Genomic DNA, 137,574 nt, shown 5'->3' with positions numbered 1-137,574 from the left:
ATGAATAATAGATGCATGGCAAAGTCATTAGTAGAAATAAATAATTGATCAGCGCACATGTCCGGGATTATTATTGTAAATGTTATGATGATATTACAGTAACATGACAGGGAAGAACGACACGCTTTGAGATTGTCTGCCTAATGAAAGATGATTAGTCACAGTTTGAAGCCGATGTTGTCATGCCGGGCGCGTACTCCCTCCTTGTTCCATTGCAAATGCATGAGATGAAATTCATGCTAATTTCACAGCAAAACATTTCTCATCAATAATTCATGTGTATGTTTTCTAACGTGAAAGAAAAGGCTTTTGTCTCAGAGTCATTAGTGTGATACTTAAATGAATGTGCTGCATGTTTCCGGCATACGCTAGCTACAACTCCGTTTGAAAGTAGCGAGACAAGTTTATGAGGTCCCCGAATGTGCATTTCGAAACAATGTCTATCATAAATGTTACATTTTGACATGACAATAGTAAGAGTTAAATGCGTCAGGCCAAAACAGACTGCCTTGAATAAATAAGTGCAGTTACTTTGAAAATCAAGTCATCTGTTGCGTAATTAAACTACTTTTAAAGTGAAATAATCAAAAAAGTACCTGAGTTACTTTTAAAAGTAAAGTAACTAACTGAGTATTGTGTCGGATTACTCGTACCTCATCTTGCTTCCTGTGACTTCCTTGTTGTCCGCGTGACGTCAAGCAGCCTCACGTCAGATCGCCACGTGACCTTGTTTGTAAAAAAGAAAAAAAAAAAAACGTGAGCTTGTTTGTTCCAGCCGGACATGCGCATGTCCCGCATTTGTCCGCGTAAACCTCAAGTGGAGATGCAACACATTTGTGTGCCCGTCCCGCCCCATAAAGGCAATGACTTTGTAAATGGGAACGTTCTTCTCCTGTGGGCCGCCGCTGGCTGCTGCCAGAGCCGATGTCGCCCCATTAAAGAGGCCAACAGGCTATTAACCCCCCACATCAATACCTCGCAGGTGCACACCATCCTTACAAAACCATTTCAACAGCAGTCATAAACACCGGTCCGATAATAGCATCTGCGGGCCAAAGCAAACTGCCCCGGTCAACCTCGTGACAAAAGAGTCCTCAAGTCAGCATTAACCCGGGTGCCACAAGGTCATGGACACATCGGAGATGGAGTTGTTAAAAGGTTCAAACCGACTCAAACTGCTGATGCACGGACCTTAAAAAGTTCTTTGTCATTTCATAATAAAGGTGCGTCGTGGTCAGTGCGTTTGTGGATCTTGCGGCACAACAAAAGGCAGCGGATGAATCCCAGAAGACCAAGTCAATTCATCTGACTGGCCAACAGGGGGAGGCGGTGCGACTCAGTCCACTCTCTGGCATGGAAAGGCCTCGCCGAAGAAGAACAATCTAATAATGAGTCCAGGAAATCATTTTCCTTCCTTTCCTCTGCGTCGCGCTTTACATGCATTTTCTTTATCAAATGTGAATGATTTCATTTTTTGAAATGAATAAAATGTCCGAATTGGCCTATTTCCTGTACAAATAGACGGCGTCAACTTGAGAAGGGAAAGTGGCCTCGATGAGTCATGGCGTCTTTCGTGCTTCACCCATTAATGGCGGATGCCCTCACACAAGAGACGTTGCCGTTTGTCTTGATATCGCCGATCTCGACTGGCGCGAACGGTTGTTTGTTTAGATGTCACCTGCGATTCATTGGCAATCAGTCGAAAATGTGCTCTACCTCTCTCGCAAAGTCAAAGTAACTGATTTGTGTTGGAATATAGCAGTTTGTTGCTCGCTCCATGAATGATTCAAAATAAAATCCGTACTCTTCCTTTGCATGTCGGCCATGATGAGGGCAGAATAATTTTATTTCAGGGCCGCCCACTCAAATGGGCTGCTTTCAGCAAGACGATGATGTAATTCAGCATTTTGCTCCTATTTTAACAAAAAAACATGTCACGGGCATTTTAAGACATGAAGACTGTTTCAAATAGCGAAAAACAAAAAATACAAAACATTAAAATGATGTTGCAGCAGTAAGCCAACGATCAGAAAAATGTACATCTCATCCCGCCCCCCAACTGTGTCTACTTTCCTTTCAAAACAGTTGACTTGAATATGTGCAAGTAAGAGAAAGAGTAATGTTACTTCACTCTTGTTCCCTCCAGCAAGCTCAGGGTGTTTACTCAACACCCTCAGGTGCAGTGACTGAGACGTCGCTAGGCAACCTCATCATCCCCCGTCGCTGCTCTGCCTCGGGCGCTCAAGTGGGAGCTTATGTGGACTTAAAGGCTGAAAGAGCAGCGGTGTTGATGAGTGCAAGAGGGATTACCATGAAAAATAATGGATTGGGTGGACGCGCAACGGGTGAGGTCTTACCTGGCCGTATCATCGCCATCGCCACTCAAGACTTGGGAAGAGACAACAAAGCGTCTTTGAATCGGGCTCTGCTTTTTCCCACCGTGAACAGTGCAATAATCAAATTATGTGAAGGGAAAAAATTCATATTGATGCATTTTTTTCCTTTTAACTAAGTTAACTCCTCAGCTTTTCTGTTTTGAGTCCACAGGACAGGAGATAGTTGCTTGTAATAAATGCGAAGGGAGCTGGCGTCATCTTGTGGTTTTTATAAGTACTTTCATTCTGAAAGGAAAAAAAAAAATGGTGGCTCCTCACGATTATCAAATACAACTCCGCCGAAGAAGTGAGAACATGCCAAGGGACAAAAAACAAACCAAAACATCCCATCAAACAATACAGTAATCCCACCAAAGAGAGTCGTAAACATTTGCAATTGAACTATACTATACTAGGGCAGCTCGATTAAAAAAAAAATCACTAATATTTATGAAATAATTGAAATCACGATTATTCAAACGATCATTAAATGTTTGGTTTCAAAACAAGAACACTTTTAAAGTACAAAATATGAAGACAAATCAAATTCGTTGAAACATTGGAATTTTGTAAGTTCCTTTCTGACCAAACAAAACTCTAAAATTAGTCATTTTGAAATGAAAAAGGTGCAAATGTATGAACTCAAGTATGGTTTCCTTGTATAAAAAAAGCATTGAAATTTACTTGCGACACACTTTTAAATTGTCAAGGAACAGTTGAACAATAATTTCAATTTATCTCTGTCTTTCTGATTATGCCAATTTTGTAATCGTTGAGTGAAATAATCGTAATTGTAATTGAATTTCGACAAACTGCACTGCCTTATACTGTACCTACTACTTGGTGGTTAAACTATGAAGTCAGTCATTTTCTAGCTTAGCAAGAGCACTGCAAATACAGAAAAGAATCTTTTCTTTGTCATCAAGGGCAATCGTGTTTCAATACAATGCTGTCCCCTAGTGTCACATAAGAAACAATTTAGAACATCAAAGTCAGGTTAGTGTAAAATATTCATTTATTTAAAATGCTCATTTGAGAAAACTTTTCTTTTCATTATAATGAGTACATTCTCACAGCTATTAAAAATGTGTAAAAGTTAAGATGCGACATTTAAAAATATACACGTTTCTCTATCATAGATCCTAAAAAGGCTGAAAAGCACAAAATATATTCCGGTCGAGAAATAACTACAATATCGATGAGAAAGTGTACATCAGTGACATGTGGGCAGCTAAACAAAAAAACAACAACAACAACAAAATTAATCGGCGTCAACTCAAGTTATTTAAATCGAGACAAAAGTTATTAGAATAGAAGCGCGCTTCAAACGCTGAAATCTACACACGGTAAGAGTTAGAAGCAAAAAAAAAAAATGAATTAACTTATAATTCAAGGGACGTGACACACAATGCATTAGATAAAATTAAATAAATAACTAGACAAAAAATTCAAGGAGAAATTTGCGAAATAAATATACGTCAAATAAGATGCAATATGAGTGATGAGGAGCGAAATATTTACTGCTTTTCGGGTTACGGCAGAATATGCTATATGGCTTATTGTAAGAAAGGCAATTCAGTAGGTCACGCTGTGTCGCTGTACAATTACGAATTCACTTAAAGACAACATCGGGATTTCATATAAACGCGAGCGGAGTCGCTTTGAGCAAAAAAAATTGATGTTTTTTTTTTTTTCAGTGCTTAAATTGTAATGCACAAAAGGGAACAAGAAATTAAAACTAGCGATTGCATACTTGCATAATTTGAAAAAAAAAAAATAAGAATAACATTGAGAAAACTCATTAATCAACCAGATTTTCAGAGAAGGTGCGGAGTTCATTGCTGCTCAGAAAAAAAATGCGCCTTTAGGAGGGGGGGAGGTAGAAAGGTGATTCAATATACAGTTACAGTATCTATACTTTGACGTTTTTAGGTCCGATATCTGCCCACGTGGAAAAGCAACATTTCCAAGACTCCGTTTTTTTAGGAGCTTTGTATGCTCTCGCTCCACAGTCCACACGCTTGACTTTCCGTCCTCTCCTCGCCTTATTTGAGAAAGCCTTTGTAGAGGAAATTGGAGCTCCTGGCAAATCTCTCGTTCTCCAAACAGAAGAGCAAGTCCCTGAGATTGACACGCGTGATGCGCTGCCGTGTAGGTCGGGAGCCTGATGAAGCGGCACCCCCTGAAACGTTGGGGCCTGATCCCTGTGAGGCGACAGAAAATGAGCAACAATGATTTGAGGACTGTTCTCGTGATAACGCAAACGTATTTGGATTCTCCGGCGGAAAATAAATAGCAGACAACTTTCCAGTTTGACAGCGCTCACATTTCACTCGAAGGAAACTCTTTTTTTGAAAAGTAGGAAATCGATGTTAATTAGATGATGTGCTTGGACTGACAAGCATCGCTCTGCGCTTTTCGTGCGCCAAATCAATAGAATTACCGGGCAAGCGCGCTCAGGATTTAGTACCTTCCATATGGAGCAAAACTGCAGCTTGATGACTTAACGGAGAATTCTAATGAATTTTTTTATTGTGCTCACTGCGTCAAACGACCTAACGAGTAATTTGGCTTCAGTAAAACATGACGGTCACCTCTGTGACAGCGGCGGAAGACGGCGAATCCGCAATCTTCCTCTTCTTCCGAGGGCCAATGGCGGCGAGGGCCGTCTGATTGGCCTCCCTCTGCCTCATCTGGGCCAGCTCCTGCTGTTGCATCTGAAAGCCACAAACAAAGACGTCAATCACAATTGAGTGAAATCACAGCGCTTGCCTCCTCTCACCTCTTTCGCTTTCTGTTTCAGCCGCAGCTGCTCGGGATCTTCTTGACGAGCTCGAGACTGCGTTGACAAAAAAAAAAAGGCGATATCAACAGACATGACGCTTTCAGCATTTACGTTTTGTATGAGGTGGAGGGCGTTTTTTTTTAAGAAATACCTTAGCTGCCTTTAAGAGAATCTCTCTCTCCTGTTCCTCCTTCCGTTGTTTTTCTAACTGATCCAGCTGCTCAAAGAACTTGAGCTGAGAGCGAACATCACTTCGCTGCTCGTGGCTGTCCTCTTCCTGACCGTAGAGAAGTGTTATAAACAATATTTATAAATTAAAAAAAAAAATGGAAAAAAACACCTTTGACAGCGATACTCCCAGTCGAAGCACAGAAAGCATCACCACGTTAAGCGTGCGATCATTACAAGCTGCACATAACATTTTAATGGCCCAGAATTCTGATTTGTGGGCAACATGTGGTGCAAATAAACGATGAGGAACCACGGACCCATTGTGACCGAGTTAAAGCGGCAAACAAACCTTGAAATTGCCATTTTTCTGCTGCGCCACCAAGGAAACCCTTTCCAGCAGATTGCGTAGTCGCTGCTGAGTAGCGTGTGAGATGTAATTGATCACCTCTGGACCGAGGTCTGTCACGCCATGCTTGCGGCCTGAAGCACAAAGACCGTCAACACCGCAGTCAAAAAAAACTTTTTAAAAATCAGAATATTCAGGACACAGGACAGTCTCACCAATCTCCAGCGTTCTCCTCTGTAACGTGGCGCAGGAAAGAAAAGCCTCATCCTTGCAGGAATGTGTCACTGCACCCACCAGTCCGGAATTGCTTGCGAGGATGTTGGCGCTTTCCTCGGATAGGTTGACTCCAGCCATGGAGGCGACGTCATTGATGTCATCGTCGTCTCTGTGGAAATGGCGTGCAGCGGTGCCAATTTAACCAGTCGGACCGATGAACGGACGGCCTGTCAAGCGGCTTAAATCACTTCATCGCAGGTTGGTGTGATTTCAATCTCAGAATATTTATGCACAAAATGTTCGGGATATTCGGAGATTGGACGAAAATGCTTTCGAACTTTTACAGGTGACCTGCCAATTTTTTAACAAGGAAAACTTTGCAAGGCTTGCATTTTTTTTCTGCAAGGACATCCACTTCTATGCCTTTCTGTGACTCCTCCAGTCACTCTGGGTTTTAACCTGCCGATCACCGTGAGACACTAAGCTGAGTGACGCCGTTCCTCTGAGAACATCTTTAAATCTTTTCGAGACACTGTCGAGCAACTGTGAAGTGTCGATTGCTTGACTTTATTTGGTTGCAGTTGGCTTGTACATTTGAATGTGGGAATGTGTTGGACTTTGTTTGTTGAAAAAAAAAAAAAAAAGTATATTGGAAAAAATTATGAATTAATGAGATCAAATGTTTTTCAGATTTTTTTTAATTGGATGTCCATCCTTCTGCTGTTAATGACAACCTTACAAGCTTTGTGCATTTGTTGAGTGAAAATGCTTCGTAATCTTACTTGAAAGTACCGCCGGCTTCTTTCAGCCTGTTCTTTTGCGCTAGAGTCAAGACGGCGGCCGAGTTTTGTCTGGAAACAGCAGGAACCTCCGACTTCACAGCAACTGCGAGAGAGGTAAATGTAAATGAATAGGAGAAGAAAAAAAAAAAAAAAGTCAGCACGAGATCTCTTGAGCTATGCTCACATGGCTGCAGCTCTTTCAGCTGGACGTGCGGATGTCCCAGCACGATACGACCAGGAGCTTGATTCCTGAGATTCACCACCGACGACACGGCTAAAGGGACCTGAGGTCTCAGCATCGCTCTCTGCTGCTGAGGCTGGAGGACCTGCGGAGGGTTATGTCTAATATCACTCGGGACGTTACTGCAAGTGCGCTTTTATCGTTGGGAGGCAATCGACAGTGACGTATTTACGAGCGACGGCGTCTGTCCGGGCTTGCCGACGTTTGGCTGAAACTGGGGTCTGTTGATTTGAGCGGCGAGGCGAGGAGCCGGGCTGCTCAGGACCACTGCGGTGGGGCTTGGTGAGGGGGACGAGATGGAAGCGGAGGCGGGCTGGGCGAGCTGACTCTGCTGGATGAAGGCTGCTGAGTCCGGGGTAAGTTGCCTCAAGGCAGGAAGATTTTTCTGCGCACAAACGTGCCAGACAATAACACGAATGGAAATGAGCTCATCGAGGTTCTCTGGATGTACGTTTGCTAAAGGAAAGCAAAAATGAAGAGTGATATTCGGACGTAAGAAAGCTGACCTCAAGGAAAGGCACGAGGTACGGTTGGGGCGACGAGTTAAGCTCTTTATAAAGCCTGCTGGTGAATTCCTCAGCTTCCAGTTTATTCTCCTGATGAGAGAGTTGACATGAACGTGTACGTAGACGCGATGAACGGCGTGCACGGGTCATCCTCGCCACTCACCAGAAGGTCTTTCACTAACTGTTTCACACTGGCAGCCTCGGTTAATCGCTTGCCAGTGCAAGTCAGCTTGATCAGTGTCGATAAGAAGTTCCTACATTTGTTCACATTCTCCATTGTCTCCTGATGGGCGGAAAGGATCGATATTCGCTTTTTTAACGTAATTAATTCGCCATCCCAATGACTTGACTCACTTTGCTCATTGTGACCGACGTAACCGCGGTGCCAGCTGTTTGGCTTCTTTGGGCCACTCCTGGAATTGCCGTCCCCACTGAACTCTAAGGACAAGGTGGGAGAGCACTGATTAGTAAAATCAGAATCAGAATCAGAATGCACTTTATTGGAATTGTACTCAGTGTACAACAAGACTGGAGCGCTTTCATTAAATGAATTGAAGATTCAATAATTCAATAATAAATCAATATGAAATAAAGTACATTAAAATCCATTTTATGTTGCAGTTGCAGGCAAAGGTGGTTGTCCTATTTATTTCACGGAGGGAACTACTGTATAGCAATCTTTTGATTCCGTCACTTGATTTTTTTTTTTTTTTTTAGACGCTTGAAATTCATTTAAACCGTGTGCGTAGAGTACCAGAAGGACGGGAGGCCGATGAAGAGTGGTGGTGGAAGGCAAAGACGTTGGCGTTGGGCAGCCCTGTCGGATGATGGTGCTCGGAGATGTCACCCGACTGATGATGGCGTTTCCGGGAGCCTGAAGAAGAAAAAAATAATAATAAAACAAAAAACAAAAAAAAACATAGAACATCACTATTGACCATTTTAAAGAAGTATTATATTAACAAGAGTGCAGATTAAGGAATACCACTTGCTATACACGACAATCACAATCACACGGTTTTAACACGGACCATATCGTTCAAATATTAGTATTCAGAAATATTTGTATTGCTTCACATTAAGTCGTGGACATTTGTCAAGTGCATATTGACTCTATTTCAAATGCACGAGTAAGAAGAATTCATTTTTATTTAGGCTCACAACTTTTCACAGTTTGTAACTAGAAATGTCTTACATGAACTGCGGAGGGGCATACGCAGACGGAAAGTGGGAAAGGTGAACATGAAAACAAAGAAATTCAAGAATGTGACACGACCTGGCCTGGAGGCATGTTTGGTGCCGCGGTTCGAGGCGCCATGCCACCGAGCGCCTGTGCCTGCATCTGGGCCAGCGCCTGTTGAGGAATCATCAACAGCTGTCCAGCCTCGCTGCGGACGAGCACCATCCCTGAATAAAGTTTCATGGACAATAGACCATCAAGTTCATTTTGGCAGGTAATTAACGACAGGTGCTGCTACGTTCAAGCGGTTAAATGAAAAACAGTGCAGTCCGCAAACTCACATTCCGTACCGGCAGACACTCCCAGTTGTAGATATCAATTTTTCTATATTGTTTTTTTTTTAAGGCCTGTACTTGAGCGTTTATTTTTCTGATGACTTTTTTACTTTAAGTTCCTCCATTTGAAAAAAAATTAACTTTCTACTCGATTGCCAAAACAGACTTGTTTTCTTTTTCTCTCAATGTATGACATCACACTGTAAAAAAGATGTAGAGAGATTAAGAAGTCGAAATTTCTGGATTTCTTGAATTATTTTGGCCATTTACCGCAGAAAAGGGGCCTCGTTTAAGAGAATCGTTTGGTATTCTCAGCTACAAGAATAATTAAAGGAGTGTGGTGTCGAATCAACCAGCACTTGGAGCTCTAAAATACATCTAATCCGAAAAAATAAAAATACATGCAAGGTGTATTTTTTTTAACTGTCATTAACTAATTCAGCATTTTCTTCACTTCACATTTGCAAAGCTATGGGAACATTTATTTTTGACGGCATATAAGCCTGAACCAACGCTGGCTAGTTGTTTTTTCTTCTTCTTAATACAAACACAATGAAGTTTTAAAAAAAAGGGAAATTCCGTTATGTGCATACTTTTTGAGTGTTTTTATTGCCATTGTGCCAAGTTAATCAAAATTGTAGCCAACTGCATTTTGAGAATGAATTTATTTTATTTATTCTACCAAAGTTAGTTCCAGTCTGTACTTTTTCAAGTACTACTCACACAAGTTTTTTTTTTAACATTACATACTTCTACTTGAGTACACAGCGTGAATACCTTTGCCACGTTGTCTAACATTGCCTAAATATTGCAAGCAATGTATCCTTTAGTGATATCTAAGATTAATCTTGTGTGGGTTTCATGAGGATTCATTTACAATTCGGTGGAACAAGCAATGTAGACTCACCAGGGGGAAGCTGGATGTTCTGTATACCGGGCTGCCCGGTGGATGCCAGCGGGAGCCTGGGTGACAATATCTGTTGCGTCAGTGTTTGGATCCCACCTGGACCGGCAACTGCAGGGGCACTAGCGGCGTCAGAAGTGACAGACTGCTGCATGTTGCCAGCGGGGGTCTCCGCCTTGAGGGTGGGCGCCGCCGCCCGCATCCCATCACTGCTCCCGTTCAAAGTTGCACCCAACTGCGCTGTTTGCATAGGAGGCCTGACGAGGGTCACGGTGGGAGCGGAGGCGATGACACCTTGCGAGTTGGGGAGCGGCGTCTGGATGACGGTGTTTGACAAGGGGGCCACGATGGCAGCGCTCGAGCCCTTGGACGACACCTGTCCGGCGCTACTGACAGATGTCACGAGGCCGCTGTTGTTACAACTCGCCACTGTCGTCCCCGCGGGAGGTACGGCACTTCCTGAAGTGTGACAGTTCATAGTTTGTCATCGAATGTCTGCGCGGAGTACGAGCCCACTTCCTCCTGGCGAGTGAAGATGAGAAGTCACACCAGCGCTGATAATGAGTGTTTTGCCAGCCTCGTGTTCCGTGGCAAAGTCCGCCGACTAACCATGGGGACGTCGTTGCGACACCCCATGCACTTCCAACTTGTTAGAAGCCGAAACAATGAAGAAAGTGATGGGTGACGTTTGATTGGGCTCATCTACTCATCTCTCCCCCCCGCCATCGTGTTCCTTCCTACACACGGAGAGCAACACGTTATTAGGCGTTACAGCATATCTGCCTGCCTGCCTAGCTATCTTCTCGAGCCAAGTTCCAACTGGACGTTAGCGCGCTACGGAGCAACATTTAATGCTCGAATGTCTCGTGCCTTCCCCAGTGGTTATTGTGAGGCACGAATAACAATGGTGAGTCTACGCAGCGCTCGTCGTGACAGACTACGGCTTTATTCACCTCTGTGTGTAATTTAAACTCATCCAACAGGCCAGTGACAGCCGCCATCTTTACTCTCCGGTGAGCTAGCGAGAAGTGAAGCTGTAACTGGACTTACCGAGTGACTGGCGCATGCGCTCTACAATTTCGGCGTCTTGTCGGAGGCGCTCTGCTGACCTGTGATTGGCTGCTCGGCAGTGTAAAAGGCGGTCCTAATGGCTTCAACTGTCATTCCACAGGATTCGTTCCCAGCAGTAAACACCGCCGCGGTCGCCGAGTGTTTTCGTCAAATTGTTCGTCCCGGACGGTTTGTTTGTACGGTTACGTTCGCCGCTCCCGATTGAGAAATGCCAATTGGCACTTTTAGTGAGTTGTCAGTATGTTTTACCCCAAAATGCAACGGTCCTTTTTCGAGGTTTAAGCACAGTGGAGACGGGTTGCAAGATGGCTTCACCGCTGTGGGCAGAAAGTGAAGTTGCTGTTAGTGAAGAGGCGGAGTGGGCGTCACACCCGCCCTCAGAGGAAACGCGCTGCTGTCAGCCTCTAGCGGGATCCTGCATGTTTTCTTTTAACCTCATTTATTCCCCTGGCACTGAAAACTAATATAATTGCATACAGTTAGGTATTGTTCGTGTCGCGATAAGGCGTCTTTTTGAAAATGTCTTTTTTTTTTTAATCCGAACCTTATTTTTGCAAATTTAACGTGCAAAGTGGATTATTGGTTCACAAACATGTTGTACGTTACTCAATTGTGAGTCAATTGGTAATTTTTCTGCAGTGATTCTTTGAAACAGCAATTACTTATTTAATCGTTTTGTTTTCTATGCTCTCAAAGTGTCGTTTTACCCCCCTAGCGTTGTTTTTTTTTGTCTAAAATTGTTGAATGTAATCTATTTTTTATTGTAAATAACATGCTAAATAAAGATGTAAATAATGATAAGGCACAAACCAACCGCCTGCCCAGAAATGAACTGAATATGTACAATTTACAAATGGTTGGCAAACTGTTACCCTGTGCTTGCATACGACTGGTTCCTGTTGCTCCATGTCACTGTTGACCTTGTTTTTTACCCTTATAATCAATGAATAACTCTAGATCAACTACAGTTGACGTCACATGTTTGTCTATTTTTACATCATGTCATCATCCGCGGTGGGCAGAATCTTACTTTGACAAAGTAAGGAGTAGTAGTAGTAGTAGTAGTAAGTACCTGTATCTGTTTTTAGTTTTTTTAACTCAGCATGTTGACAAAGCAAAAAAGGGACATTTAATTCCGAAATCAACAAAAGAAAATACATACTTAACAAAATGAACGATCATGCGCGAAAGGGATAAAAAGTCACCCAAAACCATTTCGAATCCTACCTTCTCAGATATCGTTCATTTTATAGTAACAAGTCTCTTGTTTGTCATTTATTGAGTTAAAAATTCTCAAATAATATTAAACAAAAATACCAGCGCAATCATTAAAAAGGTGGCGAACAAAATTATGTCCATTCCAGCAGCTACTGACCAGTAGAGGGTGCTGTGGCACCACCTCACCACTTCGGATCAAAATATGTATTTTATTTGAAAAAAATATCTTTGTGTTCAGTGTGTTGTAATGACAAAAGAAAAACCTAACATTTGCTTTTGTACCATTTTCACATTTACCTTTTTTTCCATTACTTAAATGCATAAGTAAATTAGTTGAAATTCCACTTTTACACTTCTGAGTACTTTTGCTTCAGAGAGTGCACTGTAAGCCTATTCTATTTAATTCTATTGAAATTTCTAAACCATCCAAACCTCCGCTTCTTCGAATATCGGAGTGGGCCGACTAATGAATCAAAGCCTCCAATGCAGCTTGCCAGCCAACCGAATTGCGTCACTTGACGATCTTATAAATGACACAGGTGCCGCTAGTTTCGCCAAGTAAGTGTCCAGTTCCTCAGATAAACGCTCCTATCGTTCTCTCGTCGTTCGTCCATCTGCTGCTAACATGAGCGCCCGAGGCGGCACTCCTTACATCGGCAGCAAAATCAGTCTGATATCGAAAGCGCAGATTCGTTATGAAGGTGTTTTATCTTACGTGGACACGGAGAGGTCCACGGTTGCTTTGGCCAAAGGTGAGTTCTAATTCGTATCAAATGTCTGCTGAGATCTTGAAGAAGCAACTTGATGATTTTTTTTTTTGTGCATTTTGAACCAGTCAAATCATATGGGACGGAGGACCGTCACACCGGCAGTCCGCTTCCACCTAAAAATGAAGTTTATGAATACATAATATTTCGAGGGAGTGACATAAAGGACATCACTGTGTCTGAACCAACAAAACCGCACCATGGGCCGCCTCGAGATCCTGCTATTGTACAGGTGTGCCTCTCTCTCTAGTCAGGAAAATGTCAGGCTACTGGTGTATGGTCCCGCAGCTGGATATGAAATAAATGCTCAGCTTTCCATATGTCCACTTTTTTTTGTGGTTTTAAGTCATCTCTTGGAAGCTCCCCCGGTGGATATCACCCTCGCTGGAGTCCTTACCAAGACATGATGCCCACCTACAATCAACTGGCCGCCAGCTCTCTTCTCAACCAGCAGTACAGCGCAGCTCAGGGTCTAGGTATTTCGTTGGCCTGCTTGCCTACCTTTCTGTTGGCTCTTCTTAGATTTTGCTTGTGCAGTTCCAGGCTTTCATGGCATCCCCATTAGAAGAGCTCCTATGGTAGAGCAAGCCGTTCAGACGGTGCCATTGGCCAGCAGTGCTCTGAAAAAAGGGAAATCCTCAATTCCGCTGCAGCAGGTCAGGCAGACTGTTCGTCCGGCCCAGCGCGCTGTTTCCCAAGTTCAGAAGGAGAATGTCCCCGATTGTAAGATTTTTTTCTTTCTTCTTTTTTTTTTTTTAATTAAAAGAAAGCACTCATCTGAATTCCCATCTTTCTTTTAGATCAAACGGCATCCCAGCCAAGTGAAAGCGAGACACAAGGCCAAAGCGCTGAAGATAAAAAACAAAGGCGAAAACAAGGTAAGCTAACATTTTAGTTTTCTCGGATATTTGCAAGTATTCGCCAAATCATTGTCGGAATGTACAGCAAATGTGTTTTTTTTTTTTGTTTTTTTTCTGTGCAGGAAGTCGCAGGGCCAGAAACTGGAGCAGAGGCCAGTTGCTTGTGAAGAACTCAAAGTCTAAAACTTTAAAGTTTGAGGCCGATTTTGATTTTGAGTCAGCAAATGCTCAGTTTAAAGATGATCTTACAAAGGAGGTTGTAGGTGTGTGCAGTGTGCTCTCGCGTTTTCGCACTTTGGCTTTTGCAAATTTGCCCATTTTTTTATTTATTTTTTTAGGAGTGGGATGTGTATTATTTGGCTGGAAAACTCACCAAATTTATTTTTAAGCACCAAGTATTGCTATGATGGCATCTCTGTGCTGAAGAAAATTTACCTTTAATTTAGATTTTTTTTTTTTTTGTTTTCCTTGCGCAGCCATCTTATGACTCTTATAGGCACATTTATAAACCTTTTTGGGGGATGTCAACTACATTTTCACTAATCATGGCATGTCTTGGTACCGTACTTAACCCCGCTAATTGTGGGGGCTTCAATGTATATAATCAATGACATTAATGCAAACCAAATGCTGATCTGCCCCCCCCCCACCCCCGGTGCAGTTAAGGTGTCCTCGTTAGAGGTCCCTGAGAGCCCGTGTACACAGGAGGAGGACACGCATGGGGATAAGTACTACGACAAGAGTAAGGGCTTCTTTGACAACATCCCATCAGACATGAAGCCGAGGTGAATGTGATTTTATTTTATTTTTTTTTTTTTCCTTGCCTCTTTCATGTTTTTAATTTTCATCACAATTTAACATCCTCAGGAGGACCACATGGGCGGAGGAGAAAAAGTTGAACCTGGAGACGTTCGGCGTGCAGGGACGCTTCCTGAGAGGCAGAGGCTTCCGGGGGCGGGGCCGCAAAGGGCAGAGCAAAGCAGAAAAGCGCCCCCTCCCCAATATTGATGGTGGGCGAGTGTGAAAGTGTCGCTTTATTTTCTGTAAATAGATGTTGTGCTTTTCTACTTCTTTAAGAATTGCCTCCCCCTTTTTCAATTTGAAGCATTTTTTTTTTTCATTTATTCCAAATGCATTGATAGTAATAGTGTACATTTTCTAAAATGGGAGAGATTTATTTTATTCCAGCAGTTGTATACCAATGGGATGGATTAATTTGTACTTTAGCATGCAATGCCAGACGTGTCCTTGAACAAAGTATCAGGCATGCAATTTAATTTTGTCATGTTATGCTATATGCTTGACTGTCCACATCAATCTTGGCGGATATTCCCAAATGGAAGGGACGGTCGACTCTACTTTTGTTTTCTTCTGCCTGCAATGTTTGTGAAACGGTGAAGATGCGTGTAGCAGTTGCTATTAAATGTGATGAACCGACACCCGGCTCATTTGTTCGGGAATCATTCGGCACAAATACACTTTTTTTTTATTCCACGTTGTGCAAAAATTCCACTGGGAAAGTTTTATGCTTGAGGTGGATTGCAAATAGATGGTTGCCCGTTCCACTCGGATTTTGAATGACTCTACATTGGGAATGAGGTTTATCATCTGAGACTTTAACGCAGTTCCTCAAATTGATGTGAAGTTTATCATCAATCAGCAGCTTCTCTTGCTATTGGAGAAAGAGAAAACTCTCCACAAAGCAGGTACAGAACAATTTTGCACTGTGAATGCACATAAAGGTACAGAAACAGATTTAGTGTATTTTCTGAACTATAGAGCGCCCCTAGTGGTGAAAGAAGAATCCAGACAATCCATACCGTTGTATTAGCGGCATGGTTCAAAATCTAAGGAAAAAGTAGCGGCATATAGTCCAGAAAATACGGTACCTCTTTTTATTGATCAACAAACATGGCAAAACCAGAAACCCTTAATTGGAAGAACAATGCTACTTCAGAGCGTTTAATAAAATTAGCTTCATATTTTTCACTACTCAGTGCTGTACAAAACAGAAAATGGTCTTCATAGATAAAATGAGATCAGTGCGGGTGACGTTTCATGACTAATTTGTTCACTGAAACAGGTCATGAAAAAGATCAAGACAGTGATCTTTGTGGGGTGAAGTTACGGTTTGTATGGCGGCAGGCGGTGCTCTGATGCGGGGAGCTTACTTTCCGATCAAGTCAGACTTTTCTCCTCACTCTGGTGGTGGTGCTGCTGTTCTCTTGACAGCGTTGCTCCATGTGACGCAATCCCGGGAAATCACTCCACACGGTTCACTTGGATTGGCATTGTTCATCTGGCTGTCAGAAGAAGATGTGGAGGACACGCAGGATTTGGAGTCAAAACCCTCCTGGACATGTCGAAGGAGTCCGTTCGTGATGACGCCCTCGGGACTGTTGTTTCCATTGGCTTTAAGTTTCAAGAAAAAAAATGAGGTGTGCGTTTGTGATGTCGTACTATCACGTTCTGAGACCCGGTCCATTACCTGACACTGTGCCATTGAGGGCGTTGTCTTCTCCGCCAGAGCTCAAGAAGACATCCAAAGCCTCCTGCTCAGAGATGTCCATCAGCTCCATCTGTTCCAGCAAGTCCACGTTGACCTCCATGGATGAGATGCTACCGATGGGCGCTACAAAGAGAGCACAAGTTAAAAGTGTGCATGTCAGCGGAGGGAAAATAAATACATTTGCGGGCATTCCAGCTCACGTCTTGCGTAGTCTCTAATAGAAAGGTGCGCCGATGAGAGGTAGACGTCCACATCGTGTTGGAAGACTTCCTCGAAGAAACGCTGCCTCTCTCTTATTTTAAGATGATGATTTGTGTCCATATCTGGAATCCTCTGCCCTCGTTCTGCCTCCGCTGGAAGTACAGATATGAAGTTAGGCAGGAGTGTTTTTTAGTTAATATTTGCAGTTTAATATTTGGATCGACTCCAATCCATCAAATGCATTTGGTTCATTACTCTGGTGGCAAGCACCTAATTCAGTGCTGAAGTGTTTGCTCTTATTTGAACAGAAAATGTGCAAATACACCACAGCAATATTGAGAGGGACATTGAAGAAAAAAAGATCATTACAGTGCGTGTGGAAAGGTCAAGAATTTCAATCGTCCAAATGTCCATTGTAGACCGAAGTAGCACAGGTGGATACCGTCCATGACCACAAGGGGGAGACATTGATGCAATATGGGAACTGTTCAAGGAAGTGGCCGCTTAACGATTTTACATGACTATGGTCCCTTTTTGGAATTCAATAGAGGTCAATTAAAAAAAAAAACTCCGAAAGACGTTGTCCAATTGTCTTCGAACTTTGAGTGTTTCCTCTTTAAGATGAAAAAGTGGTCAAAACTTTCTATTTCTTCAAACGCCGTCACCGTGGCAACTTGCTGGTTGTCAGGAAATGTTACGCTGAGATTTGTCTAAACCTGTCTGAAAACCCACGAATCTTGGCACACACATCAGGTCTGGCGATGAAGAGTTTTTTACGCACATTTAACACGGACTTAATGCCTCATCAATTACCTCCTCAAAAAAAAAAAAAAAACCCAGCCATAGCGAGTTAAAGCTTAGCTCCAGCTGTGCATCCTCATATTGATTTTGCCTTTCAACTCCAGGTCTTTTTTCCACTGAATCACTGCAATCGATGGCGCTGACTTCGCCTCGACTGACTTACTGTCGAATATCTCTGAGAAGAGCAGTCTATTAGAGAAAGTCCTCCGCTTTTGAGAGAACCACAATTCAAGATTGGACACCACAATCATATACATGATTTATATATCTTGATGTTAGTATTATTATCAGTCTCATTAGACTTTTTGTGTTTTATTTGACAACATTGATTCATTCGCCTTTCGTATTTGCATGCTTTTTTTTCACTTGTGTTTTTCCGTCTTTCATGTGTCGGTGTGCCTTTTTCGCAATCTTCCGCGTCCTTTCTCCTTCCCTCCGCATGTGCTTTGGGAGTTGAGAAAGAAAAGGTCATTGTTGAGGGCTCAGGACCAGCTGGAAATGCGGAGTGACAGGAACAGGCAGAAAGATGGAACACAGCAGCGGTGTGGGCCGGACGTGCGCGCGCGCGTGCGTGCGTGCGTGCGCGCGTGCGTGCCATTCTGCCCGTCCACAAAAAAAGTCGGACAACCACTTCCAAGGGGAAGGCTATTCAGAACTACATAAAAGCGGAGCTTGAAGTGAAGGGAATTGACCCGGACTGCTTAAACATGATTCAAGTTAGAGGAAAGCACTCAAGGTGTAGCGGAGCATGAATGAATCCAACCTCTTGGACTTTCATTTGACTTTCTCAGAGTAGATTGTTTCAAACCCCCTTTTTTTTTTTTTTTTTTTTTAAACATCATCGGGGTCACACAATCATTTGTGAGCAAACTGCCTGCAAATGATTAAAAGCATCTCCCCTACGTGCCAAATCCATTTGCCATCTCTGTTTCAGTGTAAACAAGTCAGGCCACTCCAGAACTTTTTTTCAAGGACGGGACCCTGAAGCGCCAACTGCACAAAGAGCAAAGGCAACACATTGATCTGGGGGCTAAATGCACGGACGTCAGGCCTCGCTGTCGCCCACGGGTTGCCATTAACTCCTCTCCGTGTCCAACGGATAAGTGACATCATCGGCTCGGCTGGCTCCTCTGTGACAAGGAGAAAGAAGGTCAGGCCAGATAACTGCCTCGCCAGATGATGCGCTTGCGTTTGGTTCTGAAAATAGCATTTATGAAGGAAAACCACACGAGAAATTTTATTTCCTCTCTGAGAATTTTGTTCTTTTTTCATTGTTTTTTTTCTCTTAGTATAAATTGGTGCCCATTTTTTTTAATGTATTTTCTACCCAATAACCGTGTTCCATCCAGGATCACATAATACACTTCAGCCTCGTCTTACCAGCCAAACAACGACAAATCCAGAGAGTGTCAACAAATTTGTAGGTCACCGTCTCGCCCTACTGCCCTCCGTAAGCGCCACAGGATTTATCAGCCGTCACATTCACCGTTTTAGCTGCATTTCCTAATCCACTTATGGAGACTGACAGGTTCATTAAGGAACTCGGTGATATCGAGGGCTTATTTCTTTAAACAGATCGTTTGGTTGGTACAGTCTGCTGAATGTTATGAAACAGCAAATACTGTACCAAGTGTGAGAGATTTCTAAGTTTGAGCAAAACAGCACTTTATTCATTTTAAGATATATTTTGGTGCCATACCACAGTATTTTGAAAATAAAACATTAACAAGGTTTATTCATTTAATTTTTTTCAAGTTGGGCGGGCCGGATTAAAGTGTTGAACATGTGGCCCCCGGGCTGTAGTTTGCCCACACCTGGTTCAAGGCCTATAAAATGTGACGGTTTTTCATCATTACACTGCACTCATGTATAATACAGCGTTTGAAATTGTTTTTTTTAATCCAAAAAATTCAGACACTGCAACGCTACAAGTACTGGTTTGTGACATGCAACCGCTCAAATTATGTTCGAAAGAAAATTAAAATGCCATTCAAAACCACTTTGGTGGCGTATCATCACAAGACTCAGAATGATTGTTCAAATACTTGCAGGCAAAAGACACAAAGTAGGCTACTCCTGCTCAAATGTGTCTCCCTCCTGATGTCAGACTCTGAAATGTTTACAAGAGCTGGCAAAAGTTCCTCCGACAACTCTCACACGGCAATCAACACAAAGCCAGGTGAAGTACGGATCGAGGAGCAGAGCAACAGATGGTCGCCGGCTCGCCGGAGTCACGGCTTGATCCTTCTTAGCCTCGTCTAATCGCGCCAGATCACTCTCAGGCCTGCGTAAGTCCTCGCAGAAGCGGCGAGTTTGAGGAACAAAACCACTGCACTCCGATGGCATCCCATAATCCAATTTGAAATAAGAGGCCATGGACCAAGTTTGTGTGGTTTCTCGAGTCCCAGTACCAGTGATGACTAGCTTCGTGACCATTACTCAAGCTGATGATTCAACATTCCTGTCTGAGTTTGGCTGCCAGAGCACTCCTCGGTGCCGTCACTTCAAGCAGCGTCAACACAGCTGCAGCGATTCAACGCTGCGGATGAGCTGTCACACCGGCTCACACATTACGTCCGTCTCGCGAACCGCTTCGGTAGCCCTTGAAGCCAATCAGATTCTGTGCTTAAAATTCAGTTATGACCAAAATGAGGAATTTTAAAAAAAATCAAATCCTGCAAGGATCACAGAAATGTGTAAAATGAACGATAAAATATTTCTGTCGTGACCAGATTCATACACAAACATCCCCCTATGTAGAGAAGTTGCCATTCAATCCTCCTGCTAAGGAATCCCGACCGATCTCAGCAACCAGTCCTCCCCAGGCTGAGAAGTTAAAACGATTACTTACAAGAAAGGCGTTTGCTGTGAAGGCTGCCGGATGAGGTGCTCATGATGATGATGATGATGATGATGATGATGACTTAGCAGTCAGAAGAGAGGATGTCAATCATCTCCCACTGCCTCTTCATCTCAGAGGAATTGATGCCGACCGCCAAAGTGCAAGGGTCTCGCCTTTGCTCCTCAGTGGCTCGTGAGCCCCTCGGATGGGAAAGGAAACAAGTTAGGGGCTTTGTCAAGTCAATCAGCTGACCAATGACAACAAGGAGGGAGGAGGAGGGGGGAGGAGCAAAGAGAGAGAGAGAGAAAGAAAGAGAGAGAGAAAGAGATTGACAAGAGGGAATTTATGTCATCAAGTGGAAAATACCAAGGAGAGCCTTGGAGTTATTCTTGTCTTGCTCCACACCCACGTCTCCTTTTACTTTGTTTTTTTTTTTCCTCCCAACTAAAATGAAACATTTGGATGTACTTCAGAACTGCAAGTCATTTGTCACACCAAATTGGGGTGGGGGGGGGGGTAATTTGGACTGAATCCAAACAAACAAGCCAAAACACAGACGGAGGACAACAAAAAAAGAACGAAAGCAAATGCAACAAACAAACACAAATAAAGTGCCTCGACAATGACTAACACTTGGACGAGACACAAGAGGCTGAGGGGGCTGATTGGCTAACACGACGAGCACAGGTGGAGACAATCACCGAATAAGACAAACAGACAAAGGAACACGAGGAAAATAAACGGAATTCTAAAGCGACTAACAACGAACACATCATGACAGTTGCATGAAATGGCTTTCTCAGGTTTCACGTTCACAAAGCATTTTGTGTGTGTGTCTTAAATTAAACTGGGAACATACCTGCTGTAGTTGAAGCTTGCACGGACTGTATACAACAATGAAATAAATATTTATGGGCCTAAAAAAAATGTGCAGCGTATGTCATATAATAACATTGACCACATCAAGGTATGAAACAATCAGTATTATTTCAAAGCACTTTGTTGAATTCCAATTTAGAATAGTCCTACCCCCCAAAAAACCCAACACGGGTCAAAAAGAAGGTCTGGTTAAATCTGGATGTACTCGAACCACTTTCGCTTGTAATGGCACCAAACGTGCGTCTGAGTGAGTGAGCGATTCGAGACTTCATCCTGCACTTGAAAAAGAACAACAACGCCCCCTTGTGGAGACCTCTGCGAACTGCTTTGCAAGCATCCATCCGGCTGGAAACTGGAAGCCCTGTCACATCTAATCACATGGCTGTCAGTCCACATTCCTGGTCCCTTCAAGATCTGCCATTAGCTGGCGACCAGTTGAGGGTGTACCCCACCGACTGCCCGACGACAGCTGGGATTGGCTGCGGCACCCCCCGTGACCCTCATGGGGGATAAGCGCTTTGGATAATGGATGGATGGTTGGATCACTTCAAACTGTACTTCGATGCTATTTCTTGTAACACTTCAGTTTATTCGACTTGGAAGGAAACGTGACAATGGACATAATACCCTCAGCCTTCTTCAGAATGTCAGACGGTCCAAAATTCATTTGCATGAATGACACTTTCATAATCTGACGTAAACATGCACCGAGGAACGAAACCTTTCATTCGGGTTCAAATATTATTTACAGTCTCGGACATGTCGCGGAACATTGACACCTTAACTTGGTCTAAGATGAGCAGTCCTGGAAAACGTTCACGGCCGTCTGGATCTTCCTCAGTATTTCCAGAACACACACAGTGCAGTGTTGCTCACATGGGAGGTCATGTTCAATTCCCGATCAAGCGTACACTTCCGCGCAGGAAATTGAGTTGGATCCTCTCGTGGTTGAAAGGTCACAACGAACGGTGGTAACTGCGCCTTAAACCAGTTCAAGTATCTTTGCTCAGATTGATTTTAGTGCATATTTGCGAACATAAAAATAAGCAGTCCCAAAAAAAAAAACATTTTTTGAGCAACCAGTGGTCAGTTTCTGGTCATAAATATAATCCCACAGATAAAAGCGTACTCTGTGACATAGGCTGTAAACCATTTCTTCTCTCCGATTCCACCGCTTCCTCCTTTTTTTTTTTTTAACATCCCTCATAAATGAGCTCATCCTTTATAACGGGCGATGAGCGGTCAGTGACATCCGCAGGCCCTGACCACCATGTTGCGGTACTTCTTTAGGATGACATTGGAGCTGTCATCAAAGTAGAGCACAGAGATGCCGTGGAGTTGCGTGGGAGCGCAGCAAGGCTTGGGCACTGTTCCCGGGTTGATAAAGTGCACCTGTGTTGAGAAGACGCATAAAGTAGTTTGCGCACGTTGTCACAGAGCCTGAGATTTGCGGTAACGGTGATTGTCCGAGACCTACCAGAGTTTGCACAATGGCGTGGTTTGTGGCGTTCATGTAGGAATTGAGTGGGAAGGCGCACTCGCCCTCGCAGTAGTACGCGGCATAGCCCTCTGGTGCAATGATCCAGTCCTGAAGGGAAGGAAATCCAGATAAGGAATTAGTAAAACACATGACAAATATAAGAATATATTTTTTTTTAAAAAATGGACACCTTACCTGCCATCCCAAATCTCTGAAACTGACATACAGCTCATGTTTCTTACAGCCATCTTTAGTTATGCCGAGATCTAATATTGAAAATGTAAAGATATGAAGAATTACATCTTTCTACTGTCTAAATGTGAAAATGTGCGACCAGGACACCTGTTGCGGCTTCGACCACCTTCAGCACATCTTGGACGGTCTTCTGCGGCTTGGATCGGTTCGAATGGCGCCCCCTGTGGGCGTGGGCGGAGCGGATGTTACGAAAGCGAACTTCGTTGGATTTGAAGAAGGCAACCAGGAAGGGTTGCTTTTCTTGTGCTCGGCTGCCTGTTAACAAGCCGGCCAGTTTGGGGCTCCTCCGATGACCTGCAGTGGAATCGCATTATCATCGTATGACGTCACGAGCACAAAGTCTCAAGTTGACTGACCTTGGTTGTCTTCCAGGACCAGTTGCAGGCCCAGATTGTTCTCTGGATTGGCCAGCCAAAGATTACTGGTGGCAGTCAGGTCAAAGATGAGCCAACCTTCCTCGGCGGCCCACACCTCACGTTGTTCCACCGGCAACAGATCCACTTCGCTGCTAGAATTGGTAAGAAGATAAATGTACGATCATTTATCTTTAAAAAAAAATGAAGCGGCAACTTAACGCATCAGGAGCAATGTGATGGTTTTCCTCACAACCTCGTAATGAACACACTTGTTGAGGAAAAATGAAGTCTGAATTGTGTGTGGTCTCGCACCAACAACCAGCGTGTCCGCTTCAAGGCAGATTTCGCAGACAATAGCTTTTGTTTCCAGAGTGATTTTTTTTTCGACCCTCAAGCAGACGTCTGTCTTTTGTCCTGACGCCTGCTCGTCTGTGCCGAGTGGCCTTTACGTAAGCGCCTGCCGTCTGCGAATGACAATGGTCTTGCCCTCATCAGCCCGACTGTCACCGATGAAAAAACACGCGTCCCGTCCTCCGCCGTGTGTCTCTCCAGCGTGCTGACAGAAGCAAGTCAAGTACGCTGACCGTGGAAAAGCAGCTCTTTGCAATCATTTGGGATAATAATGATCAAAAAATCTGTAACATCGTTTTATGCTGATAAAATGGGCTTCAAATTCCCATTTGAGATTATAATTAGCAGTATAATCAGGGGTAGGTTGTCAATAGAGGGCACGAGGGTGCCCTCGAGGACCAGATGAGTAACTCCTTGGACCTGTTCTAACAATAGCTCACAAGTGATGGGGCATTGTGATTTTCTAGGAATGTTCCCGAGGTGATCATTTGAAAATATAAACACTGGCAGCTGAATGGCAAAAGAACGTCATGAATTAAAAAATATTTCATAATAACATTATTTAAGGTAATTTGAGCAAATTTCATAGCTGAGCTGATAAGCTAGTAGCCATTCGAGCCAACCCTCCAAAAAAAAGAGCTTTGAGCTTTGGACGTAAAACAACAACAAAAATAAATACAATTAAAAATAAATAAATAAATAAATAAAAATCCCTTTCTTACAGCACGTTGGACAACTTCACGCACATCTGTCTCACAGTTCAGAGGTTGTGGGTTTGATTGCGGCATTCCTGTGAGGAGTTTGCATGTTTTCCTCATGCCTGCGGCTTTTCTCCGGGTATTCCGGTTTCCTCCCACATTCCAAAATGATGCATGTTAGGTTGCTTGAACACGCTAAGTTGTCCATAGTTGTGACCAGAATAACGAAAAAATAACGAAAAAAATAAAATAAAAATAACGTCATGACAAAGCTGCTTACCTGTGCGCCGCCCCCTGCAAGACTTGGTAGACGCTGATTCGGAACGTCTCGTTCTCATAGCGTTCCTGGATGAAATCCTTAAAAATCCTCAACTCTGCCGCCGTGACAGCTTCTCCCTCCGGAATACGGGAAAGATCAAATCGGAATTCCCTTTGGTGCTTCTGGTAAAGCAGTTCTTGATCCTGATCAACTGTCAGGAAGACAAAAATAGACATGAGGAAATACTTTTTTTTGATAGATTCACATCAAACATCTGGCAGAAGTTATCCAACAACATTTGATTGAGGCTTTTACGCACAATTTACAAGGCGCTCGATCGCAATAACACAAATGAATTGTGGTTTATTCTTTGAAAAACCTTCGGCGGCACACTAAACATTTGCCTCTCAAACAGAACATTAAGCCACTGTGAGATGCCAAAACAGACGATGTCAAATTCTATCCAAAATGTTGGCGACTACAACAATTCTCTGATGTGTGTCGCCTCTCGCCACGTCTCGGAAACGCCGCAGCAGGAATAGAAAAAATAACTCTCGCCTCAGTCTGCGACGTGATTGATCTAAACATCACTTAAGTCTGCCATACATGCCAATACGAGGGAGAAAAACACACCCGGCACCCAATTTGGCTCCCACATGTGTGCGCCACAAGAAAAGACCCATTAAGGCGCTGCCCGGAAAACCGCAGCTGCCAGCATGCTTTTACAAACACATTCACATCAAGCATCGAAATCCACACAATTCATGTCGCTGCCAGATTGTGCAGCACCCGCGGCTCGCTGATTCCTTTCCCATGTATCAACTGTCGCTGATTGTTGAGGATAGACGTCAAGCGGCAGCGGCGGTGTGGCTTTTTCCTCCCCGCCATGATGAAACCTCGCTCAGACTTTGCAGAAGAATGGCGCTCAGAAGAAAAGACCCCGAAGCTTTCTGACACTTGCCGGTGTTTTTTTTTTTTTTTTTGCAGCAACACGTTTGTCCTTGGAAAGAGCGCCGAAGGTCTCTGCCCAAGGTGCGCCGCCAAGCAGCGGTCGGCAGCTTGGAACAACCTGCTGACATCATTGTAACATCAGAACACAAACGCCGCCACCGCTACAATTTTAATTTCACAGCCCCGAGAAGGCCTCACACACATTGACACGGTCTTTTCAAAACAGTTCCAACGCCGCAAAAACACACGCACGCACATACACACGAGCGCGCTCGCTCCGCTGTGCATTCGGAACCCTGCCGGTCGTTAGTGTGACCGCAATTAAATGCTGGAAGGGAGCAAGGGGGGTATTTTTATGAAAGCAATAATTGCTTGTAAGGACTTGGCGTGTTTACGTTAGGGACCATTAGCTGCAAAGATCAGACCTCAGATATGCAAACTTCCCCCTGGGAGGGATTTCAACACTTCACTTTGCCCCTGACACTGCTGGGGCCACACAGACACGGAGCGTCCATGAAGCGTTTTGGGATTTTCGGAGAAGAAGAAACAGCATGGGTGGCGTGCTGACGTATCGGAGCGGTAGCGAAATAAAGAAAACAAAACATGACTTGGGAATTCTTTGCGAGGACTTTAAAATATCAAATGCGTCAACATTCGAAGCTCCACTTTTGTATTACTCAAGAGAACACTTTACGCCCCGATCGCAGCGTTTCAAGCCGACGTGTGTTGACAAGTTTGACAGCTTTGCACAAACTCCAAACTGTTTTCTTACAGATTATCACAGTTACCGAGAGGACTTTGTCAAAACAAATGCCCCGCCCCCCTTTCACCCCGTATAAATACATCTGCTCCAAACGGTGTCTTGTTTGTTTAGGATTTGCACAGATTCATAAAGTTTGACATTTGTGGCGTCTCATCGACAAAACCTTTGCAGGGATGGAAGCCTGCATGCGCTTGTTTCAGCGCGAGCGTACCGAATAAGGAAAATGACAGTGATTTTCGTACAAGTGCCTTGACTTCAGCTCTTTAGTTTTTTTCCTCCTCTAAAGAAAAGCTGTTAAGTCTGTCAGTTGCAAAAAAATACTGCACCCCATGTGTGTATTCAGAACTACAAAGTGCAATCCACCATAAATTCGGTGTGGCTCCAAAAGCACTGTACACATTTTGTATATGAATAAACCCTTTCTAACAATGTTGACTTCATTAAAGCCCCTCCTCCTCCACCTCCGCCGCCCACCTCCAACCAAACTAGCACACAAAGCGGAGTCCACCTGCAGGATATACCTTCATCTTCTAGATGCTGTGATCTTTACAGGGGAAATACCATAATCCATTTAAGTCTTGAAGCCATCATCTGGGGACCACCATGCTGCTCCAGCACAATGAGAGGCCCCAAGTTAAAAACGTAGTAAAATGATCGCAAAAAAAAAAAAAAAGGCATTCATGACATCTGTTTTCATAGCTCATCTGTTATTCTCACGTGTATAAAACTAAATTTAAAAAACATGCTATGCTTTGCTCGTTCAGATTTATTCATCTCAGATGGCTCTTGATTTTGCGTGTATATTTTCAAACTCAATTACATTAAACCAAATGGACGAGAGTGTAAACAGTTCGTTAAAATAAACGTCATCTCTTCCCAATTAGCCTTTAACCTTCTGCCAGGCCTTGAGGCAACGATCCTACAGGAGGAAACGCGACATGCATCCTGGCCCCAAACTGTTTAGATGGCTTGGAAAATGGAATCTACGTTAGTGATAGGCCGATGCGCTTTTTTCAGGGCCGACACCGATTATTAGTAGTCATGGAGGCCGATAACCGATATTTGAAGCTGATATTCATTTGTTGAAAAAAGGGTTAAAATGGTGTCAAAATTTTGAAAAATAAAAACTCCAAAAGTTAACAATGGCAAATAGTTTTTGTTATAAATTGTGAGTTATAGAAGACTGACATTTATTAAAAATACGGCAAAGTCTGTTTCCTTTCCTTCCTATGCTTGCGGGACCCCCCCCCGTAGTACGTGTGACTCAAGGTGAAAAAGCAAACAGGCAGCTTACTGCTGATTGGCTGCTACAAGGACCAATCTGCTTCTGCAGGCCGGGTCACGAGCACATCAGAGAGAGGGACAAAGAGAGAGAGAGAGAGATGTGTGCTGCAGCGAGACAAAATAAGTCTAATTTATCGGTCTTGAAAGTAAAAAAAAAAAGACGCAGATAATCGGCAAAATGCGAAATATCGGCCTCGATAATCAGCCCGGTCGATAATCGGTCTATCACTAATCTACATAAAATGTTAAAAGCAACAGAATAACACCCAAACTAACCACGGCAAGCTCTGCATCAGAGCTTTCAAGAAATGTGAAAAAGAAAAACACACACACACACACACACACACACACACAAAATGTATAGCCAATTTAATTTAAGGGCAGCGACGTTCAAGGCATGTAGTTAGCATGTCAGCCTCCCAGTCAAAGTTTCTGTGAATGAATTTTAGCTTGGGCCTTGTCAAGAGCATGCATGCTTGCATGGGATTTCTCCCACATTCCAAAAACATTGGGCCCCCTCCGCCTCATAAAGCAGCGAAAGGACATGTTGACAGGAACATAGTCCGAGTGAAAGTCACAGATGTGACCCCAAAAATAGCATTACGATTATCACGAGACAAACTGTATTCACACGGGAAGAACCATTATGATATTCAACTACTGCAAGCTATTTTCACACCAGTGTCACCTGCTGGATCTGATTCTGATTCTGAATTGCCCAAAGAGGAGTGCAATGTTTGTCTGTGATTGACTAGCGACCAGTCCAGGGTATATGTGTTTATATTCATCGTCATTTAATTTGTGCCAGCAAGTCAGCGCAGGCAGGTGAGGCAGAGCCAGTCTGTGCCCCTCACCCTGTATGTGAAGAGTTTAAAAAAATAATTAATATTAATTATCACGTTTAATTATTTTCCATTTTAGGTCTCCGGTCTATTGATTTATTATTCAATCTGATAATTTCATCATTAAAATGTGAGTGTCAGGCATGTGCTTGGCCCCAATAAATGAATTTGTCAAATTCTAAACCGATTTTCACGCGGATTGGTTCGTTTAAAATTCATATATTATAATACCAGAGACGTGGGTAATTGTATAATTGGAGCTTTCATAACATTAAATATAAAGGTAAGACCACATGCTTTAGAATTAATTAAAAAAAAAAGAAGAAAGATCAACAATGACGTTATATAAGAGATCATTTTGCTGTTCTTGCTATCATATTGTTGTGGAATGGATGTCATGAACCTCACCACACATCACTGCACCTGGCCATGAAAAAGATTTTAAATAAATGACACATGGTGGACATCTCACCAATAATTCATTGTTATGATTACCAGTGTGGCACAGAGACAGGAAAACCTAAAACCGAATTAAATTGAGCTGAACTGATTAAATTCAATGTAGTCATGACTTCATTACTGTATTTATTTGTAAAGAATACTACTGATAATGTGCTGTAATTTTTCCACGTGCCTCATATTTATCTCGTTGCACACTTGAGTACAATGACAATAAAGGGATTTCGAATTCTAATTCTAATATTTAGGCACTATAGACCAAACAAATACAGAAAAAGAAACTAAAAAATAAGTATTAAACTTACCAAGATTGACGAAACTCATGACCATATCAGCATCATCCAGGAAGCGACTGTCCTGCAGCCTCAAAATATTGGAAGCCTGGAGATCCAAATGAGGATTGTAGCTGGAATATCTGGTGTGCGGTGCGTCTGTCGAGGCGGTGTTGTACAGGTCCAGCATGAACAACGGGGCAGCGTTGAGCCTGGAGTGGACGTGCGTGGGTCGCGGGCGATGAGGGAGACCCAGGATGGAGAGGATCTCCCGTTGCATTTCCCTGCGCTCCTGAGTCCTCAGTCGGCGCTGGATGAAGCTGGAGCGCACCTCGTTGTCCACGGAGAAGTTGGAGAAGGACAAAACGCCACAATTCCAAGTCAGGAAAAGAAGCAGTATCCCCAAAGCGCGTGTCGCGGTTTGAACCATCGTGTTTAGGCGCGGCTCTGAAAGATATTGAAGTAATCGATCACTTGTCAAAAATCGAACAGGAGAATGCTGTAATCTCATAAATATCTGCAATAATCTGATGTAACAGTGTGCTCTCCAGTGTGTTCCACTCGTGAGCTTTCGTTTCATATGGCAATTTTGGAGCGCGTTTAGAGACCCTGTGTAAGAGGAGGAGGGGCGGGGGGAGTTGGGGGTGGGGGGGCGCTCATTTTAACTCGATCGAAAAGACAAGCTTGACATAATAATGTCTTTTAAAGAAGCGTGCATTTCCCATATGTGGAGGGGAGATTTTAACCCCAAGTGGCAAGCCCGTGCTTTAATCGTATTGAAAGAATTGGATAACTTTACGACCAACAAGAAGTAGACAAAAAAACGAGTCCTCTAATCAACACAGACTTCTTTGAACTGAAACAATCAGGTTGGTCCCTCCCTAATCATTTGGGGGTTGGGGGTGTGCTCCGAGGAGTGATCAGCTGCCATTTAGTGGCATGAAGGGACTTGCCAATAGCCCCAGTGAATTAGTGAAACAATGTGCAAAACACTCGCTGTTGCTTTGATAGATTGACTATGGCTCAAAATGTGGGTGATGAGTAAATAAAAGTAATAAAGTTGAACCCAACTCTTCGGTGCAGAATTATCAAGTGCTAATTGGAGGGTTTTATTGAACAGAACGCAAGGCTACGCGTCAATTTGCTTCAACAAAGTAAGATATACTGCAGTGGCGTGCAAAGGGGGGCTCGACGAGGCTGGGGCTTCGGGCAATTTCAATGGGCAGCAAAATTTCTGTTGACAGGAAATGTACCAGACACATGCAAAACAGACTGTTCAGACTACCAGACAAAATATGAATGTGCTGATTCCACATCTGCCCTTGTTCATTCTCTAGCACATCAGGTTTTGATGATGATGGTGATGAAGTTTAGGTTCAGCAACAGGTGGATTTTTATTCGGAAACGTCATAGCGATAAATTAAAAGGCATTTTGCAATCCGTAGTGAGAAAGCTTTTATAGTAAAACTTAAAAACCAAAAGAAATTGATGCACTGGCAAATAAGTAAAGACATTTTTTAAATCAGTGTCAAAAAATACTTAGAGCTGTCTCTCGTTCAAATGATTTTGTTGACCATTTTTAATGACAATAATACAAATGTTCAACAGTAACATCGGTTTAAAAATACCTCAAATAAAGATTAAATATATAGTAATGCATATATGTTTTTCAGTAATTTCCTTCAACTACAAATAAGTACCCCAAAAGGGAGCAGCACGTTTGTCCAACACTGCCCTCAAGGGGTGAAATCTGCACAGCACTTCATTCTAGCACACCTACGTCATCATACTGCGACACAGCGCAAAACAAGCGCCACATTTTTTGTTGCGCCGAATAAATTCGTTGTATTCGGCTCAAGCTCAGAGTCAAGTCTGGGATAAGAGATTATCGAATTCGGGGTATGTATACTCATGCATAAATGGCAATCTGTATTGTTTAAATGTTGCGTTTACCTTTGTGGCTCACGGGACGCCGGTCTGAAGGCAAGCTTTCCAACAGGGCGCTAGCTAGCTAACATTAGCTAGCTCTCAATTCGTGACACTTCACACACGTCTCTTATGTAAACCATCTTATAACAATAATGACGCCACATTTTTATTTGACAGCTGGTCGTTGTTGCTATTGCGCATGGTGGTATGATTCTGGCGATATTCGCAGTTTCTCTTCATCGAATGAACAGGTTTATTTACACGCGATTATATGTTGTATTAATAATACATAACGAGTGAAAGACTTTACGTCCATCATATTTGCCTGTCAAAATTGCAGTTTGTAGTCTGGATGACGAGAGGCCACATGTATTTCCTTTGCCAGGTCAGGTCGGATCAGCAATTACGGTAATGCACCATGAGTTTATTTGGCACAAATACCGGCTTTGTAACGACGGGAACTGGCGTTTTTGGAAGCTCAACGGCTGACACGCACAATCCTATGAAGGTAAACAACAATAACTGGCGATCCATTCATTTGTTGGCTTGTTACCATAGCAGACTACTCAGCATTTATCTAACAAAATAGGTCAATTATTTTAATTTTTTTTTTTTACCTGTCTCTCAGGACGTTGAAGTGACTTCCCCACCTGATGACAGCATCAGTTGTCTGGCTTTCAGCCCCCCCACCATGCCTGGAAACTTTCTCATTGGAGGATCCTGGGCTAATGATGTGAGTAATTGGAGAGTGGTTTGAGGAAAGTGTGAACCCTAGGGCATCATTTATGTCTTAACACTGTGTGATATTGACAGAAATGTTGCATTTGTTTGTATTGTTTGCCATTAGGTCCGGTGCTGGGAGGTGCAGGACAATGGTCAAACTGTCCCCAAAGCTCAACAGATGCACACAGGTCCTGTGCTTGATACATGCTGGAGTGATGTAAGTCTGACAATATATGAAGTTCTCTTGTAGATAAACAAAATAAATGTTCACCATGCTTGCCTTTTTTTTTTTTTATCCAGGATGGGAGTAAAGTTTTCACCGCTTCCTGTGACAAAACTGCCAAGATGTGGGATCTCAACAGCAACCAAGCAATGCAGATTGCACAGGTCAAGAGACGCGGTTCAGATTTCATGCTATGAAGTGACATAGTTCTGATTTACAATGGGAGTGTAAATGTTAAAAAAAATCTAATCCAAATGTGGATCAAATCTGATGTGCATCGCATACCTGCTAGTGTAAATGCGGCATCAACGCACATGTTTGAGCTCAACATGGTAATAAAAAAAAAATCACATCTACTGTAGACATTAAATCGCAATCAGACCTGTAGTGTAAACCCAGCCACAGAGATAAAAAAAAAAAATCACAAACGTTCTCCTTTCTCACTTGCATCCATTTCTCTTAACAGCACGATGGTCCAATCAAGTCGATTCACTGGATAAAAGCGCCTAACTACAGCTGTGTCATGACGGGCAGCTGGGACAAAACACTGAAGGTGCGCTCACCTGCGTCTGCTCTTTGAAGTGCATCACGTTCATTTTCAACCTTTCTGACATGACGCACACTTTTTGTTTTGATTCCAGTTTTGGGACACCCGCTCTCCCAATCCTATGATGTCTCTGCAGATGCCCGAAAGATGTTACTGTGCCGATGTTGTACGTTGCCTTGAAGAAGAACTGATGATGATGATATTTCGAGTGGGATTTTCGTGTCGCATCTCAATATCTCTGATTGGGCTCTCCAGGTGTACCCCATGGCGGTGGTGGCCACAGCTGAGCGGGGCCTAATTGTGTACCAGTTAGAGAACCAGCCTTCTGAATTTCGCCGACTTGAATCTCCTCTTAAACATCAGGTGAGTACTTGTTTTCATTAGGAAAGACGCATTTGTTATTTGTAGCTTTCCTCTAATTCCAAAATGTTATATTCCAAATGTGGCTTGCAGCACCGCTGTGTGGCCATTTTCAAGGACAAGCAGAACAAGCCAACTGGCTTTGCACTGGGAAGTATCGAGGGACGTGTTGCCATCCACTATATAAACCCTCCAAACCCGTAAGCATCCCAACGAAAGCTCTTATTTTATTAATTTTTTTATTATAGTATCTCATCAACCACTGCTTACTTGATTCCATTTTAATGCTGTCAAACATGCAAGCCGCAATCTGACAAAATTATGTTTGCCCGTTTTCAATTAGCGCCAAAGACAACTTCACCTTCAAGTGCCACAGGTCTAACGGAACCAACACGGCCACCCCGCAGGATATCTATGCTGTAAGACTTTGATTTTTACATTAACACACGACAGGGCGACCACAACTCACTGGACGACAGAAAGCCTCAGTAAATGGACCTCACCGTTGATGCCCCCATGAAAATATCTAATATGTTTGAAAGTTTACAGAACATGCCTAGAATTAAACTTATTAATCATTTGTTTTTGCAGTTATTTTCTGGAAAATTAGGCGTCAGTAAGAGGAGGAATGACAACTAATCAAAATGGCTTTCCGTCCCCACCAGGTCAACGCCATTTCCTTCCATCCCGTTCACGGAACTTTGGCAACTGTCGGCTCAGACGGCCGCTTCAGTTTTTGGGACAAAGACGCCCGCACCAAGTTGAAGACTTCGGAGCAGCTCGATCAGCCCATCACAGCCTGTTGCTTTAACCACAACGGGAACATCTTTGCATATGCGTCCAGCTATGACTGGTCAAAGGTGAAATGTCTTAAACCTGATCCCCAAAAAGTTGCCAACACATTTTAGAATGCGTTGAGGTCACCAATGAACCTATTGATCTCCTCAGGGCCACGAGTACTACAACCCCCAGAAGAAGAACTACATTTTCTTGAGGAATGCCGCAGAGGAGCTGAAGCCTCGGAACAAGAAATGGTGAGAAGCCGGCAACGACTGTCCATTAGCCCGGCGGACGCCGCGCTCGCTGAACGGGATCTTCACTTCCTCTATGCACGTGTGGCTCACACTGGGCCTTTTGCGACCACCGTGCAGCCCCGAGCATGCATGGATATGAGCGCAAATACTGATTCCAAGCCACTTCTTCTCCAAGCAGAAATTGGAGCAAACTGGTTGAGTGGGAATTGCGCTTTACACAAGTGACTAAATCTCTTTGATGGCTTGTGTGGTTTTTACGTCTGTGGCATGTGCAAAGCTGCCTTTGCACATCTCCGATGAGTGGGTTGAAAATGGAGCTTGCAGGTTTTTGAAGCTGTCTTTGCAGTGAGGCGTAGCATAGCGTGCTAAATGTTTGGCTTGGTATTTATGAAAGGATATTTATCAAAATACAGAGATTGGGAAAGCAATATTGGACAATGACTAGTGCCATTTTTGTACTATTTATTCTGTGCAAAATTGGACATTTATGAAATAAAGAGCCTGAAATAAACTGTTGGATTTCACTGACTGCCTCCCCTCCTTTTTTTTTTAGATTCTTCTTGCCAAGTGGCACCTGGTGTGGAGAAACGCTGACAGCCAGATGCTTTAGAGTGCGTATATGCTCAAGAAAGACTCCTTCCTTTTGACAAACACCTGGACCAGCTGCTGTGATGCTGCTTCCTGTCCATGGACCAATCAGAGAGGCCTACAAAAAAAATGGTTGTATAAAGTTGCATACATTTGGAGGGTTTGTCATTCATTTACATCGGGGTATGGTTTTCTTCTGTGTCCTTATGTTTTTTTTTTTTTTTTTACACTTCTCCAAAGACTGTCCATTTTTAATTTGTTGTTACTCTGTGGTTTATCTCTGGAATGTTGATGTAAAATAAATAAGTCAAGCGAATTGGACTGAAATGCCTTTCATCCATTTATTATCTGTGACTTGTCCTCAGTAGGTTCTTCTGTGAACTGGGGCCAGCTGAGATTGGGCGATAGGTGGGGCACGTGTACAAGAACAACCATTTACAGTCTTCTCTTAACCTAACATGAATGTGTTTGGGATATGGGAGGAAGCCAGAGTAAACCCGCGCGAGGGGAGAACACGAAGACCTGCGCGAAGATTTGAACTCAAAACTACATACATTTGAAGGCATTTATGCTAACCACTTCTGCCTATTGTGATTATTGCAATCAAACATTTGGTAGACTCACTCATATTACTTAATGATATCGACTTTTTGAGATGTAAATGTGTTAGTGAGTGACATAGGGACATAAATCCCATAATGGGATTGTATAAACGTGTTGGTTTGCTCGCGAATGCTTGTTTTAAGTAAATTGACCAGCAGGTGGAGCGTGTTGTCTATATTGCTCTTAACTGAAGGTGTTAGGTCAGATCAAGGACCTAAAGAAGGACAAATGAGATCAAAGATTCTTCATACAGGTTGAATCCTTTAAAGGTTGGGGCTAAACATCTATGCAAGTGTGGTAGGGGGTTGCCACGAGGTTATAAATGAGGTCACCGTGGTAGCAACAAAGGCCAAGTGTGAAAAGTGAACCGGGTCAGAGAGCCCAAGGTGTGAATTAAATGCCGTTTTATTGAGGTTATTGGAGTGTCACCTCTCTGTGAGCCTGACCCTTGATACTTAGCAGAGGGACTCCAAGTCGCCAAGGGCGGGAAGATTTTTCTGCGGCTGCACTTCACCGTCGCCTCTCAAAATCCGTATGCAAGTGGCACCATTTTCTGACACAGCTTGCCTCTTTGGTGTGAAATGTCCTCAACTTAGTGCACCCGATTCAGTTTTTGAAGCAGCTCATTTTAAGGTGCGTACCAAACAAGGCCATATTCAATATCCTGAAAAAGTTGAGTTACATTGCTTTAAAACATGGGTGGTGGATATTAATAAAACAGATGGTCATAACTACACAAAGCCCCAATATGACTGAGTTTCATGATTGATAATCATCCATTTTTCAATAGTGCTAGGGTTCGAGACTTCAATTAGTGGAGAACAGAGGTCAAAGCAAACATGGGGAATCCACATTGGAGTGGTTACCAGTCCACCAAGGGAAAGATTGATGATCACTAGACAAATATTTCCCATCCATATTTTGTAGGTAAATTTTAGCCTATCCCAGTTGGCTTTGGGTTCGAGACAAGGTGCACCATGGACTGGTTTCCAGTCAATGGCAAGATTAAATTGATTTAAAAAGAATAATGAGAATGATTAAGTTAGTAGTTTACCAAATGAATTTACTGCATTACTGTTGTTTTGAAAAGGCATACATTTGCGATTCTACAGTTCCAAAGATGGTCACTAAAGTAAAGCAAATATTTTATTTCTTTCAAACTGGACGCCACTCATACGCAATGAATGCACACTAATTGGATATAAAATCTCCTTTGAGGAGAATGGGTTAAGGCACTGTCCTGTATTTATTTTTTTTTGGGGGGGGGGTACAATTTGGAGTCTCTGAAGGACAAAGGCAGGTGCAGCGGGGGTTCCGTGTGGGCGGGGCGATATGGGGGACAACGCAAAGAAGTTGGCACGCAGGCGCTCATGTGATTGGCTAAGAGTTGTGCGGGGGCGGAGCCACATCTCCGGCATATAAAAATACTCGCCACTTGCCTTGTACAACAATCTATCTGTTGTGCACGCGAGAAGAGGATCCCCCTTATACGAGTAAATTAGCTAGCGGTTGCGAACAGCTTTGTTTTTACGCGCGGCACATCGAGTCGGTGTACTATCGTTTCAAAACGTTTTCACTAATGCCGGGCCGTCGTTAAAGCTACGTGAAGTCAGTTTAGCCAATGTGTGCCTCTGGAGGTTTGGCCGGCTCACCAATGCTTTTGCATCAGTTTATGAACGGAGCCCTGGAAGCCATGCATCCCACCACGCTCCAGAAGGACACTACTTTTACCAAAATCTTCGTCGGCGGCCTGCCGTACCACACCAACGACGCTTCGCTGCGAAAATACTTCGAGGCCTTTGGGGACATTGACGAGGCTGTGGTGATAACCGACAGGCAGACCGGCAAGTCCCGAGGATATGGTTTTGTAAGTAGAACAAGATACAAGTCGCTCACTTTTTCACCGTGATGGAATTGACACGCTGCCCTCATTCGCCTAATGGAGTGTATCTCATTGAATTTGCCGTCCAAACACTTTGTTGTTTTGTGCGCCTCCCCACGTGTTGATGTTTTGTCCTTGTATGACTACCACTTAGATCCATGTCGACTTTATGCCCTGTCCATGTAATTGAATTGTCTCTCTATCTTAATGAGGATGAGGGAATCACACGAGTTAACTAAGAAGATTATATTTCCACACATGCAACCCCCCCCCTACCCCAAAAGACAACCCCATTCACCCCTGGCTTATGGTTTTAAGTGTGGGAGAGTCTGTCAGCACTTGGTTCCTTTATATGGTTCTTTTGGAGCAGCAGCAGTGGGAGACGTTGACCTTGTGCAGAGTGCCCTCCATTGTCATAGACGGAAGCGCCTGCATTGCTCACCGTTTTGATGATTTACGCTGCAACTTGGCCGCTATGAAATTGAATTGTCTACACCCTGTGAATGTTGCCGTCAACTCGGCAAAGATCTTATCTTTTGGAAGTCGCTTTGGCCTAAAGTTGCGCCGCCAGCCCCCCCCCCTCCCAACAATCACAAAACGTCATACATAAATCATGATGGAATTGTTTATGAATCCAGTGAACAAAAAGTGTCCTGTTGCATTCTCTCAGGCCTCGCTAATAGGTGACTTATCCCGTCCGCCCCTGCCAGATAAAACCGGCCATTCTCCCTTTGACACAAAGCACAGAAGCCATGTGAGCAATGCAAATATTTACCAGAACTCTGAAAAGACCCATCAGCACTAGTTCTGTCAGGCCAAAGAAGGAATGGAAAAGTGTTGTGATGTGTGTGTGTGTGTGTGTGTGTGTGTGTGTGTGTGTGTGTGTGTGTTTACAGGCATTATGGAAGACAATTGCTTGGTGTTTACACATCAGCTACTAAACCGGGGAAAACTGCCCGACGAGTCTTGTTGCTAACGGTTGAGTGTGGAGACCGGTGTTACCTGTCAAACAGGCTTGTCGGGATGTGTCTGCCCTGCTGTCACCCATGCACATGATTAGTTGACCAACAGGAGACAAACTGCTCCTTTCGAAAGGGGGCGGGCGAGGTGGCCCAAAGCTGAGCTCACCTTTTATCCAAACACACTTCAGAAGTGGATTAGTGGGACCCCCACAGCAAGGCTCCACACAGTGTAAACAAAGCCTCGTTCCTTCCTGTGTGTTCACAACACAGACGGCGCAGTGGGCTTTTTGTCGCTTTGCTTTTTTTTTTTTTAATGCCCTTTAAAACAATGATAGCCATGACCGACATTCATTCAGTTGCAGTTTGAGCTGAGCGAAGCCACTGAGTTGGCAGAACATGGCAATCAAAACAGAAGGGCTTGTCTAATGCCTGGAGGGAGAAAGGAGGGGGCGGACGAAGACAAGCGCCTTAATATTGCGTCCCTAATTGGATAACCTTCTTAAATGTTACTCCGCTCGAATCCATATTTCAGCAGGTATGCCAATTCCGTTGTGGGCTACTTGAAAGAAATAACCATGGGATTGGTTTGGGTTTAAGAGTGGGAATGAAAATAGGATTTAGTTTTTTTTCAGTGGGGGTTCCATCCCTAAAGAAAATTATAGTTAACCGTCACTATGTTGCTGTTTAACATTCGCAATTTGACATTTAACCTTCCATCATTTGCTCTTTTTGTGGTCCAGCCAAATTAAAAAAAAAAAAAAGGTTTTACTTTGGTACCATCTTAAAGGGACCTTGGTGCCGAGGGGCTTTTTAAAACTGAATTGAGGCGTTTCATTTCGACAATCGTAGTGCTTTGCTGCCGTCTTGTTGCCGACGAACTGTCTTGAAATGAATTCAGGCGCTTCATTTAGACAACAGTAGTGCTTTGCCGCCATGCTGTGGCATTTCAAGACGATTGCAAACTTTTTCATATCAGAGATCTGCGGGATGTAACCTAACCTCTCATTGGTCTTCTAGCAAACCACTTGAGGCTGAATCAACCATGCCTCTGCTTGTCACAGCCAATCAGTGCACTCCTTCTACTATGCATTAGACCAAATTCTTAACAATCAATGATTATTGCCATCACGATGTCATTCGCCAGGTAACGATGACAGACCGAGGGTCGGCTGAGAGAGCCTGCAAGGATCCCAACCCCATTATTGACGGCAGAAAGGCCAATGTCAACCTGGCCTATCTTGGTGCCAAGCCCCGCAGCATTCAAACAGGTGGGACATATTTTTTTTTTCCCTTGTATGTTTTCATGAAATCAGAGTGTTCCCAGCTTGATCAACAAGCGAGCTCCAGTTTGGACTGACTTGAAGGATCAAACGACAGCCTGTTCTTGATAAGAGGGGCTCGGGAAAAACTGTACATCTTATTAGCATATTGTCTAACATATGGCACGTCCAAAAGGAGATGTTTATGAATCCATTTGTTTACGAAACTTGATGACAATCAGTCATGTTTCGTTCGCGATAGGTGAAAAATGACTGTCGAATGAACATATGAGAATAATAATTACAGCTTGTTAAAACACGATTAAATATTCCTTATTAGTATTGGTTATAATATGAGTAGTACTTTGTAACATGTTCTTTAAACTTCACTCTCTCACTGGCACATGCTTGCTTCAAATAGCAGCTCAACCAAAAGTCCACTAGCTGAATGCTAACGTATAATGGGGAACACCATTGATAGGCTAACGGGAATTAGCATAGATTTGATGTCAGTGGTGCTAAAGATTGAATAAAATCATTTACAAAGCATGATGATGGCACAACCATGCTTCACTGTAGGTGTGGCGTTCTTTTGATGACGTTTGCATAGTTCATAATTTCTCCACTTGATGATGATTGTCTATTTTGTCTTCAATATGATATTAATGCCTTGGAAATTAATTGGTACCCTTCTCTTAAGTGATATCTTTAAACAATGAGATCCCTGTGATGCCCTGGAGGCTCTTTTCGGATTACTGCTTGTGCTCGCAGATTTCGACGTAAAAACACCAAATTTTATTTAGATTTTGAGAACCTTGTATTGGATTAGGGGTGTGCAGACTTTTTAAAATGCATTATACCTTCTCTCTGCTTAGCTCTTCTCTTAATTCCGCTTCAGCTACATCCAGAAGAGTTCAGTGCCTCGTGGAACGACACTCAAGACGCGCAACTGAATTTGAATTTACTGTACACTGAACTGTAAAAACCTCTAAAAAAGATAAACCACGAAATAGCGGGGGTTCGCTCTATCGCACGTTGTTGCACAAAGATTGGAACAGGCCCTGCCTCTGTCTCGCTTATGGTCTTTGTGTATTGTTCTCTGCTCCTCCTCTGTAAATGCAAATGTGTGTGTCTGACAGTCGACCTCGTATCTTGCAGGCATATCCATCGGAGTGCAGCCCATTCACCCGGCATTCATCCAGAGGCAGTATGGGTAAGTGAAAGGGAGTGGGCGCTTGTGCGTGCCTGTGTGTGTGTATAATGTGTGTCTGTGTGCGCACTCTTGTGTTAGAAACTTTGTGCAATGCCACTAGGCCACTATTTCTTGGACAAACAGGGCCTCTGGAAAGTACATGTCAGTTTCTGGGCCTGCTTGCAACTCCAGAGGGAGTCCATTAGCATATTAGAATTTTCTAGGCCATGGAGATTGCTCGCGTATCTGTGGTAAATGAAGGGCATTCCAAAGGTGAACGTGTGACTCACTTGTTAAGTTTTTGTTCAGGAGCTTATTGACGAGTCTACTTTCCTCGAGTGGGCTCGGAATCCCGGAAGCGGGTGTTTTGCAGGAGCAGCCGGGGCGAGCGTCTCAGACACGGACTGCTGAGCAGTTAATGAGCGTTTTGCTGTTTTCATGTTTCCACACTCTGTAGGGACACTGATAAAATAACATGCCCCCCCCCCCTTAAAAAAAAAACAAAAAAAAACTGTCGTCAACTGGCAGTTATTGTCTACTCATGTGTCATTAAATCAAACCAGGCTGTGTATAAATGATCCGCCGGGAATATGTCCCGTCTTGTTCCGGGCCACGCGGAGAACCCGGGAAAGTCCCATGTCCGCGCTTCTGTTACCATGGCGATCACAGATTGCACAGAAAAAAAAAGCCCTGTGGGTTTTGAAATGTGCCGTTTTGAGGTATGGCTGTGGCAGGTGCCGGCTCATATTACAGCCTTTTAATCACCCGTGGCCACCACCCCACAGAGGCGGCGGGATACACCAAGCACCTGTCCTCCTGCCCCTGAGTCTTGGAGATGGTGAGTGACAGACGCAGGCCTCCCTAAGACACACGGCCTACAAGTGGCTTTTCTTTCAGCCTCTTCTCCCCCCTTGACGACATATGGCGTGCTGACACGGTCTCAAGTGGGATTGTAAGCAGAAATGGAGTATTGTATACAGTGTGTGTGTGTGTGCGTGTGTATTATATCTACGGTCAGCAGATGCTTTGGACTGTAAGGGTCAGAAGAGGTGAGGCAAGTCATTGTTTTGATAGCGACGACCCCCCACCACATTCGCTCACCATTTCCCACTCCAGTCATCTTTGCATTGATGGACGCCTGTTTTTTTTGGGTTTTTTTCAAATTATTATTTAAATCAGTCTCTTCCTTGGCCGCCACTGGCAGTGTGAAAGCTGACACTTCTGCGATGCAGTGGGGGGGTCGGGGTTAGGTAGTTAAAGGGGGTGTTGAGCCTTGCTTTTATCTGGAGCTGTTGTTTTTTTAATGAGGCAGCGTGCATCCAAGGAAACACACCACTACAGGTGTGAAACGTCGCATCCTCAAGTGGAAAGCGAAGGATATTAGGCGGTGGGTTTTCATGTTAGCACCAAAAATGAACACATCTGCTGTAAAAAAAAAATAAATAAAAAATGAGCGAGGTCCACTTAAGTGCTGTTAAATATTAATTTTCCGTCTCATTTCGACTTTTATTAGATGTTCTCTTGGGACGCACACATGCTGCTGTGCTGCAAAATCTGCATATAATTTGTGTTGATTTTCCAGAAATGTCGCGTTTCTGTTTGATATCCTAATCATGAGGCCGTGCCTTTCCTGTGCGTATTTGCAATATTTACAAGCATTCATTTCAAATATGCTTCTTAAACCAAGCTAGCCCCACAGTGCCATTGTGTCAAAATCACGCAAGGCCGCCGTCAGCACAAAAGCAGCTGACCTCGGACTTTCTGGCCCGTGTCCACGTTGGCCTGTCACCCGCTCACGGTCCACACCAGACCTCTCGGCATCCTCTCACTGCTTATCTCTTTAGATACAAGCTAAAATTAAAGCTAACACCTCGGCATCATATCAGGAAAAGGATTCCTTTTGTCTGGCCTTATCCTCTGCATTCCATTTTAAGTCCACACGATCCCTTCAGATTTCCTTGTGGGAGATTACATCAGCGGGCGACAGTCAAGGCCGGAGACGAGTCACGTTCTGCACACTCGGCGAGTGTACTAATGTATGGTCATTGCGAGCGGCGCATGAGGCTGAATACTTTTTTGACATTTGTTTGCTCATTGGCCGTCGGAGTCTAGTTTTTATCCGTCGCGTTTGTTCATCGGATTAGATTCTGTCTTCTTATTTTGCTCCTGCTTAGGAATGAAGCGGGTGTGTGTGTAAGAGGATGTAGTATGGAACATTGATTTTGATATACGTGTATACATATACAGTCAGATTTAAAAAAAAAAACAAAAAACAAAAAAACATTTCTTTGTTGATAATAATCCTCCTCCTGTCCAATTTCCTGCCGCGGTTGCTGTACGCTGCCAGCTGATGATCAGAGGACACCCCCCGCCCCCCTCCCCCAAATATAGGACTAGTCCCGAGGAAGGGTTTGACAGCAAATGTCCTACCCCCACATCCCGTCTCTCTGCAAGGTGCCAGTGATGGCTTGAGAGTGCCGTGGCGTGCCGTGCGGTGTGCTGTGATGTTTTGGAGTGCCTTTTTATCTTTTCCCGTTTTGTGTGCGAGTGATATGTAGTGAAGAGGTTGCGCTGGTTGCGGTGTGACTCTTTCCCTATTATGGCATGGTTTGGGGTTTGCAGTGGTTACTGGTGTGTGGGAGGCTGCCGTGCGTGTGTGTGTGTGGGTGTGTGTGTGTGTGTGAGTGTGTGTGTCGTGGAGCGTGATGACATCCCTATTATTGCATGCTTCCATCCCTTACTGTGTTGATTCCACGGCAGCCCCTCATTACTGATGATTGAAGACGGAAGCTGAAATGTTTTATCAGCACTGAGAGGCAGCTCAGTTAATGACGTTTGTTTTGATGCGTTTTTCTTTCTTCATCAATGTTTTGCCACGCCGAACTAAAATGTGTATATATAAAAAAAAAAAAAAAAAAGCACCAAATCCACTAAGCATTGCGATTTTGCTGCTTTTCCATTGTTGGTGAACTGCGTCTTGGTATTCTTCATTAACAACGACAAGTAAAATTTTGTGTTCTTCCAAAGTACAATGCAAAAGTCTTGGACCATCCCTAGCTTTGCTGCAATGACCTTTTTCGTAGTACAGACATTGGCAAATAATGCAATAAGAAATAGTTAAGTTATATACCATTCAGAATCTTAACGTCCATCTTTCTGTCAGGTGTCTGGTGGTTATGCACTATAAGGTCAATATAGCATTGCTAACACAACAAAAGACATTTGCACTGTGCTGTTTGTCAACCAACCAATCAGTGGTCTTCAGCATGTCGAGCTCCAGCTTGGAACCGGAGGGTCAGGTCAGGCAGGGATCTTGTCCCGCTGTGCCCACGCCCCCTCAAAAAAAAAAACAAGCAACTAGTTATTTGTTACTAGTCTGCATCCCGACTACTGTTGGCGTGCCCTTGAGCAAGGCATCAAACCAACACGTTCTCAGCTCAGGGGCGCGGCCACCCACCATTTGCACGCTCGCTCGCTTTCACGTGCCTGCGTGTGTTGTGCCGTACAGAGTGTAAATAGAATATCCTCATGTGGATTAAAATCAGCACAAACAAGTTATTTTGGTGGTCCTGGTTTAAAAAAAAAAACTAGGGGATGTGGGGGGACGTGGTTCGAGAGAACTTTTGAGCCACACAGAACAGTTTCAATCACCTGTCAAAGAGCTACCACAGCACCTGACAGCAGTATTGATAAGCCCCCCGCAGCGTGTGTGCGCGTGTTTTTTTTTTTTTTTGGTGTGTGTGTGTGTGTGTGCGTGTGAAAAGCAGCAGCTGTTAAAACACTCTGCTGGTGCCTGAACTTGAAAACCTGCCAGTAACGGCTGACTCCATCATTCAGCCACTCCTCCCCACACTTGGAGCTTAGAAGGCCCAACCTAACATGTTTGGTAGGTTTTTTTTTTTGCTAACCGACACAGACAGAAAGTAGAGTCATCTCCATCTCCTCCTAACCGCCTCTGGCGCTCACAACTGTGAGAGTCCCCGCTACGCAGTTTGCTTTACGCTCTGGAAGAAAATGTAAACAATCGAAGCCTAACGCCCCTTTTTTTGCTCTTTTTAATTTTTTTGTTACTGTGTGCAGGTTGGCCCCGCCTTACGTCTACCCGCAAGCCTACGTGCAGCCCAGCCTGGTGCTGCCCACCCAGCTGTCGTCCTCGGTGACTAGCAGCCCGTACCTGGACTACAGCGCCGCCTACACGCAGTACGCCCAAGCCAACTTCGAGCAGCAGTATCCCTACGCCGCCTCCCCGGCCGGCTTCCTGGGCTACAGTTACGCCGCCAGCCCCGCCGCCAGCGTGGGGCCGGCCCCCGCCGCCACCGCGCCATCCACCGTGCACCCCAGCCTGCCCTCGGCCGCCGGGCCGGCCACCGCCTTCCTGCACTACGCTCCGCAGCAGCAAATCCAGCCTGACCGCATGCAGTGAGCTGAGGAAAGAGTGTGGAGGGGGGGACGGACGGAGGGAGGGAGGGAGGGGTCAGAAGGTGGACAGAGGATGACAAAATGCCCTTTGGGGCTACCCAGTTTTCAAGACATTTCAGGAAAAGGAGGGCGACTATTGCACTAGACGCTATATATCAGGATGTCCTCTTTGCGCACGGTGTAAAGGGTGAAGATGGGGTGGGAGGGGCGGGGGGGGGGGGGCGTATAGGCAGGCTGAGAAGCTTTAATGTACAAGATCGCTTCCAAGGGCTTCTAGGAGCTGATTCTTTATTATTATTATTATTATTATTATTGTTCTTCTTTGTATTGTCCTTTACTATTATTATTATATTGATGTTATTGTTGATTTGTAAGCCATCGTTATCATTTTCATGCCTCTTGGCTCAGTCAGTGAAGTGACACACGTCTGTGGTCCATATTGTTTTGAGAGCATCCTGTGACATGCTTCGAAGTATCTCAGCTGGATGTGAGAGGGGCTGCTGTCCACGGACACTGCGGTTGGGAGGGGAGGGTGAGGAGAAGGGGGGGTGGTCAGCCTCTCACCATCACTGCCCTCGTGCTCGATCACGGTGAGGTAAAGCACTGCGCCGCCATGAACAAACTCCCAGCACTCAGCTCAGCTCCAACATGGGGGACACAATGTTTGACCTTACCCAAAAAAACAACAAAAAAAAGGACTTGGAGCTGCATTGTATTCTGCCTGGACGAGATCAGGAAGACATTCTTTTTATTGAAGAGGCCTTAATAAATAAAAAGTACGCCCCGCCCCCCCTCCCCTGATTCACTCAAGCTTCTTTTGCCAGAAGTGCAGACTTTGTAACTGCTCTGTTCCCATCAGTCAGTCATTAACCTGACCCACTCGTATCGTAGTTATTTTCGGTGGATGTAGATGATTACATGCCGTGTGTGGCCGTTTGGGACCAAGCGTGCTGCCTTCTTGTAATAGATGCTAACCGACACGGCGCTCAACCAGTGCATTGTTTGCTTGTTTTGTTGTTTTTTTCTCCTCTGTATCTCATCGTCACCAATTGTCCAAGCACTGCATTCAAGATATTTTCAGTCCTCAAGTACATTTACAATATTTATATGTAGGTATTTATAAGAGGTACTAAGTTAAATAGCGTGTTATTTTTTTTTCTTTTCTTTTTGTACTATGACTGTAGTTGTAGCACTGATGCCAATTAACCTGCAGAAGCATACCTGCACATTTATTCATGGGGTCAAATTATTTTGTCACCATGACAGTGCATTTGTGTGAGTGCTGCTACAGACGAGGCCTATTTGTAGATCACTTTCTGGTTGCATCAGCAAATGACTTTTATAGTCCTTTTAAGAAAAGCCATACAACAAATTGAGAATAAAGAATTTGTACTGAGCAATTTTTTAGTGTGTATTTGTCATTTCAATCTCACTAAAATTAAAGTTGCATTTTTAATAAAAATGATAATATTGAAACGAGTGAATAGGTTACTTGTGTTTAGTGAGTTATTGTTGGCACATTACCGTGGTACTAACATGGGGTCACAGGGTTCACTGAAGTGTGCTTGTTATCCAGACGAGTGTGCGTGTGCGTGTGTGTGTGCGTCGCTGTATCCTTCGCATGGGTGTTGTGTCGGGCGGCGGGGGCATGAGGCCCCAGACTTGGACTTATCAGTCCTCAACACCACCACCACCTGCCAGGGTACTGTGCGTTCTCTCCACCAGTGCAATATTCGCTTACATTTGCTGGTAGCTCACAGGAAAAAAAAAAAAATCTACTCCGACTTTATCAGGCACTTTTATTCCTTATTCTAATCAACAAGCTTAGCTAGTTTTATTTTTCTTTCCAGCTTCGCTACTTGAGCTTGCTCACATCAGCGCTTTGAGAAGATGTCAGTTTAATGTGCCTCTTAGAATAGAAAACAAAACACAAGGCGAGGTTCTTGCAAATCAACACCGTCAGCCACTACCAGAAACTTTTAAAGGAAATGTATGTCCACTCTTTTAAGTAAGGCATGTCGAGTTAAGGTATGTTATAAAAAAAAAAAAAGTTGGCTCCAGCTTTATAAAGGACTAGCGACAAAATATTTTTCTTTTGGTTCTAGCATTCATTGAAAATCAACAACTGTTTGACTGAAAATGTTTTTTTTTTTGTCATCCTAATATTTACAGCTCAGTAATCTAGTCAGTATCTTAATGTGAATCTTACACACAGCGGTATATCGAAAAACATCAGGCACAATAAAAAACAAAAAACTACACAATCAGTGAGTTTTACAAAAGCAATCACCGACCCGATTCGAAAATAGAACAATCTATCTGTTGAAATTTAGTCACCAAGCAAAAGTGAGTAACTCGTGAATAAACCCTTAATTAACAAAACTTCCAAGAAGGAAAATAAATAAAAAAAAGACTCTACATAATGCAATCCTTCATATCCAATCTATTTAAACGAGCTGTTTATTTACTGTAAAATCACCCACCGTCTGTTTGCAGGGGATTGGGATCGACCCGGCCCAATGTGTGCATAATTGACACTCACAGAGAAAAGAAAATAGAAAAATGAAATCAATTCAACTGTAAAAATCCTCTCAAAAATGATAATAAACATTCAGTGCATTGAAAATTGGATTTGGGAGTTTCGGGTCAGGGTCAGCCCCAAACAACACATTTGATATTACTGAAAGCATATTTCGGTGTACCTAATGAATCGTCCAGTGAGGACAATTCCCTTTTAAGGATTTCTAATATCAGTGACATAATTCACAATGATGTGTGTGAACGCAATTGACGGTCTGTTTCTGCCATTTCGGTGTGAGTGAGCTGGTTGTTCCTGTTGTGACACCCCACCCCCACCCCCACCCTTTTTTTTTTTCCCTCGTCTTTTTGTCACTGTTTATCTTTCACTATCTCGCCGCTCCGTTCCGCCGCTGTGCTCTCGCTCACCCATTGATTTACTCAACTCTGGCCGTCATTTGTGTTTTTCTTTCCTTGACATTTCTGCCACTCGTTTCCACTTTGTTGAGCGCGGTGCTGTTTCTCCTCACGCTTCATTGCTTATTCTCGCCACTCTCATCTCCTTTCCCTTTTCTCTGTCTATCCATCCCCCCCACCACCTCCCCACCGTCTCTTTCCCTCGTGAAGACACACCAGAGAGGAGCCCAAACTGAGTTGACAGTGTGTCAGCTTGATAAAAAAAAAAAACAAGCTTGTGCAGGCCCCAGTAATGCTGAGTCATCATGAGGCCTATCCGTTTTGGTCCCTCTCTGTGCGTCTCTCCTTCACATGTTCGTGTAAAAAATGTTGGAGTCACATCTCACTCTCTGCACGCTTCTCGCTCGCTTGTGTAACTCTGACGTATTGGGATTCCTCACAAGTGTCATCAAAATGGCCCCACCTTATCAGGCCACTATTTCGGCTTCAATCCCAACTATGCAAATACACTTTTTACGTGCCTGTCGTGTCCGTGTGTGATGTTTTGTTTCCTGTTTTTGAAAATATAAAAACTTTTTCATGACCACCTGCACGGTCAAATGAGATTGAAAACAATAGCTTGCTAGGATAATGATCTTCTGTTTTGTATGACGTTGTCATAGAGGATTTTTTTTCTTTATTGGTCCAAGATTAATTTGCAGTGGTGTAGAATTGAACTTTATACAGCTTCTATCGAAAGTCAACACACCCTGTGCTGAAATGAAAAAATGACATTTTATATGCAATGTGCACGACCAATGAGCTGCGTCATGTCATTATGTCATGAAACTAAATGAGATTGTAGCTCACAAAGTGTTGAAATTGTTGACTTCATCGTGTTATGCCAGTTGCTAAAATTACTTAACATTACTGCCACCTACAGGACTGGAGTGGAACGAGTTTGACTGCATTAAAAGTCACGAGATCTTAGTTTTAACATTCATCAAAACATTTATGCGTGGGGTTTGCATGTTTTTGAAGGGAACTAATGCATGTTAGACTCATTACATTCCCCATAGGCGACTCCATTTACCAACAATCCTGATGAGGACAGTTTCGATAAAATGGATGCATGACTGGTACACCTCCCTTATTAATATCATGAAGTAAAAAAAAAAAAAATAAGTCTTGGGCAGTTTGTCTTTCAACTGCTGTGACTCCAGGAACGCATTTAGATGCATCTAATCCTGGAAAGTGTCTGAGACATTCAGAGCCTCTCACTTCAACATTGACTAACACCCTTAACCCGGTGTGATAACATCGGTTGTCTGGAAAGAGTCAGGTCTGAATTGGAGTGGGAGATGGATAATCGGTACAATGTGAAGTGCAGCAAAATGTGTTTAGAGGAAGAAAGGATGAAAGTGGTATTTTGTCAATCACCCCCCCCCTCCCCACTCCTGAAAAAAAAAACTTAAAATGTTTTCTGAAAAGCAACTGGTGAGCACACTTCAGTCAATGGATGGATGTAGGAATTCATAATTAGTAGAGAACACTGCCAAGGCCAAAAAAAATCATCATAAATAACCACCTACTGAATATGCCTGCTTGTAAAAAAAAAAGTGATTATAAAAAAATAAATAAAATAAAATAAAAGCATGCATCGACTACCAATAAAATTCAAGAATGTGACGGCCTATTGAGGTAGGTTTTTCGTTGTACCTTTTTTCTAAGTATCGGGATGCAAGACATTTGGTACCAGACGACACAAGGAGAATCAACAAATAATATTTCACTGACTGATCACAGTACGAAAGATGTTTTAGTTTTAACATTCAGGTGCAGCCATCAATGCATTCGCACAGAGGAACAAGCCAAATGATGAGACAGAAGAAGAAGAGCCCGTATCTTCCAAGAAAAAGAGAACTGCGGTAGTCCTACTTCAAATTCGAGTTTATTGCCACAGGTGATTCTCCCTCACCGAGCCTACTTTGCATAATAGTCGGCGACAGGCTTGCAAATGAGGCAATGAAGCCTTCAAAAGTGCCAAAGAAAGCAACCAATACCTCATCCTGCGATTAGGACGAAAAATATTAATCGTGATGATCAAAGTAAGAATTGAAATCATGATTATTCAAACGATCATTTATTTTTGGGTACAAAATAAGAACCTTAATTAAAATTAGTATTTTGTATCAAGACAAATCCAATACTTTGAAACATTTAAATTGTTTAAGTTCCTTTTGGACCAAAATAAAAATATTAAATTAGTTCTTTTAAAATAAAAAAAAAGCAAGCACAAACAAGCACAGGGGTCCGAGAGAGTGAGCTGTATTCATCATAATTTGGTTTTATTTGTCTCTTTGTTGGTTGGTCTAAATCAGAAGTGTTCAATCCGAGCACCGCTGTCCTGCCTGCTTTCCATCTGTCCCTGCTGCAACACACCTGATTCAAATAAGATAATCAGCAAGGTCTACAGAAGCTGGATCAGGATCGTGATCATTGAAATCAGGTGTGTTGCAGAAGGGACACATGGAAAACAGGCAGGACAGCGACCCTCGAGGAAGAGGATTGAAGAAATCTAAATATTGCTTCACGTTCAACCGATGCATGTTATGGAAGTGAGATGACATTTGATTATCGTTGTCTCCAGCATTTGCGGTGCTCTGGCTCCCGTCAGACACGAGCCCAACATGGTGCCGTCACACCTCCATTCTTGTGGCGCTTTGACAGGACATTGATGGTGATGGTGAGAAGAGCCAGAAGAGGCAGCTCCACGTGGGATTTTTTTGGGAGGAAGTGGAGTACAGCAGGACTAATTGGTGACATACAGAATTACCAGGCGGGATTTTGATCTGCGTGTGGATTTTTTTGTTTCGAGGGTTCCTTTATCAGCAACAGGCTTCTTCTATCTGATCATCTTGCAAGTTTTGCAATTCAATCTTACAGCGGATTTCAACTGTCGGAACCTTTTGGCAAAGGTCCGCATATCAGGTTAGAACCTTCTACTTCCATACAAGTTCCGAGAACAAAAGGTGGGAACACTGCTCAAGTCTGTCTCCAGAGAGGCTGAACTGTAATCACAAGCGTGGTCAATCCACTCCCACCCCCACACCATCAGCAAACTCCCACCCACCTCCCTCCCCCACATCTCCAGAGGGCAAGAAAGATGAGGCGCCACGGACGCTTTCAGCCGCATATCCTCGTCTCATATTCATTTTCACATCATGCCAGTTGGCCAGCGTCAGCGTGCAAAGCGAGAAATGATGTTAAACCCCCCTGAAGCTTTGTTTTTGTGCCATTAAGCACATAACAAGCGTGGGGGTGAGGGTTCGGGTTATGGTTTCAAAATCACTTTCAAGTTGTAAATAAGCAACTTGAACTTTGCTCCAATTGTTCGTGACCATTTCGGGTTTAGGATTCAGTGCAGTGCAAACGATCAAGGTTAGTCTTACAAAAAAGCATTTTGGCTTTTCAGTCTCTGAACAGATCGGGGAGGGAAATTTACTCCTTACACCAAAAGATAATTGGGCAGATTAATCCTTTAGAGACGTACAAATGGGGAAACAAAACTGCTCCAATTATCAGCGTGCGTGTATCCGATTTTTGCCAAGTTGTTTGTATTATGTTCGGTCACCAAAAAACAACGACTGATATGTGTGCGGATTGCCAAAATCTTTTTTCACATTACATTTTAGTGTAGATCCAAGAATTATTTTAAGCATACCGTATATAGCAGGGGTGGGCAAACTTTTTGATTGGCGGGCCACAATGGGTTCTAAAATTTGACAGAGGGGCTGGACCTGGAGCAGATGAATAGAGTGTTTTGGTGACCTCACCTCATCTGAGAAAAAAAATAATAATTTTAAATGAAAGTGAACAAAAGCATTACAGCAAAATATGTCATTGACACACCACAGTATTTAGAAAATAAAACATTAACAAGGTATATTCATTTAATTTTTTTTCAAGTTCGGCGGGCCGGATTAAAACGTTTAACGACCACATGTGGCCCCCGTGCCGTAGTTTGCCCACGTCTGGTATATAGTCTACATGCTAACCATGAGAAACGGTTGCTTAATCTTCTCTTTGTTTGCCCTATGTACACCAAGGACAATTTTTATTTTATTTTTTTTATAAAGAATCAGTCTTGGTGAGCTTTCCCTTATTATTATCTGAAACACTTGTTTGCTCAATGTGCTGGTTAGTGTGGCGTTTGTTGAGCCAGAAGTCGGGTGGGTGTGGAGGGGAGTGTGGGGGGGGGGGTGTTGGTTCTGTGCCATATTTCCTTATCTCAAGCTAGCATGCTTGCAGAAATGAGCAGGGCCTCCACCTCGACCTGAGACTCAGCCAGCATTGTTTGGGGGGTGTGGGGGGCTGAAAACAGAAGGAAGAGAGGAAAGGAAAGAGTGCAGGTGGGGGGCTGTTGGAGGCAAGAACAACAGCAGCTGAGAAACAGAAAGACAAGCGAGGTGCTCCACGACTCTTGACAGCTGAGCTTCCGCTTTCGAAGGCATTCACGACCACAAACTGTCAGTGCCACAAAACACAAAAATCGACCCACTTCAGCTGTGTGCACAACTGAGTGCTCCCACTTGGATTTAACCAATTCTCGCTTTCTCTTTCTGCCAGCCAATGGAGTTTTGGAAGATCTGAATATGTGCCCCGAAGTTCACTCGCCGCCTTTGGTGCGCGATTTCATCTTTCTAAACCACGAAGACGTCGTATGCCTGTGGTCCGCGTACCGCAGGGGACAGTAGGCAACAGGTGCGTAAAAAGAGGATGTTAAAAAAAGCACGCTTCATGCCACTTTTTGACTCGTGAACTTTGTGACCACTCCTGGCAAAAGAGGACAGCTGTGAAAATGCCCCCCCCTCCTTTTTTTTTTCTTCCAACAGTGCACTCCATGTGACCCGCTGAGACACTGGAGTCGACAGAAACCAGCGCATGACCTATCACTTATGTAGTTATTTAATGAGCAGTTGGGGGGGGGGCAGGCTGTTATATTGACAACTGCACATTAGACGGACTGGCAAAGAGCATGGATATGGGGATAAATCACATTAGTCAGTGATGTTGCAGCTGCCGTTTCTGTTCATGTGTCGCGCCATGAAGTTCTTGGGCGAAGAAGCCACCTTTATTCCGACTGAAGCTTGATGATTCAAACTGATGGGAAAGGAGGTGTTCGTGTGGATTTTAAAGTTACTGAAGATTAAAAGATGACGCGTTTCAGCAGTGAGTTAAAGGAGAAAATCTCATCGGCCCGGTAGTAGAAGGTTACAAAGAAAACCGCCAAGCATGGTCCAAAGGTGAAGAGTAGTTTTATCATTCAAACATTTTCTTCCTTGTTAACATTAAACCAGTGGCTAAATTTAGTAACAAACACAGCTTGCATAAAAAAAATGTGTTGATGATTCCCCACTAGCTCAGGAGCAATTAAATTGGACGCTTCTAGATTGACACTGTCAGTGTGGAAATAAGGAAGATAGAGATACAACTAAGGATGAATTTAAATCAGATCAGAATTAGCAACAATTGATTGAATAATGATGATGTCATGATTTATTTTTTGAGGCTTTGTTTTTCTCTCAAACTGCCTCAGTAGTCTCCCGCTAATGTTGTTTGCCTTTTGTGATGTCACACATGCGCCGTAGTGGTCATGTGATGGAACTGAAAAGCAGCGGCGAACCGTATATCATGGCTAACCGGAGTTAGCAACGAATTTCAGCAAAAGTACTCAAGAGGAATGTGAGAGCAAAACTTACGAGACAGAACTTGAAGAGAGGTAGGCTACACAAGGATTTTAAAAAGCAAGCACCGTGTTGCTGACTCAATAGCAGTCAGCGATTTGGCCTGTATGCAATGTGCAAACATTGCGGCCATATTGGTGGGGGCAGAATTTCCAACGTCATATCTCATTCATTTCTCCATCCATTTTCATGAGGTTTACATTTTTGCCAATGTCAAAGCATATACTAATACAAAACATTTGAAAGAAGAGCCCAAAAATATTAATACGCATGAAAAGTTATTCCCAGCTCCCTCGATGTGATTGCACATGAACGTGCATGTAGGTTTTGTTTTAATTGTAAAGTGCGCTAAACATTAACAACTAAAAATGTTAAGATTATCACCTTTTTGTTTTGTTTTTTCCAGGAAAAACCTTACAATCCCTCCGCGTTGACAAATGTATTTTCATCAAGAAAAAAGCTACATAGGCCGGTGGGCAAATGAGTTAATGTCACATTCACATTTTCAGGGGAGGAAAAAAAAAAAAACGCCATTATTGAGACAAAGCCAAAAAGGGGCATCTCTCTTTATGCGCAGAGGATGGACGACGTCTTGCCATGAATTCCATCCTTGGATATTTTGGACACAGGTTCATTTGAATCTTCTTAATCTCTCGCACTTATCTCGACTTTTCAGGCCGGGAAGCTTCCCCGATCACTCATTGCTCCCATCATTTTTTTTCTCTGAGGTTTCCTTCTGACCTCTCCTAATTTAGTATGTTCCACCAACCCCTATTTCCCCCCTCATGTGAATAAAAAAGGCTCTCACTAAGCTCTCTGTCCTGTCTGACTCATAAAAACATTGTAAGCCTGCGTGTGTTCGTGTCTTTTGAGCGTCCATGCCCATACAATTATATTTCCAGTTCTAGAGGGAGTGTGCAGGGTTGTCCACCCTGATTCACCAGCAGCTCTTTATAAGGAGAAGAGAAAAAAGGGCCCTGCTGTCTATATTTAGATGGACTTTATTGGGCCTCTTGTCTTCATCCCCCTCTTTCCGCGTTGCCGCTGCTCTTGGAAATCTCTCACCATGTGGGCGGCCGGCCCTCCTCTCCATCGCAGCGAGGGGAGAGTGAGCCTAATAATGATGGTGATAATAACAGAGCGGAGGGAACAAAAGAGAGGGAGGATGACAGAGAGGTAGTGGGTGGTGAGAAAAGTGTCTTTCCCTGCGTCTCCTACAATGACGATTATCCACAAAGCCGGACATGTCCGCGTCTCACTTAACTCCGACTGCAGGGAGAATAGCCTCATCATCATCCTCATCAACACCATCTCAGGCTAAAATAAAGCACCCAAAGAAACGTTGTCAATGATGGTTTGGACATTTTAGCAATCGCTGACAATACGATATTGTAGAAAAAAACAATGGATAAATCTTTTCCCAGAATATGGCAAAATGCAGTGGCGGGCCGTGCATGTCACACGTCGGCCTTCAGTGAAGTCCTACTTTGTCCAACTTGAACAAATACCTTTCATAAAACCAGCGTCATTTATGACACCACGGCTGGAGGAATAAAATACAGAAAATCGCACTACTGACTGAGTGTTGGATGACCTAGCTTCTCTTGAAAGGGCCGTCTTGAAAATGGCTTTGCAAGTGTATCTGCAATTAAATTCCCCCCTTCGGCCATTGTGGTTTAAAAAAGCGAAAATATCATTTACATTTTCGAACGGTCGCCAGTTACGACTTTCGGGTGTGTTGATCCCGCATAGCGCTGCCCCCTCACGAGTGAGTATCCAATCACAAAACGCGTTCATCACCTTCAACGTAAGGCCGGCGAGAAGGCCTTCCTGTAACTAACTCGTGATCTGATTGGCTATCGCAACTGTCTTTCAACTGTAAAAGCCCCCTTGAGACGTAGAAGAGGCGCCCGCACGATTATATCTGACGGCCTCGGGCGAATAGCGCGTGCTACTGGTATTATGAAATCTGCCTGGCAACACGAGCTATCCGAATTCTGATTGGATAAAAACTCTCACAATAAATAGAAGACTAGGATATAATATGACATCAATGTGAAGAAGATGATCATGATTTCTTCTTTTTGTTAGGCCAGCAGAGAAGGCCTTGACCGCCCACCACTGGTAAAACGCATCATTCATTTCCTAAAATGAAGACAAACTATTGATGTTGCAGGTCAACAAAAAGGAACACTTTTATGAATAAGGCCAGAGGTCGAGTCCGGAACGGTACCAAGATGGTGGGCAGGGGACTAACCGGCAAAAAAGGGTCAAGTGCCCAGCTGTTCATTTTAAAAAGTCATTCACGTGTTCTTGTCTACCAAAAAAGAAAGCAGTTTTGTTCCCTTACTGTACCCAACGTGCAAAAAAACGTGAACGTAAAACCAAGGTACAATATGTACCGGACTGTCATTTTATTTATTTTTTTGTATAGCAAGCGGTCCCAGTTACAACTAACCGATCCCATTGAGTTTGACACCACTGCACCACACTGCATTATTGTCCAATTCATATGTCTCTGGCAATCGAACCTCGATTGACTGTCAGCCATTCTAGGGTGAACTCCACCTCTGAGATAACGTCAGCCGGGGATAGGCTCCAGCTCACCCGCGTCCCAAATTAGGAGCTTTATCGCCGCTCTAATGTATATCTTCCCAAAGATTACGTCTGCTAAGTGGTCTCGCGTCAAATGGGGACTTCTCAGGAGCTTTGACCTCTGCGGTCCAAATGAGCACGGACACGCTGAGCACCTTTCCCCCCCCCCACCCCAACCCCCCGTCATTGCCTGGCGATTGCAGAAGTCACACAGCGGCGCAACCCCACCCCCCACAAAGTCCTTTTGCAGAATTAGCACCGATTTCTTTCAAAAGGGAGACGAGTCATTGACTTAGCATGTCCACAGGTCTTCTCAGCACTCATAAAACTCAGAGAAAAAAATGCTGGAAGATGAAAATGTTTCTTCACTTCAAGATATAGAGTGGTGACATGTTTTTTTTTTTTTCAATACGCTGTTTAAATGCCTGCAGCTTTGCAAGGTAGTCAGTAAGTGCTCTGTGCAAAATATGGTGACATGATGGAGTCCATTAAGTGCATCGCCATGGTAACAGTATAAGGACAAAAGTGTTGGTCATTATACCTGCAGGAACTGAAAATGGAAAACAATATAGAGTCGTTCTCTCCCTTTGCAGCTATAATTCCTGCGGAGACTTTTTTGTTTTTTTAAATTAGATTTTGGAGTCTGCTTGTGGGTATGTTGTCCTTTCATCCAGACACATTCTTCCACACCAGAATCATCACGCCTGGATCTTTCTTTTGCACACAGTCGTGATGGAACAGAAAATGACTTTTGTGAATCATATTTAGGGCATCTATAGCACTACAGATTCCCCCCCCCCTCCCCTCCCAGCAACTTACAGACAAGAATTTAACTTCACTCCTGCAGTGAACAGCCCAGCACGGGTGGAGTGAATGAGGCAAAAAAAAAATTTGCATAAGCGCTTCCAAATTGAGGATTCATATACAAAAAACATCAACTGCCATGCAAATGAGAAACAAATGCCATTCAAAACCTTTGAAGGTAAAGAAATAGGAATGAGGCAGGTGGTATTTTGATAGTCTCCCTTCGCCCTTTGGGTCATTTGTGCTTGTGACTTGAGGCTATAAGGTCGTTCAAGCGTTAGCACAAGAGCAGCAACAACAGTTTTACTGCAGGACAAATAATGACATCAGAATAGTGGAAGCAGCATTGAAGACAATCGCTCTCTGTGCACGAGGTGAATAGTCAAGGCGCGACCTCGGCTGGACAGAGGCGCTTGTCAGTGGACATGCCGGCCGCGCATACACAATCGCTATTCAGCATGTGCTATTAGCTTGAAAATTGATTTTGGACAATGCATTCATGTTAAAACCCTTTCCCTGCATGCGTCTCTCTCGTGCTGGCTTGTTGCTCATCTGTATGTATGAGCGCGGATGTTTATTTGTGAGGTTCTCTCTGTCCATGTTCGGGAACGCAGAGGCGGAGGTGGAGTAGGAGTAAAGGCCCCAAAGAAAGAGACAAAACAAAGGGCTATGCTGAACCCAAAGCACCCCCTCAACTAACAAGGAGATACAGGGAAGTACAGTAGTAACGGAGAGAACTATCAACCGCGATATACGGTACATGTCCAGAAGTATTTTTTATATATTTTTTTTTATAAATATACAAAAATGTGATAACGGTACTTTATACAGTTACAGGTAGCAAGTAACAAAGCACAAATACTTATCAAGTATCTGTACCTGAATTTGAGTGTGTATTTTTTTGGTCGACTTTTTACTTTTTGTCCCTTCATTTGAAATCATAAATGCGTAAAGTACTTTTGATGACCTCATCAAAATCACACAATGACCAAGAAAATGTTGCAGAATCATGACTCTAGTCTATTTATAAGTGCCCAAAGTACAATCATAAGCGTCTTACAATTAAAAAGGGTTTCCTTCATTTTATATCTTTTCTCCCCCGTTGGATTTATCTGATTGTTCCATACTCTGCTAACTACACAATTTGTAATAAGTGAGTCAGTTCCATCAACACTCACACGACAAATGACACGTGATGTGGTATACTTTGGATCACGTGCTGTTCCGGTCCTTCTAATCCCCCCCCCCTCTTTTTCTCTCTATTATAAATTTAAACAATCATCAGTCTACATTCCATATTATTCAATGACCAAATCAGTCATGTGATTACAACACAAAACAGGATGTTTTTCACTTAGTGAAGACAAAAGGCAGGTGACTAACAAGCACAAAGTGATGTTGAAAATGTTGTCGCTGTTAAAAACATACTCGTTCTAACCGCATGTACTCATCCAACCGCATAGCCAAACATTATTCTACACTTGTAACGTCATCATGCCAGCATACTTCAAGTTCAAATATTTTATCCTAAACCCTCCATGTGAAGAGCCCCCCTGTCCAAACAAACATGAAGGTTTACAGGCTGTGGCAGGGACAAGTGAAGAAGCTCACCTCATGGCTGAATTTCACATGGACAGGCAGAGAAGAAGGGTGGGCCTTGGGTTTGCGCCGAGACTGAAATGGGGAACCTCTCAGAAAAAAACACCTGCACAGTCAAAAGTATACTTTAGAGCCGCTCAATGTAATCAAGTGTAAATAGTGGCGGAGTGAGTATGTGTGCTGTATTTCAATACAATACAAAACACACCTGTCCTGAAGCTGAGGTCTCATAATGACAACAAATGCAACAAAGGCTCTGTGGGCTGTGCACGGTCTGCGGGGACTGTGTACACGTCGGTGTACTCTGTCATCCATTCACCTGGGGAGGATTCAATAGGTTTGTATATTAAAAAAAAAATAGCTTTCATGCAGATGGTTTTATGGCAATATGAATTTGCATAGAGGATGCTGGTCTAAACAGGGAAGCGAGAAGTGTCACGATGTTGGTGTGTGTTCGGCAGTAAGCACAAAAAGAGCATTCAAAGACACTGAACATGAATGGTTTTGAGCGTGCATAAACATTCTGATAAAGCAAATTGTGGATTTATTTAATTTGGATATGGACGGTTGCTTTTAAAAAAAAAAAATCTACAGAGCCGTTTAATTATCAGGCTTTTGTGATATTGTGAATTTTAAATAAAATGAGACTAAAATAAAACATTTTATATTTTCCTTCCACTATTTATACAGACAATAACCTGTGCAGCTCAATTTAATGTCTTCTTTGTAACAGCCAAGTTATTAAAGCACACTTAGGAAATCACATGATCACAGCTGTTTATTTATACATCGCTGTGAATTGATAATTTTATAATTATATGTGTTCATGATATAGTAGGGTTGACGATATGGCTAAAATGTATATCACAATAAAAGTATTTCATATTGGCCGATATAGACATGGATTGATTTTTTTTTCATTTAGTTATTGAACCCAGGGGGAAAACATAATATGAAACTTAAAGAAGTCCATTCATATTTTACTTGCCTGATTTTGACTTGACGAGATGCCGAGGTTCGGACTAAGCTAACACCGGCGCTAGCTTGTCAGACACAGGGCACTCCATGTCTGGATCCTTTTTATTGTACTGAGTCGCAGTGGTAATTTATTTGAACCGAGTTATGCCACTCTCTCTTTCGTGTATGTCAAACGCCCGCGCCGTTTAGCTTCTTCGTTGGTATCAAAGCTTCTTCTTCGCGTTGGGAGGTTACTTTCTAGCAAACATTTTCGCGAAGTCGTTTTCTATTGATATTGGTCACGTGACTATAGTGAGACATGATTGAATTATCGCGCAGCCCTGGGTTACAGGTTTCATTAATGGTGTAATAAAAAAATGGAATATTTGTGATCAAGTTTGGAGAGGGACCAATATCAAATTGATGGAAACCTCCTGAATATTGCCTGTGCGATACATTTGGCAATTGTAAAATTAAAGGGGAAACATATCCGACATTGTTAACATATTTGAAATATTGGAAAACTGTCGAACAAGTTTTACGAAAACCAGTCAACAAAAATGAATCTCATTGACAGTTTAACAAGACAAATTGTTTGGACAGGACACACATTTAGATAGAATGATCCAAAAAGCTTCAGGCGAAGCAGAGAAGTTCAGCACCCAAACGTTTCAAACGTTTCGTAGCACGATAAATTTCATGGAACCAAGAATAAAATACGTTGGGTTGCATCGATCTCTCATGTCCTGTGCAAACCTGCTCATTGCCCAACACTGCCAGAGAGCGATCCCCTGAAAAGATTGTCTACAATACGATCTCTTCTGTTGCTCCCAAAGACTCTGGAATCTAAATGGGACAAGAAGTACAGATGTTACGACGGTAGCGACATACGACGTTTCGTATTCAAGAACGACACGCATCACACGGTACGCTCATTCATTACTCAATTTCCCACTTTTTCCATTTATTTCACATTTATATATTACAAGTGTTTCTCATGCACTTAATTGTTGTAATTATGACTTTAATACTGCGTTAACGTAGGCGAGGTTACGTACGGACTGTTACTCCGTCGTAAGCCGCTTGAATGGCCACCTTGATTAATAAAACAAGATTTGACTGCCATCTAGTGGTATTTTAGGAAACATGTCTGCGCTATGAAAAAAATTAGTTATTTCGCTAATTCTATCACTTATATTCTATAAAAATGTGTTAGATACCAGTGCAATACTTGGTCTTTAAGTGACTTTTTTTTTTTTACCGCTCTTGCATTGAGGGAAAGCCTCATCAACTGAAAGAGTTTTACGCTTTCCTCTCCCGTTCCAAAGATTGTTGCCATGCAGGAATTTGTGGTTACATGACCAGTATGGCTGGTTATAAAACCAGGTAGCCCTGCCGAAGCACACTAAAAACAATAAACTCTTGTTGAGCAGGCTTTCATGATTTATGACAATCAATTGCCAAATGGATTGCCGCTTAGCCAATATCAACATCAACGTGTTAACGTTAGCTTCCATCTTAAGCAAATTACATTTCAGTCAACCTTCTGTGAGGCTGGTAAACTTTTCAGGACTTTAACCAGAATTTTGAGGAAAAACTTTAGAGTCACTCCAATGACGACGACAATGGCTTTTAATTGGTCATTATTTATACTAACACTGATATGCATTGTTTTCAGAACACAACGGGACAAAGGCCATAGAAAAATCATCCGGACTACTACAACAAAACAACACTAAAGTATGATAGATGCCATTGAAAAACAGCGACAAAAATGCCCCTCCTCGAAAAGCACCTTTGTAGGGAGATCAATTTTTTTTTTCAGTTGCTCATGTAACAGTATGTGACTGTAGTCCAAAAATTCTTCCTCGCACATATTTTCTTCCTTCAGCCATCTAGCAACTTAAGGATGCTTTCCCGCTCCTTCAGCGCTTTCCACGCCTGGTCTTTTTCCTTCTTGGTCGGAGTGCGCTTCTTCTGTCTGGCCGCCATAATTCGCCGAAATCCCTCCATGACCTCATTGTCAGACACCCTGACTCTCTGCCTCAGCTCCTGCTTACGCATCTCCTCTTTTGCCAACCTTAGGAGCAGAAACAAATGGGAGACCACACAGGTGTGTGACTTTGTTGTGCAGCTTCAGAAGAAGCCTCACCTGAGCAGCTCCTGCTTGCGGGTTTTGTTGTGGGCAATCAGTGCTTTGAGCTCCGCCTGTCTCTTCTGGAGATCGACCAGCACCTCGTCCTCACACTCTCCGCCCGGACCGGGTCGCTCCTCGGAGTCCAAGAGTCCCTGGGCAATCAGCTCCTCTTTGATGCGAGACTCGAGGGAACGCGTGTGAGGGGCGCTACAATGAATGCTTGAATGAGTGGACACAACTTGGGATGCACCGATAGTGGGCAATTTGGTGTGCATTTATTACGCTCGGATTTTAATTTTTAACGACAGGGCTCGTTCTTGAGCTCCGTGACTCTTATTATAGTCTGTTTGTTCATCAGACCTACCTAAAAGACTTCCCTTGGCTTCGAGGAGATGTCCCGGCTCCATCATTAGCATCCTTTCCTGAAATGTCTGGTATAGGAGAATCCTCCATGGGGGATATAATATTCTCCTGAACATGACAGAGAAGACATCATTATTTAAGCTCTTATTACCCAAACGTGAATTCCACCACCGTAAGCTGCACATACCTCCACGAGAGCCTGGAGGAGACGTTGAGTGAGCGGGCCGAAGGGACAGCCGTCTTCCGGAGACTCATGCTGGGACTCGGACTTCTTCAGCAAAGAGTCCACATCTAGTGAACATCAGCCAAGCGCACAAACGCACAATGACGTTACAAAGTTTATATTCTAAGCGCCTCTGCAAAACAAACCTACAGCGTAGAGTTAATAATTGCTGCACAAAATGGGCAAGGAGAGTGCCACTGCCAACTACTGGAGTGTATGTGCAATTACACTTTATTGTAGTATGGTGGGAAAAAAAGGATAACGCATGCGCCCTCACACGCGCCCTCCTCAGGATCGCACCGCAAAATCAGGACTTTTCCAAATGTACATAAAAATCCTTCTCATTCTCATCATACTTCCCAAAACGCACAAGAACAGAAATGATTCCTTTTACAGGCAGAACTGTGTCACCTTTTGCATCGAGCTCAGACAGCGGGCCACCCAAGAGACTCTTCTTCTTGTCGTTGGCTCGAGCACCTTCTCTCTGCTCCTCCAGCAGATCCTCCTGAGCCCACCGCTGGGAGTAGTGTTTCCCTAATGCTGGAATCTTCCGATAGCACAGACCGCACCAAAATTCAACAGACTGCTCTTGACGTAAAACACATTTTGACACAAGTACTGACGGACGGCTCACTTTAAAGTACTCGGCATCATCGTCGGGTGGTTTTAGAAGTTCCTCGAGCAATCTAATCTCCTCATTTGTTATGTCCGCGCAGTATGGCTCAACTGAAGCCCAGAATCTGAAAAGACAACAATGCAGACGGAAGACCAATCGACACAGATAATTACTGACATAGTTTGCTCATTTACAGTATATAAAAATAAACTGTTTTGACATGAGAAGCACCAGAAAATGTTGCAGGTTGCACCTGAGCAAATCTGAATTTTATCTAAAAGTTCCATGTCAAATTCCAGAGATTCAATTCAAAAGGTAAAACTTATATTTTTGCTGACCTGTTGGGGACGTCGTTTTTAGGAGTGCGAGGAATGTCTTGAGGATCATCTGTAAATTCATATTCTTGGCCTTTAGGTTGCAGGTTTTTGGATTTAGGCCTGCCAGGACCTGGCCCTGGCCCGTGACTACTTTTGCCATCTAATTTCTGCTTCTTTGGCTTGTGGCGTGACGATGCGGCAGGGTCAGGGTCTTTTCCCATCTTCAAAAAGCGCTTGTCTCCTTTCTTGTCTTGCCAGTCTGTGAGGATCTGCAACGCAAGACAAAATATAATACCATCAATATTGCTAATCACCCTAACATTAATCTGGTGCCAATACAATTAAAACAGGATATGCTGCTTCTATATCCTTGCTGCAATCGCTCTCAAAAATCAGTCTCGGCCTACTGTTTCCCTTCTCTGGCACTGTCTCACAGCCCAACTAGTCGAAGCAGAAAGCTACGACACGGCGAGTTTCTAATTTGTTTCTTCAGTGTTTCCTTGCCTCCATCACCTATCACTTGCACATGCGGGGTTCAGTTTGGATCTTAATGAATACCCGAAGACCTGCTCCAAGTGATGTTGCTATTTAAATTGAATTATTCTTCTTTACTGATGGTGTAGCGGTAAACTTCCCTGACTTCTTCTAGCTCCTAGCGATCCTTAACAGGAAAAGTGGAAAATGAATGGATGAATGACTCTTTTCTGTATCCCACCTGTCTCTGCTCCTCCAGAGCTCTGAGGCGACGGTTGGCCGAGGACAGGAGAGTCTCCAGCTCGAGCTGCAAAGTGTCCAGCTCCTCGACGCCAATCCCATCGTCTTCTGAGCGTCCCAGCACGGCCGTGTAGCGGGGACACACCTTGACGTGCTCCACAGGTTTGAAGTCATAGTACTTCAAAGGTGGGCAGTCCTTCAGCTCACTCATGATGCCGGGCACCTGAATACGATAGAATCAACTGAAGCACAGCGGGGGGGAGATACAGGATGAAATGTTATTTTGTATATGTAATTAAAATTGGATATGATAAATGCTCGTTTTTCGCCCTCACATTGCAGGTTTGGTTCATACATTGCTAACCTGTAGGGCCCAGACCGTAAAAAAAAAAAATCGAAAAATATATCGTTTTTAAATTATCAATAAATGGACCAAGTATCACTTACATAGTTTACGCAGTGGCGTTATGTGAAACCATGAGAGATAATTAACAGGCGGGGGAAAAAATCAGTAAACATCCGTGAATTTTCGCAGGCAACGATACTCACCGTCTCAGCGAATGGCGTCCATGATGGAAAACTCCATTAACTGAAGAGGGGTGTAAACCGTCGAATTCGTTAAAATCACGAGACAGTCAAATAACTTCAGCGAGTACTCAAAACCATTTTTAAATAAGTGACTAATATAAATAATGAACTTGTCAAGGTTTATAACCGTTCATTGTATTTTACATATCAGTGCTGCATATTAATAGTAGCGTCAGATCAAACCATATTGTTTTATTATATGGGTGAAAATTATTCACACTTTTCCTCTCGTACAGTTGAACGTAGTGGTTTAAATTCACTGTTAAAATTATTACACCTTGATTAAAGTCGTGTTCGTTACAATATCATTGCTGTAAAACAAAGAACACCACGTCCACTACACAAATGTCCCCTAGTCATGCAGCCAAATGGACTCGTCGTCAAGAATGTATTCGTTTTATTTACCCGAATACTTAAAGCGGGCGGAGTAAGGAGGGTAGTTGTAGAAATGCATATAGCGAAACGAAAACCACTTCCGTGTCACAAAATTATACGCAAACCAAGCGCACTATTTGGTTTAGAGCGTACATCGGGTTTACGGAAGCTGAGTCCCAGGCGTGGCTTAGGAACTTCCGTATTTTACAGCGCAAAAATGGTAAGTCTTCTCTTCAAGTGTATCTTAATTTGGTAATTTTATAGTGGAGCATTATTTAGTAGCAGCAGACTACATCATCAGTTACCATGCTACTTACACAATTCTGGCGAACGGAGGTGTTTTCGTATAAATTAAAGTGGGTTGACATCAGATAGATTTTTTTCCTGAAGCTTTTCAATGTTAATACTGCGTTTATATTTAACATGGCGGGTGGCAAAATAATGAGTCAACATCCGTCTGTACACATCACGTTAAATTAAAGCATTGGCATAAATATATAAATTAAAGTTAGTATTTGAATCCAAATGAATGGTTATTATAAGGTTGATTCTCGCTACGCTTCCTGACCATGCTTTTGGAACGCCCCCTTGATCGTGATGTTTTTATGGCTTCTATTCCATTTTTGTACCGAAAACAAAATGCAGACACTGACTTTGTCCAAATTGTCTTTAGACAGCGACTCTGCGTCCCTACTTAAACGCTGTGAGGGCCACCCTGCAGGCGGCCCTGTGTCTGGAGAACTTCTCCTCTCAGGTGGTGGAGCGTCACAACAAGCCCGAAGTGGAGGTCAGGTATGTCATTCTGCTTTGCAGAGGATTGCTACTTCTACGCAAGTTTGAACATGTGCAAACTCGCATACGGCAATCTTCGACAGCGGAAAAATGTTGGAGGTCCATGCAAGGTGTGAAACTGGCTTGCTGCAGCCACTTTGCAAGCGTCGTTGCATGGATGAGAAGCCCAGGAATTGGATGCATTTTTTTTTTCATTTGGGATCGTTTGAGGCTTCTCATTAATATGCGGTTTTGTCTTTTCATTTATGCCAGAGTCAAATGTCAGACGGATGATTGTTTTTGTTGTGGTTTACAGGAGCAGCAAGGAGCTGTTGCTTCAACCTGTTGTGATCAGTCGCAATGACAAGGAGAAGGTTCTCATCGAGGGTTCTATCAACTCTGTCAGGGTCAGCATTGCTGTCAAACAGGTACTCAGCTTCTTCAAACCACTCCTCTGAATTTCTGTGACCTTTAAGAAGACGCGTTGTATTTTTGTGTATTCTAATATTTTAAACAGTTCAGAAATATCTTAAAATATCTTTGATATTCTTTGGTCAAAATTGACAAAGAATAAAGAATTACAGTTAGATGAAGTAAAAGTATAACTTTCACACGTGCAGCCAGCACTTTGTCGCAAATTATAATTTGTTGTCAAGTAGTGTAGCTGATCTGTGCATGGGGCGCATGAAGCGGGCACTAGACTTTACACTGATCAGCCACGGATTGGCAGATGTTTTACATTTTTCTGCTAATTTGGTAATCCCATCCCCACGTTGATGACTTCATTACCTCAGCAAATGTCACAAGGCCACAACTGATTATTTTAGACTAAGAGCTTTGTCGTTTTTGAGGCTTTTGTTTTAAGATGTACACGCTAAAAAGAATTGTACCATGTCTGCCACCTCAGGCTGATGAAATCGAAAAGATCCTTTGCCACAAATTCATGCGCTTTATGATGATGAGGGCAGAGAACTTCTTCATTCTGAGGAGGAAGCCAGTAGAGGTGAGAAACAATTTGATGGTGGCCCAATTGCATACTATGATGATTGTTAACAAGATAGGAACAATGGCAAAATAAATTCCCATGTGTGATGTTGACACTTTAAACCGTTTTCTTTCAGGGCTATGATATAAGCTTCTTGATCACCAACTTCCACACGGAGCAGATGTACAAACACAAACTGGTGGACTTTGTCATCCATTTCATGGAGGAGATCGACAAGGAGATTAGCGAGATGAAGCTGTCCGTGAACGCTAGAGCCCGTATCGTCGCAGAGGAGTTCCTCAAAAATGTAAGAGATGACAATAATGCGTTTCTATATATTGATTACTCACTTGGTATCTTAATTCATGTGTGCACATCCGCTCAGTGAACATTACATCTTTACATTCAGAATTAGCAACGCAAACCGATTTTTCCTTCTTTTCCACAGTTCTGATGACCGTCACCTCCCACTGTCTTAACGGCCAGTCAAAAGAGAACTATGGGTGTAAACAATCAGTGAGCCGGTGAGAGAGGAACATCACCCACCTCTTGGCCACCCATCTTGACTTTTGTTTCTTACTCATCTCTGTACTCATTGATATCAGTGACTGTATATAAAGAAATACTTAGCAGTTTCCGTTTTCTACCACTTAGAACAAGATGGCCAGACAAACAAAGGCGGGTCCTTAAAGTATTAAACGCGCTGGTTTCCTTGAATACAGAGACTATGGGTGTGTTCAAATACAATTAAGTAGTTAGGTGTTAGTATTCGCTCTATGTCACTTCAGCTGCCCTGTTATTGTTCATTTTGACTTCAGTTACACAAACTAAAAAAAAATACTACCAAATTGTGTAAAATAAAGTGCCAATGTTTCTACCTTTTTGCTTCTCATTTGTGTTTGTAGTGGAATTTGATTTTCTGAGTTGATATTGTCAAGCAGTACAAATGTAGGATGGCAAAAAAATAATTCATGCAATGATTTGTAGTTCCACGTCCAACATTTTATGAGTACAGTGTATTTCAATACATACTAAATATAACATTTCCAGACGGAGACAAACTTTGAAAATGCATTTCTATATTAGTTTAGTGGAGGGGTCACCCCAACTCGGCTCCTTGTGGGCTTCTATCCTGCCTGCATGTTTTATCTGATGGATAGCCTCGAATTAAGATTCTTAACAGGATCTAAATCTCGTTAATAATAGCATGGAAATTCTTCTGATGTTCAAACCTTCAGAAAGCCAAAGCAAGGTAGACTTTGACATTACTAGTTGATTCCAAAAAGGAGAACTTGACTGTAGTTCAGCTGTGCACTCAAGGTGTTACAATAGCTCAACTTTTTGGGATTGTGGTAATTTCCAACAAAAAGGTTAATGACTTTTAATGACACATGATGCAGGAGTCAGTCAAATGAGTAAGTACTTTACCTTTTACCGGACGCAATTTTCAATCACACCCAAAACGGCCTCATGACACCAACATGTGCACTGTGATTGGCTGTTCGCTAAAGTGGGAAAAATTGCGATAATTGAAGCTATTTCTCAAGAACTAAATTAACTTAGCTCATTTTCACATTTTCTCTATGGACGTAATGGCTGCCTGGACAGTGGACCGAAGAGCGCGAAGACGAAGTAATCACTCTCATTCGCGAAAGTCCGCTGTTATTGGACACCGCCGTCAAAGGCTACGCAGGGACTAGCGCCGCCAATGGCATGGAGGGGTACTACCTCTCACGCATGCGCAGAAGGTCCGACGTGTAGCGGCGTAATTTGAAATAGGACGCCATCGTACTTTTTGTAAATAATTGACTACAGTCTACTTGCCACAAGAAAAAAATACACAAAAACAGCATGTCGAAAATGTCTTCTTGTCAGTACAGCATACAGCAGACATCATGAATCAAAACGGAAATTGACATAAATGAACTCCGCAGACACATGTCAATAGTCGTCTTATGGTGAAGTGGTCCATCAAAATAGGTTCCATCTTTGTCTTTTTAACAGTTGTCTATGAGAAGAGATTGAGTGATGCATGCTGTTAAAAACGACTAACTCCAACAGGTGCATGAATACTGCATGTAGTGCACATTTCTTAAACTGGACCCTCTTTCTTGCCAACAACTGCTGTCAGTCTTGTTTTCACATTCAGAACGTAGCAAAAGAACATTGTACTGTACACGGGCAGTCCTCATTAAGACCAACATTGTAAAACCAACGAATAAATGAAAAATACTTTGGATACAGCCACTAGAACAGGGCATATATAAAACATGTCGTATACATAAATCAGTGTAGTGGGTATTAAAAAAAATAAATAAAAAGAAATCAAGTATATTGCACACAGTTAAGATGAGCTGACAGCAGCATTGTCACTGCTGGTCTCCGTTTCACAGTCTTTATCTGATGAAGCGGAGAGCGGTGCTTCTTGGAGAATGTTTGGTCCACAGTTAGCCTGTCCTTCTCCTTTATTTGACGGGTCTGCCGTCGTCTCCGCCTCGGGTCCTTGCTGTGAAGCCGTGGCTGCAAAAACACGGAGGGTTGAAAAACTCCTGTCCTGTATCGCCCTTTAGTTCAGTGCGACCACGTCTTACCTGACTGAGTGCAGGACTTCATGTGTTCTGGCCAGTGGGCCTGCTGACACGGGTAATCGCAGTAGCTGGTGTTCCAGCAGCAATAAAAGATGGCCTCTTTTCTGCAGTTGGCGCACCACTGTTTCTTCTTGGTTTCATCCACGGCTTGCTGCTTGTCCAGCTCGGTCTGTTTTTTCGCCTCTGCCACCAAGCGCTCTTGCTCTTGCTCCAGACTCTGCCTCATCTCAGCCATTGTAAGCTCTAAATTTGATCAATGTTCACAAGATGCTCAACATTACAATGGAAGGGAGAACATGTATCTGTCAGGAGAGTGCCGTCAGGATTTTCAAGGGCTTCTCTGCTGACCTTTAATGAAATTGTATAACGTTATGTCGCTGTGTCTTGGCTGCCTAGCTTCTAGCCGCGTGTATGGACATTTGATTGTCCAATCAGATTTCAGGATGCCATGCGAATCCAATTTGCTCAGAAACTTTAGAATTTGGAGTGCTGTTTCATGGCACACAAATCATAGTATTTTTTTTTTAAACAATTTGATTTTAGCTTCATGGCTCATCGTCAATTTTCTATCCTTTGATTGGTTGAGCTAAGTACAGTTGGCTTTCTGTGTGCATTTTGCTGATTGGTTGAACTAAATTTGTGCACCAAAGATTGATTTACAGTGGAGCTCGACATCATCAGTCATGATAAAAGATTATTTGAAGGTGGAATTTTTTGAAAAAAAAATTGAAGACGGTGAGGAGAGGTCAGTCAACATTGTTGCTTGCTTGTTTTTCGTGCACTTCAGAAGCAGTAACATGAGCTCTCTTTGCTCGCAATGTTTTTTTTTTTTTTTTTTTGCTTGGTTTCAGTTGTTTTTTTATTAGGTGCTAAATAAAGTTGTGTTGCGAATATGAAGTGTCTTGTGACTTAAGTCCTTACCAAGATTGTGCTTCATCTCTGACAACTCTTGCTGATGTAACCATTGTAGTTTTTCAATTTCAATTCTAAGCCGCTTCATCTAAAGAAAAACAAGGGGAAAAAACTCAGCAAATGCCACGATTCAAACAAATATGTCTTTAAGTGTGCAAAGCGACACCTCAGCAAGAGTATTCCCTGAAGTGCTTTTCGAGAGGTCACTGTAGATTTCCGTCATAGTACCTTTGATTGCATCCATCATCTGAAACAGACATTTTCCGGATATTTACATTCTTTCCCAGAACACTTTCAGGTTCCGCCATAACCAAAATGCTTACTTTGTTAGTGTACTTGGCGATATCTGCAGCAACGTCCGCTGACGCTGTCGAGATGTATTGCTCAGTTTCCATGGATGAGGATGGCGGCGATATGCCCAAACCGGATGCTGAGGCAGGGCAGCTGGACACCGGGGTGACAGCTGATGCGCTCAACGGAAAACGAAAAAGATTTAGATTATTCTAAGATTTACAGTCACCATTGTATTGTTGTGTAAAAATATACTACGATGGAATTTAACGGATAACCGTATCTACCTTTGATTGACTGTCTGGTCTGGTAGCGTGTGCTTTGTGAAGACTGCTGTGTTGAAGATGACGACGCTGCTGCCGAGCTGTTGTCACACGGCTGCGTCGTGCTCTGTCTGGGCGACGATGCTTGACTTTGCGAGGCCGCCGCTGGCTGCTGGCCTTGCTGCTGCCGCGTGTGCCATTTCTGCGAGGAGTTCTGGAGCTTGGCGGCGGGAGTCCACACGGTGGCGCTCTGCGCTACTGGCGCCGTCTCCCGGGGCAGCAGGGGGCGCTGTTTCTTCAATCCTGGTGTGGTGGAGGCCGACGATGAGGACGAACAGGGTGGAGTTGCAGGGGCGTTGGAGACAGTGGCAAGGCTAACGTTTGCGGCAGAAGGCGCGGTGAGGGAGATCATGGTGACGGGAATGGCCATGGGGGACTGCGAGGCAACACTGGAGGGTGTGGAAGGGGCTGTGCTGTTTTGAGATGGGAATGTTGATGGGGTCAGAGATTTACCTGCAAGAAGAAACAGATTGATTTGACGAAATCGCACTCAAACAGTGATAAAAAAATAAATAATAATAATAAAATGTCACCTTCAGGTTTACTAGCAGGTGACTCTTTAGTGTTTGTGCTGTCTTTTTTGCGTCTCTTCTTGTCCCTTTTCCCCTGCTCTTCCCCAAGGTCAATAACCAGCTCCCTCTCTGAGTCTGAATCCTCCACAGGTGTAGTTATCTTCATATCTTCTTTCACCTGTCCCTTCTCCCGAGACACAGGTAACAGTGGCGGGGATTTGGTCTTCTCCGGACTCTCTTTCTCTGGAACTTTTTCTTGAGCCGGCGTCTCGGATTGCATCGCGCTAACTTCCTCTGCTGCAGGCTCAGAGACCGGAGACGTATTGGATTTGCTCGCTTGGATTGGAAAGGATTGGTCTTGGTCTCGGTTCTCGCTCTGGGCTTCCTTAGTCGGCGCGGTATCCTGAGAATCTTCAACCTTTGGTCCTTCGTCACTGGCATCGTCAGTGTCACTTGAGTCAGATTTACCCTCAGAGTCGTCAGAGTCACTGTGTTCCACACCTTTGTACACCTCGGAAGAGATCTCGTTTATACCTGCAAACAGGAAATATTACAAAATAAGCAAAGAATATCAATGCACGTGATGAAACTTTGACTGACCGAGCTGTGCTTTACAGCTTTCAATTGTTTTATCCAAGTTCAACTGGAAACGGCTCTTGAGCTGCCTTTTTGGAGAGGTGAGAACAGGGGCGGTCCCCAGCTTCTGCAGAACTGTTTCACTGAGTTCCTTTAGGTCCATTTCGGCTTTACTCCGATCTGGGAGAATACGACATGAATGAATATACCTCATCGCAGAATCACAACACAAAAGGTCATTATTAGCTTTATATTTCTGACGCATTACAAAAGCATAAGCGACTGATTCACCTAGATTAAGATTCAAAATGCTTCCCGTCAGATGTGTCTTCTCTTGTTTGGTGTTGCCAGGGGCTTGCGAGTGTAAAGGTTTGGAGCTGTCCAATAAATGATCGGCCTGACTTGGTCGAGGATGAGCTGGTGACAATGCACAGAGGGGTTTAAAAATCAGGAAGATCAATGAAGATGAAACAGATGCAGGATATTGTCATATAATTAGTGATGGGGGGGGAAACGAAGCTTCAAAATTGCTTCATGAACCACTTCTTGCATTTTCTGACTCCTTTAGATAACACTGTGGGTTTAAATCAGTGCTTCTCACCGCCCCCCTAGCAAGAAGAAAACAATTCGCGCCCCAGCCCACCATCCACTCTCCGACACAACTATATATAATAGCATTTGTCTATAAAATATTGATAGATACACCTCTGCATAACATCGTATCCTTGTTAATGTAAAGAACACAAAAAGAAAGAGATATTGTTCAACTTACAAGTATAATCTTATTAACATTGTTTATTAGACTGTAAAAGAAAATATTTTAAATGCATCAATTTGCCTGAAATTCTAAAAAAAAATAATATCCTTGTTTAAGCTGTAAACATTTTTGACAGACTTATTGCTGCTGAAAATAAAATTAAACAAAAAAAAAAATTCTAATTGACTTCAGCAACATTTACTCGGGAGCACAATATATAAAACACTTTAACTTACAAAACAAAAAAAATTAATTAAAATTTGTTCAGATTTTTTTTTTTTATCCAATGGGCAATGAGAGCGCCACTGCCAACTACTGGAGTGTATGTGCAATTACACTTTATTGGAGTACGGCGGTTTCCAAAACGCCAAGTCAGTGTGTTTTCAGCCCAATGTTGAACACAGAGTGCCATCTAGAGGAGTAAAAAAGAAATACTGGAAACAACTGGTTCATGAAGCAAATATGAAGCTTCATTTTCCCATCCACTACATATCATCCAAATAAAGGCCACAATACCTGTCGAGTGCACTGACTCTTCTCCGATACTTCCCTGGTTGTTCGTGGCCTTTACATGGGACTTGTCTGTTGTGTCCTCCCCGTCCGAACCGGTATGTGCAGAAGAGTTGGTGCTCATGGGGGAGCGCGGCATGTCGCTTAGAGGCAGCCGACGGCCTGTCATGATCCCTCCAACGCCAGCCCCAGACAACACGGCCCTGGCCAGGGAGATCTTCGGTGATGCGGTCATGTCGAAGCTCAACTTGATCTTTTCCTGTTTGTCCGTCTTGAAAGGAGTGGATGAGGGGTCGGAAGGGTCCTGCAGCATTTGAAAGCTGCTGTCGTGCGTGTAGGGTGTCCTGAAGGGGGCGTAGTTAAACACGCCAAACTTCTTCCTCATGTTCTCCACGTAGACTTCCATCTCTTGCATGGCGCTGTTGAATATGCTTTTGGTCTTCTTCACAGAGAAGGGAATCTCTTTGGACATGAGGTAACAATTATTTAAAGGAACCCAAGCCCTAAAGGGTGTACACGTATGTCATCACATGACCCGTTAGTGACACCAAATTTTTACAACAGACACAAAGTCAAATATATGAAGTGCGAAAGATTTCCACCTGTCATGCTGACCGAAGAAGCGAGCATCCACCTGTCCATCTTTGTCGCGCAGAGCTTTCGCCGGCCAAAAGGGAAAACCTTTCAATTTAGCCCACACCAGAGGGTGAGGGTTACCCTGTATTCACACAATAAAATACAGAACTTGAGCATTTTTTTTTTTTTACTTTTAATGTTGAAAGTGAAGTTCAACTTACACACGGTTCACAGAACCAGTTGTCTCTCTTCTGGCAAGCAGACAAATAACACTCAGGACACACTTCAATCTCATTCATCTGCAAGAAGATACAAATTTACACTTGCTGAATCACTCACTGAAAATTAATCTCCACGAGGAAAAAAAACAAAAAAAAAACATGACACAGACCGCATATTCACCTCATGTTCGCAGATCTTGACAATAACTTTGGCTGTGGCTGTCAGTTTGTGGTTGCCTAAAAATAGGAAGTTAAGAGTTTTAGAATTTTAGAATTTAGGAATTTTTTTTTTTGCAATACAGAGGTTAAAATATGCAACACACCTCCGTTGTATATGATGCAATTATGCAAAATCCACTTTACATCCGCCAAGAAGGCCTCTGTGCAGCCGTACATTTTCTTTTTGATGTTCTGTGTTGCAAACGTAAAACTTTTAATATGAGTTTATCTCATATCAATTCTCATGAACACCTTTTTTTACCTTCTCAAGAGTGCAAAGATCCATTGGGTGAAATATGTATTCGGCATAGTCTGGATGCTGATCGAGAGAAACCGGTTTCTGGAAGAGCTCAGTCTTTAAAATGAAGCAAACAAGAAGAGGGGTAAAGGTTAGAGTCAACGCGCAAAATTTTACCGCAAATCCTCCCCCCACTATGGAAGATGAGCACTATTGTCATGCGAGGACTAAAGCGGCATCAAACAAAACAAAAAGGGAGCACAACCAGTCAAGGAAGAAATCAAGACAGGGACTTGTTAGTGGTATAATTATTACCCAATTAAAAGTCTTTCTCTGCGTGGAAGCTGCGTGGGGAGAGCGAGATGACAAGCGGGGATGATCCTGAAAGAGAGTGAGAGGGGCAGCTGTATCCTCACGACACTACCGGCTTGCATGTTGACTTTGATGGTTCCCAGCCATGGCAGGCCCGGCATCGTTCAAATGTTTGGGAATGTGAGGTGAGTTAAATGAGATTGTCACATGCAAATTAAGAACGGCTCATGCGAGAGCAATAGAGGACAGGTTTTAGGTGAAGCGACTGATGAGAATTCAAAGACCGTAAAAGCGTGCAAGGCTGATTTGCTAAGGGAAATAAGCTCCGCTGATAGAAATCCGTGAGAGTGAACAATTAGCGCATTTTCCGGACTATAAGCCGCTACTTTTTTTCCTCGATTTTGTACCGTGCGGCTTTTCTGTGGATTTTTCTTTCACTGATAGGGGCGCTCTAGAGTTCAGAAAATACGCTAAATAAATCTCGATTTTTTTTTTTACTCTTAGTTCTGTTCTGTTTTAATGAGCAAAGTTGTTGCCTTGTTAAAAGGCACTGTTTATGTACCTTTATGTGGATTCACAGTACAGAATTGTTCCCTACATGCAGTAAACAACTCATTTTATTTCAACATAGAACACTGCGGCTTTATATTTATTTATTTATTTATGTATTTCTTTATTTTTTTTATTTATTCATTTATTATTTTATTAGTATTAATTCTTTAAGCGCGGCACGGTGGCCGACTGGTTAGCACGATGGCCTCACAGTGAGAGACAGCATCGGTCGTGGGTTCGATCCCGGCTCCGGCCATCCTGTGTGGCGTTTGCATGTTCTCCCCGTGCTTGCGTGGGTTTCCTCCGGGTACTCCCACATTCCAAAAACATGCATGGCAGGCCGATTGAACACTCTAAATTGCCCCCAGGTATGAGTGTGAGCGCGGATGGTTGTTCGTCTCTGTGTGCCCTGCAATTGGCTGGCAACCAGTTCAGGGTGTCCCGAAGATGGCTGGGATAGGCTCCAGCACCCCCCGCGACCCTAGTGAGGAGAAGCGGTACAGAAGATGGATGGATGGATAACTTTTTAAGGGTTGCTTGGGCTTATATACAGGTGCGCCTTATAGTCCGAAAAATGTGGAGGTATACTTTCGGATAAAAACAACTTAACTTTGACTTGGTATTGCAGCTTGTCACTCCGATAGTAGATAACCATTTAGTTAGCACGAGATCCCCATACCAGCATACTTACACCTGGCTGTTTCATCTTCTGAAGTGCAAACTTTAGCAGGTAAGACAGTTGCTCTATATTCAGCATCATCATGGCTTTGCTCTGAGTCTCTATACATTCAGCAACTGTTATTTTCTATTAGAAAAAAACATTGAGAGGAAAATAGTTCTTGTTACTAGATGTCCAAAGCGAGGTTCATTTTAATTAACAAACATAACATGAGTCAATGTAGCATCAGGCTTTGAATTCTGGTTTCTGACACCCTTACACTCAGAATAATCCCGGGTGAGTACCTCACACTCTGGACAGAACCAGTCGCCCTCAGGCTCGTCTGGTAGTTTGAGGCACTTGGCGTGGTACACCCTGGGGCAGAGCTCACAGCAGAGCACCTGACCCTCGCGGTGGCACAACCAGCAGTAGAAGTCATTCCTGCCGTCCTGCGGTACAACATCAACAGGGTCTGTGGTGAGTGCCGGCTGCTTCGCATAGTAAAAGGGACCGTGTCTTAGTTCTGACTGGAATGCAGGCAAAAGAAAGACAAAGTTGGGGGGAGGTCAACAAACCAAGTCAAGCAGAGATGCACAATGAGCAGCAAAAAGGTCCGCCGCTGTACAGAAAAAAAAAATGACGTCATTTCTTGGGTCAAACATGCAGGTTTGCAATGCAATTAGGCTGTGTTTGGCAAATGTTCATGTCAACCTTAAATCATGGCACAGAATCATTTTGACATAAGTTACGCATAAAACAGCAGGGGGAAAAAATGGATTATGATTGATCTTTAAGGTCAGATACACATTGAAGGCAGAGGTATTTATTGTTTTGTTCAGGTCATGTTAAATAAAATGGACCTGATGAATGTAACTGCATTGGCTTCAATTCTTAATGTAAATAGAAATATCTTTACTTTACGCACCTAGTTCTAGCAAGCAGTTTGTACTAATTGCAGCATTGGTTCTTCTGAGAATGCCTTTAATACTAAAATAAAATTGGTACTGCGTGAAATCCGTGATTGACCCGAAACTCAGTTAAGGTGGTGAATCAAAAATCGAATCGAATTGGGCCCTTGTCTATGGAATCTAATCCATTTTAGAAATACACAACTGACCATCTGACCAGCATAATGCAAACAGAGCGGGATAGAGCGCCCATTTTTTTTCCTCACAGAGGGACACTATTTTGTTTTATTACCTGGTCTTTGCTGCTGCTGACCGCCCCCGGTTTCTTCTTCTTTTTCACTGGGCTGGGGGAGGTGTCGGCAGGCGAGTGACCGTTTGATGAGTGAGAGGGACTTGGCATCTTTCGTTTCTGGGTCGTCCGCTCTGTTGAGCCTGCGTCTTATGTTGCAGATGACAGTTGGATATCAATCAACTGAGGTGCCGTGACGGGCTTGGTTAAGGTCAGAGGTCGGCTCCTTATAGCCCAAAAGACTTATTTGAAGTGTGCTTTTAACATCCCGACTTCATTAGAATTGTTGTTTGTATGATCATTCCACTCATGGAGTCAACCTTGATGATGAGCGTGCATACATTTTTGAGCACAATTATAACTACCACGTACAACACAAAGTTATACAAATATAATCTATTAAAATCTGCAACATGCAAACTTTGCATAAACAGATTAAAAAATTTTACATTATTCATTCTCACCTTTAGATCGCGTTGAGCTTTCCATTTTCTCCGTGGGGATGTCAATCTTCTTGATCTCTTCTTCAGCACTTGTGGAGACAAGGGAGTTAAGTTAATACCGTCGATACTGTGGAAATATTTCAACTTGAAACAAACTGGTACAGTTCAGTGGTTTGTATCCATTTTGACCGACTTACGAAGCTACGGTAAACTTTTTTTTTTTTCGGTCAATGGGCTAAAGCTTTTGAAAGTATAAAAATGAAAACTGCTAAAGCTCTACAGAGGTACTGCTCTGTTTCCACGAATGAGGATGAAGATTACTTGCTTAAACTGGTTGCAGACAGGCAAGACAGGTGGACACCTCTGGAGAATACCATTGGCAGTTTAATAAAAAAAAAAAAACTTGAGAGACCAACCAATTGCATAGACTACTGTAACAGCAAACCAGTACATAGTCTATATTTAATTATTTATTTATTTGACCTTTATTATCCTATCATCACTGCCCCTCTTGAGGTGCTCCATTCCAATCTAGTTTCCGGTGCTTTACCCATTTCATTTTTTTTTTTTTTTTTTTCAATACCAGGGATCAACGGCCTGTCAACTGACACACAGCCACAATCGACCCACATCGATAAGCTCCCTACTTTCACAAGAGAACATGTTCCAAACTAAAGTTACTAAATAAAAACCACGCAAAAAAATAAAAAATAAAAAAGAGTTTGGTGTCTAAATACCTTCCAGGTATTTCCCAGTATCAGTCAACGCTTCACCCTGGTTTGTTGGCACCACAATGTCTTTCCTATTGTTGTTTACAGGCTCTCTGTTGAAACAGCAGAGCTTTTTGTTTTTTTTCTTTTTTTAAACAAGATCTTGCTCATCAACCCCTCCTCCCCCTCATCCTCCTCCGTCCGAGAACGACGAAACGCAGACCTTCCACAAAGACTGTCATAAGGGCAGTGCAAAGACATTCTGGCCTTCTCAAACCACTCAGTCCGGACAATCTTACGCAATTCATCACAGCGATTTCTCATGCCGTTCAGGAACGTAGCAACGATCGCCAACAGCGCGAGACAAACGCATGACACCCGATTCTTATGGCACACTATCAAACAGAGCCTTAGACATCAGGTAACATACTGATACGACCATTCCCCACACCCTTCCATCACATCCATGCTTCAATGAAGGAAATCAACAGCATGCCTTCCGTTCTTACTCACATAAAGATTCTTCACCCTATTTTTTTTTTAACTGTTTTCAATTACACAGGGCGTTGTGAAATGAGGGAAAACGATGGTTCCAGGTATCCCAGAAGGCCTCCTCTCCCCGCTGCTTCCTCCTGCAATTGTCAATCTTTAACCTCGGCTGCGGGCGCCTGATTGGTTTGAGCAGCACTCCGAGGTGTCTGATTGGATGCGGAGCTCAATGTACCACATAAGCTTTCCTGCTTCTTGATCTCCTCAGCTACAGTGCTGCAATGCAGAGAGGACGGCTCTCCACTATTGCTTCAAATCAAGTCCCTATTTCCAGACCCCCCCCCCCAGTTAAAACACGCAAAAAAGGCTGCGGCCGCGTAAAACGCAGCGCTTTGAGCAAGACGGCGAGCCGAACGGCTTCTGTCCTCTCCGTGCTCTCGGAGGTACATGGCATCCATTTTGATGAGGCTTTCTCTCTCCCTGCAACCGCTCGAGCCACACACAGAACAAGTCCACGCCGCACCAGTTGAATGGAGTGAACGGGGAGCAGATGCAGGTTATTATGCCCCGCTAGGTTTTAATATGCAGTCGACACAAAGACTGGACTTGAGAGTCACAAGTCTGACTCGGAAGGCAAAATCTAAAAAAAGCATCTCAAGGCATTATTTTCTCTTATGGAATATTTGCTTGCGGGGATTCGCCTGAGCTACGGACGGAACGCAAAGTCGAAAGCTTGACATTTTCTCCTTATCTGTAAGATACGTGCAGGGATCATTAACATTCACTGCACCTCAAACAAAATCACGTCAAGCCCGCTGTGACAGGTTAACTTGCAGCAGAAGAGGTCAACCGGTAGACAAACAGTTAAAAACAGATGCAATAAAATGCTAATTTGATCATCAGACCAGGAAATGAAAGGTATGACCACAAAAAGAAAACGCGGGTGTGGGTGGAGTGATTCTCTCAGTCAACAACAGAACGTGACCTTCAAGTCAGGTCAAGCATAAAGTAAGTCTTCATAACCAAGATAGAGTGTCTGCACAAGTGATAGACTGATTATCGGTCCAATATTTGGCATTTGTCAATTATTTTTTTTAAACTTTCAAGGCCGATACATTAAAAGCTGGTTTATTTTGGCTCGCTGCAGCCCACTTCTCTCTCTCTCTCTCTCTCTCTCTCTCCCTCTGCTGTGCTGGTGGCCCTGCCTGCAGAAGCAGATTGGCCCGCCCACAGCACCATCTGATTGGTTCTTTGTGCAGTGGGTAGCAGCCAATCAGCAGTAAGATGCCTGTTTGCTTTTTCACCTCGAGTCACACGCACAACAGGCAACAGACTCGGCCGAAATTTGAATAATGTCAGTCTACTGCAACTCACAACTAAAAGAAAACTATTTTCCGAAGTAAACTTGAAAGAGATGTTTGTTTTCATTGAACTATAAGACATGCAGCTGAGCCTGGGAGCTCCGTGCACTTTTTGTTCGACTTTTAAATTAAGTTTTCTATTTTCTAACATTTAAAAAAGCTTTAACATGTTGTAACTCACGAAAGTTGATTAATAAACATGTGCTTAAAGACTTTTTTAAATTTTGACACCATTTTGCCCCTTTTTTCAGCAAATGAATATCGCCTTCAAATGTCGGTTATCGGCCTCCATGACAACTAATAATCGGTATCAGCCCTGAAAAAAGCATATTGGTCTATCACTATTCTGCAGTGAGGTCTGAAGCCGATCATTTTACATTTTCCAGCAAAAAAAATAAAACGAAACTAACTAAACATACCACAAGAGCATCGAGGCTAAAACAGAATCCAACCACTGGCAGACAAAGCTCAACAACCACACATGAGCGATCTCCCAGACAGAAAGCAAATCAGTGACCTAAATAGACAGAGAAACAAGATGCTGCCAAACCTGTTTGCCCTTCACACAGGTTTTTGGAAAACAGGGATGAGATGAGATGAGACGAGATCAGATTTCACCGCCGTGCCTCTTCAGAGGAGATCCTTCCCTGCTTCTTTCCTCCCGCTTACATACAAGTAACCAGTGTGCTTGGAGCAGAGGGACAGAAAGGGGAAGTTCTCTAAGATGGCTGACAGTCGTGAAGCGGAGGACACTGGGAGGCAGTGCGCACCGTTCGGCTTCAGCTATCACCTCGTACGCTGCGATAAATAAGCTCCCGTGGCAGACCAGATCTGAAGATCATTCGTACTTTAGAACGCCACCCTAAAACTGGTGAGCCCGTTTAAGACAAGGTCCAATCCAATGTCAAAGGGCAAATGCGGTGCTCAAGCCAACTGACTTTCGGTGAACGAGGAAAGTACGAGGCGATTGTTTTTTCCTAGACGTTTGTTTGATATACAATCGCTGATCGCGCCGGCATGGCAGTCCTGCTCTCACTCCAGTTTGAGGCCTAAATTAAACTTGCTGTGCTGTCACTTTACCATCTGTTAATTCCTTTGGGGTGTCCCCTTTGCAATCGTGGCTGTCTCTCCCATGCTGGATACCTCAACGGGCCTCCAAGCTTGACAACACAGGCCGGTGACAGCCACAAAAATGAAGGAAGGTTTTTTTTTTTTGTTCGACTGCTCTCACCAGGTGGGGGTCCAAATTGGAGACCTGACATTATTCGCAGCGGTAGTCTGGTACAAGTGCTCATCTTTTCAGCTCCAATTCTATAATGTGATGTGACAAGATATTCCTTCCCCTCCCCCAGTTTTCAGGGCATAGCTCATATACGGCTGATGCCTTAACAACAGAGTAACACTGAATGAAAGAATGAAAATCTGTCTTACCTCTGTGGATGCATGTCTAACAATTCTGTGTGATATGTCAATGCTTATTACAAACATGGAGGACAGCCCTTGTCAGCCGTCACCCTGCTCCGAGCACAGCCACGCTCTCAGTCTCCCACAAGCTGTCCTACGTGCCGAGCCTGCTCTTGTAAAAAAGTAAACGCTGACTGGACAGACCGGCTGGGAAAATGTAAGACAGCTGCCGATTGGCTGCTGCACTTCCTGGCTGGTTGTCTTTTGTTTGGCTGAGAGAGGCGGAACCACGAAATGATAAGGCAGAAACACACGTCCTCGTTCAGCTGTTGTGGGGTTCCCCCCAAAAAATGGATGGTGTTAAAAATCACGGAGAAAAAAAACAATCCCTTCCCTGGAACAAATGGAATTAATACTTGTCACATTTAGTTTAACTGACGAAGAAAACATGATAAATAAATAAATAAATAAATAAAACGAATAGTGTCACCCCTGTATTTGAGCTGAATCCAATGCAATAAAGCAGTTAAATCATTTAGCAAGAAACGTGACCTTTTATTTTTGTGTAACATCCGCAAGAAGCATGTTACTACTGGCCTCATAGCTCAGTGGTTAGAGCACTGGTCTTGTAAACCAGGGGTCGCGAGTTCAATTCTCGCTGGGGCCTAACGCTTTTAAGGCTTGCTCACACCGTGTTGCTATGTGGACGGATGTTAGAAAGTTGCAATCACAGTTAAGGAAGAAGTCAAGACATTTCTTAAAAAGTGTATGTTCTATGCAGTCCCACTAGTGTTGCGTTTGAGGAATATGAGTTTAGCAGTAAAATCGGCCATTTTCCCATTTACTGTCGAATGAAAATGAGATGCGCAGTTAGGCAGTGGAAGCTAACGACCAATCATGGCTCAGCTACATAAAACTGCCTTCTGAGATGGCTAAAAACGGATGTTTTTTTATGCTAATCCAAATTCCACAAACTCAACATTAATCAGAATTCCATGTTTAGACGGATGACGGCATACAGAAGATATTATTGTAAATATTTTGGGGGGGTTGACTTTCCCTTTAAGCAACGTGGAGCTGCAATTGCTCATGGCAGCTGGCACTATAGCACTGCATTACTTAAATAAGTTGAAAAAAATACGTGAATTGAAAAACCTGAATTAGAGTTGGTGTGTGTGTGTGGCTGTGGAAGCTTGTTTTGTCTGGCTCACTAAAGGGCTGCGAAACATTGAGATGACGAAGCAGTTAATACAAAATTAAAAATATTACTTTACTACTTCAGGTTACAACAACAATAAAAATCAAGAGTACAAATTGATCATAATTTGCATTTGTTAATGTTTAGTCGGATTCAACTTAAATCTGCATGTACAGTATGATCATAATTTCATGGGACGGCAGCTAAGCACATTTATAAACAGTCTTTCCCAGAAAAAGAAGAGCAGCAATGACCTCTGGTGGCAAATAGAAATACAGTATGCTGAAATTATTGTTTGATGCAATTTGATCTCATCTAAAGAAACATGGATGAATGATTTTCAAGAGTGACTGATAATGTCTGTTCGATCATACTCAATCTCCTGGCACAGGATTTTTAACCCCTCAGTCTTTCTTTGTTTCTTCCTGGCCCAGTAAATTCCTGATGGCCGAGTTTCTAAACATAATATCAACATAAATGTTTGGATTAAAAATATATTGATAAATTCATAACTACAGCTACCAAATCCTGTGCAGGATTTGGGTGGAAAAGCAGCTTGTCATGTGATGTCAAACAACTGTAAAGTCATTTGGACATTTTGTGATATTTCTGACTTGGCATGCCTTCTATGGAGTTTCACAGCAAGTGATGTTTCTGCTAATAAATATAGGAACATAAAATAGCACTAACAAATAAGAGGTTTAAATTGTTTAATAAAACGTGATAAAAGAAAGATTTTGGGACTCCGATATCAAAACTGTGATACCTCGAATTGAGAGCTGGACCTAATATGCATGTTATGGGAAAGAACTCGGGACTGCGAAGCAGCAAACGTGCTAACTACAATTCCATCATTCTGCCTTCCCGCAAACTAAACAAACACATTTTTAACTTGTTTGTACGGCATTTGAAAAGTGCAATGCATAAAGTCAGTTCACTTACACCAAGCCTCCGTTTCCACTTCTTCAAGTGAGCTCTCTTTTGTTGTTGAATGTGAATAATTTTGTTTATATTTGACTTTTATTACCTTTTATTATAAAACGAAATATTGGGCTAGGACATGTTAAATCAGTCTCTGTTCAGCGCAGTATTTTTTTCCATAGTTAAACAAAAAGGGTTTACTAATAATTATCAGAGGCCGTGGGAAGTGTGTATTGGCAAAGGTTAGCTAATTGTACGTATTGAGCTTTTCCTCTTTTTCATCCGTTATTACAAATTGTAAATGTGTGGGGGTAACAAGCAAAATGCCACACGACTTCAGTTGAACTATATTATTTATTTTAAACATAAATAATTAATTAGCTAGGCCACGCGTTCGCATTCACACACTTAGATGCAAATTTAGCTCAGGGAAGTTGGTTCTGTAAAAGCCCAATGTTTTGGCCTGATTCGAAACAGAGAGTTGGAAGCTTACGAAATGCGTTAATATATCTTTTTTGCCATTTTGTGTTCGTGTTAGCCATCGTACCGTTTTATTCCCCCGGAGGCAGGTTCAGGTTGTGACATCTTTCTGGCTTGTGTGCGTGACTTCTTTGTAAGGAATCTTGCCGGCCACAAGAGGTCGCTGTCGTTAGCCATTCGCTGTCTTGTCACTGTTGTAGTGACGTATAAAATTTAATCCTGCTGGATGGCAAATTTTAGACACAAATGTAGAAAATGTGAAAGAGAATTAGTACATTATCCCAACATTTGTGTTTCAAAGCATAATAGGTCAAATGTTTTGGAAATCATCTCACGATAAGCTTGACAGAAAATAAGTAGAACATCGAGCAATCTAACCTATATATTATACAATACCAGCGTGGTCGGGAACAATTTCCATTTTATACTAGAACTGTTGATATTTTTTGTTATTTATTACAACTTAAAATGATATGCAAAACTTGAATAAAGACCTTATGTTCCAACGTGGGACTTGAACTAGTATCCCCAGTTGAATATGTGATGTTGATTGCAAAATTGGGGGAGAAAATCATATTATGCATCTGGCATTTATTGAACTTGTGTGTTCTGTGCAGGTTGTATAGCTGTTTGCAGGTAAACCAATCTGAATACAATAATGATTATAGGGCTATCTCCTGCCCTTTCAAACTGTTATCTCCTGTCCTTTCAAAGTAGCAGGAGTGAATGAGGAGGGGGGATGGAATTAAGTGTCTCACACTCACCAAGGGGGAAGGTCAGTTTTGCATGTTTTGTTGGGGGATGGGGCACAAACAGGGGCCTCATGGCCCCTCTGTGGCTCTCTGAGGAATGTAATTGACTCTGATACCCCCCACTCCTCCCCGCTCCCTCGGTGTATATAAACAGCATAAAGCCCTACAGTTAAAAAACAAAATCGGTTATTTTATTAAATGACTAATGCATTTCACGGTTTGATCAAGTATTTATTAATGGGGGGGACTCGGAAAATAGGCACCACTTGTTTGCTAAACAATCAATACATAATCATCTCTGCTTTAAAGTGCCTGGCAAGACATCATTAATACCAGTCCATATGGGTGCTACTTGTAAAACATGATGGACTACATTGTCAGAATAACAGATATTGTCAAGTAAGACTGTTGTAAAATGTTGCAATGTGTGGCATTGAACTTCACTGATTTATGACTAGAATTCCAGTTGATTTTATCTTTACTTCCTTCCTACATAGCAAAACAATACATTAATCAATCAAATAAACAAATAACAATAAATAAATACATAAATACATACATAAATAAATAAATAAATACAAGCCGACTGTCTCCTTCGTCTTCCATGTGTGATGACACACGCCAAATGGACATATTTTCAGTGTCCAAAAGGCAAGTGTTGCGTATATCTATATATCTATATCTATATCTAATATATCCCGGTACAAATCATCTTCATCGTATTGTGGACGTGTGCAGGAAGTAGCGTTGAATTTCTGCGGCGTGAAAAGACAAAAGAACGACATTACCCATAATGCACGTGTCTCTGCCCACAAGCTGCCTCTCCGTCTGGGAGTGTTTCCCATTTAAACAAACACGGTCCTTCCGAAGATGGCGGAGAGTTTATAGAGATGGAAAAAGAAACAGTTTTTTTTCAATGAAAACGTCGAAGTCGGTGAGTTTCTTCGGACCCTTTTTGTCATCAGTCAGTGAGCGACTTTCGAACCCTGTTGCTATCGTGCGTTCGACTGCGTGAATGTGTCACAGAGGCAGTTGGTGTAGCTCGGTTTCCGAAGCAGACTATGGTCCCTAAGCTGTCGCGATACAACGAGCCACCTTCGCATTCTCAGTTATTTGCTTTTTTGTGTGTGCGTGTGTGTTTGTGAACCAAATTCTGCGTTGAATACAACCATTTTGATGCACTCGCTTTGACTAAAATTCGCGTATCCGTTTCCACGCGCCTTCCATGTATACAAACTTTAGCGAATATAAGATGTCTCGTTCGCCGGGTGCAATACGATCGCCAGGACTCACCGTCGGTTTATGTGCTGGACGTACTTGTGTTCGGTTATTGTTTATCTTCGGCACCGCTTGACATTTTACACAACACAACGGGATGATTTCGGGGGTGAGGGGGGGGGCATTATTTTTAGCCAGCCTGCTTGACTTGCCTTCTAGTCGCTCAGCTTGTTATAACACATCAGTTAGGTTGTGATGTGTTATAAACTGACTGGCTGTATTGTTTATTGTCAGCTGGAACCACATCAGCCCTCATCACGCGTAATGTACTCCTGTCGCAGTTTTTTGATTCTCATAATGCACAAATGGCAGGCAATGAAATCAAAATCTACATAAGTTGTTCACGTTTTTTTCAATGTATTTTTTATTCACCACTTGTCCTCACAGCTGACAAGCAAACTTGAACTGGCTCGGCCACCTCAGCTGGATTCCAAAGCATCTGTTATTTATTATTTGCTGAGCTTTACCGAGATTGCATTATGCGTGATTGCAATATGCATAATGGCGTTTCGTGTTGGTCCTCACCGCAGCTAAATCACAGGTAGAAGGCCATTTCGTCGTGCGTGCGAGAGCAAGAGAGACTTGCAGATGCAGACAGATGTGTCTCAGTGCAGGAGGAGCTTGATCACTTCAGGAGGACGACGTGCACTGTTGAGGGTGGAAAATGTAGAGCTAACCTGCTTATTTGTTGGCGATGTACAGTACGTCACTTGCATTTAAAAACATTGAAATCAATGACACTCGTGATGTGCATTATTTTATTTCGTTTTATGTGGAAGGACACATGCATTTTAGCAAATGTTTTGAAAATAGAGATTTTTGATTAGATAGCTAGCACGAGTGGAATTTAAGGCACAAAATGTTGTTTCCACGCCTGACGGAATGCACAAGCAGCCAGCCTTCCTCCAGTTCTCTCAATTGAGCTCAGTTTTGTGTCTTTAAACGTTTGTCATCCCACTTTTGCTCTTGTTGCTCACTCCCACCTTTTCCCATTCCTGCTCACTATTCATATGCCTACCAGGAATAAAGATAAAAGATAAAGATGTCCTTTATTAGTCCCACAATGGGGAAATTTGAGAAATAACTCAATCAAATAACTTTTAATTCACTGCAGTAATGGTCCAATTTTGCCAGTAGGAACTAAATTTGCTCCTCTCTTCAGAAATGCGCCCGCTTATGTAAGTCAATGCAGAAAGTCTGCATACAGCTGTGACAGATCAATAATGCAAACATTTAAATTGTGTCTAGCTGGGAATTGAGGAACAATGTTCCCGAGCTTAGATTCACCGTTCATTTCGAAGCCCATGGAATGCCATTACTCATGCCCACATAGGTGCTATTTTTTTGAAAGTGGCAAAACGATCACTGTGGGAATCTGTCCTATAGACCGCTTCTGCTCATATTCTTGGTAAATGGAGCCCCCTGTCCCCCATTCTCTGTCCTTTTATCTGGCACTTTTCTTTCTCCCCTCACACAGGGTGTCAGGCTGTGTTAACAATGAATCAATCTTTGGGGGCATTCTTTGACTGCAGATGGGGTGAAGAAGTGACTGGGATGCGTGGCTTTGGCTCTTTGTCTGTCAACCCCTCCGCTCTCAATAATTTATTAACTTATCACTTTTTCTCATGAGACCCAGAAAGGTCTGTCTACAGTGGCGACTTCTTTGGTTACGTAATGGCGCACATGCAGCTGTTGATTTTGTATTGTTTAAGATGATAAATTGCCTGTTTTGTTATTATACAGTGAACACATCAGAGTGGATTTAAACTAACGCATTTCATTTGACTGAATGTTTATTGTTATTGGTCGTTTTGGGATTTCCCCACATGGTTTTGGATATTGATCCATGTTGTCCCATTGAGTATGTTCCGTGCACTGCTGTAAGGTAAAATTAATTCTTTAATCATTTACAAGCTGGGCTCTGATAAATTGTTGAGTTGAATTGTTCTGAAAATGGTGACTATTCTAACCGATTAACGCTCTGAATGAAGACTGCGCATTAAAGTGAATTGTTTGTGTCGCCGTTGAATCAAATAGGATCAACGGAAAATCGTTAACTATGTCGGCTTAAGAAGTTTCCAAGTTTGACTGGTATCAGCAAGAGGTAATTAAAACGAGGGCCGAGCCCGCCGCTGTCGTGTGGCAGGTTTATTTTTGATCGCCGTCTCCAGTTTGTCTTTGTCAAACTGCATTTTCTTTCTCTGATGTTTGAATAGATAGAATTCCTTCAGCGTTAGTGTGCGTTCCACAGCAGAGACCGAAAGACTGGGAACTGAGATAACAACGATGACGTCCAGTTTCATTTGGTGCAACTGCCAGTTTGTCATGTGACATCACATGTTCGTATTGAGATGCAAGAAGGAACATTCTGGAAGATGAAACCAGAATTTTTGTTGTTTTTGTCTGTCCAAATGTGGTCCATCCGCCCATCTTGACTTTATCGTCTTTACTTGAGAATGAAAATGTTTTAGAGTCCCTGGTAAGTCCTCCGCAGAGACCGGCTATACAAAAAAAACAAAAACTTTTTGCATCAAAGTGTATGCAAGAGATACGTCTAAGTATACTTTTAGCAAGTGAAAGTCAAATGCAGTTTATTGTTTACATGATTTCTCAATCAATCAATTTTTTTTTCCTCATGCATGTAAACACACGATTGTCCCCCCACCCCCAACTTGTGATTTCATTTTGGAAAAACCGAAACACTGTCGGTCTTTATTCTCTGCTGGTGCCGGCCCCCCATTTCATTTTGCTTCTTTGTTTTCACTGACAAGTCACAACCCCTTGAATTTTTTTTTTTATCTCCTGTTTGCTGATTACAACAACCTTTTCCTTACTTAGCGCAACAATCTGGGCTACTGTATAAAAAAAAAAAAAGGACGATTTGGTGTTACATGAATAGCGCTCTCCTATATAACAAGGACGACGTTGTTTAGATTGGTTCTGTATTAAATGGATTTATTACCACGTTAGCCAATTAACCCCCCCCCCCCCCACACGCACACACACCGCCCATGTTCAGCAGACTTGACCTTAAATTACCACAGTGTAGATGACCTGGAGTCACAGTCGTCGTTACAACAGCGAGCTGAAAGGAAAGCCTGATTGTTTCCCCTAATTGAAATATGACTCCCTGCACTTTTTTTTGTCAGGCGCAAGCACGACCGAGTTTAGAATTAGCCGAGCTAAGTTGTTTTAAATTGCATCGCTGCGTGTTAATGGAAAGCGTGAGTGTTTGGAATCAACGTCCGTTTTTTGTGTGTGTGTGGGGGTGTCTTTTTAAGTTTGCGTTCCACTGGCACTCTAAAAAATCCTCAACAGGTAGGTTTGCTCCCTCTGCGTTCGTCCTCCTCGGCTAAATATAGAAAGCTCTGCCTAACAAGACAGGCGTGTTTCCACTGCTGAAATATTTACTGTGACTTCGCCCAAACAAGTGAGAGTATGAGAAGAGCGGCTCCGACCAGATTGTTATTCACAACTCCGAGGAAGCCAGACAGCCGACTTTCGTCGTTGAATCAAGTGAAGCGGTGCCGTTTGCACTTGGACCGTTTTTTGTTTTTCTCGCCAAAATCGCATCTCATTCAGCTCCTCGATCCCCTCATCTTCAACTCTGTGGTAATACCCAAGTGTCAGGCGAGCTGAGCCATATGTGAGCCACGCACACTCCTCAAAGCCAAACGGGCAGCCTGAAGCAATCATTGCACCCAATTCCAGTTTATAACCAGCAAGGATTTGGAACAGTAAACTCTCTGTAGTCTTCGCTGATTGGACGAAAGCAAGAGTTTATTGGCAGAGGGGGTGCCAAGAGCTTTGTCCCCCTCCTCTCCTTGCCCTTCCTCTTTAACTTCAACTCTCCCTTTAACTCACCCCCCCCCCCAAGCTAAAGAATGCTCATAAAATGACTTCACCTGAACAAGCCAGTGGGGGGAAGGGTATCCCCGGTCCAGTTTTGTTACTATTGTAAAAGCCTCGCAAGACCCCGTTTGTGTTTTGTTGAGAAGAAATGCTTTTTTTGGGGGGGGGGGCAGAAAGGGCGACAAGTTTGGTTTGTGTCATAACTGCTACCAGATGCTCTCTTTCTGCCGCTTTTGGCAGCTCAAAGTGAAGAGAGCGAGCCGAGTGAAGACGGGGAGCGAAAAAGTCGAGAAAAATAAGACGAGATGAACTTTTCAACCGTTACTTTGACTTTCTCATCTTCTCTTTTGCGATTCTTTACGCGTTTCCTTCGGCGCGCCGCGCAAATACAACTTGCAACTCACGTCGGTTGCATCTTCTGGTGACGAATAGTTAAAACTGCCCAATCCAGGACTCGCGTAGCCAGCTTTGTAGAATTCAACGTACAAGGAAATGCTTCTGGTTCCGCGTATATGCGGAACCCCGCGGTCATCAGCAAAGGTCATTGTCATGTAAACAAGGCTTTAGTTTGCGGCACTGTGTCGCACGCGCTCTATGGTCAGCTTAAGTTTCTCAAAGCTCATCTTCACTATCGTCACGAACGGCTCTCCATCTCCAACTTTGCAGTTCCATTTGGTGATAATTCTCTCTGAGAATCACAATAGAGAGTTTTGAGTTTCCGCAAGTGCCATTTTTACTTTATTGCAACTTTCAGTTCAAAGGAGAGAGGAGTCTGAAACGATCCCACGCCATCGTTTAGGGTTGTCGGCGTACGACATACAGCGTGTTGACACTGGTATGACAAAAAATATGATGAGAGTCGATCCCCCCCCCCCCCCCCCAGCAACCACAGAGTCCTAAACACGGCACAGTTTAAAGCAAATGGTGTTTTGCAACGATGCCATTCATATCCACTCGTATTAAACGTTTGCTTTTGTTGCCTCGTTTTCAAATCTGTATGTCTTGTGTCCAAACTATAAAGAAGTTTAACAAGAAGCCAGATTTGCCAGCTGTTGTAGTGACAGAACTTTTCAACGAGCAAAGTCAAAGTCCGCATCTGCAAAATTGCAACAATCGGTTTTGACCGTTTTGTGCCTGCAGTGGTGGCAGTGGTGCTTTCTGCTATCCGTCCCTCTGCGAGTGTCGGAAAGGGTGTGCGGATATCGTGGTACTGATCTTCCCGGCCCGATAGAACTTTTCATTGACGGGACCACGATTGAGCTGTCACTTTTTGGACTCTCCGTGAACGCCGTTTAAGGCGGTTTGATAAAGTCGCAAGTATGCTGGTGTTCATTTTGTTTTCCGTTTCCTGCTCACGAGCCGTTGAAAGACTTGATCTGCAGCAGATTGGAAAATGTTGTGTCACGAAGTCAAAAACAAAAGCCGCATTATCAGCAGCAAACTGTGTGTGTGTGTTTCTCTTTCCCCCGCAATCTCGCTGCTCTTTTAAATTGATTCTTTCTTTGAGCATTAGGTGGACAGAAAAAGGAAAAAGGAGGACTCCCATTCGATTCCTGAAACTGACTGTCATTGTACAATCTACTTTTCAGGTAAATTGGCCAGTCTTTCTCTGCTGTATGCCTTCACTTTTTTTTTATTTATTTTTTTTTTAAATCGTTCACTCCCGCTCTCCGTCGACTCATGAAAACTGTCCTTGTTCAAAAGAAAGGCAAGCAGCAGTGAGAGGAGAATTGGGAGACGGGGCTGGGTCGCAGTTGTCAAACTGGCGTCAGACCATCTTTTGAGCAAAATTCTTTGTCGGGGTCAGAGTTCACGCACGACAGTGTTGCGCCGTGATTGGCTGAGGAAAGGTGAAACGAAAACCACAGTAAACTTTTGACCCCGGCGCAGGAGCGCTGTAGGAACGCCCAGCCTCAGCTCTGGCATGGTGGAACAGAGCCCGCTCTCTTCCTGTGTTTACTCCACCAATCCAACAGGAACGTGGGGGGAGGGGTCCGCAGCGCAGTGTGGGTGGGGAGAAAATGCACGGGGGAGAGAATCAGTGGCGCGCCGCGCCGCAGTCTGAAAATGACGATGTGAAATGTGCACACGCACAGTTCTCAATCCAAGCGACTCCTTTTTTTTTTTGCCTCAATGTTGTCTTGTTCATTGTCGGAAACGGCATCAAATATTCAGAACGACTGACGTCAGTCTAAATGATCCGGGGCGACGTGAGATTTTTCCCTCGCAGATGTTTGGGCAGCACGAAGGCCCGATCAAAACCTGACGCTTTGGTTGTGCTGATAAAAAGCGAGCCAGCCATCGATTAACGAAAGCATTCCCGTGATATGAGCCGGGTCATTGTTTGGGTGTTTCTTTTCCTTTCATCGACGTTCTCATTTGTGATCCTTTTTACTATGAAAGCAGTGTCAAGCGTTGAACAAAAAGATGGCTATATTCGAGCCCAACACTGCAGCAGCGTTTTAAGTTCTGTGGTTGAATTCCAGTCCACGTGGGTCCTGTCCTGTTTTCTTTCCTTTCTTTGTCGGCATTAATGATGGATAGTTGCACGAGACACACGTACATGCACGCAGTTAGATCTGCCGGCTCTTTGTTTCCGCCTTCATTTATTTCCCCGGTTTATTTTTCGACTCGTTGCATTTTTGGGTGAGAAAATTGGAAGATCCTGACCGTGCTTACCGGAGGTGTGTGTGTGTTCACTGGCTGAGGGTGGGAGTTGTTTTCTGTTTTTATTTTCTGTAAAAACACTTCCATGCAAGCAGTTTTCTTCTGCTTTGAAATATTCCTTCTCCCTTGCTGCTGTCAACGGTGGACTTCATGCGCGCTCCCTGAGTAAAGCATCAACACAAGCAAAAACAAATCCGTGCTCTTTCCTAAACACGATATTTCCACGCCACTCTGAATACGCAATGTCAGCTGCACGGGAATCGATCCAGTGCGCCATCGCCGGAACTATTTTATACCACATTCTGTTCCTTGACACTTTCTGCCAGCCAACCGCACGCAGTCAGCAGCGAACAATCGAGTGGCCTCGCGCGTGCGTTTTTTGCAACTCTCTTAATGAGTCGCCGACCGTCTGCAAATCCAAATATTGAATCAAGTGAATGACGTCACGACAGCTTTGGCTTTTTCCGTGACGATCGTGTCTTGGTGTTTGGGGTTCAATAGAAAATTCTGTGTGGTGCTTCCAAATGTTTTACCATAACGGGGCGGTCTGCAGATTTTGTTGCGAGTCAGCCCGTGGGCGCGGGTCAGGTTGCCGACTGTCATTTGTTTGTGAGAGTCCTGGCGCCGGCATGCGTATCTGAACAAGATTACGTAATTTGTGTTTTATAAATATATATATATAAATTTCGGAGGTAGAGGGAAAGAAGCCCAAATTTAACAGCCACGTTTGCTTGAAACTGAAACGTTTCATACTTTGTGGTTGAATGACACATTTGAACTGTCATTTGGTTCGAAATCTCATATTTTCTCCAAATAATTTCCCTACAAAAAACAGCTGGTTCATATCATGTGTTGCACCTCAAATAAGTTGTACTTGACGGACAAGGAACTGAGCTCATTAATTTCCATAAAGTTGTACGAGGAGTGTCAGAAACCGTATTTTTGGATGCAGGGTTTGAGTGATTCCGAATTGATTACCGATAATGGATTCGCACATAATGTAGTGCAGGCGAAACATAAAAACGGAAATGCAAAAGTGCAACATATGATACCTTTTTTTTTTCTCCACACAGTATGAAATGCGATGTCGCAATATTTACAGTATTGGCAGTGACAAGTTCTTCATGTACATGTGAACTTGCATGCCCACAAAGCAAACAGTCAGGCCATATGCAGTCCAACAAGAAGCCTTTTTTTGGGGGGGGGGGGGGGGGGGGGGTCGTCGGCCGGTCAGGCCACTATGATGCACTATGACATGTTGTGAGGCCTCCGCTAGAACTTGCACTGACCCTTTCCATCTATAACATAAGATGCTAAATTACAAGATGATTTCATTTTTAGCATTATGTATTATTGAAGCCTTCAAGAAAATATGACTTCTGTTTACCCCTCGGTGACCCTGCAGACGGTACGGTTGAGGAGGCCATTCATTTAAACAATTAAAGTACTTCTCCAGTAACAAATCTATAAATCTTGGCCACAGAGTCGAGTAAAATCTGCAATTTTCAATAGATCGTGGTATTCGTGCGAACACTCGTGCTGGTTGAGCTTGACAGGAAGTAGTGAAGTTGCTCAAAGAAAAACAGGAAGTCATTTTGGAATTCCTTTTTGTCCCAAGACAAATATGACATGGCAGGGTTTCAGAAATGCTCGTCTGTTATCAAATGTAAACCATGAATTATCTACGCTACACTTTTTCCTCATTTCTAAATTATTATTATTATTTTTTGTAAAACTTGTATTCAAATTAGCTTTTTTGAGCTGGAGTTTATCCCAACTAACTTGGGCGACCTATGGACAACTTAATCTTCAGTTCATCTACCATGTCTGCGTTTTTTTTTTTTATATATGTGGAAAGCGTACTCAGAGAGCACAGAAAGAAGCTGCAACAAAACGGCCTGAAACAAAAGTCGAACGTCGAAACTCTCCGCTGAGAGGCACACTTGCTCAGCTCTGCTTGACGGTGGTGCCAGTCTCGAATAAATTGGGTGTGATTTGGTGAGGTTTGTAATTGTGTGTTCATGTGCGTGCGCCCCAGTTAGTTTTGGGTGTGTCCGTGTTTATTGTTGGCCCACAAGTCATTGTCTCGGAGAGCTCAAGTTTCAGGCTTTTATTTCTGCTGAGCAGGAATGTCCTCCTCACTATTCTGGTATTGAGTGCGTGACACTGCCGCTGTTCTGAACTTTGCAGGAGTCGCACGATAAAAACACAAGTATATTTAAAAAGAAAAAAAAAACAACAACATTTGGCAACGACCTAATTTGTTGAGAGCATTTGAGTGGATTTTTTTTCTAGAAATTCAGAAGTCCAAGGCAGACAATATCGCTTATTTATATTGATAGTTTAATGGAGTTGCAATTTAGATTGTCTTGAGAAACAAGTAGTACAAGTTGTGCTGACAAAGGGAAAAAAAAAGTGTGGTAGAAGAATGCTTTGCGGTGCGTGAGTGCTTGGAAATGACCTGTTCTAGGGAGAAATGGGAAATAAAATATTTAGAAACTCTTTTTGACGCTTATAAAATGCAAACTACTCAAGTTTTCAGTCACATCTATTGACGCTGTTAGAATAAATAATCCATACATTTATATGCATTTTCTATATAAAAAAAAATACAATGGAAAATATACCAACAAATGTTTCCAACAACCAACAGAATTTGAATTCTATGTATTCAATTGTGAATCGAAATCGGTGTTCGTAATTAATCTTCCAAACAAAACAACGCTATAATTGAAGTAGCAAAAAAATTATTGATATAAAAACATTTACATAAGCGCGAACACATGGCAAAATACATGAAAAAGAGAATCATGAAGTACTATGGCTCTATCTCGTCCACCGTGTTTTGCTCAGGCGGACCGTCCACGTGAAAGTTTTGTATTCGTATGATCGGGAAAATTTGAGTCACGCGGACGCCATGTGCAATGGCGCCGTTGCCGTGCGAAGCTCGCTGATGTGGAAAGCATAAAAAAAATTAAATAAATGTAAAACAAAAATGTCAGTTGTGCTTGTGGGAGGAGCCACCTGGAGGAATCGCATTGCACCTTCTCAAGCTCATTATCTTGAGTGAAACGCGACTCAGCAATCTTGTGTAAGGCATAAACAAGTTGTACTTGATTGATGTTGTTCTACCAGCTAGCTTTTTTTTTTTAAATAGAGATTTATAGTCTTTAGGAATAAAAGTACATCATCATTCAAACGATACTGCCGAAACCCGATAAAGCTAGCCAGTGTTGTGGTATTAACCGTCGAGTCACATCAAGAAATTTTGGACAGATTCTGACAGTGATACAGAAAAAAATGATTATGAGACATTCATAGTTACGGCCCTTGGTTTTGCATGCAGGTATGTGGAGAAATGTACAATCCTATTAACCATATCTGTCGTCATATTGCCCCGTTGCCACATCCATTTTTTTCCCCCCATGTTGTACGGCATCTACATTGACGCTTCCTCCTGCAACACTGATTACGTGATACGAAAACGTGACAAAGGCCATGAATTTCAAGGTCGAGAGCTGGCCACCAGGTAGCTTCCAAGGACCGCGTGAATCGCTCCAAGGCCTGTTGTAAAAATGGCTCGGGATGTTGTAGTCGTCATCGTTTGAAAATGTAATCACTTTCAGAGATTTAGAGCAATAACGTGTTGCATATTGATGCGTTTCTGCTTGCTGCCCTGTTGTTAAATCATTTTGGACATTTATTGTGGGAAATCATTAACATGAGCAATGTCTTCGCACGTCATTAAATATTAAAACTAACGTGTAATGAAAGGTAATTTGAGCAATTGCGTGACGACAATGTAAAAAGTATGAAGGTATTTTTTTTTTTTTTTTTTTTTCATGGCTTTTTGAGAATACTGATAAAGATGAGTTGTTTGCAGAAACTGACAAGGATTAATGGCTGGCCGTAGGAGAAAGGTGGGAGTATGTGGACTGGCATCTTTTGTAGCGGCTAAACGATTTTTTATTTGATTTTTTCAGTTAATATTATGCACTTCTGCAGGTGGTTAGTAATTAAGTTACGGTACACTGCAATTAGGAATTATTTGCTCATTAATTGTGACTTTTGCGAAATGATAGGCGTCAAAACCCGAGTTGTCAAGTATTGCTCATGGCTTCCTAAACTATTTCTGGTCAAAACGCGAGTGGAAAGCAAAATGACTCGAAACAACTGGCCTGATACAGGCGGTATGTAAATTGGGTGGATGAAATGGCAGTGGGCACACTTCCAGGAAAGGGAAGTGATGACGCAGTGGAACAAGCTGAGCAATGAAGCAAACAGGATGCAACTTACTGTGGCTTTCTTGCTAAATTAAAAAAAAAAAATTGTTTCTCCCGATGAATTTCTGTCACACTAAACATATAAATACGATTTACCTTCTCAGGCGATGACAACACATTGAAGTGGCCCAGGGGACCCGGATGGCGCTAAACTGGGGATTTTACACACCAAGGTGAGCGTTTGGATGTTAAAAAAAATACAGAAGCTCCCATAGAATACTAATGAATGGTCCTTTTTTTTGAGGGGTGGGGGGGGGGGGGCTGAGCAAATGCGACTTGCCACTTAGCAAATTTCACAAATCGAAGCTAATCACGATTTTTCCAACTTTTTGGGTGAACAAAACAACCCAAAAATATATAAGAAGTATTAAAAAACAGAGGCATGTGTTCCCAAAGTTTTAACTTAAATTTCTTCAAGTGTCATGATTGAAAATTGCATAAACCATTCCAGTAACTGTGCCTGACACACAGGAGTGCAAAATAGGAAAAAAAAATCAATCACAGAGCTCAACGTGGTATCGAAAGTATCGATACTCCCTCAACATACCGATACCTGGTATCGGCACAAAAAGTACCACAATACATCACAAAACGATATTTTTCCCAGCTAATAATCTTTTTTACGATTTTGCCAATTTTGTAATTGTTGAATTTCGATTAATTGCACGGACCCATATTGAGCTGATACGTACACGATGGTCGACTGGTACAGTTGATTGTATACTCTGTTGTTTGCTTCCTTGGCTGCGCTTTTTTTTTTTACTGTTAAAACAAGTTCTAACTTGTTTTCCCGCAACCCGAATCAAAACCCACTACCTGGAGTGTGTAATTCCCCCCTTCTCAGGAAGGCTCCGAGCACACTCAGGTCCTTTTTTTGTGATGCTGTCTGTGCGTTGATGTCATCTTGCTCCACTGCTGGAGAGGTGAGCCCCAGGACAGAAAACCAGGAAGGAAGGAAGCAAGAAAGAACGGAGTTCAGCTCAAGGGAGCTAGTTGGAATGGAGCAAAGCAAGATCATTTGCTGTTTGCCGATAAAAGTTCAACGAGCAAGCGGGTTTATAGCACGGAGTGCGGCCGCGGCAGCAAGCACGGGCATAACCTGCGCGATTTGGTGGTAGAGGTAGTCGAGTGGTGGCGGCGGTGGGTGACCTAGCTGCATGTCCGAGCCTGCAAGTGTGGAGCCGGAGTTGCATAATTGCTCTCATCCGTTCGCCACTTTTCAACTGTGGAATGAGCTCACTCCTTTGTGCTGAAAGACGGCTTGTTCCTGTGCATTTACACCCATCTGCATGTCGAGGAGAGGATGGCACGTCGTCGGGAAGAGCCACCTTACAAAATCGGGTAGCTCGGTTTCCTCCAATGTGAACTGAGAGGAGCTCAGAAGTGTGGAAATGAATCAAGTGCGGAGTCACCAGATCATTAGTTGCAACTCAAATAGCCCAGGCTTAATCTGGTATGGGACAAATGATCCTCCTTTAAATAATAAAAAAAAAAACTGCACAAAACTGTGGTTTTGCTTTGGTGCAATATAAATGCAACTGGATTGAAGTGAATTTTATATTCAGGCAGGGAGAGAAGGGGAGGGGTTGTCTGAGGATGGCATGCAGAGAAAGAGCAGCTCAAACCTTCCGGAGGAAAGAACGGCTCTAGCCTAGTGGAGAAAGCAAAGTAAATGGAATGCATAAAAGCGATGTTTATTTGCTAGTCCCTGAAATGCAAAGCGTAGCCTTGCTGAGGACCAAGTCTAGGCTAGGCGAGATTGTTTTTTTTTGCTTATGTGGTCCTGCACAGTTGCACGGAGAGGAAGGCTGCCGAGTATATGCCTTGCTGCTCCTCGCATTCATCTCTCTTCCACGCTGCGCTGCAGCGTGCCCGAGCGTGTACGTGTACTGGAAAGGGTTTGTATCGCAGCATCGTGATGTGTGTTGCTGCTGCCGGCAGAGTGGAGTGCTACCATTCTAGCGGGCAAGCTGGCTGAACGCAGGATGACCCATCTCCCCCGAGGCTTCAAATCACCACATCATCATCAGTCGCTCCTCACAGTGGAACAGATGAGATTTCATTCCCATCAAGAACCAAGGCTGCTTTACTAACTGGATAGTCTTCCCTCATAAATCAGGAGGAATCTGCTCTTCCCATGGAAGTCATTTCATTTATAACCTCAGTTGCGTAGGGAGTTTGTTGTTATTTTTTTTTTTGTTTTTTTTTCTTACCTCAACTTGACACCAGGCTTTCAAGGTTTGCCTGAGGTTTCACATATTTTACTGACATCAGAGGACGCGTACCCTTTGATCAGATTGTATCCGCGCACGTAAAACACACTCCCCGGCTCATTCTGTGTTTGATTTATTGAAGCCTTTTTTTTTTTTGGTTTGTGAGTGGACATGTGTAAGATGTGGCTGTAAATTTCCAGGTGCTGATATGCTCTGACGATGAGTGGCATAGCAGACAACTCGTTGGAGCCACTGTGCTCGGACCGCAAACGTAAACTGTCCACCTGCGACACGCCAGGCATCGGGTGAGTGAGAGAGCAATGAACGCACCGTTGGCGACCGCTTTTGGTGTCGCCGCACGTTTGCGCTGCCTCGCAACTATCGGAACAGTTGACGGTGCACGTCGGCGGGGTGGTGAGGTTGTCTTGGCAACGTGTCTAATCCCCCTGGCGCCCCGGCAGGTGTGACAAGCGTCGACGGGAACAGGAGACCAAGTACATCGAGGAGCTGGCTGAGCTCATCTCTGCTAACCTCTCCAACATTGACAGCTTCAACGTGAAGCCGGACAAATGTGCAATCCTCAAGGAGACTGTGCGGCAGATCAGACAAATCAAAGAGCAAGGTACGAGCGAAAGCGCGCGACGCACCTACATGCGACGACACCGCGAGAGTACACGATATGCAATTTGCGTCGTCCTTATTTGCGAACTGAAAGTGAATATGGTTTGGCGAGATCAAATAGCCCTCTGCGGGGCAGATGACGCCGATGATGAACTGGCGCTTTTGGTTCACGGCCAGGCCTCAGATGGACAGCCAGTTTGGCGGTGTAACGGGGGTAAACGAACACCAGTAATTGAGAGCAACGCTTGGTGGTCGTGCCTCAAGGCTGTCAGAGACACCAATGATCCGTTTTGCCAAATTCTGCATCACATTGATGAAGAAAGGTACTCCGAAATCTCTCTTAGCCATTTTCAGGATGATTTTTGACAATGTGACTTGGTTGAGAATGTTGTCTTCATTCTGTATCTGGATCTGTTAGTTCAACACATCTTTTCCACCGCCTCCACGTCCACAGTTGGCCCCTCAGTTAAGTGGCATTCATCCTCGCAATCTCACACAAGTGGTTAAGTGCAAAAGGATATTTCTTCCAAGGTTACTCAATTTTGTGTCTTACTTAGCACTTAACCCCCCGAGATAGGCAGTCCTACTATATTGAGGGCTGTCGAACAAAGTCTCAGACACATGCTGAATTTAAAAATAGAAAGGTATGTTAAGCATGCGTACGTGACTCGTGCTGCCACCTGGTGGTCCGGCAAACACATTACATTTTTTTGGGAGCGAAGAAATCAATGCGTAGTTGATAAGAATAATGATAAATAGTACGGCAACTGTCGTATCATCGCTGTCCTATGAACATTTTCTTATTTTAATTTTTAATGTTCATGTCCATAATGCGGAAACTCTTCCATTTTTGTGGAGGAGATCCCAAATGCAGGAATGCAAAACAAAATGTGTTTAATAGCCAAAAGAGCCAAATCAATAAGGCAAACAAGGTACTGGGCTCATCCAAAAATAAAAAAATTAACAGAAGTCCAAAACAAGAATGATCAAAGTAACGTAACTAAATAACCACTTCGAAAAACATACTTGGACCAAATTTAATTGAACAGCAAATCAATGTGAGAGAGAGAACTGAAGAAAAAAAAAGCAGGGAACTAAATAACCACAACGACAAACACCTGGACAAGACACAAAGTGTTGGAAGAAGCTGTTTGGCTAACACAAGGGACCCGTACGACAAGCACAGGTGGATCCAATAAGTTAATGAGACAGACGGACTAAAGAACACGAGGAAAAACATGAAACTAAATACGGAACCAAATCAAAATCAATCTTGACAGAAACCCCATTAACGTAAAAAAAAAAATAAAATAAAATAGAAGCACACACGACAGCGACAATATGCATTTTTATACTCCATTTCATGTTTTGAGGATGCCGAATTTAATTTATAGTCGCCATCCAATGTCTCCTCAGGTAAAAACTCTTGCAGTGCTGATGACGTCCAGAAGGCGGATGTCTCCTCTACTGGTCAAGGGGTCATTGACAAAGACCACCTGGGACCCCTGCTTTTACAGGTCACTTTCTCACCTGCTCCCCCCCCAAAAAAATGCACATCCTCCCGCTATCTTTGCTGCCCCCCTGACTCAAAGTTTGTGCATTCCTAATTTTCCACCTTTTTGTTCTTTCCAGGCTCTCGATGGTTTCCTTTTTGTCGTGAACCGAGAGGGAAGCATCGTATTTGTGTCAGACAATGTGACACAATACCTTCAGTACAAACAGGAGGAGCTCATCAACACCAGCGTGTACAACATCATTCACGATGACGACCGGGAGGCGTTCCACAAGAATTTACCCAAATCCGCTGGTGAGACATGAGTTCTACATACCAAACCGAGTGCGATGGAGTAAAAACACACGATGCATCGGGGAGCACAAACGCCAAATGTCACCGTCGTCACTCAGTGGTGCTTTTTACGGCTTCCTGTAGTTCCAAATGGAGCATCGTGGGGAGGAGAGGCACCCAGACAGAAGAGCCACACATTCAACTGTCGCATGTTGGTCAACTCGGTCCACGGTCAAAGTCATGGCTTGTCGGAAGACAGGCCCGGTGGTCAGCGCTATGAGACCATGCAGTGTTTTGCGCTCACTCAGCCGCGGGCCATGATGGAGGAAGGGGAAGGTATCTCTCACTAATGTCTTTTCTCCCTGCAAAGTACATTTAAAATATTCGATGTGAGAATGCATCTAAATAAAATAACGAGTGTGTAAGGTTCTATTGTTTCTTTTGTTCAGATCTACAGTCATGTATGATCTGCGTGGCCCGCCGCATCACAGCACTGGAGCGGACGGAGCGCTTTAGCACACGCCACGAGCTGTCAGGTAAGGTTGCGTTGCTTTCCGATGTCGTGCAAATGTGAAATGGCATAATGGAAAATAGAACAGCAGGTTTGAAGTCCATTCAAGCGGAATATTTTCAGATGAACACCGCATACTGCATGTACCGCAAGCTCACTTTCTTGTTGGTTTCTCGTTTCTAGGTAAACTTATCGAAATTGAGCAGCATAGCACCCTTCACACCACGATGCGTCCCGGTTGGGAGGACCTGGTGAGGCGCTGCATACAGATGTTCCTCAGTCGAAGCGACGGACAGCCGTGGTCTTGCAAACGCCACTATCAAGATGGTTTGTATTTGTGAACGTGCCGAAATTCAAAAAGCAATTAAGCACTTTATTTGAACAGCGTCAAAATTCTGTAACAGACAACGACATTCACATTTTTTTCCTATCGATAAATGGCATTAGTGTAATCCTCTGTCTCTCCATTGAGTCGGTTGATTTTCAAAAATGTTTAAATTTTTTTTATAAATGTCACAACAGCTTTCCACAATGGCCACGCAGAAACACCACTCTACCGATTCTCCCTCGCTGACGGCACCCCCGTCACCGCCCAGACCCGCAGTGACCTCTGCAGGAATCCCAACACCAATGAACCACACTCGGTTCTCTCCACACACTTGCTCCAGAGGTGACATTTGAATCTAGTTGGACTCTGACTTGACTTCAAGCGCGCGATCGTCTCACCCTATTTTTCGTCTTTCAGAGAGCCGAATAGCTATCGTGGTAACCAAGTCGGCGGCATGAGGCCTCAAAGCATGGCTGTGAACAACCCCAACCAACAGATGAACATGGTGTCCGGCGGAGGCATGAACATGGCCTACGGCATGACCGAGCAGGGGAACTTGGCCCAAAGAGGGGCGCCTCCTTACACGAGGGGCAACCGCATGAATCAAATGAACCCCATGCATCAAATGAATCCCATGCATCAGATGAACAACATGGGTCCAATCAATTCCATGAATTCGATGAACCAAATGGGGCCGATGAATCAGATGGGCCACCACGGCATGCATCAGCACCAACATCAACAGATGGCTCAGTACCACGCGGGTGGGCCTGGAGGTGGAGGAGGATATGGCATGGGAATGACCAGTCCGCCACAGGCCAGTCCCGGTAGTAACGGCCCCCAACACAACGTCATGGGGTCACCCCGAGTCAGAGGGAGTCCCAAGATGGGCGCCAGCCCCTTCTCTCCTGGAGGTACGACCCAACTCTCTTGATTGTTGAGCTTAATTAAAAAAAAAAAAAAAATCTGCTATTCTCACACATTTACTCACATAACCTTTATAGGTTTGAATTCTCCCATGAGCTCCAGTCACCCGGGGAACTCAGGAGGCGGGACCACGACTTTCTCCAGCAGCTCCTTGAATGCTCTGCAAGCCATCAGTGAGGGTGTGGGCAATCCTCTGCCCTCCCCTCTTACTTCCCCGGGCGCACATAAGCCCGACAGCTCACCAAGCATGAATTCCACCAACCAGGTGACAGGCGCAGCCTGCAAATCCAGCCTTGCGTCCCACTGCGACTCCAAGAGCCCAGGTATGTCGCTGGGGGCAACAGGGGAGCAGCATCCGCACACCGCCTCAAGCGAGTGCGCCTCAGACAAACCAGACAGTCAAGCAAGCCGAGACGCGGGAGCAAACATGGGAGACAGCAATCATCGGGTGCCTGACAAAAGCCACAAGAAACTTTTGCAGCTCCTCACGTCCCCGACAGATGAGCTCGCGCCCGCTAAACATCCTCCAAGCTCCGGACCCAGTTCCGCGCCAGATGTCAAAGACGCCACAAGTGGAGTTACCAGTCCTTCCTCGTCAACTGGTGTGTCTTCCTCGACGGGCGCAGGTCATGGCGCCGTGTCCTCTTCTGGCAACGGAGGGCATTTCACAAGTCAGTCACTTCAAGAGAAGCACAAGATCCTCCACAAGCTCCTGAAAAACGGGAACACTCCTGACGAGGTGGCCCGCATCACGGCGGAGGCCACCGGCAAGAGTAGCTTAGAGTCGGGCACGTCCGAGGCAGGCGCCGCTGCAGTCGGAGGCGTTAGGGGATCAGAATCCAAGCAGGAGCAGCACAGTCCGAAGAAGGAGATGTCCCATGCACTCCTTCACTACCTCCTCAATAAGGATGACTCAAAGGAGGGTGTTGATATCAAGCCAAAGCTGGAGGAGCTGGAGGGGAGGGGAGCTCTGGGGTCGGGGGTCTCAAGCTCTGAGACCCACGCCATGGATGGCAAGGTTAAGCTTGAGCCGTCTGATGAGGTAAAAGCGTCAGCGAAAAAAAAAAAAAAAACTTTCACTTGCTGCCTTAGTCGGTGCTATAAACATTTTTTGTTCTCATTCGCCATCAATGATTCAGGGGGAGACTCTGGAGACCATCCTTGGAACACGGAATGTTTCTGCTTTCTTCTCTGAGCCTGATTCCAGGTCAGGAAAAGAAGTTGGGAACAAGCAGGGAATTATGCCGGATAGTATACTCGGTAAGGCGAATCCTTTTGTAAATTTTGGGGTTTTAATTTGTCATGCATTTTGACCAATTAGACGTGATCATTGGACAGCTACGGAGCCTCAACGGGTTTCTTGCTTGTTTCAGAAGGAGATAGAGTCACGGGTCAGCGAGGCGCCTGTCAACGAGCGTTGTCTGTGGATGCCAAGTCGATGGGTGGAGAAGTACCCGTTGGAGTTGGCCTGAGCGGAAGAAGGAACGTCCTCTGTCCCACACTCATCAAACAAGAGAATATGGATGCGCCCATCCGACCCGGGGGTGTTCCAAATGGCTTTCCCGGAGGCACCGGAGTGTGTCCGCCAAGAGGCCATCCATCAAGTGAATTGAAAAATATTATTTATTCGCATTTCTGAAAAATATTGCCTTTTATGGAACACCGGGAAAATATATCGATTTTTGTAACAGAACCTTGCTGTAACTATTCCATGTCGCCTACTGACCTCCGTGTCACAGAGACGGTAATTACTGTGTTATTAACCCTTGTCGATCAGGAGGCCTGGTCAGAGGGACGGGAATGCCTCAGCGGCCTCCAATGGCAGGACCCGGGGAATGGGTAATGCAAAGATCAAACGCCGGCCAGATGACCGGACCAGGTCACCCAGGCATGGGTCGCTCTGGTCCAATGGGTGGACCCATGATCAACCGCTCCAACAGTGTACCCGCAAACACGAGGTCCATCCTGCAGCAACAACTCATGGAGATGGGTATGTCTGTCTTTAATTAAAAGAAAAATAATACAAAGAGACCAAAGCAAAGTGATTCTGAACAGTCCAAATTGAATTAATCGGTTAATTTAATTATCTTCCGATCCCGAGTCAGTTAATGCTTGCTTGAAAATGTATTTCCAGAAGTCTGGCTTGGTGATTAATACATGAAAATGTAACATAACTGAATGGAAGCAGATTTGCATTTGTAATCTTTGTTTTTCCATTGTTTGATGTGAATAGTTTGACTATTTTCAAGCCCCTGCTGATATTGCGCCGCCCACTGTCGCTGTTGTAGGTACAAACGAAGGCAACATGAGCATGACCCCATTTGGCGGGCACGGGCCCGCGGCTCGGTCCCCTTCCTGGCCAGACGCTGCCATGGGGCTTGAAAGATCGCAGAGTAACACAAGCAGGTAAACACGAGTCTTTCTCAGTTGCTCCTGATCACTCATCGCAGTTGTAACAGGATCATTGTTTTGTGATAGGGAACCGTTTGGCAACCCCCTCGAGGAGCTTCTCGGCCCGCTGGCTAGCAGTGAGGGACAGAGCGATGAGCGGGCACTTCTGGATCAGCTGGACTCTCTGCTGAACACTGCCGACGTCATTGCTTTGCAGGAAATAGACCGAGCTCTGGGCATCCCCGAAATCGTAGGCCAGGTACATGTACTGAACGCAAATCGTTTCTTGGCACCTGCTGATAATTTGTGACGCAACACTTGCACTGCGGTAACCAAACTGGTTTTCCTGCAGTATTTATTTAGCGGCTTCAGGTTTGGGTACCAAACCAGAATGTCATTTCTCTCTTTTTGACCTTAGAACCACGGACCTGAGGGCCATCCTCAGCCCCAGGAACAAGGACCGTCTCAATCGGCCCCACCAGAACCTTTCACAGGACCCGACTCAACCATCGGCTTGGAGCAAAAGCCCATGTATGGCCAAGGCTACCCGGGGCCACCGGGGCCCGCCTCCATGGGCATGCAGCCCGGTTATGGTGGCAACACCATAGCGAGCCAATCTCCGGGAGGATTCAACCCCATGATGAATCAAATGAGCCAGGGCGGAAGTTTCCCGGGAATGGGCGGGATGGCCGGTCTGGGCAACCCCCGAGCGAACATGATGAGACCTCGCATGATGACCGCCACCAAGCCACTTCGACTGCAGCTGCAGCAGAGGCTTCAAGGGCAACAGGTGATCACACTCGCATTGACGTCCTTGAATCCTCATCAAGAAATAGTCCTACACTTCTTTTTTTAATTTTTTCGGGGACATTTTTTCCTCTTCCTGCAAGTTTGATAATTCATGGATAACTACAAAGATTTCAGTCAAAGTGCTTCTACATGCTCATGCTAAACACATGCAGAAACGTCAATGCTGTCAAGTGAGGGCATGTAGGGTGGAGGTTGAGTACATTTGTAAAGCAGTTTCTATGCTACACTTGAGGTAATCGACCCCCGCAATGACGTATGTTTTAAAATGATCTCATGTGACAGTTTATGAACCAGACCCGTCAAGGCATGAAGATGGAAAGTGCCCCTGGAGGGAATCCTGCCATGCGCCCTGGCATGCGCCCCGGCATGCAACCCGGCATGCAGCCGGGTATGCGACCTGGGATGCAGCCCGGGATGAGTGGTCAGGTATGCCATCAACTGGGCGTCCGTCACTTTGGAGGCCTCATGGCCATTTAGCGCCTTTTGATAAAGTCACATAAATCTCCAGTTATGTTAAGTCAATCAGTGTATTTTTTTTCTGTGTGTAGCCGGGTTTCCTGAATGCTCAGATGATGGCCCAGCGCAGCAGGGAAGTGATGACCATGCAGATGAGGAGGCAGCGGATGATGATGCTGATGCAGCAGCAGCAGCAGCAGCAGCAACAGCAGCAGCAGATGCAGGCGGCGCAGGGGGCTGCGGCAGGATTCAGCCCTCCTCCAAATGTCACTGCGCCAGGAGGAATGGACAGTGCCATGGGAGGCCCCGGCATGAACCAGCCGGGACAGCAGGGATTCAACTATGGAGGTAACTATGGTGAGTCAAATAGGACAACAGATGTTTGTGTCGGAAGAGTGGCTGGGATTGAGAAAAAGCAACAGGTGGGTCCTCGCCATTGAGTTTTTGGGAGGGTGAGCATTCGCCTCGCCGGGCTTTCCCACCTCAACCACTGGAAAAACAGCCGTTGGGCTTCTTCCAGCATCTTGCCTTCTTCTTCTTCTTCACAACAATCACTACATTTGTCACGTGTCTCTGTTTTGTTTATCATGGTTTAACTCCTTAACAGTGCAGTGGTTCACAACTTTTTAAATGTGTATGAAATGTTACTAAAAGCATTTCCTGTTTGGCTAATACTTTTTTTAGGAAGGATTTTTTTTTCCAGGGAAAAAATGTGTTTTCCTTTTTCTGATTTTTGCCCCCCCCCCAAAAAAAATAAAATTGTACACTGGAATACAAACAATTTCAAAACATGTTTTATCCTAATCATCACCTCATATGATCAAAAATATCTTTATGTTATCTAGTCAGATTAAGATAATGAGTTTATTCAGAATAAAATCATTCACTGGTTTTGCAGGTGACAAATGTTCAAGTTACTATCTTTTTTATTTCACGTTTTGTCTGCCAAATTCGCGTTCCAAGTTGACTGCTTTGTTGCACGTGCAGGTATGAACCAGCAGGGGGAGCAATCGTTCATGGCTCCAAGTAGCAGCCCGCCGCAAAACATGATGACTGCGAGAATGGGAGGTCCTGCTCAGAACAACATGATGTCAGGAATGCAAGGGAATCCACAGGGAGGCTCCATGTATCCGTCAGGAGACATGAAGGGCTGGCCGCAGGGTGGAATGCCGCGCAAAAGGTATGCGGTGCCAATTTAATGACAGTATGCATGGGCTGAAGTGTTGCGTCGTTGATGTCATCATCAGGATTTAAAGGTGCGTTATTAAAAGTTCGGCTTTGGAGCCTCCCTTATATGTCATTCGTGAAGAACATCAGAGTGATGGTGCTTTATGACTATATAAATTTGCCCTACTGATGAGGAAAAGTTTAGAAAAAAGACACCTTTTGAGAAATTGGAGGATAAAAGATTAACAACATTTGTAAATAAACAATTTTAAAAAATACATCTACAATATGTCCCCTTGAAATTTTGAAAGTTTCATCCGTTTTTTTCGTTTTTTTCATCCATTCTTAGGGTAGCGTGTTTACCACTAATGATTTGTGGGCTCCCTCTAGTGGTTATGTGAAAGAATTGCTGCCCTAGTACCAGTATCAGGTTTATCGTAACTTTTTTAATTCACCTAATCTTTATTTTTAAACCTTTCTAAATAAATCAGACTTTGACTCATTTTTGTTGACATTTAGTCCGAATGTTGGTCACAATGGGGGTACTTGATTAATAAAGTCAATTTTTTAGTCGGTACTTGAAATAAAAAAAAAAATAAAAAAAACATTTTGTCCTAACCTTAATTGAGGCCATATATTGGAGTGCAAACGATTTGAGTGTGTCCACAACACATCATTTTGCATCTCTTTGTGTCTACCCTGCAGCTCCTATCCCCAGCAACAATTTCCGCAGCAGGGAAACCAGGCCCAGTTTGGCAACATGATCATGAACAACTCGATTGGCAGAAGCGCTCCGGTCGGTGGTGCCGGCTCGGCGCAAATGGGCCAAATGCCGGGCCAGATGCCGAATCAAATGCCGGGCCAGATGCCGAATCAAATGCAGGGCCAGATGCCAGGACCAATGCAGGGCCAGATGGGCATGAACCCCATGGGAATGGGTCGGATGCCAATGGGACCTGATCAGGTATGCCACTTTGCCTCGCCGGCATTCTGCCGATCTGTCACAACATATCTAATCACACACTTTTTCCCTCCCCGTCTCTCTGCAGAAGTATTGCTGAAGACATTAGCAGAACAGGATTATGTCTGGGCCCCGACAACACGCAAACATTATTTTCCAGCATCAACGACGCAAACACACCGCTCATCCGAGAGGAACTTTGCCCTGAGGATGAATTTGCGCCAGGTTTCATCTCCAACTGGAGCCTTGGACCCTCATATTAGTACGTGTGTGTGTGTGTGTATGACTTGGAGATGTCAGGCAGTGTTGAGCAAAATGGTGAGCGACGGTACAACTGGCTCTGACTGCACTTTACGTGGAGGTTTCTGTATGGAAAAAAAAAAAGATTGATGCAATATTTCCTCATCTTTACAGCCTTACTAGAAATTCACAACAATGGGTTTCTTTTTGTTTATAATTTTTTTTTTTTAATTGTCTGGATGCGCCTCATGCAAAAGTCATTGGAAGCTATAAGCACAGTTTGTATCGGTATGCAGATCGGAGCAATAATGTCTATCTATTCGTCTGTCAGTGAGCATCTCAACCTCTGTTTTGAGCAAACAAACGGTACTGCAGTATTAGATGTCTCAAGCATCATCTGTGAATAGCAATTGTAAATATTCTACAAAATATATCAAACATGATTTTAAAGGCCTATTATTGCACAAAGAATGCTTATATATATTTTTTTGCTGCAGTAGGTCAAAGCTGATTTGGTTGATATCTATATTTTTTTCTTCTAACACTTTTTCCAATTATTACAGGTCTGATACGACTTTCCTTCGTTCCTTTGTCTTCCCTCCTCATCTACTTTAAACGCTGTCATTTTTTTTTGAATGTGTGTATTTCATGTCTGAGCGAGGCACTTTTAATTGTGACAAGGATCTGACGAACTGAAGGCCTGAGCTTCCGTACTCGAGTGTTATTAGAAAATAGTGGAATTCTTTCAGGACCGTCCGTCACGCAAAAATTATTTTGTCGCTTTTCGTGCGAGATCAGCTTTGTACGTGCGTCTCACTGCAGTACAATGAGGATGTGAACAAACAAAAAGGCCGCAGTTGACCACGCCTCTGGTCCTCACAAATATTGTTTCCTCTTTCTGTGGAGTGCATTTTATTTTGAATTTTTTTTTTTTTTTAGCCACTTGGTCATTTTCCTTTGGACTCTTATTCCGTTTAATCTACCTTTTAAACAAGCGCAATCCAAAGATATTTTTCCACATCTTTGTATAGCTTTGAAAGTTTCGGATGTACATTTTTATGATATACATTATTTTATTCAGATGGTAAATGGGTACATATCATACATCTGTAAGCGCATATGATGGTTCTATATTTTAGTTGTAAAAGGGGTTGCCGTTGTTCGGAGCTCTGTGCAGAAAGGACTATGAAATTCCCCTCTGCATATTTCTTTCTCTTCTTCTTTTTTTTTTTAACGCAAATAAGAAAAGTTGACTCCAAGACATATCAATGGCTCAACTACAACTTCATTTTGTTACTTTGGGTGGGGAAAAGAACTTTGTAATGTTTGAATGAAGTGCAAAGCGACGCAAAAGATCATCGAGCTGTTTTCCTATCTTTGGGATATGAATAGCTGTCATTTTACAGGATGTATATTAGTGTTTTTCAGTTGTTCATATTGATGTAAATACAAATTTCTATTTAAACACTTTGATTGTGAACTTATGATTATCAGCGGGCACATCAGCTGGTGTATATTATGTTTACAAAATAAACAAACGAAACCATTACGTGTCAAGTTATTGTGGAATAACGTCTGGTTGACACAACAGGCAAGGTTAGCACATCAGCATCACAGTAGTCAGGAAGCAAGTCAACTTTTTTATGTTATATTTATGTTTTTGTATTATACTCCACTGTTTTATATGATAGCACATTTTAGAGCATGAGCTCTTCTGTATGGACTTAGTCTGTGGAACCAGACAAAAAAATATATTAAAAATTCCCTTTTTAATCTGATCTATGAATGACCTATCCCATCGGTCTGTTCTAAAATTCAAATGTAATAAATTCCAGTCTCATTAAATAATTGTGCAGTGTATTTATTGAAAATAAAACAGTAACGATATTTTGAAATACATTAAAAGCAATGTTTTATTTAATTCTGTAATTTTAATAGTTAAGTCAATTATAAATCTGAAATAAATCAATTTATTCATTCATTCAATAATAAATTTGTGACCTGACCCGTCTGTCCCTTTTGCACTTTTGCCAACAGGGGGCAATGTAGCTCTATAACAAATACAAGGGTCTCCTTATATATGACTGCAATACTCACAATTGAGCACTAGGGGGTGCTACTTGCAAAGGGTGCATCGATTCCCATGTTGCGATTAAATAGCAACGATGCGGTCACCGTTCATATTTCGGGAATTAAAAAAAAAACAAACCTACAGGAAAATGCCGTGAATCGTCTGGAAAGATAAGTGTCGATAGCTGTTGAGTGTGTTGGTAAGTGGGTGTGTGTACGTGTGCGTGTGGGGGGTGTTTAAAATATGACGTGTTGTTGCAGATCTCAATCACGAGCTTGTAGTGTGGGAAATTGTGCCAAAGCGAGACTGACCCCCGCCTCTCTCTCTCTCTCTCTCTCTCTCTCTCTCTCTCTCTCTCACCCTTTCTGTCTCTCTGCCTGCGTGTTGGCTCGCTTCCCGGCCCATCTGCGGCCTGGCCCGCGGATTACTGTTTGTTAATGTTTCAATCAGCTGTGTGTTGAGGAATGTGGAGCTATTTAACCTGAACTTCCCCAGGTGTGCCGCGGCGCCGCTCAGTCTGGGCCCGACCGCCCTCCCCCTCCCTCGCCTGCTCCCTCCTCTCTGCTCACCCCCACCCTCCCCTGCCCTTGGCACAAAGCTATCGCACAAACACAATCACACGGCGCCCGGGCGGCCACGCCGGCCCGCAGCTGTGCGCATCGCACCGCAGGGAAAATGAGAAAAACATTGCACCGGGGAGACGGAATAAATCTTACTAGCGATCTTAAAGCCACAGCCTGTTATTAACCCGTGCGCCGCACATGCTGATTTACAGCAGAACACATTGAAACAGCAACTTGAAGTGACGCCTGACTCAGGGAAATTACTTTTAGAGCTGACTGACGACTTGTCATTTGACTTCAGGTCTGGTGAAAGTCCTGCAAGACATCACAAAACAGGGCGTCATCTGCTCGTTGGACCACACAATTCCTAGCCAGATGTATGACAAAAATGCCATTTTAAATAGGGACAAAAAAGGTGCTCATATTATATTTCATTTTTCATGTTTTTCATTGCATGTATAAAGGATCCACTACCCTAATCCAGCAACAACGGGTTGAAGCAAACAAAATAACTTCACAGGCTACTGTATTTTTTTAAAATAAAAATACAATTTAAGCACAGCAATAAACTGGTGAACAGCAAACCAACATTAAGCGAAAGAACAAATTCTGAGCATTTTTTTCGCCCACAAAAATCAAAATTGATGAGATACTGCATATCGTTCGAATTCGGGCACTTTTTAGGGGTACTCGCATTGTAGTCAAGAGCAGTGGACCTGCCACTAAGACAAGCCGGCCATCTAGTGATGATTGGTGAAATTACTATTTCAAACTCAAGTCAACCACTACATTTTTCGAGTTCAGAACCAGTGGATTTGCATATTGGCTTTTTTTAAACTCTCATTTTCCTTGAAAAGTATTTAAAAAAATTGTTTTTCCCCATTTAATTTTTTTTCATGAATGAAGGGGCCACCAAAGAGTTTTGTCACCAAATGGGCATCCATAAATTCAGTTTGCAGCCTAATTCCCTTTTTTGATTTGATTGATTTACATTAAAGACCTACAAATGTGTTTCCGCACTAATATTGGATGTAATTAAGATTTTTCAAAGTATTGAACAAATCACAAACTATTTTATGTAAGAGACACTTATCAAGCAAAGTTAGTTTCCTTTTTGAAGCGTATCAAGTGAAACATCCTCATGTAAGGTGACAGCTCCTAATGAGCCACATAGACCCAAATGAAGTCTTTAGCTAGCCCGGGACCTTTATGTTGACCACCAAGCTTTTGGCTTTATGTTACCAAATGTAACACTCACCGGCTTGACTTCACAGCTTCTCATGAGCGTGACAGCAGACTTTTACACCGACTAGCGCATTCCATCTGAGATTTTGCTCCAATAAGGCCCATCACAGTGTCATAATAAACAAGTGTTAGTTTTCACACATGGATAAGAAATCAGTGGTCGAAACCTCTAATGTGTGTGTAGAAGAAGCAAAAACACACGCGCAGACCGACCAGTTAAAAAATAATTGTCTTGTTTTAATAAAAAAAACAGCAATAAAATGTACATTGTAAGAAAACAATATGTTCACACATAATGTGGCATTGTAATATACAATACAGTTTGTTGCTCAGCAATCTGAGAATAAAAAAAAAAATACAAAATTTGTGGAATGATTTCTCTTTTTTTTTGTTCAGATAGTTTGCACACTATACAAGAATGTAACAGAAGCTTTGTAGAACATGCAACCGGTTCTGCTGGTTGCGCTGGACTCGTCCGGTCTTGGTCCCAGTGGCCAGCCCAGTCTTCTGTGGAGCCCACCCGCCGATTCTTCTCTCTCTTTCTCTCTCTCTCAGCGACCCTCTTGATGAATCGGGAGCCTCGGGTGACTTCTAGCTTTGACGCCCTCTCCAACTCGAGAACGTCCACGCAACGCTTCTAGCATTTTTTTTTGTTTTTCTGGGAGTGGGAACCGTCCCCCAACTGCACTACCAGTTCAAGGGGCACCTTTGGGCAGCCTTGTTGAAGCTCAAGATGCTCCGTGGAGCTCTTAGCGGCACATGATTCTGTCATCCGAGCAGCCATTCTGCAAAAAAAAAAAGGAGACAAAGACGATGATTAGGACACCGTGAGCACAAACGAGACGCGATGACGCCAAATAAATGACAAGTTTGGAGATCTTAATCACCTCGACGGCGATGCTGGCGAGCTCCGCGTTGAGCGCGGTCAGCGGCGTGCGCGGCTGCACGCCCCCGGCCTGGTGGCGGCTCCTCTCCGGCTCGTCCAGCTCCACCTGCAGATCCCAGATGTAGTCGATGACGTGCTGCAGGATCTCCACCTTGCTCGCCTTCTTGTTGGTGGGCAGGGTAGGTACGAGCTCCTTGAGTTTGCTGTAGCAGCTGTTCATGTCCTGCAGGAACACGCTCATCTGCTCATCCAGCAGCGGGATCTTGCACTTGGAGATGGCCAGACTCTGCTCGGATAAGCAGCGCACCATGTCCTCGCCGCCGACTTTGCTCTTCAGGGCGCAAGTAGATCCAACGACCTTCATGGTGGGTAGAAGTTTGCAGCTCGTACGTCCCAAAAACCAGAAAAGAGTCTCCTTCGGAGATTGCAGCGAAGTAATGTTGACAATTCACAACGTCCACATGGAGAGGTTTCCTGTTTTATATAGCGAGAGCGCTGGGAGGGGGCGCGGCCTCGCCGGAGCTCAGCCAATTGCGTGTCAGCTTTAGTACCAACGCGCTTGCGTCTCGTCCAATCGGCGAGCTCGCCTGGTTATCGGGATTTCCAATCTGTTTGAGGGATGGCGTTACAAATGGAAACAAATGTGTGTCTTTTATGGCTAATATGTGGGAATCCAGCTGTCCGTTGCGAGGCTTGGGGACTCTGCAGGTGGACATTGCCTGGGGGACAATCGCTGGGGGGGGGCGGTGCTGCGGTGGGAGAATGAATGAATGAATGAATGCGTCGCGTTAATTAGGTTGCCACACATTTGGCCATTGTTGAAGGCGCTGCAGATGTGCACCGCTGTAGTCAGAGCCGCTCCATGCCCGCCCCCACGCAGCCCGAAGCAAAATTTCACCGAGGGACTTCTGCCAGTCATACTGATTTAATAAATTGTTATTAAATTTGGCAATCAGAGATGCAAGTAAAGTTTTGTAGATTTTTTTCCCACCGATTCTGGATATGCCCTCTCACATTAGGTTATCATAATAATAACATAATAACCTTAATGTAATATGTAATATTATTTTATAATATTTAAGGGTTAGGTTCAGCAACAGGTGGGTTTGCTTTTGCTGAACGTCGTAGTTTCAATCATGAAAATATCTCACAAACCTGTTGTGCTAGATAATAAAACTTCGAGATAAGCCTGAGAAATACTTGCAGGGACACGTCAAGCCACCAGTGTTGTCGTTTGATTGAACTTTTTTATTCATGTTGAATTTTCCAATGGGGCTTAATGGGCGTAATAAATTAAAAATACAAGAGTGAACTCGAGTTAATATCAATATTACAAGTGATAAAGCAGTAAATGGGATACAGGTCCTGGATGGTACTTTGGTCGACTAAACGTAACAAAAATATTCCATTTAGGTTGTTATTTTGGTTTAAAACTGCCACAACAATGCGCAAAATCAATTTGTAGTGGAACAACCAAAATATTTTGATAAACAAAATAACTCAAAATGACAATAAACACTAAAAGGTTAATACTGATTTAAATGAACTTATTCATAATAAAAAATTGACTTCATTCACGTTTGAAATTGACGTTAAAAGCTCCAAAATCAAAGTGCCACTTTAATACTTTGGAAAGTGACTCGTTCCACCCGGCTAGGAACGGCTCGAGCTCAAAGATGTCTTTCTGCTCGCTTGTTCTCTTCTTTCCCAACCTTTTCCGCATTGACAAGACGAGCAGTGTTGCTGCTGTGGCGCTAACTTTTCGCAGATTCCTTCACATGTTTCTGCAGTGTGTGTCGAGCCTCACATTCACATGCTCCCCCTCCCCCTCCCTCCTCCTCCTCCTCCTCCTCCTCCTCCTCCTCGATTGTCCAAACAAGCCCGCGCAGCGCGCAGACTGGCAGGCGCCAGCGCGGTGACGTCACCCATTCATTGGAGCCTTGACGCCTGTCAGCCTGGCGCCGCTCGGGCGGTCTCCATGGAGACGTCAAACAAGAGAACTCGCACCGCCTCGCTCCGCCATTCACCTGCAGCCCGAGAACAAACCAGCTCCGGAGCTTTGTCGTTCATTTATCACCTCGGAGCGGCCAGATGAGATTACCGCTCCGCGCACCTGCGAGGGCGCCGCTAGACTCGCGCGAGCCCGGGAGGAGGAGGAGGAGGAGGAGGAGGAGGAGGAGGAGGCAAAGGAAGGATCTGAATTCGCATTTTAACACACATCACTTGCATTCTTTCACATGATCACTTTCACGTTTGCCCCCCCCCCTTGTCTTTTGCCCATCATCTTTAATAAATTCACAGTTTGTACATTTAATTTGTCAAACATTTTAAAAACTTGAGACGTGAGCCACTACACATTTTTTAGTATGTTTGGGAAAAGAAAACAATGGCCATAAAATTCTCCTAAATTATCTCAAATGAGGTCTATTCACTCTCGTGAATTATCTGAAAAATCTCCTTACTTACAGCGACAAACAATTTGTACTTTGTCACTTTCCATCACTGTATTAATTGTTTTATTTTTGTGATTTATTTACAGTTCTTTGTGCATGATTGTGAAACCATAAAATGTTTAAGCGCATTATCATATTATTAGATTTATGCAACCAATTCATGGATGACTTGCATTTTGACATCCCAAAAGGCAATAAAAGGTTAAAACCTAAACAAAACATCGAACTAGTCTGAGGTTTCCTCCAATGAGCCCTGACCTAAACCCCATTGAACATCTGTAGAATTAGCAGAAACATTTTGTCGCATTCCAATGCATTCCAAACCAGCCGGTGCAGTTTTCTTTCATTTCTCACAAGAATTGCGCCAAAATACCTGTCAACAGGTGCACCAGTTTCCCTGAGAGTAGCAGAAATTAAAGCTTGTGCAACAAAATATTTCACGAAGGCCCATTTTTTTTAGCAGCGAATAAATCTGCAATAATAATATCACATGCAATCAAGTTCCATCTTTTATTTTCCCCCTCTTAGGCCAGATATTATATCTAAGTCTATGTCCTTCATCAACAGTGTCTAAATCTGACTTGTATAAACACTAGCAATATCTAAAAAAACTTTTATAAATCATCCTCATTTCAGGCTAATAGCTAATAAAAGCGCCATGACTCATTGTTTTCTTTTTAACCAATCTCCTTACCCCAAGGCTTTTTTTTTCTTCCTTCTGTTTCAGTAACCTGTAAAAACTTTTCTCCCCAACTTTCTTTGTCCCCCCCCCCCCTACCCTTGCCCTCTGTCCCAGGTCGCAGCTGACAGGGCGGTGGGGGGGGGCAGAACAATGGGAGTGCGATGCAGGGATTGTGGGAGAGAATCTAGGCTGGAGCCACAGTGTCTGGAGCACCCCTCCACTCCCCTCATCCAGCTTTTGTTCAGCTGCAAAAGCTATCAGCACTTCCTACTGACACCAACAATAACTCCACACAGCTGGGCCCTTTTTAGCCTGTTTACAGCACATCAAGGCGAGAGGAGACAGAAGGAAGAGGCAGAGGAGGCCAAAGAAAAGTGAAGCATATTAGCTCCAGAATGGCAGTGCCCGCTGGCGGCGGCGGTGGCTCCCGTCCCGCCTTCATTGCCCACACGGGAGTCATTTCCCAGTGGACCCGTTAGATGTTTGCCCCGGTACCGCTATTTTATGTTTGCTGACAGGCTACCGTTTGTGGCGGTCTGTCGCGACATCCTGCGGCTATCAAACGGCAGAAAGGCTTTTTAAGAACATTGTAGATCTTGGTGACTTTTTTTTGTTTTATTTTGTTGGAGACATTGTTCCTCTCGGTTGAAGGGAAGCATATTCAATAACACGCCCTCTTTATCACTTGTGCGAGTCAAGCACATTAGAGGAAGTATCCGGGAAAAGTTGATGCAGGAATTCCTTCAGAGGAAATGGGACATTCCAGCACACTTTTGCTGCTGTTTTTATTACTGTTGGGACAATACGTCGCGGTCTTACTACTTCCTGAAACATGAAAGTGGCTGAAGTCACAAGAAAGGCGACAGGGAATCAATCTTTTTTTTTGTTGTTGTTTCTTGGACAGTTTCAGAAACGCTGTTGGAAATCAATTTGGAGGCTAATAGTGAACAATTATAAAAAAAAAAGAAGCTACAAACGGTTTATTGCCACTAACAGTTGGAGTTTACTATAAAAACGAAACAAATCTCAAATTATGCCAACTAATCATACAACTTTGCCTTTAGCATACCTGCTAGCTTAATGCTAACACACAATGCAAAACGCCGCCGTATCTATCTATCTCTGAGTCGCAGATCAAAGTAAGTGTGTTCATTCAAGTGAATTCAAGTCACAAATGCACTTTAGAAGTTTTTGAACGTTCTAGCTTTATTTAAGACAAAGTTGTGAACTTTGAGATGCTGTACAATGCACTACACTTACTGAATCTGAAAGTTTTTGGACTGTTGCATCGTGCCTGTATTTGATTTATGGATGTTTATTATAGTTTTGTTGAGTTTTCACTACACAAAATTTGCTGTGATGTTTTATTTCCCAAATATTCCACATTAGAAATAGACAACAAAAAACAACTAAAACTAATATTAAAACAAATAAAACCCAAACTGAAATGAAGTATTTTTGAAAATGCTAAAACTAATGAACGCTAACAAACCTGCTCTGACAATGCACTAAAACTAAAAAACTAAAATAAAATAAGCACACACTCACACAAATGCACGCACACGCGCGCACACACACACACAGGCCGCTTCCTTGCAGCTGTGCGATCAGTTTCCAGTCCCCAGTCAGGCTCTTCCTGTTTGCTTGATAATGATCACACCTGTGTGCAGGTGAGTAGCGAGACTCTTTCGTGATACCAGGAAGCCGTTCGTGTGCGTGTGGCGTCAAGTGCAACCGCTTTGTCACATCTCAGCCTCAGCTGAACGATGACGGACACGCCGCGACGGCGACGTTCCACCCTGGACAGGAAGTCCACTGTGAGATTTTGTTTTGTCGTGTGTCAGCTGCTGCGCGGACGCACCCCTCCCGGATTCCTGGAGATGCTGGTGCTGCTGTGGTGTGGCTTGGCACCTCCCTCTGTAATGACTGAGGGCCAGTGGTTGGGAGTCACTTCCTGTGGGAGTTCTAGTTCTGAGATGTGTCATCAGCAGCGCAGACTGGCTGGAGCCGACTGTTGACCGGTTTCTTTTTTTCCCTGACTGGGTGCCACTGTGCAGGTTCGACTATCAGCATGTTATCCTTGAAGGCCCACAGGTGTCCTCTGGGCTGCGTCCTCGGCTCCACCACGACAGTTTGGTCTCTCCCTAATGTGTGTGTGTGTGTGTGACCCAAATCGTACCCCTCCTTAAACCCCGGTGGCCATCTCTCACTGCCTGGTTCCCACACACACTATCAAAGCCCTTTAATGGCTTCTAATTAGCTCCCCATCTGCTGGTGACAGCGCACTGGTGGCATGCTAAAGCACCCATTGAGAGCACGGACATTGTACTCTGGAATACTTTCCACTCCAGTGGCAATTGCCTGGAGAGAGAGCTTTAGTCGGGGGTGCGAGCGCTGGGGTGGGGGTGGAGGGGGGGGTGTTCAACTCGAGTTTGGTGGGGCGGTGTGAGATGGAGGGGATGCTTGCGAGTGTTTTCTACGGTCACGGCTTGGGAGGAGGGGGGGGGGGGTTAAACACAATGGGAGACAGTGTTACGGCTTGTTGCGAATTTAATAACGCCCGAGTCCCTCTTCCGTCGGCCGGGCTTCCCCCCTATCCCCCCCCCCGTCCTAGCCCACCAGCAACTTTTTTTTTTTCCTCCTCCCTCCCCTTCTCGATTCTTCCAGCAAAACGTTTTGCCGGTGACATCACACATAGTGGCCGGGCGGGTGCAGTTCCACTGACTTTGCAATGAGGTCACAGTAAAACTGACAACACAACCCAATGAGCGTCGCCATTGTCCGGAGCAGCCCAGCGGTTATGCGCCGAACAATAGGTGCACCTCTATAGAAACTGTAAGTGTAGCCTAATGAGGCCTCTCCATGAGCAGAAGGCTGCTTATGTTTGAATGCTTGCCGCTTGTCAGATCCTGTGAGGCCTTCTCTCCGCCAGGACTCCAACAGAGTCCAGGTCTTCTGCTAGCAGAAGGGGGACCAGCTGTTCCCAGCTGGTCGCCAGAAGATGCCCATGGGGGGACAGGCCTGATTGCTGCTGGCCAGCTGCCCCCTCCATTTAGCGCCTCCTTAGTACTGTAAGCTGGTGAAGACCAAACGAATAAGAGTTTTACGTGACTTGATCTGAAGATTATAAAACTCATGATCATATTGCGCAATCACAGGCATTAATACCCAGACAGACAAAATATTATATTGAGCAACCAAGGTCATACAAGAACGCAACATGAACGACATGACCAAGGTTATAATCGTGATCAAAAACTAACTAAAATTGAAAATATAAAACATTTGGGTAATTTTACGTTCATAAAAAAATTGATAACAGTAACTATTAACTATAGCGAAAGTGTCAATTAATATCATACATGAGTTCTAAATTCTAAATGAACTCAGTTTGGTATTGGTGCATGTCCATATAAAAAAAGGAAAGTGAAACGGTCATTTCTTTTTTTTTCCCATCTTGCTTTCGATATATTTAATAAAAAACTAAAACTAATACTAAAACTGTTCAAAACTCAAACTCAATTAAAAAAAAAAAAACTAAAGTCAAGCCGAGTACATGAAACCAGTCTGGCGTGCAAAAAAAAAAAAAAAAGTTATCGAGGGCTTTTAGGGGACTGAACCACAGCGGGAAGGTCAAAGGTCAGGAAGTAATGACTCTGAAGCGCCGAGGGCTCTGCGTGTATCTTAACTTGACGCCATGTTCTGTGTATTTATTTTACTTAATGGTTCAGCATTCATGAGAGTTTGCGTGAGATTCCATGGCGACTGACAAGCGAGAGCCATCCATTGACGCGTCACCTGACCTCCCGCTTGATCTGCCGCTCAAACAAACGCTCGCATCCCCGCAGCTGCACAGAGGCGTCCAGTGAGCACGGCCAGGGGACACGGCAGCCCGAGTCCAAAGACGGAGCTCGGACGGTGGCAGCTGGGGAGCTGACAAAGCCTCATTCAGAGGTTCCCGGGCCTGGGGACAATGGCTGGGCCGGGCTGAGCCCTCTCCTCCACTCTTCCACCCAAAGATTAATACTTCAGATGGGCTTCCCGGTGGCAGGCCGGGCTAAAAGGAGAGCCCTCCTGTTTGTCACTGGGCATTGTGCAAGTCGCCTGAGAACCAACCTCTTGGATGGGCTTGACAAATGAGAGCCGCCATTGACAGTGAACAGATTGGGCCTGACACTTTTGTTTTGATTGTGGGAGCGGCTCTAATCAAGTTATTTGGACCTCGGGGAGGTTTTTGTTGGGCTCTTGACATTTAAGTCTCGGTGCGCCGGCGCTCAGGTTTCCGCTCTTGTTTGTTGTTTCTCTTCGTCGAATGTGTATAGAGGGAGTAACAACGAGGGCGAGTTGATTTCCCCGGGTGTGGGAATCTGCTTATCCATTCATGTTCCCTCCAGAAAGGAAACCAGGAGCGACAGGTGTCGCTTCGTGTATTCTTGTCACTGTCTATAGGACAACACTTGGCGGGCTTTGTAATGCTTTGCCGTCCCTTGAGCACCTCACCTGAATAATGCGGCAAAGTAGTGAAGCAACCGGAGACGAGACACCGCCCCCCCCCCCTCCCGCCGTTGCTGTTTCCACCTCGCTCCGTGACTGTGTTGCAGGTGTTTAGCCCTGAGCAAGTCGGCAGTTCAGGTTAAACTGCAGGAACGCTGCCCCGCCTTCGCACTGGGAACCCAAAGTGGCTGCAGAATACACAGCGCCACACCTGCACACCTGCTCCCGATGCCCGCTCTTTTGCCGCTAGGATCGCTTGATTTCACAAGAAGCACCGCAGGATCTCGCCCAGAGGATCCAGCGCATCCAGTCAGGATTTGATATGTTCAGGCGCGCTCGTCATTGAGAAAAATAAAAAATAAAATCAATCAATACATCATCACTCTTGCAAATGAACAAGATTCTGAGATTTTGTTCACACTTGATTGATTTTCCATGTACAGTTGATGCTATGCGCGAGACTTGAAGCCATCTGCCATGTCTACGCCAGCGCTGGTGTTATTATGACCACCCGGGAATTCTCACGATAAAGGAATGTGGCCCCCAGTCAACATGCATCGACCCCCAGCAAACTCTCTTTCTTTCAACACTCCCATGGCTTCATCCAGTGCGTCCCCGTCACCTTCTCGTCCACCCCAACAGGAGCGTGGTCTCGTGGTTCCCACGTAAGCGACACGCATCCAGGGCCCGCGTCCAGAAATCTGCTTGTGTGAAGCTCCTATAGCAGCAGAAGGTGCCCTACTTTCAAACTTCATTCTTCTCCCGGGAACTGTGTTGATTAAAGGAAAACCAGTGGTGTGTGTGTGTGTGTGTGTGTGTGTGTGTGAGCATCTAGGTTATATTTATGTCACCAACTGTGAGTGCATGTGAGGGGAGGGCAGGCGGATTATAAAGAGGAAGTAAATGGGAAGTACACACTTGGTGACAAAACGTGAGGCATTCCTTTGCGGCCCCTCCCTGCTCCCTCCATCCCGCCGCTCAGTGGCAGGGCCCTGGGAAAATCAAACAGGTGGTTTAGGCCTGGCAGGAAAGCTGGCCGGGCTCGGGGTGGGCAGGCCTACAGCCTGCCGGGGGCTATCAAAAGCTCTTAGGCGCAGCTTTAGGCCGGCACTCTGAATGGCCCCGGGCTTCATTATCATGTGAATTCTGGGAACAGCCCTGGGCCCCCAGTAACACCAGTGAGCTGCCCATATGGCGTTCGCTTGGCAACTGGGGAGACCCGGCAACCCCCCTCAACCCCCCCCCTGCACTTTCTCCCACCCTCTTTGCAGTTTTACTCCTCCATTCCAGCACTCTTGATATCAAAGGAGGACAAGGAGGCAGAAAACGGACTCAGCCTTCAGTTGAGGGGGGGGTGGCAGACCACACAGAGGACCACCGGACGGTCCTTAGGGACCCCGGATAACACATTTACCCTCCGGGGCACTGTGGCGAGCTTGGATGTGGATGGGTTTAACCATTCAATCAGTATTAAAGACACATTCCAAAGCTCTCAATTCAGCATCAGCGCGCCCAAAGCTTGAATAGATAAAGACGTCAGCACCCTCTTCACTTCACTGGGGAACTTCTCATCGACTACTTACGACCACCCCATATTCTATTTATCGCTCGTTATATTCATACGTTCGCGCTCAGCCATACCAGGAACTGAGAGGGTCCGACAGGTGGCTTTGTATCTGTGCTCTATTCTTGGGGATACAGCCACTACTCCAATTTTAAATTCTTGTCGACGAAAAGGCAGATCGAAACTGTCACATCCTCTCATCATTACATCTGCTTGAGTTCTTTCTATCTACCTAGCTATCTATCTAGCTAGCTAGCTAACTATCTAGCTAGCTATCTAGCTAGCTATCAAACCCTCCTAGCGTTAGCGTAGCGCTAGCTAGCTTGTATGACAGATAGTTTTAAAGCTTTACAGAAAGCAAAAAAAAAAAAAAACACCCTGGGTTATCTGTAGCTCTAATATTGGATCTTCTTAAGTTGTGCAAGTGCTCATAGGTGGCCATGGGTGGTATCATTACATTTTATTCTTTATCTGTTTATTATGAATGAGAGAGCAAGAGAGAGAGAGAGTGGAAAAAAAACTTCTCTTGATGTTGAACCATCTGTCAGCTGCAAGGTGCATCTCAGTAGACTTGCTAATAAAAGTTGTCAAGGACCATGCCCTGGTTGTTGAAAATAACTTTATCGGCACACATAAAGTCACAGATTTGCCACTAAGTTGTGAACAAAATACAGTACTGCAAAGAATTAAACAAGTTTGACATGAAGGAATATACTGTTAACTAGTTAGAAAGTGAAACGGATGCAATATTAGCATAAAAAAACACAGAGGTGGGCTCAGTAAAATGTGAGTAAAAGTTCATATTTTGGATATAAATAAAATTAATTTTCTCTCATAGGTCTTCTTTTTTATCATGAATGGTCTATAAAGTTTGAGTCTAGGGATGGATTTGGCCTGTATAAAATTGTTCCCGTCTTGCACCTGAAGAACTGAAAGTATGTTTTGAACCATGAAGTATAAGCCCGTAAAACGTTTTTGGCTCATGTCTTTACTTTTTAGCAAATTCCAGTCAAGCCTTCCCGTTCTTCTTTGTATTTTGTGGTGTCGCCTTCGTACTTTGGTTCATGAAGTTTGGTTTGAACAGTAGATTGTGAGAAACTTTCACACCTGCTTTTTGGAGGTTGCTACCGATGTCACTCAACGTTATTGAGGGTTCAGGGTCTTTTTTTTATAGCGCGACGGCTTTTAAAATGTTTCTCTTGGTCGACGCGTTCAACTTCTGTGACTTAACTAGTTTACCGGTGGCATCTTCCTCATCCAGAACATTCCAAATGGTTGTACTGGCTTATTGCCTATGTTTGCGTAAAGACTCTTATTTAACTGTTTGAATAATCACTGGAGTAGGACATTCCTGGGCAACAAAACACACTTGTCAGTCTCCAATGTTCCAATTGTTGAGCTCACAGGAAAAAGTGATGTTTTGAAAGAAAAAGGTGCTGTCATCACATCCAGATGGAGGTACAGTATGAGGAAATAAAAGATGAAATGTTCAACTCTTGCCTCATGTTCATATGTTCTAAAATCAGTGGTGGGCCGTGCATTTCATACGTAGGCCTTCAGTGAAGTCCTACTTAGTCCGACTTGAATGAATCCCCCTCATATTACCATCATTTATGACACCACAATTGGAGAAATAATATACAGAAAGACACATACACGCTACTGAGCGAGTGTTGGACGACCTCAAGAAATGTTCAACTTGAAAATGGCGACGCAAGTGTATCTGCAATTAAATCCACATTTTTCCCTCCTTTGGCCATTGTGGTTTAAAAAAAAATCAAGAATATATTTCAGATTTTCTGATTGGCTATCGCAACTGTCTATCAACCTCCATTGAGACACAGAACGGACGCCCGCACGATTGTATCTGAAGGCCTCGGACCAATAGTGGTATTGTGAAATCTGCCTAGCAACACAAACTAGCTGAATTCTGATTGGATAAAAACTCTCACCTAAAAATTCAACACCAGGATAAAATATGACATCAATGTGAAGAATACGATCGTGATTTCTTGATTATGTTAGGCCAGCAGAGAAGGCCTTGACCGCCCACCACTGACTAAAATATATTCAGTGTGCAGAAAAATCAATTGGCCTCACTGTTGCATTACTTTTGAAAGGCAAGGCAAAGGCCTTGAGGTGCCCTGCCTGTTTTCCATCTCTCCAGTGCTGCAACACACCTGATTCACACGATCAGGATCATTATCCGGTTTCTACAGACCTTGCTGATTATCCGTTCATTTGAATCAGGTGTGTTGCAGCAGGGAGCGATGGGAAACAGACGAACAGGATTGCGTCCTGATGTACATGGAAATGCAACTTACTGCTTATCCTCAACTCAGGTAGGCCAACCGGCGACGGCATATTTAGAGAAGCAACTCTATTTTTCTCACATTCACACCTACGGTCAAGTTAGAGTATTACTTTATTTATTTATTTATGTATTTATTCTTTTATTCTTGACCATTCAGGTTCAACGTCAGCACCCTCAAAGTGGATGATGAGTCCCGTCTTTGAGCTTGATAGCTAAACTTTGATTCGATCGGCTTCGGTCAAAACGACTCGTGACACAATTGCACAGGAAAACAAAGCCAACCCGAAAATCGCTTTGCATGTACGCAGCTTCCCTCCCGAGTACCCACAATCAGTCTCGACTGCGTGCAATCCAACAGGTGTCCAGGCCATAGAACTTCCCTCCTCCCCCTCCGAGCTTCCACGTATTGCTGGTGGCTGCCATCCGAAGTAAACAAGCTCATGAGTCATTTGCTTTTCCTGGATGAGGACACTTGTGCAAGGGAGATGTCACTTAACAACGGGGCAGGAATGTTGCTCCGGCTGCTGCACTCAGCCACCTGCGCTCAATTGGAAGAGGGAGGAGGATGAGGAGGAAGTGTGTGTGTGTGTGTGTGTGCGTGTGTGTGTGTGACTTCTCGGCCTTATGATCTCATGCTGATGAAGAAACTTTGGATGACTCTGGCATTGTTCATTGTTAGTAGGTGTGTGCGTGCTTGTGTGTGCGCTCACATCTTTTTCGAGTAGTTCACGTGATCATCTTACTCGTGTTTAAGACGACAAAGTATGACGACCAGGATGGACGGAGAGAGAATGTGAAGTGAAAGAGAGAAAGAAATGGAAGAGAGGTGAACGTACAGTCGATTGTGAATTTTGAGGAACTCTGCTGGTGATTCACGCGATTACACACGCAAGCAATCTCCTCCCTCTGCAGCTGTACGGGTCACATGCGCAAAAAAATGATTTCACAACATCTTCGCTGTCCTTGGAAATTCCTTTTTTTTTTTTTTTTTCATGCAAACTCGGCCCTGCCCTCCATCTCCTCTTGTCAGTGTTTAAGCCTAAAAGCGAGGCAGGTGCACGGCTTAGTCATCCATCCTTTTCCTTTTTTTTTTTTTCCAAAACTGGCTGTGTGCTTTAGTGAGTCGTTACTCAGCTGGAAAGTTTTGAGCAAAGAGCCTTGCGAGATTGGTGTTTATCATATGCTTTGTTATCATGCCACTCATAACTGACTCGTTTTTATGTCAACAGTCAGCTGAGGGCTGGAACTTTCAAGGATGACAACTGACTCAGCATGATTGTTTTGCTGGCATTCTGCTGGATTTGGTGGAACCCCAAACATCGTAGCTTGCACCTTTCACTTAAAAAAATAAAAATAAATACAAATTCTAATGTCATATAAAAGTTTTATTTTTGATTTTGTGAATGTGGGCACAGTGCATAACTATAAGGTCCACCTGCATATAAGCCTCAGCAGCGCTTAAAAATAAACAAATGAATAAAAAACTAAACAAATAAAAATAAAAAATTAACGAAAAAAAAAAACTAAACAAAAAAAAACTATATACAAGTGGCACCAGGCTATAACCCGGAGTTTTCTCTGTTGAAAAATATTTAAGTTTACTGTATGTACAGAACGATTTTGTATTGTGAATGCACATAAAGGTACATAAACAGATTGTTAAAACACGGCAACAACTTTGCTCATTAAAACAGAACAGACATAAGAGAAAAAAAATTATTGAAATTATTTAGCGCATTTTCTGAACTATAGAGTGCCCCTAGTGGTGAAAGAAAATCCACAGAAATGCCGCGCCGTTGTATTAGCCACATTGTTCAAAATCTCGGAAAAAAGGTCGCGGCTTATAGTCCGGAAAATACACTATGTGATTACTGGTGATAGCAAAATGGAAAACTGTTAATGAAAAAAAATGATCATGCTCTAAAAAAGACTATTAAAATAAAGTGTGTATATGAAAAATACAAATTAACAAAAGTAAAAAACAAAACAAAAAACAATTTAACCAGAACAAGGACTGAGGCTTCAAACACAAACAATAAACAAGGACCGAAAGAAAGTAGGAAACTAAATACAATCAAAGTGACGAGACGACAACCAACACCTTAACCCGAACCCTTCCCACATTTTACGCCGACCATTTCTTAAACGTATTTCATATCTTTCGCGTATTTTCTTCCACTCCAGCTGTTATCCAGGGGAGCATCTGTGTGTTCCCGCCCAAGATTACGTGGACGTGTGTGAGTGTGTGTGTGAGTGTGTCGGCACGGTGATTCATCCCACAGCTGCCCCCCAACTGGCTGCGGCTCGCAAGTCCGAATGTTCAGCCTGCTCTGTTTACAACAAGCTGCTTTCACTCATGGAAACTCAAAATGTTGCCAGGTTAAATCATCCAAGAAATGTGATTGTTCCAGCTTGATTGCTCCGCACTCATGTGGACATTGAACATTTGTGCGGAATTATGAAACATAAAGCACAAGCAAAGGTTTTGTGTTTTATGACAAAATAATTTGTAGAATTGAAGTGCAGCCTTTTACATTTTACAGGTGTGGATTTTTGCATCATAATGAATGCCAATGCGACACTATAATGTATTAATTGTGATTTATTCCTTAAAAGATGGTTGACAATGGTACAGATCTGCACTTTGGCTAAATTGTAATACTCCAAATTAGCAAAGCGTTAATTACCGTATTATTACATGATTATTACACAATTATTGATAAAACAATATCTAGGAACAGCTCTGTTTTTATACATAAAGGCCTCAACACACCAATTCAACGTCGGTCGTCAAAAAAGTCGGCACATGCTGTCTTTTTGGTGTAGCGCGCCACTGTGTGAAGTCAGAGCCGTTGTTGGGGCGTCTGGAGGAGGCGTGTTCGCCCGATTCAACATGTACAATCAGGTCCGGCAGTCGGGTTAAACCAGGTTAGCATTAGCTTTGCAAAGCGTTTCACGTTAAATAGTTCAATCTAATTTTTCCGTCAGACAATTTCTTAGATTTAGCGCAATTATGCTAAGTTCAGATCGGACACGATATATCAGACTGCTCGCTTTTGCTCTCTGTGTTGCTTTGAGCAGAGAAGAGGAGAGACTCTTCTGTCAGTTAAGAAAAAAAAACTTGGATTATCGCCAGTCAATCCGGTGACTGGTAGTTGTGTTCTATTTTGGCTAATGCTAAATGCTATCTTGGTTGACAATTCCAAGTCAGTGCTCTCACCATGAGCCAACCATTTTTGCTGGAGTTTGAGAAAAAAAAATTATACATACGCTTTATGGGTAAAAAAAAATATCTGGAACCATCTTGGTGGCCGAATGATTTGCGCTGATACGGGTTCCATTTCGAATCGATTCCGACTGGCTCTTTGATACAGCCATGCAGTTTGTGTCAAGAGCGCCATTCATTGTGTCATCGGCAAGCATTCCAATTTCTAATCCTCCTCTACACGCACATTCATCTCAACCCTCTTGGCGCCAAAAAGAGGCAGCAGGAGAAGCTTGAAAGAAAAGAGAAAGGGCCATCGAACGGACGGCGAGGAACGAGAGAGGAGCTGAGGAACAAGCGAGCCAGCGAGTGAGAGAAAGAGAAAATGAGAGGGAGAGACAGCATGGATTCTTTTCTTTTTGGGGGCCTTAAAGACGTGTTTCCCTCAGATGTTGGCTCTTCTTCAGATGCTAATGGTTCGCTCTTATTCCCAAGCCGGGCCTTAGCATAACAATGCGGTGGAAGTGAAAGAGCTAAACCTCTGCTTTCTTAAAGAAGCCAAAGCTGGGCTTTTCTTGTGGACCAATGCCCCCTTGGCTCTTTGTGCTCCCAATGAAAGGCCCGTGGAACGCAAAGGCCAGGTGATCACAGAGTTTACTGAAAACGAGACTGAAACAACACGCGGGCCGGGGCTAAAATTGCTTCGGTGAAGTCATTAAAAGCCGGCAGAATTGCCCAAATATAGCACGCTGGCGCCAGGCCAAAGCGCTGCTTCTCAAGTGCGATGACAGAAGTTCTATCGAATATTAACAGCTTTTGCTTTCAAAGCTGTGCTGAATTATGTCTGTTGCGCCAATCCAACCCAAATGTTTTGACTGTGTGTACCGGGCTGACTCCGAGACGCGCGGGTCCCATCTGAAAAGCACTCACAGGCCTGAAGGATTTTTGGACGAACAGCGTTGTGACCTTGACGAGACCTCAGCAGATACGCTTGTAAGGCCCCGATAGGCTCTGATAACAAATACGGAGCGTATGCTTTTTCCCGTTATCATTTATCAGGCAAGAAGGAGCCGAGTCAGAGGCAAAGGACACCGAGATACGGTACGGGTCGCGCTGGCTGCACCGACACACGATGGCTTCATCTTATCCATCTTTTTTGTCGAGTCAAAGTGGTCTTGTGTGTCATTCAGATGTCGGGATTTTGCATCTGAAGAACCCAAAAAAAGCATCCGTGCATGATGCCGTTGGAGAGAGGCTAACAGCGGAGGTTCATCGTTTAAAGCTTTTGGTTCAAAAGTTTGATGAGCCGCTTGCCCCTCGCTGCACTACTCCCCCCCCCCCCCCCACACACACACACACAACACACACCTATGTCTTATGCCGTCGGTACTTCCATGCTTGCATAGTCTGTCCTTTTTAAAAAAAAATTCTCGTCCCCAACATGGTTGTACGTCCGTGACAGAAGGACGCACTATTCCGTCCTTGGGATGGAATGCTCTTCTCTGATTACTATGATGCAAATTTTTGATTCCATCGATTGAAGATGGCCTATTCTTAAGGTCACAGGTCAATAAAAAAAGAGGCCTCAACTCTTGACAACAGTTGACTAAGTAGCCCCCATTTATCAGGTTTTACTCCATTAACACCTCTGATGTTCTCCACTTCCCTCCAACCTCCCCCCCCCCCCCGATCATCCCACTTTATGCAAAAGACGTCCGTCCAGGTGCAACAGTGAGGAAGTTCGCACCTCTTCAACAGCGCCACGCATTCTATTTACATGCAAAATGACGGCTTAGGTGGCAAATATGTCAACACAGGTGTGTGTGTGTGTGGGGGGGTGTGTGTGTGTCACCGGAGCGGCTAATCTGTTTGTCCCGATGCTGTCTTGTTTGCTCGCTTCCTCTTGAATTGCTTGTGAGGAGGTGCGTGAACATTTGATTGAAATGTGGCGGGAGAAGAACGGAAAGCGCTCCAAATGCGACGCTCCCAAACACAAGCCTGTGTTTACTTGTGTTGAAGTGAGCAATTTGTGCGTAGGCCGAAGGAAATGGTCGGTGGTGGCACCCGGCGTCATTTTAAGTGGAACGCCTGGCGCCACGGCGTCAGGCACATCACTCACTGATGCCAGGCGGGGTTTTTTTTTTTTTTTTTTTTTTTTTTTCTCAGCGCTCGCTAAATGACACACAGCTGGGCGGCATGGAGACAGATGTCACTGCTCTTATAATGTGCGTGGCCTAATCTCCCTCTCCCTCCCACTGTCGGTTTTTCCCTCCCTTTTCCTTCTCTCTCACACTCTGGTGTTTAGCCGGGCGGCCTCCCTTCCTCCTCCCTCCCAGGATCCAGACTTCGTGGAGCCGATGCTGCAAAAAAATAAAAAAATAAATAAAATCACTTCCTGGAGCTGGTGCTCACTTCCTTTGCTTTTTGTGGGACTTCCTGTGCTGCCTCTGTGATCAGGCCTGGTTGGAGCGGACTCTCTGGGAGCAACATCCTGATGCACAGACAGCTGCACAGATAATTCGCTCGTTCTGCTTTTGTCAGGACTTTTTTTTTTTTTTTTTTCGTTCTCTCTGCAAGTCTCCAGGGGCTTGATTTTCCCTCTGTACTGTATTTTCCATTTACGCTGTTGTGCAGCAGGTTTTTTTTTTGGCAATGCCAAATGAGTTCGAGTGATATTTTTGAATGCAACAATTTGGAATATCTTGAGGTGATGTTAAGAATTTAGGTAACTGTGAGTGGATGAATTTGTTGAAACCAAATCGCCACAACCGGCCCACGTTCCGTTTTCCGAGCAGTTGGTGCTGTTTAATGTATTTCGGGCTGACGACGGCAAGCGAGAGTGGAACGGGTGGCCACCGCAATTTGAGCATTGCAGGAATGCGATCACATGACGGACACTGCATGTGATAAACAACTTTACTAGTGTGATGATTTTGCCCTCGAACAGCAAACCCTGTAATTATCCAAAAGTTATAATTGCACTTTCCCCAGAAATGGTTGTAAAACCCCCCAAGCTTACAATAGTTCAACATTTGCGTTCCGCCAACCGAAGAAGCAACATTTTTTTTTTTGGATTCGTTTTATGCTTAAAAACGTCTTTCTGCTTTGCATGAACAGTTAGGAACCGCACGACCTTATCATAGCAAGTACATCACATCAGTAGGCCGGATTGTAATATTCAATTTATTCCTTAAACTGACTAAAGCGTAAGTTGGCCTATAATTTCGTTCATCATAAAAACGACGAGATGAGTTTCCAACAGTAATATTGCCTAAATTCTACGTTACCTTGCCATTTCAGTTTCTCTTTCGCCTTCTTTTAATTGTCCTTCTTTATATTTCAGGCAGTGTTGGATGTCCTGTGGCACCATGCTGCCTCTCGCAGGTCAGTCTTGGTACTACGCCAGACATTGGTTTGCGATGCTTCAGGTAACACCATGAATGTGGTTTACTCAGAGATTTCTTCTTTATTTATTTATTTTTAAATATTCAATTTGTGTGACCACAGCGAGAAGCTCATCAAAGTCAATCCTGGGTTTCGTCCGAAATCTTTCCTCAATTTCCCCGGTGGCGTTAAATCCTGTAATCGGTCAATCGCTGTTGCTCGCTCGCCGTGTTGACTCTGACGATACAACTTGGGTCATCTTCGTAGTCACATGTCCGTTATTATAATACATTCAAGCGGGTTATGATGTAAACACGGCCCCGGAAGCGAGCGCAGACTTCCCGCAAGGAGGAGGCCTCGGTGGATGAGCAAGCAGAAGCAGGGAGCTGTGGAAGAAAAAGCGGCGTGAGGAGTGAAACGTGTAGGAGGCGCACTTAAAAAGAAGCGACTGTTTGAGTGGCGACGCCGCTCTGTCTGACCTCCCACTTTTTTTTTTTTTTGCATCACCTATCATCCTTGAATGTTCCGTGACTCCCACGTCAGCATATGTTCACCTTATGTCACTCGCTGTTCTTTTTGGGACACCGGTGACAGGCGCGTGGGAGCGTGGCGGGTCACGCTTGTGGTGAGACGACAGTGACGAGCAGGACTAGCCGAGGGATGGCGGCTCACATCCTGGCGTGCAAGTCGAAGCAGCCTACAGTGGAGCGACGGGCTCGTGCCAGTGAAGAAGTCATCTTGACATCCGCTGAGGTCAAGCGGTGTGCGTCTCTTTTGAACTAGAGGCCTTCTCTACTGGGCTAACATAACTCCAAATCAAGATTTATTCGTCACATTTATGTCATGTTATAGCCCAGTTTTGTATTTTTAGGTGAGCATTTTTATCCAATCAGAATTCAGCTAGTTTGTGTTGCCGGGCAGATTTTCTAGTACCAGTGGCAAGTACTCTACATCCGAGGCCTTGAGATTTAACCGCGCAGGTATCCGTGCTGCATGAATGAACGGGCTCCTCGAGTTGATCGACAGATGCGATAGCCAATCAGATCACGAGTTGGTGACAGTGAGGCCTTTTTTTTCCTGTTGGAGGTGACGAGCGCGTTTTGTGATTCGATAATCACTTGTGAGAGGGCAGCGCTACGCGGAATCAACACCAGACAGGCTTAACCGGCGACCGTTCTAAAATCTAAAATCTATTCTTGCTTTTTTTAAAGCACAACGGCCCGACGGAGGGAATTTAATTGCAGATACACTTGCGAGGCCATTTTCAAGACGGACCTTTCAGGAGAAGCTGGCTCTCATGAGCCGAGGTCGTCCAACACTCCGTCTGTATATTATTTCTTCATGAATGATGCTATTATGACGGTTATTTATTCAAGTTGGACTAAGAAGGACTTCACTGAAGGTGTGAAATGCATGCTCTGTGTCACCAAATTGTATCCTTCATGCAATGGTTTCGATGTTGCTTATCGCTTTATGTGGCAGATTTTTTTAAATAAGCTGACATGGGCAATTTCACCTGAGATCTCAATGTGTCTGCAATTTGAACTATTCCTCACTGCAAAGAAATAGCCGTAGAGCAACAAACAAGTCAAGATTCCTCCGAGAGATAGCGCTATTTAGTAACAACCTCTGGTCGGCTGTTTCACTTTCCGAACTCGGAAAAACAACAGCCTGGCTGATAGCATCAGTGCAATCTCACTCGGAATCCGTCACAATTAAGGCCGTGTAGTATTTGGCGCTCATCCTCAGCGCGTCCCGCACGTATTCTTCAGCTGTATCGCGCATCGGGCACGGCCCGCGTGGTTCAGCGTGGCTGATTGCTGAGTGACAGGCGGACATGACAGCCAGCGTTTGCACACGTCCTCCCCTTCCTGAGATGCTGCTTGGCTCAGCTGCGCCGCCGCAAGGAGCTCCGCATGGCAGTGGGCGAAGTGCACACGCAGGAAGAGGTGACATGTGAAACGGCAAAAACAGCAACACTTTGTTTGCTGTCTCTGAAAAGTGCTGAAAGCTTTGCATGGTCGCTTCGTATCCAAAGATCTATTTGCGGAATGTTTGACTTTCAGAAGTTACACTTTTCATTTACAAATTATTCTTGATATTTACAGTTCATGTATCGAGGAAGTGGCAGTTATCTGGAACAGAAGATAGCACACAATTAAGTCATTTAATTTAACAAAGTGAGGATTCAGAAAAGGGATGGATGGATGGTAGAAAACATGGCTTTACTCTTACCGCTATTCCTGGACTAAAAGCGCATAAAGCGCACCTGTACATAAGCCGCAGCAGCTCTTTTATGAAAAAAAATAATATATATATATATATATATATATATATATATATATATATGTATGTATGAATAAAATAAACCCAAACTATAGAGTGCCCCCTACTGGTGAAAGAAAGATCCACTGAAAAGCCTCTTCGTCGTATTTGTCGCATGGTTCAAACTTTACGAAAAAAGTAGCGGCTTATAGTCCGGAAAATACGGTAATATGATGAGATTCCAAATGCCGTTATATCTTCATCAATATCCAAAGTCTAAAAAGTTTTCCAGAACTGCTTTGTCAGGATTACTTCATTTTTTTTTTTTTTGTGCAATTGTGACGTACTTGCAGTTAATGTTTGAAAGGGTTAAATGTGCTCTTCAGAAAAGCACATTCCTCTTGGAAAGTGCATGAACATGAGAACACAAATGTTCTTAATATTTTGTCAATAAGGTTATTTATTGTCATTTTTTTTTTGACGTGAGGGGGGCTCATCAATTTATGGGATTCAAAAGTTACACATTTGTGTTTTAATGCTTGGGAAAAATAATTTTCATTAACTGGAAAGCTCGAACATTCTTAATCTCAAATCAACCCGAGTATGTTTTTTTTTTTTTTCCATACAAAAGAAGATGCTTTAGGAAAGCCCAGGGATGAATGTGTAATGATCTCGAAATAACCTAAGGCCCCAACCCCCCCCCCCCCCACCTTCTTTTCTATGTCCTCTCTCCCTCCTCCCCTCGCTGTCCTTTTTTCTCCCCTTTTGGGAAACATGCCTTTCCCAGCTGCACAGCCCCCACAGCAAGAGGCCAGGCCAGGAGCACAGCTGGCCAGACTTGGTGGAGCCAGTCGACAGGCGCATGGAGCGCAGCCCGCCCAGGGCCCGCTTCCTCCACAAACATGCCCAGGTGTGGGGCCTCCGAGCTGGGCTTCTGATCTCTAAACAGCACAGTGTGTGTGTAATGTGTGTGTGTGTCGTAGGGAGGGATGATAGGATGAGGGCTCAAGAAGGCAGAAAGGGGGGGTAATATGGTGTGTATGTGTGTGTGTGTGAGCAAGCGTGGGGAGGGCGGGGGTGAGGAGGACGGGGGGGGGGGGGGACGGTCATCCCTGCCGAAGCTGTGTCAACATTGTGTGTTAATGTGTTTGAGTATGTGCATCTGTATCTGCATGTGTTTGCATTTCGGGAAGCGGGGGTCACTCCCGGGGTAGTCAGTGGGCAACAACAATTAACACAGCACCGGAGTTGAATTGCGTCTCAATTGTTCGTGGCCTTGTGCCATGAACGTGTAGATAATTACGACACGGCACTACAAGTAATCACCTACGTCTAAAAGTCACAGGAGTCGCATCACTTGCTCATGCGGAGCAGCGGCTTGAAATGAAAACACTCTTCAACAAATCCCATTCGGAGCGCCGTTATTAGTCACTTCGTAAATCACCAAACCCATGCAACTGTATTTGATACGTGACCCTCACTCGGTTACGACGAATGGCGACCTCATCGACCGACCTGGTCGCCATCCAAAAAAAAGCATTTGTGAATTGCGAGATACTTTCAAATTCGCCTAAACGCACGCAGGACCGAGTACACCAGATGAAACATGGCGTAACAGGAGGCCTTTGCTCTGAGGTCACATCAGATAAGACGAGGCCGGACGGCCTCGGATAAGCCCTTTGAACGGCTCAATCTGCAGAGTCAGCGCCGGGGAGATGTTCTCGCCTGCAGCCGTTTCACATGACGACCGCTGATGGCCGGCTTGTTTGCGGCCTCGTACTGCTACTAATTAAGTGGAAGAACCCAAGACCTTCTGACTGACTGCCTTGTCTATTGCACCCCCCCCCCTCCCACACACACACACACACACACACACTCAGGATTGCTCATGCATGCATGACAGACACTCACGCAAATACATGCACAGACTCCCAGACTCCGATCTGATGACGACCCCCGGAGACTCACACATGGAGGAGGTGGCCCTCTCGTGGAGGATTAGAAAAGGCGAGGCGTTTTGGGACGTTGCTGCATTGGAATTTTTCAAGATCTTTGGCGGGCTTCACGCTACGCGGCTGACTAGCTAATTAATTTAAAGGCGACGAGTCACATTTTTTTTTTTTTTTTTAAATTGTGGCTGTACTTTTTTTCTCACGCCGCTTTGCACTTTTGCTTTGGTTCCAGTTGTGGATGTGAACAAAATAATTGCAAATAAATGATGGGATGTAAATAGTATTAGGGAAAAAGTGATTTTTTTTTTTTTTTAATATTTGAATAAGACATCCATCCATCCATTATCTGTACCGCCTCTATCCATGCTAGTTTCCCTAAGAGGGCCGTTATGAAACCATGAAAACGTTTAATTGTCCCGTCATACAGTATGCACATGCATAACATATTGACAAATAATTCGTTTTAAAATCCCAAGTCAGTCGGTATTAGTCATTCCTTTGGGAACAAAAACATACTTCAATATGTGAAGATTTATTAGTGTAAAATTCCAACATTAGAAATGAAAATTTGACATTTTGAGAAATCTGAGACCCCCCCAAAGGTGTCTGATAACGCTGCAGTTAACATGCCAGACCAGTAGTTGGCGATGTAACGCTGCAATTAAATACCACCAAATAACACATCCCTCTATTGCAATAATGGAAACTTCACCGCCTGCAAATTTCTACGTCATCTCCAAAAGTCTATCAATGCGATAAAAAAAAAAAATTCCCTTCAGTCTCAACTGGTTGCTCACGCTTGACATTCCCATTGACGGATGTCTGTCTCTCGATGTCAGCCCGATGATTGACAGGTGATCTGTCCAGGGGTCACCGCCCTTTGACCCTGAATGCTATAAAAACTGCACCGAATCAACTCGAACTTCTTAGTGTACTTTAAACAAATTTTTCCACGATATCATTTTCCATTTTCTATCTTCATTCAATTTCCACCTGAGCTGGAGACAGTCTACTTCGAGATGTGTTGTTCTGCGCTCCCACCGAGCCGAGGTTAAAGCCCAGTTAACCTCTCAGGTCCGAGAGAATTCCACAAGCTGTCAGCTGTTTTTTCCAGGAGAGTCCCGCCTAGGGGGGGTCTCAGGGCCTCAACGCCTCAATGCTGGGAAAGCTCACGATGTATCTCTGCGACGAGTATCAACATAATTAAAGTGTTTGAACAACCCTAATGTGTGCACACACACACACGCACACACTCGTATCGACTGTGTGAGCCGCGCCGCGACTGCGATCTCACACTGAGCACGCTTCGGAGTATTTGCAAGAAAGGTTTGGGGAAGTGCTAGTTGAGCCGGATTTGTGTGAGTGTCAATTTGTGCGTTTTATTGTTTTGCTTGTGCGCCAAGGCGGAACGGCAAATGATG

General features: G+C 43.8%; 11 protein-coding genes, 2 long non-coding RNA genes and 1 other non-coding gene across 37 annotated transcripts; 8 read left to right on the top strand and 6 right to left on the bottom strand.

Moving 5' to 3' along the window:
* Positions 1 to 3,372: 3,372 nt before the first annotated feature.
* taf4a (TAF4A RNA polymerase II, TATA box binding protein (TBP)-associated factor) lies at positions 3,373 to 11,340 on the bottom strand. The gene is made up of 15 exons (XM_088310005.1): positions 9,845 to 11,340; positions 8,699 to 8,829; positions 8,177 to 8,296; positions 7,777 to 7,860; positions 7,586 to 7,705; positions 7,423 to 7,512; positions 7,089 to 7,301; positions 6,860 to 7,001; positions 6,676 to 6,778; positions 5,893 to 6,062; positions 5,681 to 5,811; positions 5,312 to 5,437; positions 5,158 to 5,214; positions 4,970 to 5,092; positions 3,373 to 4,579 (listed from the first exon to the last, which is right to left on the bottom strand). Exons 1-15 carry the CDS (start codon positions 10,317 to 10,319, stop codon positions 4,421 to 4,423), a joined length of 2,244 nt encoding a protein of 747 aa, XP_088166131.1. The 5' UTR covers positions 10,320 to 11,340; the 3' UTR covers positions 3,373 to 4,420.
* Positions 11,341 to 12,664: 1,324 nt separating this feature from the next.
* On the top strand, positions 12,665 to 15,194 carry LOC148326804 (protein LSM14 homolog B-like). The gene is made up of 8 exons (XM_088310012.1): positions 12,665 to 12,882; positions 12,966 to 13,129; positions 13,244 to 13,373; positions 13,435 to 13,620; positions 13,698 to 13,775; positions 13,880 to 14,020; positions 14,419 to 14,542; positions 14,625 to 15,194. The coding sequence occupies exons 1-8, from the start codon at positions 12,756 to 12,758 to the stop codon at positions 14,779 to 14,781; spliced, it is 1,107 nt and encodes a 368-aa protein (XP_088166138.1). The 5' UTR covers positions 12,665 to 12,755; the 3' UTR covers positions 14,782 to 15,194.
* Positions 15,195 to 15,638: 444 nt separating this feature from the next.
* Positions 15,639 to 21,271, bottom strand: LOC148326803 (dysbindin-like). Its single transcript, XM_088310013.1, has 5 exons — positions 20,970 to 21,271; positions 20,120 to 20,310; positions 16,467 to 16,619; positions 16,246 to 16,389; positions 15,639 to 16,169 (listed from the first exon to the last, which is right to left on the bottom strand). Exons 2-5 carry the CDS (start codon positions 20,160 to 20,162, stop codon positions 15,955 to 15,957), a joined length of 555 nt encoding a protein of 184 aa, XP_088166139.1. The 5' UTR covers positions 20,163 to 20,310; positions 20,970 to 21,271; the 3' UTR covers positions 15,639 to 15,954.
* Positions 21,272 to 21,523: 252 nt separating this feature from the next.
* On the bottom strand, positions 21,524 to 29,514 carry LOC148326802 (bone morphogenetic protein 7-like). The gene is made up of 7 exons (XM_088310006.1): positions 28,993 to 29,514; positions 24,410 to 24,599; positions 23,081 to 23,232; positions 22,812 to 23,018; positions 22,665 to 22,735; positions 22,467 to 22,577; positions 21,524 to 22,381 (listed from the first exon to the last, which is right to left on the bottom strand). The coding sequence occupies exons 1-7, from the start codon at positions 29,468 to 29,470 to the stop codon at positions 22,232 to 22,234; spliced, it is 1,359 nt and encodes a 452-aa protein (XP_088166132.1). The 5' UTR covers positions 29,471 to 29,514; the 3' UTR covers positions 21,524 to 22,231.
* A 1,180-nt stretch (positions 29,515 to 30,694) lies between these two features.
* Positions 30,695 to 34,684, top strand: rae1 (ribonucleic acid export 1). Of its 3 annotated transcripts, XM_088310011.1 has the most exons (13): positions 30,695 to 30,858; positions 31,274 to 31,396; positions 31,517 to 31,621; positions 31,736 to 31,828; positions 31,912 to 31,998; positions 32,301 to 32,387; positions 32,476 to 32,547; positions 32,637 to 32,744; positions 32,835 to 32,941; positions 33,085 to 33,160; positions 33,407 to 33,601; positions 33,690 to 33,775; positions 34,329 to 34,684. In XM_088310011.1, coding segments are annotated over exons 2-13 (1,107 nt in total). In that variant the 5' UTR covers positions 30,695 to 30,858; positions 31,274 to 31,306; the 3' UTR covers positions 34,330 to 34,684. The 3 variants fall into 3 exon arrangements, with proteins under 3 accessions (XP_088166137.1, XP_088166136.1, XP_088166135.1); XM_088310010.1 differs by lacking the exon at positions 34,329 to 34,684 and having other exon boundaries at positions 31,279 to 31,396; positions 33,690 to 33,779; XM_088310009.1 differs by lacking the exon at positions 34,329 to 34,684 and having other exon boundaries at positions 33,690 to 33,779.
* A 1,723-nt stretch (positions 34,685 to 36,407) lies between these two features.
* On the top strand, positions 36,408 to 46,074 carry LOC148326800 (RNA-binding protein 38-like). The gene is made up of 4 exons (XM_088309088.1): positions 36,408 to 36,833; positions 38,955 to 39,078; positions 40,228 to 40,282; positions 44,342 to 46,074. The coding sequence occupies exons 1-4, from the start codon at positions 36,588 to 36,590 to the stop codon at positions 44,682 to 44,684; spliced, it is 768 nt and encodes a 255-aa protein (XP_088165214.1). The 5' UTR covers positions 36,408 to 36,587; the 3' UTR covers positions 44,685 to 46,074.
* A 5,917-nt stretch (positions 46,075 to 51,991) lies between these two features.
* On the top strand, positions 51,992 to 54,192 carry LOC148326799 (uncharacterized). Its single transcript, XR_015845847.1, has 3 exons — positions 51,992 to 52,122; positions 52,223 to 52,357; positions 52,489 to 54,192. It is a non-coding gene; the product is annotated as an uncharacterized LOC148326799 (long non-coding RNA).
* A 6,717-nt stretch (positions 54,193 to 60,909) lies between these two features.
* Positions 60,910 to 68,074, bottom strand: tada3l (transcriptional adaptor 3 (NGG1 homolog, yeast)-like). 8 transcript variants are annotated; one of them, XM_088309393.1, is made up of 10 exons: positions 64,659 to 64,675; positions 64,215 to 64,254; positions 63,667 to 63,907; positions 62,973 to 63,220; positions 62,653 to 62,758; positions 62,430 to 62,565; positions 61,983 to 62,086; positions 61,797 to 61,903; positions 61,448 to 61,639; positions 60,910 to 61,375 (listed from the first exon to the last, which is right to left on the bottom strand). In XM_088309393.1, the coding sequence occupies exons 3-10, from the start codon at positions 63,874 to 63,876 to the stop codon at positions 61,183 to 61,185; spliced, it is 1,296 nt and encodes a 431-aa protein (XP_088165519.1). In that variant the 5' UTR covers positions 63,877 to 63,907; positions 64,215 to 64,254; positions 64,659 to 64,675; the 3' UTR covers positions 60,910 to 61,182. The 8 variants fall into 8 exon arrangements, with proteins under 8 accessions (XP_088165519.1, XP_088165520.1, XP_088165524.1 ...); XM_088309394.1 differs by lacking the exons at positions 64,215 to 64,254; positions 64,659 to 64,675 and adding an exon at positions 67,813 to 68,074; XM_088309398.1 differs by lacking the exons at positions 64,215 to 64,254; positions 64,659 to 64,675 and adding an exon at positions 67,813 to 68,074 and having other exon boundaries at positions 63,667 to 63,888.
* On the top strand, positions 64,683 to 67,265 carry arpc4l (actin related protein 2/3 complex, subunit 4, like). The gene is made up of 6 exons (XM_088309400.1): positions 64,683 to 64,848; positions 65,302 to 65,420; positions 65,716 to 65,827; positions 66,307 to 66,402; positions 66,521 to 66,691; positions 66,833 to 67,265. Exons 1-6 carry the CDS (start codon positions 64,702 to 64,704, stop codon positions 66,836 to 66,838), a joined length of 651 nt encoding a protein of 216 aa, XP_088165526.1. The 5' UTR covers positions 64,683 to 64,701; the 3' UTR covers positions 66,839 to 67,265.
* Positions 68,075 to 68,229: 155 nt separating the features above from the next.
* Positions 68,230 to 84,053, bottom strand: LOC148326795 (MYND-type zinc finger-containing chromatin reader ZMYND8-like). 10 transcript variants are annotated; one of them, XM_088309387.1, is made up of 22 exons: positions 81,261 to 81,400; positions 80,380 to 80,516; positions 77,291 to 77,358; positions 76,830 to 76,975; positions 75,935 to 76,156; positions 75,663 to 75,776; positions 74,423 to 74,488; positions 74,132 to 74,224; positions 73,974 to 74,061; positions 73,832 to 73,887; positions 73,651 to 73,728; positions 73,456 to 73,571; positions 72,860 to 73,356; positions 71,878 to 72,003; positions 71,611 to 71,766; positions 71,032 to 71,544; positions 70,463 to 70,951; positions 70,208 to 70,347; positions 70,051 to 70,131; positions 69,894 to 69,972; positions 68,976 to 69,215; positions 68,230 to 68,904 (listed from the first exon to the last, which is right to left on the bottom strand). In XM_088309387.1, the coding sequence occupies exons 3-22, from the start codon at positions 77,313 to 77,315 to the stop codon at positions 68,729 to 68,731; spliced, it is 3,501 nt and encodes a 1,166-aa protein (XP_088165513.1). In that variant the 5' UTR covers positions 77,316 to 77,358; positions 80,380 to 80,516; positions 81,261 to 81,400; the 3' UTR covers positions 68,230 to 68,728. The 10 variants fall into 10 exon arrangements, 9 of the variants coding, with proteins under 9 accessions (XP_088165513.1, XP_088165508.1, XP_088165510.1 ...); XM_088309382.1 differs by lacking the exons at positions 80,380 to 80,516; positions 81,261 to 81,400 and adding an exon at positions 83,900 to 84,048; XM_088309384.1 differs by lacking the exons at positions 80,380 to 80,516; positions 81,261 to 81,400 and adding an exon at positions 83,900 to 84,048 and having other exon boundaries at positions 75,935 to 76,078.
* trnat-ugu (transfer RNA threonine (anticodon UGU)) lies at positions 81,828 to 81,900 on the top strand. The gene has a single exon. It is a non-coding gene; the product is annotated as a tRNA-Thr (tRNA).
* Positions 84,054 to 85,383: 1,330 nt separating the features above from the next.
* On the top strand, positions 85,384 to 110,621 carry ncoa3 (nuclear receptor coactivator 3). Of its 5 annotated transcripts, XM_088309378.1 has the most exons (24): positions 85,431 to 85,518; positions 91,228 to 91,303; positions 96,769 to 96,837; positions 99,078 to 99,182; positions 99,339 to 99,499; positions 100,915 to 101,015; positions 101,131 to 101,305; positions 101,429 to 101,620; positions 101,734 to 101,820; positions 101,979 to 102,122; positions 102,318 to 102,465; positions 102,541 to 103,037; positions 103,128 to 104,092; positions 104,190 to 104,310; positions 104,424 to 104,654; positions 104,828 to 105,040; positions 105,339 to 105,456; positions 105,529 to 105,700; positions 105,860 to 106,231; positions 106,534 to 106,677; positions 106,800 to 107,064; positions 107,695 to 107,887; positions 108,580 to 108,838; positions 108,924 to 110,621. In XM_088309378.1, the coding sequence occupies exons 4-24, from the start codon at positions 99,097 to 99,099 to the stop codon at positions 108,933 to 108,935; spliced, it is 4,656 nt and encodes a 1,551-aa protein (XP_088165504.1). In that variant the 5' UTR covers positions 85,431 to 85,518; positions 91,228 to 91,303; positions 96,769 to 96,837; positions 99,078 to 99,096; the 3' UTR covers positions 108,936 to 110,621. The 5 variants fall into 5 exon arrangements, with proteins under 5 accessions (XP_088165506.1, XP_088165507.1, XP_088165502.1 ...); XM_088309380.1 differs by lacking the exon at positions 91,228 to 91,303 and having other exon boundaries at positions 85,384 to 85,518; positions 104,427 to 104,654; XM_088309381.1 differs by lacking the exon at positions 91,228 to 91,303 and having other exon boundaries at positions 85,384 to 85,518; positions 106,800 to 107,055.
* A 2,549-nt stretch (positions 110,622 to 113,170) lies between these two features.
* Positions 113,171 to 114,307, bottom strand: id1 (inhibitor of DNA binding 1, HLH protein). The gene is made up of 2 exons (XM_088309401.1): positions 113,842 to 114,307; positions 113,171 to 113,739 (listed from the first exon to the last, which is right to left on the bottom strand). Exons 1-2 carry the CDS (start codon positions 114,202 to 114,204, stop codon positions 113,704 to 113,706), a joined length of 399 nt encoding a protein of 132 aa, XP_088165527.1. The 5' UTR covers positions 114,205 to 114,307; the 3' UTR covers positions 113,171 to 113,703.
* A 10,983-nt stretch (positions 114,308 to 125,290) lies between these two features.
* On the top strand, positions 125,291 to 135,156 carry LOC148326792 (uncharacterized). 2 transcript variants are annotated; one of them, XR_015845738.1, is made up of 3 exons: positions 125,328 to 125,375; positions 131,896 to 131,936; positions 134,989 to 135,156. It is a non-coding gene; the product is annotated as an uncharacterized LOC148326792 (long non-coding RNA). The 2 variants fall into 2 exon arrangements; XR_015845739.1 differs by lacking the exons at positions 131,896 to 131,936; positions 134,989 to 135,156 and adding an exon at positions 125,505 to 125,831 and having other exon boundaries at positions 125,291 to 125,375.
* The last annotated feature ends 2,418 nt before the right edge of the window (positions 135,157 to 137,574 follow it).

The sequence above is a fragment of the Idiotropiscis lumnitzeri genome, chromosome 11 (assembly GCF_059441095.1).
Source record: "Idiotropiscis lumnitzeri isolate Australia: NSW breed Sydney's pygmy pipehorse chromosome 11, RoL_Ilum_1.0, whole genome shotgun sequence".
NCBI lineage: Eukaryota > Metazoa > Chordata > Actinopteri > Syngnathiformes > Syngnathidae > Idiotropiscis > Idiotropiscis lumnitzeri.
The sequence above is the reverse complement of the archived record's forward strand: the minus strand, read 5'-3'. Positions and strand labels throughout refer to the sequence as shown.

Excerpts from the sequence above, each read along its gene's own strand:
- taf4a (XM_088310005.1), bottom strand. The coding sequence starts at position 10,319 with ATGAACTGTCACACTTCAGGAAGTGCCGTACCTCCCGCGGGGACGACA. Across the intron at positions 6,063-6,675 it reads GAAGCCGGCGGTACTTTCAA|AGACGACGATGACATCAATG; the intron begins GTAAGATTACGA and ends CCATTTCCACAG. Across the intron at positions 5,812-5,892 it reads GAGGAGAACGCTGGAGATTG|GCCGCAAGCATGGCGTGACA; the intron begins GTGAGACTGTCC and ends TTTGTGCTTCAG.
- LOC148326804 (XM_088310012.1), top strand. The coding sequence starts at position 12,756 with ATGAGCGCCCGAGGCGGCACTCCTTACATCGGCAGCAAAATCAGTCTG. Across the intron at positions 14,021-14,418 it reads TCTTACAAAGGAGGTTGTAG|TTAAGGTGTCCTCGTTAGAG; the intron begins GTGTGTGCAGTG and ends CCCCCGGTGCAG. Across the intron at positions 14,543-14,624 it reads CCATCAGACATGAAGCCGAG|GAGGACCACATGGGCGGAGG; the intron begins GTGAATGTGATT and ends TAACATCCTCAG.
- LOC148326795 (XM_088309382.1), bottom strand. The coding sequence starts at position 84,009 with ATGGCTAACGACAGCGACCTCTTGTGGCCGGCAAGATTCCTTACAAAG. Across the intron at positions 73,572-73,650 it reads ACTGGTTCTGTGAACCGTGT|GGTAACCCTCACCCTCTGGT; the intron begins GTAAGTTGAACT and ends GTGTGAATACAG. Across the intron at positions 72,004-72,859 it reads AGAGTCAGTGCACTCGACAG|CTCATCCTCGACCAAGTCAG; the intron begins GTATTGTGGCCT and ends CATTGTCACCAG.
- id1 (XM_088309401.1), bottom strand. The coding sequence starts at position 114,204 with ATGAAGGTCGTTGGATCTACTTGCGCCCTGAAGAGCAAAGTCGGCGGC. Across the intron at positions 113,740-113,841 it reads TCGCCAGCATCGCCGTCGAG|AATGGCTGCTCGGATGACAG; the intron begins GTGATTAAGATC and ends TTTTTTTTGCAG.
- ncoa3 (XM_088309376.1), top strand. The coding sequence starts at position 99,097 with ATGAGTGGCATAGCAGACAACTCGTTGGAGCCACTGTGCTCGGACCGC. Across the intron at positions 99,500-100,914 it reads CAGACAAATCAAAGAGCAAG|GTAAAAACTCTTGCAGTGCT; the intron begins GTACGAGCGAAA and ends ATGTCTCCTCAG. Across the intron at positions 104,311-104,423 it reads TATGCCGGATAGTATACTCG|AAGGAGATAGAGTCACGGGT; the intron begins GTAAGGCGAATC and ends TGCTTGTTTCAG.
- LOC148326803 (XM_088310013.1), bottom strand. The coding sequence starts at position 20,162 with ATGAGCACCTCATCCGGCAGCCTTCACAGCAAACGCCTTTCTT. Across the intron at positions 16,620-20,119 it reads TCACAGCAAACGCCTTTCTT|CGGAGGCAGAACGAGGGCAG; the intron begins GTAAGTAATCGT and ends CTGTACTTCCAG. Across the intron at positions 16,390-16,466 it reads TATTAGAGACTACGCAAGAC|CGCCCATCGGTAGCATCTCA; the intron begins GTGAGCTGGAAT and ends CTCTCTTTGTAG.
- rae1 (XM_088310010.1), top strand. The coding sequence starts at position 31,307 with ATGAGTTTATTTGGCACAAATACCGGCTTTGTAACGACGGGAACTGGC. Across the intron at positions 31,397-31,516 it reads ACACGCACAATCCTATGAAG|GACGTTGAAGTGACTTCCCC; the intron begins GTAAACAACAAT and ends CCTGTCTCTCAG. Across the intron at positions 32,942-33,084 it reads TATATAAACCCTCCAAACCC|CGCCAAAGACAACTTCACCT; the intron begins GTAAGCATCCCA and ends GTTTTCAATTAG.
- LOC148326800 (XM_088309088.1), top strand. The coding sequence starts at position 36,588 with ATGTGTGCCTCTGGAGGTTTGGCCGGCTCACCAATGCTTTTGCATCAG. Across the intron at positions 36,834-38,954 it reads AGTCCCGAGGATATGGTTTT|GTAACGATGACAGACCGAGG; the intron begins GTAAGTAGAACA and ends GTCATTCGCCAG. Across the intron at positions 39,079-40,227 it reads GCCCCGCAGCATTCAAACAG|GCATATCCATCGGAGTGCAG; the intron begins GTGGGACATATT and ends CGTATCTTGCAG.
- tada3l (XM_088309394.1), bottom strand. The coding sequence starts at position 63,876 with ATGAGTGAGCTGAAGGACTGCCCACCTTTGAAGTACTATGACTTCAAA. Across the intron at positions 63,221-63,666 it reads CTCTGGAGGAGCAGAGACAG|ATCCTCACAGACTGGCAAGA; the intron begins GTGGGATACAGA and ends CTTGCGTTGCAG. Across the intron at positions 62,566-62,652 it reads ATGATGCCGAGTACTTTAAA|ATTCCAGCATTAGGGAAACA; the intron begins GTGAGCCGTCCG and ends TGCTATCGGAAG.
- arpc4l (XM_088309400.1), top strand. The coding sequence starts at position 64,702 with ATGCATATAGCGAAACGAAAACCACTTCCGTGTCACAAAATTATACGC. Across the intron at positions 65,421-65,715 it reads AAGCCCGAAGTGGAGGTCAG|GAGCAGCAAGGAGCTGTTGC; the intron begins GTATGTCATTCT and ends TGTGGTTTACAG. Across the intron at positions 66,403-66,520 it reads TGAGGAGGAAGCCAGTAGAG|GGCTATGATATAAGCTTCTT; the intron begins GTGAGAAACAAT and ends GTTTTCTTTCAG.
- LOC148326802 (XM_088310006.1), bottom strand. The coding sequence starts at position 29,470 with ATGAGATTACAGCATTCTCCTGTTCGATTTTTGACAAGTGATCGATTA. Across the intron at positions 23,233-24,409 it reads TTGCAGGGGGCGGCGCACAG|CAGCGAAGTGGATCTGTTGC; the intron begins GTAAGCAGCTTT and ends TACCAATTCTAG. Across the intron at positions 22,736-22,811 it reads GGTGGTCGAAGCCGCAACAG|ATCTCGGCATAACTAAAGAT; the intron begins GTGTCCTGGTCG and ends TTTCAATATTAG.